Here is a 127,187-nt window from a genome sequence, read left to right on the forward strand (position 1 = left end):
GGTTTGAACCCGCAACCTCCGGCATATGGGGCTGGCGCCCTACTCCTTTTAGCCACAGGTGCCGCCCTGGGTTAACAATCTTAAGGGAGTCATCACCAAAGATGTGCAATTAGCAAACAAGCATATGAAAAGACATCCCACATTCGGGAAAACACAAAAAGAAGCACGAGGTACGACCACAAACTCGTTAAGAGTGGCCACAGCCTGAGTGCTAGGAGCAGCAGATGCTGGTGAGGGTGTGCAGAGCTCTCCCTGACTGCTGGTGGGGACACAGGTGGGATAGCCACTGTGAGCACAGTTTTCTAGTTTCCTAGGAGACTAGATATTCTCTTACCATACGGTGGTGCTCCTTGATCTCTGATGGCCTCTTGTTATTCCCAGTGGGTGTCACTGCCTGTGGCGAACAAGTTTCTGACAGATACCCTGGAGATGGGATTTCCAGGACCCACAGTTTAAATAGTGACACTTCTCTGGGGATGGTATTTTGGGGGGAGCAACAAGTCCACTCTATTGCTCCAGTGGCTGTGTGGGTGCTGATTTTCAGGCTGCTGTACAATTCTTTCCCCTATTTTCCAATGGTTATTAACATTAACACGTAAGATAGATTTGTATACTTGTTATGACCCGCCTCCTTATTAGATTCTAGTTAAAGTTCAAGGTTTCTTGGATTATTTTCTTGGTTTTTAGGTAAACAGTGACTTTCTTGGTAAAAGTTTGTAATTTTGTTCTTTTCCTAGCGTTTTACCCAGGTCCAGAGTAACACTAAACAAAGTCACACTTCCCGACTGTTTCCCACTTTTGTACCTTGGTGGTTCTCAGATGGTTACACCACTGATTTTTGTCTCAGCACCCATTTAGTATCCATTCTTATGCTCAATATTGTCTCTTTAGTCTTCACTAAAACCTGTCAGTAGGGATCTATGTTTCTTTGAATGAAAAGTTAAAACAAATACATGTTATTATGGTCTGTTAAGCTTCATAAAACATCATTTATTCAACAGATATTTGGTTCATCAATTGCCAACAGTGGTAAGCCATTGGGAAATGATTTATCAACACAAGAACCCCTCATGTTCTTGAGAGTTTGCAGTCCAGGTAGCAAAATTTCAATGAAACTAACTAGTTATCATTATTATTTTTCTTTTTCTTGAAACAGAGTCTCACTATGTCACCCTCAGTAGAGTGCCGTGGCATCACAGCTCACAGCAACCTCTAGCTCTTGGGCTTAAGCGATTCTCTTGCCTCAGCCTCCCAAGTAGCTGGGACTACAGGAGCCCACCACAATGCCTGGCTATTTTGGGGTTGTATTGTCATTGTCGATTGGCAGGCCTGGGCTGGATTCAAACCCACCAGCTCCGGTGTATGTGGCTGGCCTATTTTTTTATAGAAAAGTGGTATCACTGTTTCCCAGGCTGGAGTGCAGTGGCATCATCACAGCTCACTGCAGCATTGAGCTCCTGGGCTCAAATGATCTTGTCTCAGCATTTTTTTTCCTGCCCCTGTCTCAGCTTTCTCAGCAGCTGGGGCTGTAGGCACTATAACACCCAAATAAGTTTTTTTATTTTTTTGTAGGGATTGGGTCTATGTTGCCCAGGCTGGTCTTGAACTACTGGCCTCAAGTGATCCTACCACCTCAGCCTCCCCAAATGCTGGGAGCACAGTCCTCTAAATTGCAATTATTTTAAGTATGATGAATGAAAGTAATATGGTGCCAACAAAGCTTGCAGGTGCCTGAGGGAATCAACTTTAAGCTAAGGCTAAGAAGAGTGGACACTAGTTGGGTGTGCTCTGAGAAGACTGTGGTGTGGAGAGCCTTTCGGGTCTAGGGGCTGAAACTCTTTGCCACACAGTGGGTGGGGGCACAGGAGGAACCTCAGGGCAGTGCAGAGTGAGTAAGGTTTGTGTTTCTGGATCCCTCTGGCTGTTGTGTGGAAATGAAGGGGTGCCGAGGACATGGTCTAAAAACAAACAGGTATGTGGAGGGCAGTGCTAAGGGGACACAAGCTCCAGCTGGAACTTGCACCAGCTGCGGGGAGGGGGCAGCCACAGGCGTCAAGTGCTGCCTGGGTCTCCAGCCTGAGCCCAAGAGGATGCAGAGCCACAGGTGAGCCAGGACAAGCTCATTCTGTGGCAGTGACAGACATCTGGGAACCACACAACACTAACACCATTAAGAAAGCTGGGTAAAATAAAAGGACAGGACCCAACCTGTGTTGTTTCAGTGCTGAATGTTAGAGATGGAAACAGGCCTTGAGAAAGAGCCTGTGATGCATAAGGAAGATGCAGAGGCAGGTGCCACAAGGCCTAGGAGAGGCCCAGACAGGACAGGCGGGGCCACGGTTGAACGGGGTGTGCTGTGGGCAGCTTGCCGTAGCATTTTGTTCAATTCTCAGCAGCTTCCAGTCCATGACTCCAACTCCATGCTCTGGTGATCAAGCATCAAAGCCTCTGCTTGTTTTCCCAAGGTTACCCTGCAAGAGAGCTGTTTGCAAAACTTAATAATCTAATCAGCTAAGCAGAGAAGAGTCAAGCTAAGGTGGGATAAGTAACGTGGCTGCCTAGTGAGTTGCTCCGGGGGTGACAGAAACACAAGGCACTGTCCACTCTTCAGCTTGCCTAGTCCCACATTAAAAGTTTCATTTCAAAAGATAAAGGAAAAACAAATCACACGTGAACTTACATAAAAATTTTATTAAATAAATACATGCACTGTCATGTATAATTAGTTGAGCAAAAAGGACATTCTGTAATTCTCTGCTGCTGTCCACTCTGCTGATCACTACTGGGTGATCCAACTAGAACTGGAATTAATGCAGCAGCCACAGAATCAATGCAAAGCTATACACACTGATTTGCATTTGGCTTAAGGTCTTGAAAAAGAAGGGGTGACCTGTTGATAAAGAATACCAATAAAAGGAATTCTGATAGTACAGAATATAAACTGTGATAAATATATCTACAAAGCTTCCTCTGTTTTTATCTGAAACTAGGAAATACCTTCTCACTTTAAGGCACAGGATAAGAACCCACATGTACAAGCTGACAGAGCTGCACTTCAAATGCATCTAAATTATTTTTCTTTCCCAGGCTGGGCATGGCCACTCACACCTGTAATCCCAGGACTGTGGGAAGTTGCGGTGGGAGGATCAATTGAGCTCAGGAGTTTGAGACCAGCCTGAGCAAGAGTGAGCCCCCTTCTCTAAAAACCAAAAGCCTAGCCGGGCATTGTGGCGGGTGCCTGTAGTTGCAGCTACTCAGGAGGCTGAGACAGGAGGATGGCTTGAGCCCAGGAGTTTGAGGTGTTGTGAGCTGTGATGACACCATAGCTCTCTACCCAGAATGACAGAGTTAGATTCCGTCTAAAAAAAAAAAAAAATTCTCTATCTCTTAGCTCAAAGTAGAAAAGATAAAGTTCACTTTTCCTAGCTAATTTTTTTTTTTTTTGCAGTTTTTTTGGCTGGGGCTGGGTTTGAACCTGCCACCTCCAGTATATGGGGCCGGCGCCCTACTCCTTTGAGCCACAGGCACCGCCCCTTAGATAAGTTATTAAAAACTAAAAATGAACATTTTGGTAACAACTTGAGTGCTTTCCATCACTGGGGTCCTGCATGCTAAGAGCACAGCCCCAGTGGTGCTTCTCAGCTCTCCCCATATGTCTGGAAGATGCCTATAAGCCTGAGAATGTCCTTCCTTTCTCTCCTAGTAGAGTGTGGAGACAAGTGGGGACCTGGTGCCAACCCTGGTGACAGCTCTCCTTGACAGTGGGGGCAGCACATGGTGCTGATTAACTGGCTTTCCCTAGGCTTGGCACCCTTAATGCATCTACTTTCTTTTTCTTTTGTTGTTGTTGTTGTTGCAGCAGTTGTCATTGTTGTTTAGCTGGCCTGGGCCAGGTTTGAACCCGCCTACCTCGGTGCATGTTGCCTGCACCATAACCACTGTGCTACTGGCGCCGAGCATACTTTCCTAATTCTTAAACACAGCATTCCATTAAGTGAAATGCATATCACCTAAATTAAGCATATGGTGCAAAACCCAGACATGTAGGAGTGGGTGGAAATTATTGGTATGCTAAATTTCAATGAGTTTCTTCTCATTTATAGATTATGACAGAAACCCTGTAACAGATCTAATTAAAAAAAAAAAAAAACTTCAAAAAACCTAATGCTGTGGGAAAGCAACTATACCCAACAAGTGATTACCTGTCTTTCTCACACTCAGATAGCATCACTGAATGTTTGTGTGCACACATTTCATGTGAGTGTTCCGACCCTTTGCAAGCCTCGTATCTAGAATAACCAACCCTGGGTAAGAGCATTGGGATCAGCTTATAAAGAAGCTTCAAATAAAGTGTCAGTAAATAGGAGACAGTGAAATTATACTGGTGTTAATGGTTATTGAAATGTGCTATGGAACTATAGACTCCATTATAAATAAACCCATCATTAAAGTGTAAGTTATAAATTGAAACAAAATTAAAATCTGCCAGAGGGAGGGAGTGTGAAATCCACCACCAGTGTCTGCACAGGCACTTGGGTGTGTTTAGTCACATAAGTTGTCTCTAAGTTGTTGAGTTCTGTGACCGGAATTAAGAGTTGCAATTTCAATCACAAAGCTGTATTTTCCTCAATACATCTGCACACAGCTTCAAAATGTTCTCATGGCTCTGGAAGCCATTTTCATTACACAGCTTCCAGTATGCACCAAAAATGCTTCTGCAAGTGTGTCACGAGCGCATGCGTTTACAGACTGGGACACTGCAAAGCAGGTGACATACCAGAGCTCTAGGACTTGAGCCATCCTGCTCCAGCCTCCCCAGCAGCTGGGGACAGGGGAGCAGTGTCCAGCTACTCACCCACCCACCTCACAACCTTCACAGTGATGAGCGCACCCTTCTTTGTCCACAGGCTGGAAAGACACCAGGCTCACGACCACGCTACACAGCTTCATTGCTAACACTGAAGGTCTGTTCTTATTTTTTAGGAAAAGTAAAATGCATGTATCTGTGTACTATTTTATGAATGGTACAACAAGCAATTAAAATAAACTTAAGACACATCATTTATATATGTTTTTCAGATTAGTACATTATGATTTAAGAACTCATGTCAAATCTCTAAATATTTTATATTACTCAGTGATAAAACATTTCTCCTTGTAAGCCCTTTAACTTACATCTCAAGAATACATCTTTATATTTATGAAAATGTTAACATTTGAATACTTTATTATTCATAATGGAGAGAAATATACTAATATTTAATAATCTTTCAGTTTTTCTTTTTAAAAAGAAACACCACAAAATAGGTCACTGAGAACTTTTTGCTGCAAAGATGAAAATGATTATTTGTCACAAGAATTTAATAAGTCTTTGAAGAAAATATATATATTTCCTTGATCTATTTTCTTCTGAATTCAAACCAGCATGTAGAGATTATAAAAAATAGAGTCTATATACATGGCATAGTATATCTCAGTGATATGTAAAACAAACAAGGCAATAGTAAAGCACACGTAGATCTGTGATCTGAAGGGCAACGGAAGCTGAGCTCTACAGCAAGTGACACTTACCCCCTGGCCCGCTGCAGAACACAGCAACAGCTGGAAGACCAGGGGAAACTTAACATATAAAATTTAACGATAATATTGGCCAAATCTGCCTAACGTATCAACAATTTTATAAAACTGTTAAGGTATGTATAACTAAATACACAAAATTATAAAAATAAGGTTGGTGCGTCTGTGATAGGGAGGTGCTCTGTGTAGAGATTGGGAGGATGCCTTGTGCCTGCCTGGCTATGTCACCACCTGTGGTCGCATCCCGTCTTCTGTGAGGTCATACCTGAGGGAGCACAGGAGACAATGACACATATGGGATTTAGTATGGGGCATGGTGCTAACACAGGCCAGGGCCATCACTGTCTGGGGAGGGGACAGACCCCACTGGGCCCAGGAGAGTGCCAAATACATGTGGGGTCTGTTTCCTGGTGTGTCGGTGTGGGGAGGGAACAGTCCCCACTGGGCCTAGGGTCGATCACTGTTTTGGGGGGGACAGACCCACTGGGCCCAGTAGAGTATCAGACACATGTGGGGTCTCTATTTCCTGGTGTGTCTGTCTGGGGAGGGGACACTCACCACTGGGTCCAGCCCTTGGCGAGTTCTTCAGATGCCAGTGTCACCAATACCTGTGGGTTCAAAAGAAATTTAAGCAGGTTCCAGTAGTTCTTTTTAGATCTTTCAGCTCTCCTAACCTCTCTAATCTTCTGTCTTTACATATGGAGTGCTCTTTTTTTACAGACTCTTATTTTTCACAATTTTCCTACCCTTATGATTCACCTGTAAACCATAAGGCTGATTAAACCAAGAGATCCTGCATCTCATAGTCATACCATTACCATGACACATTAGTTGAGAAAGCACACAGGGATAATGGCCAGTTTGCCACCAGTAGGAGCTCAGCTGATGTGGACAAAGTGACATCTACTGCTCAGAGCTCCGCCTCCCCGATTTAACCTCCTTGTATCCACTGTTCAGAGCTCCTCCTCCCTGACTTAACCTTCATGTATCCACTGCTCAAAACTCCTCCTCCCTGATTTAACCTTCACATATCTACTATTCAGAGCTCTCTTTCCTTGACTTGTCCTTCATGTACATGATTAAAAAATATACAACCATATGCAGAATTTAAATGTGAACATGGACAAGTACTAGAAGAAATCCATAGAAACACAGCCAAGGATCTGTCAGCAAACCAGCAGAGTCATCAGCTGAGGAGCTGGGCTATAAGAGAATGTTTCCTTCAGTGTAGTGCTTGAACAAAAATGGAAAGACTTAAAAATTGCCTCTTCTTGGCTCAGTGCTTGTAGGTCAAGCGGCTAGGGCACCAGTCACATACACCGGAGCTGGCAGGTTCAAATCCATCCCGGGCCGCCAAACAATGACAACTACAAGCAAAAAAAAAAGAAAAAAAAAATTGCTGGGTATTGTTGTGGGTGCCTGTAGTCTCAGTTACTTGGGAGGCTGAGGCAAGAGAATCACTTGGGCCCAAGAGCTGGAGGTTGCTGTGTGCTGTTATGCCATGGCACTCTACCCAGGGTGACAGTCTGAGACTCTGTCTCAAAACAAACAAAAAAAATTGCCTCTTCTTCAAGTAGAAGTCATGGCATTAGTATGAGCATTAAGCCAGTAATTTCAAATGTCTTTAGGATATACTGAGGTCTTACTGATTGTATATATAGCCCACAATTTATAAACAAGCATTAATCACAAACTTCAGCCCTTCCCATATATTTGGAAGAGGATAACCTACTGCATTTTAGGTAAGTGTTTAATTTTTACTAAGTAAAAGCCAATCATTTTAAAAATTTACCTTGCCGAGGAGCCCTTTGTCTTTGGACAGGAAACCGCCGCTGTTCTTCACTGCAACATCCAGCGTTCTCCTTTGCACTTCTGGTAACGAGACACTGAAGTCAAAGCTGAAATGGGAAAAGAAGGCCTTACCTGACGTTCTCCATAATTATGCTGTATTTTCTTATAACTAAAAATGGTCTGTTTGTTTTTACTACAGTGTTAAGTCTCCTACCAGATGCTGTTATCTAGCATTTCATGAAGACTCAAAAACCAAGTTATTTTCATTATTTCCCAACACGAGAGGGGACATGGGCATCCTGGGTGTGCTGGTGGCTCACGTGTGGATGGGTGAGGGATGACCATACATGTCTGACTTCTCATGGGGCAACATGGGACAGAATGCCCAGCTCAAGAGGAGTTTACTCACTTGGGCCCTGGAGTCACTCTCCCTCAGCCACCAGGCCCTGGCCTGCTGTTTTCAGTAAAGGAGTACGTGCTTGTAGCTTCACAGGAGGCCCACGTACACACTAGGAGCTTAAGTCAGACACTGCAAACTCACTGACGGTCCTGCATGGGACCCACTCTGTCCTGCCCAGGATGGCCTGCTCAGTTACCACCTGAAGCTACAGCAGCTAGAAAACAAACTGGCACGTGGAGTCTCCAAATTTCTGAATGCTGTGGCTAAGTAGGAACATTCTGTCAAATAAGACACACCCACATTGGGATTTGGTGCCTGCTTGCCAGTCTCTGACTTCTGGTTTAAATAAAGTTACTTGTACAATAAATGAGCAGAATGCTTAGAGAGAAAATGTAATTGAATTAACAGATAGTGATGCCATCCAACTTTATTATTTTTCCAAAATGTGGGATTTTATGCTACCAGAGGATGATAATTTAAGATCTCAAATTTGTAGATCAGTAGCTGTTTTTCTTTTTCTCCAGCTCTTCTACCAAGGCTGGAGAGTGCCACCATAGCTCGCTGCAGCCTTCAGGCTCAAGAGATCCTCCTGCCTTAGCCTCAGTAGCAGCGAATACAGGTGCCACCACACCTGGTTAATTAAAAAAATTTTTGTGAAAATGGGGTCTTGCTATATTGCTCAGGCTGGTCTTCAATTCCTGGCCTCAAGTGACCCTCCTGCATCAACCTCCTAAGTAGCTGGGACTATAGATGTGACCCAGATGTGCAGCCTTTAAGACACCAGGCTGACCAGAGAAGCAGATTCCAGGCTTTATTAGGCCAGACCAGTAAAGGGATTGCAAAAAAGTCAAACAATACCATTGGTTTTACTTGCTTCTTCTATCGCTTTGAAAATTATAGTTGTTTTCACAAAAATCTTATATATTATGAGCATATTATTTTAAAATATATGTATACTTAAATTCTCAGTTTTAATTTATAGCACAGTAAATATCAGCAAATGTAACCTCCCAGAATGAGTACTTCGGGGACATTACTAATCTGATCTTTACTGACTCACTGGTCTCCCTGCCCTCCCTGTAATTTCAGCTTATCACATTCAGTGCATCAACCCAAAGTTCAAAATGCTCATTTATTGATCTTGACAAATACATGTCTGCTGAATTTGTGGAGGTTCCCCCAGTTCTCAGCAGCACAGGCACTGCAGCCCAGCCCAGGGAAGGCGATATACCTCTGATCAAACACTGGGTTCAGCGTTTTCTTGGACACGTGTGTTTTCCTCCTCCCTGACCGCCTCTTGTCTGGCAATAAATACATGCGCACGTATGGGTCAGAGCCGTCTTCCGAGAAGGCAATGAGATTTCTTATAATACAAACCAGAGAAGACTACATATTAGAATTCTGGAAAATGAGAATCAGCGGCATATTCAAATTTACTTTATCAAGTTTTTGTTTTATCTGAAAACCAAAAAGCAACAAAGGTGGCGGATGCCTGACACTGCAAAGCATGTTTTTGCCTTCACCCCATGCTCAGGTGTTGGCCTCTCTCTCAAACTGCTTAATTTAGTGGTTTTACCTCTATTTCTTGAGCTCAGAGCTGAAGTATGTTCTAAGTCCCTGCTTTCTGCCTCTCACACAGAAAATATGGCTTCACCTTTCCACAGCGCAGCTTCTGTCCTCTCCCAGTGAGAACCGTGAAATCAGCCCTCAGGCTCCTGCCACAGCACAAGCTGGGTGAGCAGCCAAACCCACCGGCCACCCAAGCCTCCCCTGGCAGGGCTCACTGTCCAACACACCCAACCCTGTCCAATCCTCCCATACCAACTGACCTTAAACCAGGTTAGGATACTGTTTTTTTTTTTGAGACCGTCTCACTCTGTCATGCAGGCTGGAGTGCCATGGCATCATCATAGCTCACAGCAGCCTCACCTTGGGCTTTAGTGGTCCTCTTGCTTTGGCCTCCCAAGTAGCTGGGACTACAGGTGTGCACCACAACACCTGACTAGTTTTTCTATGTTTTTAGTAGAGACGGGGTCTTGCTCTTGTTCAGGCTGGTCTCAAACTCCTGAACTCAAGCAATCTACCTGCCTCACCTCCTGGTATTACAGGTATGAACCACTGCCAGGATACTGTGCCTTTAGACTACTCTAAAACAGTCTTCTGTGCCTTTGTCTCCCACGGCAATTATTTTTGTAGCAATAACACATGAGGTTCTCAATAATTATTAAACTGAAATCTACAATTATATAATCTTTTTTTTCTTTTGAGACAGGGTCTTGCTCTGCCTCTAACACCTGCTGCCTCTAACACCTGGACTCAAGAGATCCTCCTCCTCCTGCCTCAGTCTCCTAGTAGCCAGGACTACAGACATGTCTTTTTCTTTCTTTCTTTCTTTTTTTTTTGTAGAGACAGAGTCTTGCTATGCTGCTCAGGCTGGTCTCCAACTACTGGTCCTAGGGATACTCTACCCTGGCCTCTCCCAAAGTACAGGAATCATAGCCATGAGCCACTGCATATGGCCTACATTTATACTACCCTATTTCTAAATGTCACAAATTTTATTCTCTTATATTTTCAACAATATCTCTTGTATTTTATTCTCTTATTTTCTTATAAGATCTAAATTTTTTTTTTTTTTTTTTGGAGACAGAGTCTCACTTTATTGCCCTCAGTAGAGTACTATGGCATCATAGTTCACAGCAACCTCAAACTCTTGGGCACAAGTAATTCTCTTGTCTCAGCCTCCCAAGTAGCTGGGATTATAGGCACTTGCCACAATACCTGGCTATTTTTAGAGACAGGGTCTCGCACTTGCTTAGGCTGGTCTCAAACCTGTAAGCTCAGGCAATCTACCTGCCTCGGCCTCCCAGAGTGCTGGGATTAGGTGTGAGCTACCATGCCTAAAGTGATCTAAATTTTTATATCATATTTCTTTCTTTTTTCTTCCAAACTCATTAAAACAGTATATATCATATTTTAAATCAGGGGTATTCAACCTTTTGGCTTCTCTAGGCCACAGTGAAAGATGAAAAGGTGTCTTGGGTCACACAATAAATACATGAACACTGACAAAAGCTGATGAGCATAAGTAAAAAAAGGGCCATTCAGAGTCTTCATAATATCCACCATCACAGATAAGCACAAACATTCTCACACAACACATCCTAATTATGCGGCAGCTCATTCAGAATTTCTTAAAATCATGGAGCAGGTCGCAAGTTTGTGATTACTGATGTGGAAAAATGTACATATCTAAGTAATAAAATGTCTTTCTTGGGATACTTTCTGTTATAAAAGTAAAAGAAAAGTGGACAACATGAAACTAGTGGGGTATTTGACATTGTATCTGAGAAACTAGGTATCAGCTGCTTCCTCAGTGAGCTCTCAGAGGTGCTCATCAGATATTCTGGTTCTGATTTTACTCTTATTGTGCTTCATCCCTTTTTTTTTTTTTTTTTGAGACAGAGCCTCAAGCTGTTGCCCTGGGTAGAGTGCTGTGGCATCACAGCTCACAGCAACCTTCAACTCCTGGGCTCAAGTGATTCTCCTGCCTCCGCCTCCCAAGTAGCTGGGACTACAGGCGCCCACCACAACGCCCGGTTATTTTTTGGTTGCAGCCGTCATTGTTGTTTGGTGGGCCCAGGCTGGATTCGAACCTGCCAGCTCAGGTGTATGTGGCTGGCGCCTTAGCCGCTTGAGCCACTGTGCTTCATTCTTGAAAACAGTTGCTCGCAAGTGTAGGTACTACCGAAAAGTGATGATATGAGTAATGCGTGATTATAAAGTGAGGGGCATTTGTTTCTGGGAAGTTAGGACCTATAACAGTCCAGCAAAAAGACACAATCAAATTTTTCTTTAAGCTGAACGTCAGAGCACCTCTGTGCACTCCATTTGGAGATTGGCAGGTAACATATTTATGTCAACTGAAAATGGAGTTGCAAATGCACCAAAATATTATTTTCTTGGAAATCTTGAAAACTGTTTTCAAATTCTTACATCAATTGAAAATCAAGGCTGTATATTTTTTGCTGTTCATAGGACTATGGCTAGCCAAAATGCATTAAATTGTTTCCCTTAATTTGAGCTTGCCATAATTTCACTTTCTTCAAACTGTTATGGTTTGAAACACTATGTTGATAAGTTGGTTTCTACCTTGAAGACACATGTTTAATTCATTCAAATGAGCAGTTAAATTCACTAAAAATGCTATTAATAAATCTATAAGCCAGTGTTCATCTCTAAGTTCTGGTGCAAATTTGGTTTTTGTACTATCTGAAGGGTACATGCAGCTATAGCAGAGAAGTGGGGTTCGCACCCGCCTGCCCACCTGCAGGAATGCACAACCACGATGAGCTTGTTCCTCTGAGAGCTGTGCCGGACGGTCAGCTGGATCTGTCCCAGCGGAGATTGGCCAAGGGTCATCCCACTGTGGGAAAAAGCAAGAAGTTATTAGCTGTCCGTGATCTGCAGAAGAGTTGTGATTCACTGGTAGATGGTACACAGCAAGATCATTTCCACTCATTCAGACAAAAAGAAATCAAATTAGCCATGAACTTAATTTGAACTTCTAAGTACAAACCATCAGATGAATTTATATTTCACTAGAGGATGTAATTCAACTTAGTTATTTGAAACTGATAGTTTTTCAGTTAGACTCAAAGTGAACATGAGACATGGAGGTCTCCTTATTACAAACGTTAATTCTGTGGTCTTTGCTAAGCAGTTTCCAGCCTGAGGTATCCAACCTGCATCCCTTCTCAAAGCCACATGGGCCCGCAGCAGCCTCCTGTGTTTCTGCTCTACTGGGGCTGAGGCACAGGCCTCTAAGAGCCCTACTGCTGCCCTTGCCCAGTGCCCCTGAGATCACATCTACCTCCCAAATTGAGAGACTCCTGAGAAAAGAGGTTCCTTTCTTTAAAATTCTCTTTCCTTCTTCAGCAAGAGGGAAGAAGGGCTTGATTTCTTTTCTAAGATCACAGACAGGAGAAAGTGTGAGTAGGAGAGAGTGTGGCTCAGGGCCCTGCAGAAGCCCAGTCCTCACGAGCCTGCCCTGGGCTCAGGAGCAGCCTCTACCCTTGTCCCTGTTCTTTTTCCTGATTTCTTACTCAGCACAGCTCTCACGGCAGCAAGTAGAAAGCATTGTTCCAAAGGTCACTTTTATTCCTTTCACCAAGAGGAAAAGGTCAACATCTGAAGCCTGTGATAACTGTAGACTATTTTTTCCTCCTTGTCTAAAGTAACCATTAGTGCACCTACACATCATGGGGCTGAAATAGGGAATCTGCACCAACATCCAAAGATAGACCAAGGGACTGGGCAGCAGTGGGCAGACCCCAGCGTCCTGCAGAGGGACAGAGCTGCACCCTCCACCAGTGACCACAGTGAGCACAGCAGCGGGGGTGGGGGAAGGATTGGGGTGCGAGGCACAGCAATACATGACACCAGGCTCCCTCCTTCCTATGGGGAAACCCTCCACTCCATCATTTTCCAGTCTTTAAATGATTAGGTCCCAGAAAACGGCAGGTTTCACTTTGTATGTGAAAGACTCAGTGAGCAAGACCAGAACATGGCCTGATGCTCCCCCGAGATGCTAAGGCTATGAACCTCCCACAGACTGCAACAGCCCTCCCACCCCCATGGTGCTGCCCTGACAGTGCTAGAAGACAGGGACACACAGGGGCTTGTAGTTACTTCTCAAGCTGCCTTAGCCTCTGCCGCAGCTCCTGGGTGGCGATGGGCAATGAGATGTCTGAGGCTATGCTTGGGGTAGGCTCCTTGACCGAGATGTGGCTTGGGGATGCCAGCAGGCTGGAGGGACTCCTGCTCAAGTCCTGAGGGGCCTGAGGGCTGGCCTCAGGCAGCTGGGCTCTTTCTTCCACACTGGGCTTCTCACTACCCCCAAGGACTGGGGTGGATGGGGCTGTGCTGCTGCCACTGGGGCCTGGAGATGCAGACATCTGAGACCTGACAGAGATTTTCCTCCCTTCTTTGGAAACAGAGGGCCGTTTTACTTGAGCTGAATGTTGGTGGTCTGGGGGCCTTTCTTGCTTTTCGAGATGGAGTATCTAGAGGTGGAAGTAAACATAGAAGTTAAAATAGGTGACATTGGTCATATCCTGATATTTATACAGCTTGAGATACAATGCATTCATCTGTAAACCTTTCTTTAAAAATTGTCTTAAGACATTAAAAGAAAATCTAGTCTACCTGTCCAGCTATTCAGTTATTAAAGTAATGCCATATAACAGAAAGTGTAGAAAAAAATCAAGTTTACCTAATCATAATAACACTTCTGTAGTACAAACACCATTTCTCTTTGGGGGTGGGGTGGGGTGGAGTCTTGTTCTATGGCCCCAGCTGGACAGTGGTGGCCTCAGCACAGCTCTCGGCAGCCTCTGCTCCTGCCCTGGTCTCCTGAGTAGCTAGCACCCCAGGTGCCTGCCACCACCACACCCTGTCAAACACCATTTCTGTGTGTTCCTCTAAGTCTCATCCATTTGCTTGTGGCTGTACACAATTCTGGGGTGACATTTTCCTGGGAGCGTCTAGAGTCACATGCCCTTGACAGAGACCAAATCCCCTGCTCTCTACAGGGGTTTCCTCCAGAGCCCTGCAGGGAAGGAAGGAAGCACGTCCCCAGCAAGACCACCCCAAACAACCGAGCATGAGTGTGAGGGTGGGCACAGACACTGGGCTCACGTGTCTTTCAGCCAAGAGCATGTGTGTGCCATGGCATCCTGTTGAGCCTGCACTTGGTAAACCCCCCACTCTGGGGTGACTCTGATGGCCTGGAGTTTTTCCTGGTTTTATGAAGTAAAGCAGCAATAAACATTTTTCATATTCATGGTTTCCTGTACTTTGAATATATGATCACCAAAAGTCAGATTTCTGCAGAAAGGGCCCCTGGTGGAAGGGCCTTCAGAGCTGCAGATGGGGACACTGCAGCCCATTCTGGAAAGGACCTACTGACACCACTCTTGCCAGGAGCAAGGAGGTCATTTCCACTGCACCAACAGATGCAGTCTGTTTAAATTATTCTTTGAAAGTTGGCTTTTCATTTTAATTTGCATTTGTTAGATTCCCCATATGTGTGCTGGTTTTATTTTCAACATTTCTTTAGGTATTTACAAATAACACCACAGTCGATTTTGGACAGTTTTTCTTCTGTAATGTCTACCCTCCTGTAGAATTTTATTAAATTCTCTCCCCTGCATAACCTTTAAAAATTTAAGTTTAGGAGAAAACTTTGTTGATATGGATAGTAATGCTTCCCGGGCCAAAGGGTAAATGGCAGCCAGCAGTTCTCTGGGGCTCAAGAGCCTGGGAACATTGCTCTGCTCTCTGTTCAGCCTCCCTCAGCCCTCCTGAGCCCACAAGATGCCTTCTCCTTTAAACATCACTTCCCCGGTCCCAGTATCATGGCTGTCACCATTCTCCCATTTGTTCTGTGCCATCACTAATGACAACATTCTTCCCACTCCCCATGTTTGTGGTGGAAGGCAGCGCAGTACCCTGAGGGCAATCTTCATTTTGATGGTGCTGTTGGGGCCTGAGTTGCTGAGGTGGAATCGCTGGTTCAGGGTCATGTCGTCGCTGGTGAGCAGCTGGCTGAGGGGGACCTTCAGGCTGCCCAGGGAGCACTGGTGCTGCTCGTCTTTGACCTGCAAGACGAGGGGCAGAGAGCACAGAAAATGCAGAAAGGGCCACAAGTCAGTCTCAGGAAGACATGAAAAACCCCAAACATACTTCATCCATGTTCTTTTCAGTGGTGTTTCCATAAATGATTAACATACTGTGGGACTTCCTTAGGAAGACACAAACCAATGTAGAAAACAAAACGTTGCCATGTGTACCTGCCTGCACGTCCTCATTACAAAATCACGCACGATAGGAGCAAGTATTTCATGACCCTGTTCAAGAGCCCAAGTTTGGGGTAGTAGCTACATGCACCTGAAGACTGTGAAGAGCCACCTCCCACCCCAGTGAGGGTGACAGAAACACACGTGAGGGTGTGCAGTCTCCACCAATGACACTTACTTATGGAGAAAGTACATTTCCAAGGGGTTTTAAAGACTTCCTTGCTCAAAATCTATATGTCTTTTAAGAAAATGTACAAAATTTGCTTTAAATGCATGGCAGTTTCTTTTTTCCCAGAATACTAACTCTCAGCACTCCCTGTGTACCAGGGATCATCTCCATTACGCTGTCTCAATACCAAGGAGCTTCATCAAACAGAGTGAGGCTCAGCAGGACTCACAGGTATGCAAAGATGGCCAGAGAAATAACAGATAACTATGCAGGAAAACTTAGAATATTGCTTATTTATTTATTTATTTATTTTTTTTTTGTAGAGACAGAGTCTCACTTTATGGCCCTCTGTAGAGTGCCGTGGCCTCACACAGCTCACAGCAACCTCCAACTCCTGGGCTTAAGCGATTCTCTTGCCTCAGCCTCCCGAGTAGCTGGGACTACAGGCGCCTGCCACAACGCCCGGCTATTTTTTGGTTTGCAGTTTGGCCAGGGCCGGGTTTGAACCCGCCACCCTCGGTATATGGGGCCGGCGCCTTACCGACTGAGCCACAGGCGCGGCCCGAATATTGCTTATTTTTTAAAAAACACATGACTCACACAGCAATTGTTTTTTTTTTTTTTTTTTTTTTGAAACAGTGTTACTGGTGGCGCCTGTGGCTCAGTGAGTAGAGCGCCGGCCCCATATACCGAGGGTGGCGGGTTCAAACCCAGCCTTGGCCAAACTGCAACCAAAAAATAGCCAGGCGTTGTGGCGGTCACGTGTAGTCCCAGCTGCTCGGGAGGCTGAGACAAGAGAATAGTGTAAGCTCAAAAGCTGGAGGTTGCTGTGAGCCGTGTGATGCCACGGCACTCTACCCAGGGCAGTAAAGTGAGACTTTGTTTCTACAAAAAAGAAACAGTGTTACTTTGTCACCCTTGGTAGAGTGCTGTGGCATCACATCTCACAACAACCTCAAACTCTTGGGCTCAAGTGATCCCCTTACCACAGCCTCCTGAGTAGCTCCGACTATAGGTACCCACCACAATGCCTGGCTATCAAACTCATTAGCTCAGGCAATCCACCCACCTTGGCCTCCCAGAGTGCTGGGATTACAGGTGTGAGCCACCACACCCGGCCCCACAAAAGCACTTTTAAATAAATAACTCTGATAATGTTTATAGAACCTTAAATGTCCGAGTTCCAGTAAGTATAGATTATTTGAAGAATACAGGCCAGGCATGGTGGCTCATGCCTATAATTCTAGCTCTCCGGGAGGCTGAGGAAGAAGGATCACCTGAGCTCAGGAGTTCAAAAATAGTCTCAGCAAGAGCAAGATCCTGTATGTAAATGAAAATAAAGAAAAAAATAATAATTTTGGATAACATAGAATGTGAAAATGTGAAATAACAAACACAGAATAGTGAAACAGGGCCAGGAAGCTTGGCATGGATGTTCATGCACCTATTAACAGAGGCTCAAAGGAGCATGAGACAAAAATGGAGTCTGAGAGGGGAAAAGAGACAAATTCCCAATTATAGGCAGAGATTTAAACACCACACTTTTAATACCTGACATAACAGGTGGACTAAAACATGTCACAGCTCTGGAGGGCCTGAGCAATGCTCCCCAGCACTGCCCCAAGCACAAGGGCACCATGCTCACAGGTGCACGGGTACCAGGTAGACAACACTCTGGGCACAGAACCAGCCTCCAGAGAGGGAGGACTCAGGTCACCAAAACGTGTGCTCTGAGCACCAGGGGCTGAGAGGAGAACCGATAACAGAAGATCAGTAAAATTCCCAAACATTTGGGAACTAAATAATTGAACTTTAAATAAAACCCAGTCAATGAAAAAAATCAAAAGAGGAATCATTAAAGAAATAATAATAATCCTGGGTAGCACCTGTGGCTCAGTGAGTAGGGCGCTGACCCCAAATACTGAGGGTGGTGGGTTCATACCTGGCCCCGGCCAAACTGTAACAAAAAATAGCCAGGCGTTATAGTAGGCGCCTGTGGTTCCAGCTACTCGGGAGGCTGAGGCAAGAGAATCGCCTAAGCCCAGGAGTTGGAGGTTGCTGTGAGCTGTGATGCCACGGCACTCTACCGAGGGCGACAAAGTGAGAGTCTGTCTCTACAAAAAAGAAAAGAAAAGAAAAAAAGAAAGAATAATAATCCAGAGAGGACTTAACAAAAGAAAGGAAAGTAAAACAAGTCAAAATTTGGGACGGGTAGGACTTAAAGCGAATTTAAACATCTATCTTAAAAAAGGAGAAATTCCTCAAGCTTCAACTTTAAGAAAGTAGGAAAATAGAAGCAAGTAAGACTCGAAGCAGAAATGAAACAGTAACAGTCACAGTATAAATCATGAAATAATCAAGAGGAAAGCAATTATCACAACGAAATCACAACAGCCGCTTCTTTGAGAAAGTAAAATTGATTAGCCTCCTCTAAGACTGACTGGGAAGAAAAGGAGAGGACACAGAAATTACTGATGTCTGGAATGAAGAGCAGAGCCTCCCAGAGGACATCAGGGAATACTGTGAATAACCTTATGCCAAAAAGTTCTCAGGTCCAGCGAGGTGGCTTATGTCTATAATCCTAGCACTCTGGGAGTCTGAGGCGGGTGAATTGCCTGAGCTCACAGGTTCAAGACCAAGCCAAACCAGAGCAAGACTTCATCTCTAAAAATAGCTGGGCGTTGTAGCAGGCACCTGTAGTCCCAGCTATTTGGGAGCCTGAGGCAAGAGAATCACTTAAGCCCAAGAGTTTGAGGTTTCTGTGAGCTGTGATGCCATAGCACTCTACCCAGGGTGACAGTGAGACTCTGTCTCAAAAAAAAAAAAAAAAAAAAAAGTAAAAACTCCTAACAAAATTTCAGAAATTGAATAAAAGGTAGGGCCAAGTGGGCTTATCCTTGAAGTAAGGTTTTTTGGAGAGGCTTTCAAATGTCAAACCTGAAAAGTAAACCTTTATTTAGTTTTCAGGGTTTGACATTTGAAGGGTTAAATCTGAAAATTAACCACAGCATCCCTGTAGTTCGTGTGCAATTTAAATAGTTGTATATTTTAAACTGCACACAAATTTACACCCAGTATATCACCACGTTTAAGACTTAAAAAAGAAAAACTACAATTATCTCAACAGATATAGAGAAGCCTTTAATGAAATCAGGCAACCATTCACAGCAAAAACTCCTAGCCAACTGGTATTAGGAGAAAAGGAAACTTTCTCAACCAGATAAAAGGCATTTCAGGATACCTCTAGCCACTTGGGGCTCAGTGGGGACATGGCCAGAGTGCCCCTCACGCCGTCTCTATACAGAGGCCCTGAGCACGGCAATAGGCCAGAGATCGGAGGGCAGAAAACACTAAAGCATCTTCACAGATGCTGCTGGAACCACACAAAACTCAACTGCATTCCTACACAGCAAAAGAATTTGAAAATAAGAAAAAAAATTTTATAATATCATCAGAAAGTATTAAAAGTCTAGGGGTATATATGACAAAGTTAGGTGTATACCATCTGTACAGCATGTTAAGAACTACAAAACACTGCTGAGAGAAATTAATCTTTAAATAAACAGAGAATATAATGTCTCCATGGAATAGCTAAGACATCCACTATGCCCATTTGACCTGTAGTTTCAATGCAATTCTTGTCAAAATTCTAGCAAGTTTTCTGCAGAAACTGGCAAGATAGTACTCAAATGCATATGGGAATGAAGACTTAGGTCAATCAAAGCAATTTTTTAAAATAATGAAGTTTGAAGTCTTAAATATTTGATTTTTAGATTTATTTATAAAGTATCCATAATAAAGACAACGTAGTGCTCCATAAAGACAGACATACAGAACGATGAGACGAAGGCGTTCCAGAAACAGATCTGCATCTGGACAACTGTCGGCAAAGCTGCGGAGTGACAGAGTAGAGCACAGGAACGCCCTCATCAAAACTGCTGAACTGTGCAGCCACAGGAAACAATAAATCATCACCTTTACCTTAGATCATAAACAAAAATGAACTTGGACTCAGAGCCACATGTAAGGTCAGGAGCACAAAACCTCCAGCGGTCAGTAGTGACCCGAGGGGTGGCAAATGCATCTTAACTAGGACATAATAAGTACAGACTAAAACGGAAACAGTGACAAACTGGACTTCATCAAACTTGTGCTCTTCAAAGGACACTGTAATGATAATGGAAAACCAAGCCACAGATTAAGAGAAAATATGTGCAAAAAAGGTATCCAAAAAGCACTTATTTCTAGAATACATTAAAACTTCTTATAATTCAATATCAAGAAGATAGAATAACCTAAGTAAAAAATGGGCAAAGAACTGAATAGACATTTAACCATGGAAGGTATGTAGTGGCAAATAGAGAAAGATGCTCATCTGTGTCTGTGCTGGACAAGCCATGTGGCACCACCCCCAGCAGTGGCGCTACAGCATGAGGCAGGCGGCGGTCCTCTGCCAGCGTGAGTGCTGACAGCACGATTGTGTGGAAACCACCTGCAGTGCATGAAGAAGTCAAACACACACCTCCTGCTCTGCTCCTAGGTATCCACCCAACAAAACAGAGGCACATGTCCACACAAAGAGTAGTGTGTGAATATTCATAACAAACTTATTTGTCACAGGTCTGAACTGGAAAGAATCCAACCTCTTATTAGTCTTTTATCGATGGGTGAATGGATAAGTACATTGTGGTACACATATATGGAAACTCAGCAATAAAAAGAACAAACTCTGGATATTTGCAAGAACACAGGTGAACCTCAAAAAGCAAAATTTCAGAAACTGGAAAGGTAGAAACAATATTGCAAAATATGAAAGAATACACACTCAAAGTGTCATCCCGTGAGTCTACTGACAAGGTGCAGATCATCTAGACACAGTGCTGCAGATGTCGTTGCTGAGTATCACTGCAGTCATCGGACGGTCAAGGGCAGGGCTTCGAAGGGGACCACAGCAACATTTAGCAGTGGGACAGGTAGCACTTTTTCTAGGATGAGTTCTAAAGCTGAACTGACCTTGTATATATAGCTTTTTTTTTTTTTGGGAGACAGAGTTTCACTTAGTTGCCCGTGGTAGAGTGCCGCAGCATCACAGCTCACAGCAACCTCAAACTCTTGGGCTTAAGCGATTCTCTTGCCTCAGCCTCCCAAGTAGCTGGGACTACAGGCGCCTGCCACAATGCCCGTTTTTTTTGTTGCAGTTTGGCCGGGGCCGGGTTTCAACTGCCAGCCTTGGTGCATGTGGCCAGTGCTGTAACCACTGTGCTATGGGTGCTGAGTCTGTATATACAGTTTTGATAAATTTAAACAGTAGTCTCTAGAAACAGAGGACACGTGTGTATTGGACCAAGCTGGGGTTGGTCTGAGCTGCCCAGAGAACAGGGAAACCTGGGGACACCTGAAACATGTAACTGCATGTCAATTATATTAGGTTAAAAAACACAAATAAAATACCTCAATTTCAAGGTCCTGGCGCTTGGGATTGTGAATGAAGAAAGTGAAGTTTTCCTCCCACACAGGTTCATTGGTTTTGTATCGAATCTGCAAGAAATATCCAAATATTAGTTCTGTGATATTTTCTGTGAAAAGGGGCTACCCATGCCATGCTTATTCGCTTAATGTGTATGAAACTTTAGCATGGATTTTTTTTTTTTTTTTAAGAAACAAGATCTTGCTCTGTCACCCAGGTTGGAGTCCAGTGGCTCCGTCACAGCTCACTACAGTCTGAACTCCTGGGCTCAGGATGCTCCTACCTCAGCTTCCCAAGCACTCAGGTTGCAGGCATGAGCCATCATACTGAGCCACAATTATTTTAATTAAATTCCAAGGCAAATGTTTGTGAGTATGTAGTATTACATATTAATAGTACAAAGTGTTTGAAAGATGGAGACATAATCCAAAGTTTTTAGAGTGTGTCAGGAAAATTAACTGCTCTGAAACCAGCCTGTGTGTCCAGGAGGAAGGAACCAACCTGTGTGTTTGTTATGAATTTCCCAGGTGATTCCCTACTGCCCAGGGCAGAGCTGCACCCCTTCCCACACCTCCTAAACTGTTAACAAACAGACGAGAACAATGGCCTATAGCTCTGAATAATTTCTAAAATATTTTCTCTCATGTCAGGGAAGTAGAACATATTACAACAGCAATACTGCAACACTCCCTTTCAAATCTTAAATCCAGTTCTATTTGTTGAACTGTAAGCACTGTTGGTAAACTTTTAAACAAAACATTTATAGAGTGCTCAAAAGAAACTGAGGAATTTACCCCAGGTATCTTCTTATAAATGCAAGTAAGAGCATTTTCATATATTATTTTCTTTGGTTGTTGTTTTCCTGTTTTTTGGCTGGGGCCGGGCTTGAACCCGCCACCCCTAGTATATGGGGCTGGCGCCCTACTCCTTGAGCCACAGGTGCTGCCCCATATATTATTTTCTAATGTTATCTGTTACCGAATTAAGTAGATGGTTATCCAAAAAATGATTGATTTAAGAAAGAAAAAATATAAAGAGCAATGGTCTTGATGTCGACACTGCTGCAATGTGAACTCCGTCCGAATGCAACTCATTCCCCCCAGACGAACACTCGCAGGAAGCAGTCAAAATGCTGGTAACCTTACTTACCTTACTCTCCTGAGCTTTGTGCCCGACTGACATTTGGACAAGAGGATTTGGATTGCTGTTTATTTTCTTCCCTGACTATCCAAAAAACAAAGAAAAAATAGACAAAATAAATAAGTATGTTATGAAAAAGGTTTTACTAAAAATGGAATTATTGGCTCATATTAGTAATCTTTCTATTAATTTCTGATATTTCAGATACAGGGAATATCTGCAATTTAACTAGAAAACAATTGCTAAGCACACCCTGAACCATAACTGTATCTACTAAGAAATAAATTAAGAAAACTTCCATTTGCACGTAATTTTTATTTTATTTTTTTAAAAGCAGATTTTTTTTATTTTTATTTATTTATTTTTTTTGCAGTTTCTTTTTTAAATGTTAAAGTCTTTTATTTTTTTTTTTATTTTTTGTGGTTTTTGGCCAGGGGTGGGTTTGAACCCGCCACCTCTGGCATATGGGACCAGCACCCTACTCCTTGAGCCACAGGTGCCACCCTAAAGTCTTTTATTTTTAAAGCAAGCTACTCTGGGAAAATTAAATCTTCTGAGAATCTTTAATGTTAATCACAGTTCTCAAAAGTTATTTTATTTACTAAGATAACAAAAATGAATAAAGTATAATGAGTAGAAACCAAAACCACAAGAAAAGATAAATACAAAAGAATGTATACTTTATTCCTCTGGTTGGAATAATACTACAAAGTGTCAAGGTAGATGGTTTCATGTCCTTGACTTAGTATTTTCTGTTCAAGCACACACAGCTATCAGGTACGAATCTTCCTTGCACACTGCTATGTAATTCTGACTAGAAAAATAAACATCAATTTATAATCTCGTTAATTTAAGAAGGTATAAAAAATGAAAAAAATTAAAGAATAGGGAAAAATGGAAAGCAGCATACAATAGCACGAATAGCTGGCAGAGAAAACAGGAGAACGCGACATGACGTGACACGAGGTTTATTTATAACTTAGTAAATATCTGTTAGTAGAAATTAATTATAAGGTCACAAAAATGTTTTTAGTTAAATAATTTGAGTTAATCCTCAACATGGCAGCAATGACATAAACAGGGGTCAAAATTTTATGATTACCGGAAAAAATATTACTAGCCAAAACCTACTGCGGTAATCTATATTCTGGTCATCTTTTTTGATGTGAATGAATTCTGCAAAATGAAATAAATACTGTTAAATAATTTCCAAGGCTACAGACCAGATATTAATGGTGGCAGATATTAATACTAATTTTCCCCCAAATCCATTTTCTCCTTCTTCCTTTAATATTAGAACCCTCTCATTTACTTGAGCACGGGCCCTCTGTAAATAAAGACCGTTTCCAAACCTCCCTTGCAGTTAGGCATGGCCAGGGGCCCACCCTGGCTGAAGGAAAGGTGCCCCCTACTCCTGCAGAGCTCAGGGGCTGCCCAGGTAATACAGCAGAGTTTGCTTTTACCAATACAAATACCTCACCTCTGATAAAGGGCCAGTTCTTAGAGGTATAATACATTTTATCAATTTTGAGACATACATTTCCCCCACTTGCTATTATCTCTGAAAACGGAGTAAAACAACTGATGACATCATGCAGCTGCTTTTGGGCAGTTTGGGGTAATGAGATAGTTGTCATTGCCTTAACCAATTTATTCTGCTTATGTTTTCCTTTTACGTATGCATGAGTGTGGCATGACAAAACTGTTTATCCTAAGTCCAGAAATTTTTTAGTAAGTATAAAATAAATACTAGCAAAACTTAACCTATACTTAAAAATCTTTCTTAATGGTACAAAAAAATAATAGTGTATTTTAAAATGGATAATGTTTTAGAGACTATGAAATAAACTTAAATCACTAAGTCTTCTACCATGACACAATATCCAAATGTGCCAAAGGTATATAGTATACAAAATATGAGTTTATTTTTATTTTTTTTTGGAGACAAAGTCTCATTAATTTCACCCTTGGTAGAGTGCCGTGGTGTCACAGCTCACAGCAACCTCCAACTCTTGGGCTTAAGTGATTCTCAGCCTCCTGAGTAGCTGGGACTATAGGTGCCCGCCACAACATCCGGCTATTTTTTGGTTTAGCTGTCATTGTTGTTTGGCATGCCTATGCTGGGTTCTAACCCATCAGTTCCGGTGTATATGGCTGGCATCCTAGCCACTGAGCTACAGGCGCCAAGCCACGAAATGTGAGCTTCTAAGTGAGACTGTCTTGAACTTAAATTTCAGCTCTCTGTTTACTACTTTATTATTGAGACCTGCACATGTTACCTACCTGAACCTCAGTTTCATGATTATCACATGAGCAAGACACCATCTTGGAGTCCGCTGATATGAGAGCTAATGTAGTAACTAACAGTTATAATACAGATAATATCCTAGCTACTCTGAGCACTTGGCATGCAGCATCTTAATTTAGTCAATAATTCAATGAAGAAGATATTCTTACTTCCATCCAATAAACAACTACACAGAATGGATCATATTTCTTGCTGCAGGTCCTGCTGTGCTGCCAATTGGCTCCACAGCTGTTGTCCCTGACACTGGGCTCCTCTGGTCAGTAACCACCAGACAGCAGGGAAATGAGGGAGCAGCCACGCAGCTCCTTGCCTGTCTGATGGATGCTCCTGCTCCAACCTCGGTGCTAACTAGTACTCCAGGAGCAGGCCTCACCAGACCACAGCTCACTGCCTCAACAGGGCGTACCAAACGTCATGACAAACAGGGACTGCCGGTCTCCTTCACTTTGGAAATCTAATTTTTCTTTTCTAGGTGAAACTGGTTTAAAAATTATCTTGTTTCTTTGGAACAGAATTTTCTTAAAATGATTACATTTAAAATTCCCTGCCTCGTCCTCAAATTTAAGCCTAAAATGTTCAAAGAAATTAGAGGGGGGAAATTATAAGTCATAAAAACCTTTAAACAATTTAGCCAGAGAACATGTTAATGTCACTTTGCAGGGAGTGGAGCTTAGTTTTCAATATACCTCATTTAACAGCATTTAAAGCTTCTCAAAAGATTTACCACCCAAACCCCACAGACTCAGAGAGGACCCTAACACAGCATATTGGAAGAGGTGACTTTTTAAATGTATATTCACAGCTGACAAGCATACGTTTAGACCACAATCCAAAAACTGGTTAAGATTTTGAATACAACTTCTAAATCACCATTTTCACACATTCAAATCCAATTAAAATACAGACATTTAAACCACCTTAGGCGACAATTCCTGTCACCTAAGGCCAACAGGAAAATAAACTAACTTAGCATATTGGTACTTTATAAAATGTACCTTCAAAAATGACTTAAATTCTTCAGATCTCTTCCACTGGACAGTTAATTGCTATGTTAGTAACTTGCTGATAGACTTGTAAGACTTAAAGTATCATCTCTTTCAGTATGTTTTAACTTTGAACCTGAAGGGAAACCATCAGTTTACCTTTAAAGCTCTCTGAACGGCAGCCTTCTTCAAGACATCGAGGTTAAATTCTAATGGGTTACTCTTTTAAGTCAGAAGAAAACGAATATACCAAGGGTTAATAAAACATGCAATGAGCATTTATGTAAGGTTAATGACATGAACATTTATGGGAATAAACAAACAAAATCCGTTAAGAATTACACAAACCACCGAAAGCCATGTACATAATTCTGCTCAAGATCTCTTTTGGGAGCAAACCCTGACCCACCTGCTCAGGCTGCACTGAGGGTGCCCTGTGTCCCACCCCTCATCCTCTGTGATCTGAAAGGCACAGAGTGAAACTTGAGGAAAGATCTCTGCTGCTGAATGGCTCCTACAACACCAACAATGACTGAGGGTTTGTCTGACCCGGGGCAGGAGGCGACACCCTCCCAGCAACACCATAGCAGGGAAAGTGCAGAATGACCAGGCCCAGCTTCTCCTGGCTTCAAATAAAGTTATATTATTATGCATTTCATGTTCTACTTTTACTGAATTTTTTTTTCAGTTCAATACTTTCTCACCTTCAAAAGGGTAGCACCAAGTTGTCTCGCAAGCTCCTAGGACTAACATTTAAGATTTTATCTGTTTAGTTGTAATTAATTTCGAATGGCAAGTTAAACTTCATTTTAATGTTTTTAAATTAAACACCACCAGCAGTCCCGGTGCTGAGAGAGGATAGAGCATCTGGCCAGGCAGGAATTCAGATACAAAAGCGGCCCCCAGCTGAGTTGTCTCCCAGACCCAGGTCCACAGCGCCACTCTGGGTGTAGCCTGGACAACAGCACCTTTCACCTTCCCTGGTGACGCTGGTGCAGAACGAGGCTGGAGCTGCTGGCTTGATGTGAGAGGATAGACAGCCTCAGGTATCATAAGAACCTTTCCTGAAGCTCACTTTAGATAGATACAGCCCATATTAAATCTACTGATAATTCTAACGTACTTCCAAGTGACACGAGGAGGGAGGCTGTGGTGTGCGGCTGGGTGTGCAGGGCAGCCGCGTGAGGCCACAGGTAAGACAGATGCACCATGCAAATGCCCTGGCAGGCACAGGTCGGGAGGCCTCTGGAGTTATGCACCTTGCACCCTTGGGCTCCTCAGCACCAATGGAAGCAGAATAGCCTCCTGCACTTTTATTAAATTGGAGCCAAAATGCACAAAGTGCCCTTCCCATCATCACCCTAAGAGTCTCCACAGTAGCCGCGTTACGTAGCTGGCATGGCTGTGTCTAAAAAAGGCATTCCCACAGGCACTGCTACTCCCAGATACACTCTATGCACAAAACTGAGAAGCTGTGAACTTTATTCTTTTTTTTGAGACAGAGTCTTACTTTGTCCCCCTCAGTAGAGCATCACAGCTCACAGCAACCTCAAATTCTTGGGCTCATGCAATTCTCTTGCCTCAGCCTCCCAAGTAGCTGGCACTACAGGCACCCACCACAAAGCTCAGCTATTTTCGGAGACAAGGTCTCGCTCTATCTCAGGCTGGTCTTGAATTTGTGAGTTCAAGCAGTCCACCCACCTTTTCCTCCCAGAGTGCTGGGATTATACACGTGAGCCATGACTCTGGCTTGGAAGCTGTGAACGTGTAATGTGGGAACAGCCCACTGTGCCGGTGTCCCTGTCCCATTGCCCCTGGCTCTAGCTTCAGTCACATTTGCTTCCTGTGTTGTCACTTGTGAAATGTGCCCACGGACCAGGCACACGCGGCCCTTGGAACCCTGCCTGGTGTCAGAAAGGGATTAGTGAATGTGTCACCATTTAAGCCTCAGGCTCCAGAGCTGGCCACGAGTCAGAGCTCATCCTACTGACTTGAATCCTGAAATTCAAGCCCAGGATTTGATCAAAAAGGCAAAGCTCTAAGAGGCTACATGAGAAACAGGGCATTTCTAGCACAGAAGAAATTCTTGTTTTAGGGTTTCAGATGGAGATTTGGCGGTGGTACTCTCATAAAGCTGAACACAGGGGTGTTCTGAGTGGATGGAGGTGAGAAGCAGTAGACTGGTGGTCACAGGGTCGCACTACTGCTGGCTTCATACTGAAAACCAGTGGGCAAAAAACAATTTTCAAATACATCTGACAAAATATTTTATGTGATGCATATGTTCTGTTTTTTCTTTTTTTAAAAAGTCCTGCTGTGTTGCCCAGGCCAGAATGCAGTGGTAAGATCATAGCTCACTGCAAACCCAAACTCCTGGGCTCAAGCCATCCTCCTGTCTCAGCCTCCCGGAGTGGTTGGGACTAAAGCTGTGTACTACCAGGCCCAGCTATCATAGTTTTTAAGTATTTTGTAGAGGCAGGATCTTGTTATGTTGTTCAGGCTGGTCTCAAACTCCTGGACTCAGGTGAACTTCCTGCCTCAGCCCCACCCACCAAGTGCTGGGACTACAGTGTGAGTCACCACCTGGCCCATATGCATAGATTCTCATAAATCATAAAGCACAGGGTGTGAATTTGACAATGTAAAAGGTTAGTTAACACTAATAACTCAGCAATGTCATAGGCTAAATACTACAAAGCAAATAAAAAATTCCTGACACAAGGTCACAAATAGTTCCCTTCTGCAAAACAGTGGTTCTCAACCTGTGGGTCATGACCCACAGGAACTGTATTAAAGGGTTGCGGCATTAGGAAGGTTGTGACCTACCGCTGCAAAAGGAAGCAGTTGTAGGATGGGAGAAAAAAAAAAAAACTATTGGAGACAGATTAACAGAATTTACACAGAGGAGCTGTTTTATCCTTTATATGAGTTTATGATGAAATTTTCTGATAAGAAATACCATAAGCAGAAAATCATTTCTTTTTTTTTTTTTTTGGCCGGGGCTAGGTTTGAACCCACCACCTTCGGCATACGGGACCAGCGCCCTACTCCTTGAGCCACAGGCGCCGCCCCAGAAAATCATTTCTTAAAAGTGATAGAATAGGACAGGTGTGGTGGCTCATGCTGTAATCCCAGCATTCTGGGAGGCTGAGGTAGGTGCATTGCCCGAATTCATAGGTTCGAGACCAGACGAGCCAGAGTGATACCCTGCCTCTAAAAATAGATGGGCATTGTGGCAAGAGCCTGTAGTCCTAGCTACTCAGGAGGCTGAGCCAGGAGACTCGCTTGAGCCCAAGAGTTTGAGGTTGCTGTGAGCTGTGATGCCACAGCACTCTACCGAGGGCAACAAAAAAGTAAGACTCTGTCTCAAAAAAAAAAAAAAAAGTGATAGAATATCTTGTCATTAGGTACCACTGACCCCTTTTGACTTTAAACAGGTGTGAACAAACAGAGGCGAGGCAATCATGCTCACACTCAGGGTAAAAGACTCATCAGGTCTTGATGTTCCTCATCCATAGTAGGCAAAGCACCTGCTCTTTAAGCTCTGCCTTCTACTCTTTTTTTTTTTTTTTAATTAAAAAGAAACTGAGAATGCCTATAGAAATCCTTAAAAAACAGAAATAAAAACACTATAAAAACACTATTAGATTGAAGGGACAAATGGACTTTGAGAATCTAACTGCTGGAGGAAGTCTGCAGGACTGTCTATCTAGACTCACGACTAAGCCACTGGTGGCTGTGACCTCAAACCAAGTGAAAATAGCCATCTGCCCCAAGTACCAAGGACAGTGCCAAGAACAGCAATGCCAGACATAAAGGACACGGGAAACAGAAATAATGTGATCAAAACCTAAAAATGCTCAACTATCCACTCCAGGAAGCTCTTTAAATTCCTTAAAAGAAGCCGAATCATAAACGCAACATAGTTTTCTTCCCTCTTTGGACCTCTGGTTAAACCATGTGCGAGATGGCAAATTTTCATTATCAAATGGATGAAATTCTAACTTCATGTAACCACACATAGCAGACGGAGAGGTGACGGCACCTCAGGGATTTTAAAAGATGCCTGAGTTCTGACACTTTTGTGCTGGTCAGGAGGAGAAAGTAGATTTAAGAAAGTTTTGTGAAAGTTTGCAAAGAAATATTTACATCTCACATTGAGATGAAAGACAAGAAAATCAATTTTACCATGAAATAAATTTTAAAAAAAGAAAATCAATTTTAAGCATCATGGCTTCATTTCTTCTTCAAAAAAGTTGTTATTATTAATTTTTATGGGCTAGTGTAGTTTAGGAATCTAGGCCTGCCCTCCCGCCCTGGCCAGCTATGCTCATCCCATGTGAGATGTAGGCACCAATGTCACAGGCGTGTCACAGTCTACAAAACAAGCACAAAACAAACGCACAGAGGCTGAAGTCATGCAGGGGACGAGAATGCATGCCACACCATCCCAGCGCCGGGCAGACTGCTCGAGAGGCTCCAGTCCACACTCTGGCAGTCTCCATCACAAACGAAAGAAGAAAGAACCCGGAGGACTCACAAATAGTGCTCTATAGACTGAGGCAGTATTTTCACAAAACACTAGTCCCGACGCACGCCTCTCTTTTAAGTAGCCACACCCAAAGTTTCCCTCGTAGATATTCTTGGGAGAGTGGAGACAGGAGGAGAAAGCAGAGAACGGTGGATTGTGATCAATGCGTGCACCAAGAAACGGGGTGTGGGGCACAGGCAAGGAACCCCACACCACACAGGGGACAGTTAGCAAGCCCCACTCAGACGCCCGGAGCACAATGGCTGTGAAGATCCCGGCCTCTGTCGGCACAGTGGACTTCACACAGGCACCCTTTAAAACTTTGATTTCTTGTGACAACACACATAGTTCTAAATAGAGACTTAACTCTTGCCAATTCATCAACACTATTCTCTACCAGGGGTCCTCAAACTGCAGCCTGCGGGCCACATGAGGTGGTGTGATTGTATTTGTTCCCGTTTTATTTTTTTACTTTAAAATAAGATATGTGCAGTGTGCATAGGAATTTGTTCATAGTTTTTTTTTAATTTAAACTATAGTCCGGCCCTCCAATGGTCTGAGGGACAGTGAACTGGCCCCCTGTTTAAAAAGTTTGAGGACCCCTGCAACAAAATCACTCCCACCAGGCATTATAAAGACTTTAACAACATTAATGTGATTGAGAGCAAAAAGTCCTACTTTACAAGAAATTCTGTAGAAAGGTTAAATAATAATGAAATAGCTTTCTCCAAATTGAAATCATATTTAACCAAAAGATTAAGGTAAATACTTTAAGAGAAATATAAGAATTTAAGAAGTTCAAGAAACTTTCATTAAAAGAGTACAATTATATATAATTACATGCCTCCAGCATGAAATAAATGCTCAATCATATTTTAACTGTTAAGTTAGAATGTACTAAAGCACAAACACATTTAATTCATTTTTGAGCAAAGCCCAAGTAACTGCACAATTTTCAAAACTTGAAAGGTACTAACTGTAACACAGGATGCGAATCCTATGAACTATGAGGAGAAAGTTTAACCATGGCAAAGCAAGGCTACCCTAGATGAAACTTTATAACCCACATCCAGGATGCAGTGTGGAAAAAAGTTGACTTACATGCTTTTCTCTCCCCAAGTCAGCATGGACAGAGGGAGAGAAGACGCAGGAGGGCGTTCACTGGAGTGTGAGCCTGGGGGGAGGGAGGGGCACAGGGTTCACGAAGAAGGGACCATGACCCAGGGAGGGACACCTGTGTCTGCCACAGACACGGAGAAATAGAGACTGACCATACAGTCAACCAGCACGTGGCCACTCAAAAACATTATCAAACAATATCACGTTAGCCATGATAACAGTGCCTTAAATAGGGGATTTACCCTATGACAGGGGAGACAGACCAACTGTGCCTCACAAGGTTCAATTAGTGAGATTCTCCTCCAAGGCTACAGTGATGACCTCTAAAACTATTTCATGGTTTTTCTCTAAGAAGGAAACAATTCTGACATCATGCTTTCAGGCTGTAGCCACCATGTGTTCCAGAGTAGATTACTCAGAGATATTGTTTCTTTTTGTTTTGCCGGAAACACCCCAGCCAGTGGCCAGCGCACTGTCCAGCAGCGCCCCCCGGCCACCCGAGGCCTGATGGCTCAGACAATGCCACACCATGGCCAGGATGAACCTGGAGTTTGTAGTCAGAGCTGCCTCATTTTAAATGACTCTAAATAGAGACAATTTCCATCCTTAGGAAACTAAGTTTTAATATTGAGTGATTTTTTACAGAATGTCTTCTTCCCCTAACTAGCAGTCATCTTTTCCTATGTATTAGAGATTTCTTCATAAAACATGTCAGAGTAAAGATAATTCTGAAAATCCTGGTTAAATCCAGTAAGGTGTGAATATAAATACGCATTCACAAAGCAAATACCAACTCATCCTTCTCTGCCATTTGTGGGCAGTGGTGGTAAAGTGGGAAGCACACGGTGAGAGCAGCTGGCACATCGCAGTGAACAAAGCTGGGCTCCCAAGCAAGACCTGCTCCCAAGAAATAAGCACCCAGGTGAGCTGCCACAGTGTCACCTACCGGAAGGTTCCTCGCGGAATCCAAATACAAGATCAGCAATGCAGAGGAAAGACCATCGTTGGCTTGGTCTTTGTCGGCTCTGATATCTGCGAGCACCTAGAGGGAGGTGAGGAGCTCAGCAGGCAGGCTTCCCCAGGAGATCTCCTACCCGCAATACTATGTCAGTTACACTCAGGAAGAAAGCTGGAAAAAAACCACCCCACATTCGCCACAGAGAACAGAAACAGTGTCTTTAAACAGTGAGACTGTTACTCCATACAAATCAAGTTTGTGGACCACTCAGGGATCTGTGGCTTTCCAAATCCCTGTCCAACATCATAAAGCAGGTGTGGCTGACATATGAATTTCATTAAAAAGATCTTTAACCTATCCCTGGTGCTACTATAGAGAGCTGAAGTACAATAGTCAACATTATTGCTGCGATCTGTAACACCTTCAGCAGCAACACAGTGTAGAGGCTGGCCTCAGTCGTCAGAGTGCTGGTGAGCAGAGAAGCCCTCCACGTACCTTGTCCAGGTGGGACGCGTTTGGCAGCAAGGTGAGCCACTCCAGTCTCAAGTGCAGCTTGCCCTTGGGCACTTCGTCCAGAGTGAACCACTGAAGTGAAATGGGCAGGTCAGCAGAGCTCTCCCAAATCACACTCTGTCTCTACTGCCACATGAAGCAGCAGCGGCTCCCAAGTAATGTGGGCACTTCACCTTGTGTGTTTAGCGTTGTGCTCTTTGAATGCCTGCGGACCTTGTGGTCAGAGGTGACGACTACACAGGCAGAGGTATGTGACCCTACGTGATCCATGGCTCCCAACACTGCCCACTGCTGCCTACTCCACACCCTAGTGTTCCCGTGGTGTCTAGCATGGCACTAGAAATGTCTTCGAATGAACCTTAACGAATTTACATTTACAGATGACAACATTAATTCCAAATACTGAATTTAAATATAACATAAGTTAACATACTTGTCCTTATCATCACTATAGACCAACTATGAAAACAGCACACAGACGTGTCAGCTTCAGAATCACAGAACGCTAATCCACCATGCTCCCCAAGAGGACTCTGCCTCTCTGCCCGGTGTACTCAGTGCCTGCTGCACGGCAGGCATGAGGAGTGCGCTCACGTGCAGGCCCTTCATGGATGGAGATGTGTGTCATTCTGAAAGCAGGAGGTTAACACTGATTTGGTTAACTATGCTTCATTTATTTAAATCTTATCCTCTTTTAGAAGCTGCCACAAACTTTCCCTTTTTTATACTTTTTATTCTGATAGTAAAAACTGCTTTCAGTAGTGTCCTCTTACTGTGAATTCCCACTGCATTTATAGATATCTCCCCTGGGAGAAGTCTTGCTGGCCACACTGTGTCACTCCCACTGTTAACTCCAACTATGATGAAAACTGCCCCCACGCCTCTGCCCTCACCCTGCAGGGATCATGTTTGCCTCCAATGAAGTCAGCTGTACATCTGTACCCATAGGATAGGTAACTCAATACATACTATCTGATTTGACTCTTGAATATATTTCTTTTCACTTTGTTATCCTAAAAAGCCTCAATTATTAACACTTGTGAAGCAGACATTGCTCATATCATGTGAGTTAGGACTCCGGCACTGGGGGGGGGGACAGCTGTGGGTCACACTGTTTGGTAGACAACAGGACACTGAATTGACGTTCATCAAACCGACCGATACTCAGAGAAACTTACTTCATCTAAAAGGCGCTCCTTTTCAACTTCAATAAGATCGATCATAAGACTATAAAAATAATAATACAACAACTTTAGAACTTAGGAACACATTTCCTACAACTGAAATTAACTTAAGCATTTGTCTATAAAAAAGTGCTCCAGAAATGCAATAAAATGCTACATAATTTACCAAAAAACAGACCTCACAAACCTTCCAGTTTCTACCCAGGAGTGTCACCAAGGTAAGAAAGAAGAGGGTGCAGTTTTGGGGAGGATGGAATACTAGTTTGGCCCAGTTAAGGTTAGAATTATAAAAAAAATAAGTCTTTGCCCAGTGTGATGTGCAGCCCTTTACTTTACACGTCTCCTTTGGTGCCACTGTCCACTGCTTCAGGCTTCGTCACCTGCCTGTGTGATTATGCTTTCTGCCTTCCATCCTACCCTGCATGGCGTGCCCCAGGAGGAAGACCATTTAGTCCCCTGGGACAATCCTGCTTTACTTTCAGGAATGGTGTCACCACCTCCATGAAGCCAGACAGGATTCAGACAGGACGATCACATACTAAGTCCACACCCCAACCCTCTGTCTGTGTCTGGGTGTGGACCCAGAGCTCTGTTCTGGTCTGTAGCAAGAGCCTCCAACCTCAACCCCTGACAGTCCAGCCTGCATGCTGGCCTCACTAAAATCCACATCTGATCCCAACGCTGTCCTACTCAGAATCTGTCGATTATTTCTGGTTGTCTTAGGAAGCCTTATGAACTCTAAAGTCAAGGCACGAGGCCCCTCTAGGTGAGGCATAGAACTCGCCAATGTCACCTATCCCTGCATCTTTTTTGCTACAATAAATTAAGTTGAATAATTAGGTTAAAATAATAAACAGTAGGTAGACATGTAGTTTTTAAAAGCTCTTTTTTTCTAACTATACTAAAGTTTAATTATATGAAAGTTGAAGTAAACAAATCAATATTTATATTGTCAATGTGTAGGCATAATATAAATTACTCTAGCCCAATAAAAATTAACCCAACAAAGTAAAACAGTGAAAATACCATTTCTTTTTTTTTTTGAGACAGAGTCTTATTGTGTAGGCCTGGGTAGAATGCTGTGGTGTCACAGCTCACAGCAACCTCAAACTCCTGGGCTCAAGTGAGCCTCCTGTCTCAGCCTCCCATGTAGCTGGGACTACTGGCAAAAATATTTTGCCAATTATTTATAGTGATTGCGCCTGCCAACCCCCCTGATCAGTTTTTCCATTTTTAGTAGAGATGGGGTCTCGCTCTTGCTCAGGCTGGTCTTGAACTCCTGAGCTCAGACAATCCTCCTGCCTTGGCCTCCCAGAGGGCTGAGATTACAGGTGTGAGCCACCATCCACCCCTAAAAACCCATTTCTAAAGTCTGGAATGGTGACACTCTCCACCCTCCACATACAAACAGGTTCTGCATGTAGCTTTTGAGCACTTTAAATGGGGAGAATGAAATTAAGAACAGAATTTTTAATCTAATTATAACTGATTTAAATAGCTACATGTGGCTAGTGGCTAATGTAATGGAAAACACACATCTAGAAGCTTTTCTTCTATTAAATATAAAACTATTTAGGAAACAAAAATTTTAAGAAATCTAAGAAGGAACAAATATTATATCTAAGAGTCATTTCAAAAATATATAACATGTATATAAATTTATTTTAAAACTTGTATTTTTGAGTGATTACTTAAAACAGTGAGCGTTCTTCTGTCCTCCTTCAATAGCCATGAAGGTTTTATTTACCTTCCTAAAAAGTCGTCCTTGTCTGGATCTTCATCGAAGAGCTCGATCTCTAATTCTTGGCCAGGATGTTCATAGACTAAAGCCTGAAAGATTAATGGTGGGTGATTATTGCATTTTACTAATATAGTCATCTGTCAAGTATGATGATCACAGTAAATACCACCATGTATTTGTCACTAACAGGAAATACTTTTTAACGCACTTGTATTTTCTGTCAAACCTCACGAGTCTCCACCAAACCTGCCCATGTGGTAACCGTGTGCTGGGTTTGTTTCTAGCCATCCTGAGCCACCTCTCAATCGGTCAAGTCCAGTCACTCTAAAAGCAGGTAACTGGACATCACCCCTAGGCCTGGTCTGAGGCCTGAGACAAATAGGAGACATAGGACACGTCACCCATCCAGAAGTGGCTCCATCCAGACTGTGGAATAAGCACAGATATTGATTTAGCACCACTGAGAGTAAGGAAAGGGCAGGAAGGGCCGGCCAGCTGGGAAGGGGAGGCTAGGTAAATGGTTTTGAACCGCAACTAAAAACTCACTACCTGGCTCGGCACTCGTAGTTCAGTGGCTAGGGCGCTGGCCACATATACCAGGGCTGGAGGGTTTGAACCCTGCCCGGGCCTGCTAAACAACAATGGCATCTACAACCAAAAAATAGCCAGGTGATGTGGTGGGCGCCTGTAGTCCTAGCTACTTGGGAGGCTGAGGCAAGAGAATCACTTAAGCCCAAGAGTTTGAGGTTGTGAGCTGCGACATCATGGTACTCTACCGAGGGCAACACAGTGAGACTCTGTTTCAAAAAAACCCCCCAAAAGTTCACTACTTGTGACCCAGATTTCCACTCTGAGGAGCTTTACCTGGGGAAAACCTGGCCAAGTGAAAAAAAAGACAGTCACACTGTATTGAGTGCACAGTGCGGGATTCTGACCTCAGCAGCCCGGACCCCCAGGGCAAACAAATGATGGTGTCTACTCAGTGAATTGTCTTTAAAAAATCACAGATCTCTATTCATAGACAAGTAAACATGTTCAGATGTATTAAATGAAAAGTTTACAAAGCAATGCATAATTAATCTCATTTTGGTATGTGTTTAATATCACATGTAACACCTTATAATTAGACCAGCTTTTCACGTCACAAAAAATATTTTGCTAATTATTTATGGTGATAGCATCACAAAATTAAGGTTTAAAATCTCATGTGCTGGCAAGACAATAATGTTGCGAGGCAAGGAGAGAAGGTAAAATACTTTTTTTCCAGAGCTAGCAATATGATAATACTTTTCAAGATGGAAATTAAGGGAAGAAAGTTTAAGCGATGGCCTCACTGGGCCACGCACCCATGTGACAGGCTGAGGTTGGACGCCAGCTGCCCTGCTCAGGTCCAGCCGGCCATGCGGCATTACCTCGTACACCTCATTCCACTTTGGACTCAGGTTCTCTTTGATGACCTTGCTTTGGAAGATCTGACTGCCGACTCGAATGATTCCGTAAGGGTCTGACTTCCCCTTGACAAGTCCCTTAAGATAAGTATCTTTCCCCTGAAGATCCTGAGCTTCAATAAAATGTATCCTTAGAACACCCTGAAAAGAAGAACAAATGTTTAGATCATTTGCTGGTTCCTTTGAATGTAAGATGGCTGTGTACCTGCCCCTGGAGTGGGGACTACTCTCAGCTGGGGCTGGACCAGGAACAAGACAAAGACTTCCTTCCTGGGAGGTGTCCTTTCCAGCCAGAGAGACATACCAGCTACAGCACCAGGGTCCAGCGACACACTCACCGCATTTTCAGAGGTAAGAATCATAAAGGAAAAAGACATTCTTTTCTAATGCAGTGTCACATTAAATCTGTTGAATGCCAACAACGTAAGTAATTTTAGCATCAAAATAACTGGGGTATAGTTACTCTTAAAAAATATAAGAATGGCTCAGCGCCTGTGGCTCAAGTGGCTAAGGCGCCAGCCACATACACGGGTTTGAATCCAGAACTGGAGGGTTCGAATCTAGCCTGGGCCCACCAAACAAGAATGGTGGCTGCAACCAAAAAATAGCCGGGTGTTGTGGCAGGCGCCTATAGTCCCAGCTACTTGGGAGGCAGAGGCAAGAGAATCGCTTGAGCCCAGGAGCTAGAGGTTGCTGTGAGCTGTGATGTCACAGCACTCTACCCAGGGTGACAGATTGTCTCTACAAAAAAAAAGTGTGTGTGTGTATATGTATATATACAAACATATATATGATGTGTATACATGTTTGTTGATTTGTGCACTATTACTGAGAGATAATTTAACCAGAAAGGGTAAAACGGTATCAGAGAAAACCTACCTAATTCTATTTGGAGGCTTGAAAATAAAAATAATATACTCGCTGAAATAGGACCAACTTAGCACTCCCTCTTAGTAGAAACAAACAGTGTGCCCACACCAATGTGACTGCCCACTGCAGCAATGCCATGGACTGCAGGCTTCTGGAGGCCAACGCTGTGCTGACTTCAGGGTGGGCTCTCGCATTACCCCAGGAGAGACTGCCACACTGGCCTCCCTCCCAGACTAGCTAAGGCGTTTCATGTTCCTGACTACCGAGTCCTTGCCATCTTTGAAGGTATTTAATTTGCTGACGTGAAGGTGACCTCAACATCTGCAACTCATCCCATTTTACAGATGAGGAAACGAAGGCCCAGCCATGCCAAGCAACAGGTCCACAAATCAAAGCTACTGTGAAGCTCAAGAGCTGTGACTCCAATGTGGTTCCGCTCTTTCCATTATCTCCTGATGAGCTTCTACCTAAGTGCTGCTTCTACCAGGTCCCTTGTTAAATGTCCTAACATCTGAGGAAAAAACACACAGCGTTACATAGAGCTCTCAGGACAGCCAGGAAGAGCTGCGTGTTGTTGAGAGTAGTGCATTTTAATGAAAACAAATGCAAACGTGTGCTTTCTGAAAGAAGTTCTTATGACTTGACTGGCACTTCTGGGGAACAAGGCTGTGGCATGACACTCAGAGGTTTAACACCTACTGTGACACCCAGGTCTGTGGAAGGCCTCAGTATCTGTTTTTTTTTTAATTAAATCATAAAGAGGTAGATTATGTATACATTATGCATTTATGGGGTACAATGTGCTGATTTCATATATAATTTGGAATGCTTACATCGTACTGGTTAATATATCCCTAACCTTATTGTGTTAAGACATTTACATATACCCTTGCAATATGCACCATAAATGTGATCCCACCATTCACCCTCCCTCCATCTGCTCACCCTCCTCCCCTCCTATCTCCCTCCACCCTCCTTCATCCTGGGCCACAGTTGTGCTCTATTCTTCATATGAAATTGTGAGTGATTGTAAATTGGTTTCATAATAGTACTGAGTACATTGGATACTTTTTCCTCTATTCTTGAGATACTTTACTAAGTAGGATATGTTCCAGCTCCATCCATGTAAACGTGAAAGAGGTAAAGTCTCCATCTTTTTTAAAGGCTGCATAATATTCCATTTATACCACAATTTATACCTGTTCTTAAGTAGGAATGGATGCTGAGACACACTTACCTTTGGTACAGGGAACCGCAACTGAGCGATTTGGACTTCACTGACAAGAGGAACAGTGATACGATTGGGAAGCACCAGGTAATTTGAAATTATATCCAAAATGATAGTGTCTGATAAACCACTGTTAGTTGGGAGGTAAAAAAAACAAAGGAATGATGAGCTACAGCAATCCAGCATCACTTTTGACAATAAACTTTCCACAGACATACTACAATGTCCCGGTGACAGGACAGGAATTGGCTAACTTCTCTAACACAATATTTATAATAAAACTAGCATTTCAATACTACAGCTGTGAGACAACTATGGTGACTATGATATAGACTTTATTCTTAGAACATGAGGTAACATTTTGGCTAAGTTTCATCACTCCCTAAATAACACTTCATGCATTCCTACACAACTTCTTCATAGATTTAATACTGAATAACTAAGATACATCTCATTAAATTTCTCTTAATAAAAAACCTGACATACTTAAAAGAGCAGAGAATTAATATAACATTAATACAACCATTCCCTGTTTGTAAATTTCTCCGTGTTGTTCACGAGCTCCCAGTGAAGTAAAAGAATTTAGTTTGCACTCTCTTGACACATCACTGAACACTTTATTTGGTATTGATTGAAGTGTAATGATTTTGAAATACTATGCACAATTGTACAACTCAGTAACATAAATACAATTGCTTAGGTTAAAGGAACAGCTATGCCACCACCTGATGACAGACCCTACTGCTGTGCCACCAACTGATGACAGATCGTACTGCTGCCCCCTCACAAGACAGACCCTACCATTGCACTGTATGGTCCCCACAGAAATGTCACTGTACTGGCCACTTTTCTCAGGTGTTACTGTTTCCCAGCTGTTCCTCCTCACCACTCTCCCCGAACCCCAGTGCTGAGTCTTCTGTTCACTGACACGTGCAGGGATATTTAATAGGGATAGCCAACAATTATATGCAGTGAAGTGATTCAGATGTTCCTGCTTCAGAATGTGTGGGGCTCTTTTTTTTTGGTTTTTGGCCGGGGCTGGGTTTGAACCCACCACCTCCAGCATATGGGACTGGCGCCCTACTCCTTGAGCCACAGGCGTCGCCCTGTGTGGGGCTCTTTTCTGTGATCAATGAATAGAGCACATGCATGATCATTTTATAGTTTGGGATGGTATTTCATCATGTTAGCTCCTAGCTATAAAATATTTACTTTTATAACATGAGATTTGCTATAGGCCTTGATAGAAAGTCTCTGAATAAGAACAAGAGCCCCTATTTTATGTATGTATTACATTTTATTCTATAAAATATATATGGTTATATTTTATTACACAAACTACATAAATATACATTACATACAGTATATGTGTGCGTATATATTATGTATATATATAATATATATATATATATATATATATATATATATAATTTTATTTACTTTTATTTTTTAGAAACAGAGTCTTTGCCACCCAGGTTGGAGTATAGGGACATCATCTCAGCTCACCGAAGTCTCAAACTCCTAGGCTCAAGTGATCCTCCCACCTTGGCCTCCCAAAGTGTTAGGACATTAGGCACATTCTACCATGCTTGGCTAATTTTCAAATTTTTTTGTAGAGAAAGTGTCTCAGTATGTTGCCCAGTTTAGTAATATACATATTTTTAATGTATGTATTTTTAATGATATCATTCTCTATGTCAGAATATATTTTTATATTATGTATATAAAATCTATATTAAAAACAATAACTAGAAGCCAAGTGTGGTGATGGGCACGTCTAGTCCCAGCTATTTGGGACGCTGGGGCAGGAGGATCACTTGAACCTGGGAATTTGAGGTGAGCTATGATCACACCACTGCACTCTAGCCTGGGCGAAAGAACAAGACCCATTCTTTTTAAAAAAAAATTGCTAAAAACCACTACTGTATAAAAAGAACCTCCCCACATATAAATTATTAAATAAAATTAAGCTACATATGTACATATGTGTATGTATTTATGTGTGTGTATATGTATCTCTTTTATTTCACTTTATTTTACTACATTTTTTTGAGACAGAGACTCACTGTATCACCCTGGGTAGAGTGCTGTGGCATCATAGCTCACAATAACCTCAAACTCCTGGGCTTAAGAGATCTTCCTGCCTCAGCCTTCCCAGTAGCTGTGACTACAGGTACCTACCACAAGGCCCAGCAAATTTTTCTATTTTTAGTAGAGGCAAGGGTCTCACTCTTGCTCAGGCTGGTCTCAAACTCCTGAGCCCAAACAATCCTCCTGCCTCAGCGTCCCAAGTACCTTTCCTTTTCTTTTTAATTTGTATTTTTTGTAGAGGCACAGGCTGGTCTTAAACTCCTAAGCTCAAGCAATCCTTCCTCGGCCTTCTGCAGTACTGGGATTACAGGCGTGAGCCACTCTGCTGGCCTGTATCCTTTTTAAATAAAATGATTTGGGATCAACTGCCCCAAACCACAGGTCTGCCTAGGGCAGAATACATTTTTTGTTTGACTTTACCCTTTCAGGTCACTGATTATTATTATAGTGTTATTTTGTTTTGTTTCAGTCCTTTTATGATACTGAAGAGATGCAAAATAGAACAAAAATGTTTTTATACACTAAACTGTAGATATTTGTTGTTTTTGCCTGGCTAACTAGCACCTGCTGCCCCCACTTCTGGTGAAGTTCTTCCTTTGGGGGCACCTCACATTCACAGGTTTGTTTCTAAGCAAGTGACCCATTTCTTTGCCTTCTCTAGACAATCAGAACCACAGGAATCTGTCCAGGGATAGATGGACACACAGAAGGTAAGCCTGGGACTTTTGCTAGAACTCATGAAAAAGCTTCTTTTTTACACTGACGGCTCAATTAGCAGAATAGACATCACTGCATGGCAAAGAAAAGCCTGTCTGGAGACAGAGCTGGGCAGAGACTCCTGACTCAGTCAGGAGCCAGAGAGCCCTAGGGCATCCCTGGGCATCAGCACCCAGCTGTGCCTGAAACCCTTCCAAGAATACCCAGGCTTTTCAGTTGTGAGCTCCAAGAAACAAGGCACCAGGACACAAGCTGGTGAGAGCAGCACGTGACTGTTCTAGGCACAGCTGTGTCTGGAGCCTGCAGAGTAGGCACTGACAGTGCCTATTTGTTAATGAGTGAATAAACTGCCTTTAAAAACATTATTTATTTACTTATTTACCTATTTAGGACCATTTGAGTTGAGTTTGTTGCTTGAAACCAAGAACCCTAATGAACTCTTTAACAAATCTCTTAACATGCTTTCTTCCCACACATCTTTAAAAGATTATTGTAGCTGGGTGCAGTGGCTCACACTTGTAATCCCAGAACTCTAGGAGGCTGAGGCAGGAGAATTGCTTGAGGTCAGGAGTTTGAGACCAGCCTGAGTAAGAGCGAGACCCCATCTCTACTAAAAACAGAAAAACTAGCTAGGTGTGGTTGCAGGTGCCTGTAGTCCCAGCTACTGGGAAGACTGAGGCAGGAGGATTGCTTGAGCACAGGAGTCTGAAGTTGCTGTGAGCTATGACATCACAGCACTGTACCCAAGGCAACAAGGTGAGATAAATAAATATACAGTAATAGAAAAAACCGTCTGAAACCAAGTTTCATAATTTAACTTCTATTTTAGAAAAAAAATCCACAAATTAGCAAAATATCTAGTAGAAACATCTGTAATTTTAATCAGTAGTGCATTTTAACCTTAAAACACAACAAGTAAAACCAGCAAAAGCAAGTTTTAAAAGGCTGTACTTTCAAAACTTCTGTTTGGTGGCGGCTACAGTGTGCCACACACAGTCCCAGCCCCCAGCACAGAGGAGCAGAATGGCTGGGCGGCTGCACTCCCACCTCAGTCTCACTTTTCAGACACCAGGACTCCCAGGAGCTCCTTCCGTCTCACTCCCCTACTCTTGGAGGATTCCTGGAGTTACTCAGGCCTCAGTGACCCTAATGGATCAAGGTGACCAGAGGGAGAAAGGAATGGGGGAGCTATACCTGGGAAAGAAGTGGGAAGGGTTAGTTCTGAGAAAACAATAAAAGCCAAATTTAAAAATTTATAGGATATAAAAAGGCTTTTCTGAAATGCCAAGACTGGAAGACGCCTGTGATGAACAAGCAGCGAGTGTCAAGTGAGACTCAGTTAAAAGCTCCCACCACCATTCTGCTTTTTCTGGATCCTGGTCACTTCGCACAGGGAGGAGAACAAAACCCAACCACACCCTCTTCATGTGTTTCTCAGGAGCCTGTGCAGAAGGTCCTGATGCCACCTGGCAGACGGGGTCTGATACGTTCTGTTTTGACACTGAAAATGCACATGACATCACCAGCAGGTCAACATCAGGGCGATGAGAGACTTACTTTAATCCGGGGATATCCAGAAGATTAGTCAGTCCTGTCCAGTTAATTTCTAAAAGCTGTTTAAAAAAAAAAAAAAGCAAACATATTAAGTAGCTAAACTATTTCCAATTACCAGCTCCAGTGCACACAGGTTGGTTCCTCTGTAACAGAATGTTCTAGCACAGAACGACGGCCTGCAGCTCTCCCCACTGATGCACACGGTGGGCACCTTCCTGCTTGGTCTATGGGCGCCTGCCTGCAGTTTTCTTGATATGGCATCGTTTGCTCTAGTAAAATCATCCAGAAATTTATTTACCCATCCTTCCAAGGCTAAATAAACTTCTCTGTTATTATGAGTAATGACTTAATGAACTGCTCACAAACATCTTCTTGCATACACGTGCAGACAAGCATTCACAAGGACCTGGGGTCAAAGATTTAGGTTCATTTTTAATGATGATGAATAATTCCTATTGTCCTCTACAAATACTATATTGTACCAATTTATAGTCTCACCAAAAATATATGAAAATGTCCTTTTTTCATACTTTTACCAAAGACAATATTAAAAACAGAACTTTACCACTGTTTTTATTTGCATTTTCCTACAGAACATGTTCTATATATTTATTTGACATTTCTATTTATTCATCTTAGAATTCCTATACAGCTAAGACTCCATCAAGTGGGTGTGAACTGGTTAAAACTACTGATTAGAAATACTGCTGTTCAGTGGTACCTATAGCTCAGGGGTTAGGGTGCCAGCCACATACACCAAAGCTGGCAGGTTCGAACCCAGCCTGGGTCACCTAAAACAACAACGACAAGTGCAACAACAACAAAAAAACTGCTATGTGTTGTGGCAGGCGTCTGTAGTCCCAGCCACTTGGGAGGCTGAGGCAAGAGAATTGCTTAAGCCCAAGAGTTTGAGGTTGTTGTGAGCTGTGATGTCACAGCACTCTATCCAGAGTGATAGCTTGAGACTCTGTCCCCCCCCAAAAAAAAAGTAAAGAAAAAGAAATACTCTTTTATCAAAATTAAAAGAAATACTCTTTTTATCAAAATTATGCATGTAAAAATACTTAGGTTTTATATTTATAGAAGAAATGCTAAGTGAAATTGCATGGTCTCAATTACCCACATAATTGAGCACTGAAACTGCCGAAATCCCTTCTGGGAGTTGGTAGTTGCGAATAAATATCAACTAGAAGAGTCAAGAGTCTTTGGATAGAACAACACTAAAGAAAAAAGCAACAATTATTTCCCCATCTTTTAAAATATTGAAATATTAAGGGAGTGAAAGTGTCTGTGTTACTTGGAGACCTCATATAAAGCCAAAGCTGGGGCTTCTCAGTGTGCCCAGCCCTGGAATAGTGTTGCTTGCACCCACTTCTTGATTTCCAATACCCTTTACATCAGTGGTTCTCAATCTTCCTAATGCTGTGACCCTTTAATACAGTTCCTCAAGTTGTGGTGACCCCCAACCATAAAATTATTATCGTTGCTACTTCATAACTATAATTTTGCTACTGTTATGAATCGTAATGTAAATATCTGATATGCAGGATGTATTTTCATTGTTAAAAATTGAATATAATTGGCCGGGCGTGGTGGCTCACGCCTATAGTCCCAGCGCTGTGGGAGGCCGAGGGGGGTGGACTGTCTGAGCTCAGAGGTTCAAGACCAGTATGAGCAGCAGTGAGCCAGAGTAAGACCCCGTTTCTACTAACATCAAAAATAGCCAGCACCGCCAGAGGAAGAAGAAAATGAACAAAAAAGGAGTGCTTCAAACAAAGAAGAACGAACAAGCAAACTGAAATTAAAAATAAAAAAATTTTAAAAAATTGAATTATAGCATAGTGATTAATCACAAAAACAGTATGTAATTATATATTGTGAAATATTTATTTCTAATTACAAATAAATAAAATTTTGTCTTGAAGCATGGTGTAGCAGGGCTAACAGTCTTAATATAACAACAGTAAACTACGCTGCTACATTTTGCGACAGTATGCGTAAAAAGTCAAAGTCAGTGCGAAGGTTGAAATTGCATCTTTCTCACCAGATCAGAAATTCTTGGGGCAGTCTTTGCAAGAGCACAACGAAGATTGTATTCCACAAGAAGTCTACTTCTGTATTTAGACTTGATAACCAACAAGCTGGAAAACCCTGTTTCACAAATATGTTGTTGGAAATGGAAGAAGAACGCGCAACACAGTCTCAGTCTTTTGGTACTGAGTAACAGGATATGACTGCGAACACTCGATCCAGAATTTTGTAACTGGCATTGTAGAGAAATCAGTTCTCCCTGCATCGCTGTTAGTAAGTTTAATGAACTCCTCTTGTGTTGTCTCAGGAACATCTTCAACTTTGACTGTGCATGGGCTTCTGACAAGTGCAAATGCGGTGTCAGGTAGATTTGGAAAGTACGATGAAATTTCATCTGCAAGCATGTGCAAGTGTTCTTTCACAGAAATTATCACTGTAATCCTTTTGTCTGGTTCAATGACATGTTCCTCAAAGAAAGCAGATAAGGTAGGCAACATGTAAATTTTATTTTTATCCATTTTTTTGCCAAAGCTGAAGTTTCATTTGGAATGATCGGATATTTTCAGACAAATTGAGGCATGTTCCATTTGGTCCTTGCAGTGATAAATTTAACTCATTCGAGGTGGCAAAGATGTCAACCGAGTAAGCTATTTTCTGCAGTTCACATTTATCACTGAAAAGTGCTTTGAACTGTGCTCTTGCTTTCTGATTAAAAAATGCTGAGTTCATCACGAAGCTCAAAAACACATTTTAAAACTTTTCCTCTCGACAACCATCTCACTTCAGTGTAAAATAGCAGAGTATTGTTCAGCGCATCCAACTTGTTGCAGTTGTGAAAATAGTCGACTGTTTATAAAGTGCTCGTCTTTACAAAACTGACAGAACTTATGACGCTTTTCATTACTTCTTGTAACTCTTGTGGCAGTGTCTTCGTTGCTAACATTTGCCGATGAATCATACAGTAAGTTCCAATGACTTTTGGTGACTCATTCAGTACCAAAAGTTGAAATCCAGATCGATATCCTAGCATAGACGGAACAACATCTGTGCAAACACCACAAACCTTTTCCCAAGAGATCTTATGCTCTTTCAGAAATGAACCATGTCAAATACATCACGTGTAGTTGTCGTTTCAAGAGGTTTGCAAAAGAGAAACTCATCTTTAAAGTTGCCATTGTTAATATACCTCATGTAAACCAGTAATTGTGAACACTTTGCAATGTCTGTAGATTCATCAAGCTGGATACTAAATATTGGAAGTGGAGCAGATTCAGTTTCCTGGATTACCTATTCAAAAATATCAGCAGACGTTATCTATTCTTCTGCGGACAGTGTCGTTAGATAAGGAAATTGCACTCAATTTCGTTAACAAGTTGGTCTCCGATCATAACTCGAACAATGTCTTTGGGCTCTGGCAAGAGTAAATCCTCAGCAATGGTGCGAAGTTTCATAGCTCTGGTGATTCTGAGGGCCACCAAATATGAAGCTTCAATGGCTGCTACGTTTTGTTTGTGGTACTTGCCACCAGTGTCAAGTCTGGCTTTCTTGAGTCCATCAGCTTTGCTTCTAAAATAGTTGATATCCTTGCTGGCAAAGCTCAGATGCTTGCTATTGAAATGGCATTTCAGTTTGTTCGGCTTCATAGATTCAGCTGATAGAACTTGACAACAACTAACACATTGCAGTTTCTCAACTCCTGCTGTAATTATTGAGGTAAAACCATACTATAAAAAATCCTCACTATATTTTCTTAATGTTCTTCTCTACATGATCCATTGTCATGGGATGGTTTGCTAATGAAAATAATATATAACAATAGATTGAATAATACAAAAGATGATACATGGCATAGTTCACTCAATATAGTTCATTTACATACCTGTTACTATCACAAGGGGGCAGTGTTCACATCAACCACAGCTGAATATAAAAAGACCCATCAGCATGCAGATGAAGTTCCCATGGTACAGATTATATATATATATATATCAGTAGTTGATGATTTTACAGTACATGATTTTATATTTACTCAGTAATTATAATTCATGAAGTGTCGTTTTACCTTCAATACTGCTGCTTTCAACACAGTAGCTGCTTTTAACAGAGTAGTTACTTTCACCACAGCAGCTGCTCTCTACACATGTAACTGGTCCACATTATGGTGCCAACCCTATCACACACATCTGTATTTGTAGGGGGTGTATGTGATGGGGTTCACGCGATGATGTCATCACGCCGGGTACTCGTTTGTGGTTGTATCTGCATGTGGGCAGACGCCCCTGAAGACGCACGGAGGAGCGGTGTCTTGGAAAGCATATTTCCAATGGTCTTAGGTGACCCCTATGAAAGGGTTGATCGACACCCCCCCCCCAAAGAGGTTGCAACCCACAGGTTGAGAACCGCTGCTTTATATCTCTTTGTGGGTATGTGTGCCCATTGTTTAGCTCCCAATTATTAGAGAATACATGTGGTGTTTGTTTTCTATCCTCAGATACTTCACATAGGCCACAGTGGTTCTCAACCTTCCTAATGCCGCAACCCTTTAATATAGGTCTGAAAACTGCTGACTTAGGATAATGGTCTTCAGTTCCATCCAAATTGCTGCAAAAGACATTATTTCCTTTTTATTGGCTGAATAGTACTCCATGGTGTGTACACACATTTTCTTTTTTTTTTTTTCCAGATTCAACACAGATTTAATTAAAAATGGAGTACATCTTACATGAGGATTTTGTAAATTAGAAATCTTATACCTTTCCAGGTACTACCCAAAATGCACAGACCTTCCACAGCTCTCGAGGAAAGAGCATATAGAGAATTTTGATAAGGAGTTGAGGAACAATTCAAAAACACATTACAAATAAAGAAGAGTCAGAAGGCAAAAAATGCTTCAAGAGGCACAGTCCTCAGAAATTGTTGTGGAATGCTGTTTCACTCGTGTCAATGTCATGCTCCTGGTTCAGCTTCTTGAACTCCACCACTTGGAAGATGTGCTCAAGGATATGTTTGGCATCTTGTTGGTCCTTTGGTAGTTTGTTTACTCCAAGAATGTCATCACACTTCCTGACACAGAATTCCAGATCTTCTTCAGTACACTTATTGGTAATCTGAGCAAGCCAAGTCTTCTCAGAGGAGAATGTCTCATCTAAGTCAAACAGCTCCAGAGGAGGAGGTGGTAATTCCCTGAAACTAGGAGGAAAAACCGCAGGCTGAAGGGCTGACAGTGGTGTCTCAAACTGAGGTTGGATAAGCTGGAGTGGTTCATGTTTCATGTTTAGCTGCTCGTGCACCCTGATGACCTTAGGGAGGGATATGGTATCCAGTTGGTAAATGGACAGGTTGAAGAGGGTGGTAAAGTCCAGAGGGTTCTCATCGCTCCCCTGTAGGCACACTCGAAGTCGCTCTGATAGGGTGGCTGTGTCAGGCAGCACTGTGTAGTCAGAAATCTCAGGGACCTCAGCATCAATCTGATTTAGCTGGATGTCTTCTGCTGTGAGCCACTGGAAAACAACATCCATGATTTTGCTGTTTTCTTCTTTATCCAAATATTGGTCACTGAACATGTGACATGAGCCAAGCACTGCCAGCTTCCCACCTTGACTCTTTGAATGATAGAAAGCCAGGGTGGGTCTGTTAAATGGAAAGCAGACAGAGCCTGTACACAGAACAGCCACTGCTGGTTTCATGACACTCAACGAGACAGCAAAAGGAAAGACAAAGGTGAGACCCTGGGCATTGTTGCCACTGCTTTCTTCATCAATGACTCCAGGCACAGCTTTTCCTACAACTCGACTAATTTCCCTGTTCAAGACTCCATTGGAAACTAGTGCTTCTTTAGGATGGAAATACTTGTAATATATATTTCTAACAACAGCATCATTATTAACCATGATTCCATATTCTTCTAGCAAAAGTTGATATTGGTATCAAATCTGGATTCTCCACCTTCTCCTAGCATCACAAGGATATTGCCACCACTTTCAAGGTACTTCTTCAGGACTTCAAATTCAGCTGCAGTAAATTTTTCCCTTGGCCCAGCTGTAATGCACAGTTTTCACCCAATTAGCTTCTCAGATGTGATTTCATCTTTTAAGCTCTGAATCTTCCAGTTACTCCGAAGTTTCTTCTGCATGGATTTATAGCCATTGTTGGTAGTAAATAGCTCCTTTTTGTATGCATTAAATAGAATGGTGCTCCGGAGTTCTTTCTTCATGGTTACCTGAGGCGCAGTGACCACCATCTTTACCTGACGCCGCCCAGCATCCTGCCGCCAGGTATCCAAGGCCATTTAGCAACGGCAGAGGCCCAGCCCGGACTAGGCGCTACCTCCGGCGACGTGATGGAGACAGAGAGAAAGGTCCTCACCGTTATTTTCTTTATCTGCTGATGGGCACTTGGGTTGATTCTGCATCGTTGCGATTGTGAATTGTGTTGAGATAAACATCTAAGTGGAGGTATCTTTTTGATAAAATGACTTTTCTTTTGGTAGATGCCCAGTAACGGGATTGTGGAATTGAATATTAAGTCTACTTTTTTTTTTTTGAGACGGAGTCTCAATATGTTGTCCTTGGTAGAGTGCCGTGGCGTCAGAGCTCACAGCAACCTCAAACTCTTGGGCTTAAGCAATTCTCTTGCCTCAGCCTCCCCAGTAGCTAGGACTACAGGCATCCGACACAACACCCAGCTATTTTTTGTTGCAGTTGTCATTGTCATTTAGCTGGCCTGGGCCGGGCTCAAACCTGCCACCTTTGGTATATGTAGCCAGTGCCCTACTCACTGAGGTCTGGGTGCGGAGCCTACATTTTTTTAAGGACTCTCCATACTGTTTTCCTTGGAGGTTGTACTAATATGCAGTCCCACCGACAGTGTATAAGATTCCTTTTTCTCTGCATCCATCTATTGTTTTTTTACATTTTAATAAAGGCCATTTGATGGGGTAAGGTGATTAAGTCCTTATAGTTTTAATTTGCATTTCCCTGATGATTAGTGATGTTGATCATGTCTCCATGTTGGTTTTTTTTTTTTTTTGCCACTTATCTATCATCTTTTGAAAAACTTCTGTTATATATTTTGCCTACTTTAAAGCAATAATTTTTTTTTTTTTTTAGAGACAGAGTCTCATTTTGCTGCCCTCGGTAGAGTGCTGTGGCATCACAGCTCACGGGCTTAGGCAATTCTCTTGCCTCAGCCTCCCGAGTAGCTGGGATTACAGACAACACCAGCTAACTTTTTTGTTGTTGCAGTTTGGTGGGGGCTGGGTTTGAACCTGCCACCCTCGGTATATGAGGCTGGTGCCCTACTCACTGAGCCACAGGCACCGCCCAGCAATAATTTTCTTAGATCCTAAAAAACTAAGTTTTTGAATGTAAGAGAAATGAGATATAAATATAAAAGTCAGGGGGAAAAAACCAAGACCATTAATCCTAAATTTGGATTACAAATATTGGTATGAACCCTCTTTAGGGTCTGTCTGCTGAACAGGCCCTAAGGCAGGGACAACCCAGGGGCCACCAGAACACCCACCCCCAACCAGAACCTCTTAACACATTTTCCACTAAAAGGAACCAGGGGGTTTTAAGCAATGGTTGGTTCTAACTCTGGGGCAATCTTTGATTACTAGTAGAAAAAGTATTAGGAGAACCATGATGACATTGTAACTAGGGATATAAAATCATGTAAAAAAGTGGGTATTCCAAACTACGTGGCTATACCTATTTGGTCCAAGTCATATGAATGAATTTATGAGTGTTGTGATCCAAGGGCTTAGTACCTTTTGCCTTCCTCTCATGCCACTAAGGGCTACTTACTGAAGAATTTCTCCTGCACAGGCAGACTTCAGAGATGCCAGAGTTGGGGTCCAAGACGCTGCAATGAAGTAGAGACTGCAGGCCATGCAGACTCCCTGATTTGCACACAAGAATTATGTCTGCACTGTATTGTGTTCTGTTAAGCGTGCAGTAGCATTATGTCTAAAACACCAGTGTACAGAAGGTGCCAAAAAATGTACGCACATTTTAATAAAGGAAAAAAAGTATTAAATTTCTAATACTCAAGTCACATTTGACTCCTACAGTTATAAGAGGTACTCAGTGTGACTTGTAGCCGCCACCTTTTGTTATTGATATATAGAGAGAACATTATAATTTTAATACAGTTTTTTTCCTTTCTTAAAATGTGTATATACTTTTTTGGGCAACCTCTGTATATGCATTAATTAAAAATATTTTATTGCTGGGGCGGCGCCTGTGGCTCAGTCGGTAGGGCGCCGGCCCCATATACCGAGGGTGGCGGGTTCAAACCCAGCCCCGGCCAAACTGCAACCAAAAAATAGCCGGGCGTTGTGGCGGGCGCCTGTGGTCCCAGCTACTCGGGAGGCTGAGGCAAGAGAATCGCTTAAGCCCAGGAGTTGGAGGTTGCTGTGAGCTGTGTGAGGCCACGGCACTCTACCGAGGGCCATAAAGTGAGACTCTGTCTCTACAAAAAAAAAAAAACAAACAAAAAATATTTTATTGCTAAAAATGCTAATGACCATTTGAGTGTTAAGTGAGTCGGAACCTCCTTGCTGGTGGTGGGTCCAGCCTCGTTGCTGCGGCTGTTGACTGAGCAGGTGGTGGGCGCTGGAGGCTGGGAGGCTGTGGCGACATCTCACACAAGCCAGCAGTGAAGTCTGCCGGACTGGCTGGCTCGTCCTTTCATGGAGCTTTCTCTGTAGCGAGTGATGCTGTTTGAGGGCATTTTACCCACACAGAATTTCTTTCAAAATTGGAGTCAGCCCTCTCCAGCCCCACTGCTGCTTTATCAACTAAGGTTATGGAACATTCTGAATCCTTCATTGTCATTTCCAACATTCACAGCGCTTCCCCCAGGAGTAGTTCCCATCTCAAGAAACCACTTTCTTTGCTCATCTGTAACAAGCAAGTCCTCATCCTTTCAAATTTGATGACGAGACGGCAGCAGTTCTGCCCATCTTCAGACCCCACTTCTGTTCCTGGTTCTCCTGCAGTTTCCACCACATCTGCAGTTCCTCCGTCCACTGAGGCCTGGAGCTCCTCACAGTCAGCCATGAGGGTTGGAATCCACTTCTTCCAAACTCCTGTTAATGCTGAGATTTGGACCTCCTCTCATGAATTGTAAATGTTCTTAATGGCATCTAGAATAGTGAATCCTTTCCAGGTTTCCAATTTACTTTGCCCAGATCATTACAGGAATCACTACCGATGACAACTATAGCCTTATGAAATTTATTTCTTAAATAATAAGACTTGAAAGTCAAAACTACTCCAAACACTGTGTTTGCAGACATGAAAGCAATGTCAGTCTCTGTCAGAACTCTTGGGTGACCACATGCCTTGTCAATGAGCAGGAATATTTTGAAAGGAATCTTTTTTCCTGAGCAGTAGGTCTCCACAGTGGGCTTAAAATGTTCAGGAGACCATGCTGTGTACATGCTGTACAACTATGATGTCATCCAGGCTTTGTTGTTTCATTTATAGAACATAGGCAGAGTATATTTAGCATAATTCTTAAAGGATCTAGGATTTGGGTGACGGCACCTGAGCACTGGTTTCAACTTGGAGTCATGAGGTTCATTAGTCCCTAACAAGAGTCAGCCTGTCCTGTGAAACTTTAAAGTTGGGCATTGACTTCTTCCATCTGGCTATAAACATCATAGATAGCATGTCCTTCCAATGCAAGGCTGTTTGTTTATCTGGAAAATCTGTTGTTTAGTGCAGCCAACCTCCATCAGTGATCTCAGTTAGACCTTGTGGATGACTCGCTGCAGCTTCTCCACCAGTACCTTGAAGGCTTCTTTCCTTAAAGCTCTTGAACCGACCTCTGCAGCTTCCAATTTCCCTTGTGCAGCTTCCTCCCCTTTCTCAGCCTTCACAGACTGGAAGAGAGTTATTATTTTTAACTCTGGCCTTACTCTGGGTGAGACTTTGCCTTGAGGGAATGTTATGGCTGGTCTGATCTAGTGGTCAGATCCAGACCACTCAAACTTTCTCCACATCAGTAGTAAGGCTGTTTTGATTTATCATTTTGTATTGACTAGAGTACAGAACACAGGAGAGCTTCTCTCTTCAATTACTTTTCCTGCATTCATAACTTTGCTAACTTTGGTGCAGGAGGGCTAGCTTTCAGCTTGTCTCAGCTTTCAACATCCCTTCCTCACTAAACTTAAATCATTTTAAGTGAGAGACATGTAACTAATTTTTTTTTCACTTTAATAGTTAGAGGCTATTGCAGGGTTATAAAGTGGCCTAATTTCAATACTGTGGTGTCTCAGGGAATAGGGAAGCCTGCGGATAGGGAGAGAGGCAGAGACAGATGGTCGGTGGAGTGGGCAGACACACATAACATTCATTGATTAAGTTGATATGAAGTTGGCTGTTGTATATGTGCATGATTCCTGGTGCCCCCAAATAATTATAATAATAACATTGAAGGTCCTTGATCACAGTCCACCATCACAGAAACAATAATAAAAAAGTCTGAAATATTTCAAGATTTGCCAAAATGTGATAGAGAGACACAGAGTGAGCAATGCTGTTGAAAAAATGGTACTGACAGACTTGTTTAATGCAGGGTTAACACAAACTTTCAACTTGTTAAAGAAAAAACACAGCATCTATGAAGTACAAGGACAGAACCAAAATAAAGTGAGGTGTACTATACATACACTTTCATCCTAGACATCCCATTCACACTTTATGTCACAGTCTTGTCACTTTAAAAAATTCTCTGTACAGTCTTCATAACATTAAGATAGAATCACCTCATCCTGGAAGTTGTCGGAAACAGAGTTAATAACCCTTTAAAAGTATTTGTTACCACAGTTATCTCTTGAGGAGAAGAGCGCAGTGCAGAATACTTGAATTTTCCAGTAATATTTTATTATGGTTCTAAGTAGCTACAGGGTATTTTGGCGCCTGTGAAAATATTTGGATAAGACAAGGGCGGACTTTGGAAGAGTCAATGTAAAGCTACTTTTAGCTGTTGTTTTTGGACCTGTGAAAATAGGTAGGTAAAGCAGAGCCTGGCTTTCGCTGAGAAGGCCTAAACTGTCAAGTGAATTCTATTATAGATAAAAATGTAGGTTTTTTAAAAATGCATAAAGCGAATGGAGGGGAACAACCTGGGAATCTCCTCTCGACGCTCGTGCCTCAGAGCGCCATATGTGCCTTGAAACTATTCCAGGCAGCAATCTGAAAACCATGCCCACCACTGTTGCTGACATCCTGCTTGTTTGACCAAAATTATAACCCAGGATGATACTGTCTAATTACAATGATTTATTACCTTTTCCCCCACATTCCTCAGCAAGATTGGGATCCACAGAAAGTATAATACACATTCCCAGCCGATGTAAGAAACCTATTTCATTACATCATACATAAAGGTGCTGTATAAAAATCATGTCTTAAGTGTGACTGCCTGGCTTTTACTACTTTTTCTTTTAATATTAGGGTGGAAGCAAACATACTTATTTGAATAAACAAAAGATTTTGTGTAGCCTGCTATTGCATGAAAATTTTAAAGGCCTGATATGGTACTTAAATGTTGTGCTAGTTATTTTAATAATAAAAACTGCTCAAAGCTGGAAAGTAAAATCTCAATAAATGGGCACTAGTAATGCTGTTCTTGTGGGCATAATACCTATAAATATCTTCCTTAAGATTGCCTACATATCTGAAAAGTGTCTTCTTACCTGTCAAAACAAAAACTAAAAGGCATTAAGGACAGGAAAAGTTTCTACTTTTCCAAGAAGCATAAAAGCTTTTGCAGTGCACAAAGGCTGACAAACTGAGCTGAACAAGGGAGTAAACAGCTGAGCGCAGCAGTCGGGAGCTGAGCAAAGCGGTGCGAGGCTGTCAGGCTGATCGTGCCTGCTGAGTGGCACTGCCCTGCAGCCTTCCCATGTGGGAAGGCTGTTCCTGTTTCTTTTTTATTTTTTAAGACCCTCTGTTTCTTAAAAAAAAAAAAAAAAGAGAGAGAGAGAGAGAGAGAAGCAGCAGCAGCAGAAGCTAAACAGACACACATTTTGAAAATTTAAGATAAAACTTGCTTAAAGAGCAGGTCTTCACACTAGAGTCAGCCACAGAACTGAGAAGAAACACCTTTTAGTTTCACAGATGAGAAACTGAGACCACAACTAGATAACCGAAGGACAGAATGAAGTTCCCATCCTTCTATTCAACTCCTGTGGAAGAAGTGACATATTTTACTCTGGCCATGCAGATGAGCTGGGAGCTCCTGTGTGGAGCCATCTGCTCTGCTCCCCCTGTGGCCCCTCACCTCTCTCACTGACCTCTCTCCTGCTTGAAAGTTTCTCTATATGGATTGACCAGTAGATGGCCTCAGACTAAATCTGCTTCTAAGCCCAGATCCCTGGATTTGAATGCTACTTGCTTGTAGATGGTAGGCACAACAGCTTATGAACGGGGGCAGCCCACTGCTGCAGGAGACTGACTCACAAGAACTGAATGCTCAGTGTTTCTGTCACCAAATGGCACTAGTGGCCCCATCTCTGTTATGGTGACAATCTAAACATCCACTTCTAAATCCCCTGCTGAGATGACTACTGGAGAAATCATTAAAGAATAAACTGAAAATTTCTAAAATTTAAAATACAATTTGTGCAATTTTAAAGAATAAATTTCAGTGGTTAGGGCACTGGCCATATAGACTGGGGCTGGCGGGTTCAAACTTGGCCCGGGCCTGCTAAACAACAACAACAACAACAACAACAAAATAGCCAGACATTGTGGTGGACACTTGTAGTCCCAGATACTTGGGAGGCTGAGGAAGAGAACTGCTTAAGCCCAAGAGTTTGAGGTTGCTGTGAGCTGTGATGCCACAGCATTCTACCTAGGGCAATAAACATAGTGAGACTCTGTCTCAAAAAAAAAAAAAAAAAAAATTCTAACACTAGAAACATCCCTTCTAAAGTTTCAATTTATTATTTATTTTTTTGAGACAGAGTATCACTTTCTTGCCATGACAGAGTGCCCTGGCGTCATAGCTCACTGTAACCTCAAACTCCTAGGCTCAAGTGATCCACTTACCTCAGCCTCCCGAGTAGTTGGGACTACAGGTGCCCACCAAAATGCCCAGCTATTTTTTTCCTTTTTTAGAGGGTCTTGCTTTTGCTCAGGCTGGTCTCAAACTCCTGAGTTCAGGCAGCCACCCAACTCAGCCTCCCAGGGTGCTAGGATTATAGGCTCAGCCACCAGGCCTAGCTAAAGTTTCAATTTAGAAGACACTATCTGAGATTTGTTTTCCTCACCAGCAATATGGGAAGGATACTGATAGCAGGGCTCTGAGGATTGAGTAAGATGTGTACAAAGACTCTGGCGCCTGGAAGCTGTGGATGGCAGCAGCCAGGACCAGAATAGCCAGGAGAATTATTACAACCATCTTCTGAGGGCTCCTTTTCCTAGCAATCCCTTGGAGCCATACAGAATTTCCTTACCATTACGGAAGACTGAACTGTGGCCCATATCAGCATCACAAAGAAGCACATCCATCTCTTGACTTTTGGAGTTTCATGACTCATTTTAATCTCAGCTATAATCCAAGCACAGATCGCCAAATAGAAATCAAACAAGCTGAGACCACTTCTGATGACTTGTCTTTCAACCTTTTCAGAAAAATAGCTCCATTACTTTGTCTAATACAAAACCTCACAAGAATATTAATTATAAACTATACAGTATTGAAAAATATGAAACAAGGCAGTTTAAGAAATCATAAACTCATCAGGGAAGAGAGGGCATGTTTACGCAATTTTAGTTGAAATGACTGGGATACATTTACGTGCTGCTGAAGTTCAGAGAAACTAATCCTCAAGAGGCAGGATTAGGGTTTATGGAAGGACAGGACTCAGCTGGGTTTTGAAAAGAAAAGAGATTTGAATGAAAGAAAAAAGGCCCCAGGCAAGAAAGAAAGAAGGTCCCCACATTTAAGGCACTGAAGGGTCAGCCCTATTTGTTCCTGAGCACAGTGGAGAGGGGAACAGGAGAGCAGCGCTCAAAGACAGAGGGGAGGGGAGAGTAAGTGTGAGCATGAAATATGAGAGGACCAGTGTGAGTGAGCGTGAGGAAGAACCATGGTGTGCGAGTGTGCAAGGGAGCAGAAGTGACAGTGAGAACAGGTGTGTGTGAGAGAGAACGAGCTTGGAGAGAATCAGTGAGTGGGGGCAGCAGGTGTGTGTGAGAAAATAAGCAGCAGGAAGACAACAAGTCTGTGCGTGAGAAATGCTGTGTGTGCGAGAGGCTTAACTCTCCTTCTGAAAAGCCTGTGCAAGGACACAGGGAGAAACAACATCAGGTGGGCCTAACAAGGCAGGCATCAGGCAGGAAGTGCCTTTGGAAAGTAACTAAAATTAGCAGTTCCCTGCCTCCCCAAGAGGCTGCCTCAGGACACAGGCACTACCACCTCCTCCAGATGACTAAGATCTCTATTTCAGGACACTGAAGGGGAGTGGAGCATGTATCTGCAAGGGCAGACAGCATCTTTGAGCTGAGAATGAGCAACAGGGTCCATGACTGTAAAAGGACGTCAACTTTCAGCTAGAAGTACATAAACAAAACTGCATATTTCATGAAAACCACGGAAACGGCCTTTCTGTTCTATGATGCCCTGTCTCTATGGTGAGATTTACAGTGCACAGCAGCAACTCGGAATGTGAGTGCTCACACAATATGCAGGTACCCAAAATGCATCAAATTGCATGGTCCAGAGTAAGAATCACCTGGGAAATCTTTCTCTCTCTCTCTCTTTTTTTTTTTTTTTGAGAATAAGTCTCACTCTGTGCCCTGTGTAGAGGGCTGTGGTGTCTTAGCTCACAGCAACCTCAAACTTCTAGGCTCAAGTGATCCGCCTGCCTCAGCCTCCTGAGTAGCTGTGATTACAGGCACCTACCACAAGATGTGGCTAGTTTTTCTATTTTTAGTAGAGATGAGGTCTCTCCCTTGCTCAGGTTGGTCTCAAACTCCTGGTTCAAGTGATCCACTGGCTTCAGTCTCTCAGAGTGGTAGAATTACAGGCGTGAGTCACCCTACCTGGCCTACCTGGGAAATCTCTTAAAAATGCAAACTGATGGTTTCCAAAATTCTCCAGAGCTTTCCATGTAGTAGATATGGGTTGGTGGTAGAGTTCAAGAACATTTTTGTTATGTTTTAAAGTCCCAGGAACCACTTTGAAACATGATAGGAGTAGGAGCCTCAGCGCCACCAGCCAGCCCCAAGTCCTTCCTCAGAGCAAACAAGGACTCCACTGAGTCCTAAGCAAGTGTGGGCAAGCCAGAGAGCCAGACACAAGGCCTGCATGCCCACCTCAAAGGCCTCTGCACAGCAGCAGCATGTGCAGAAACTGAGACAAGGGAGGCCTCCACCTCTTCTTTCACTTTCAGGGGACAGAAGCCTTGGGGGAGGGAAGCAACGCTGAGAAGCCACCGCAGGAGCAAGGTAGGACCCAGTCCCAGGCTCAGACCATTGCAGAGCTCATACTGCAGGGCCAGGGTACAGACTTTCTCCTACACAAGACCACGGAAAGGCCTAGGGCACAGGGGGAGAGGGTATGTCACCAGAGGATGACAGGGAGCTTCCCTGTTGGGAGTTGGGGCAAGACTTTCCAAAATAAAAAATATATAAAAACACAGAACAAAGAAACTCAGAGGAAACATACTGGAATAGACACCCAGAGAGCTCTGGGGTTACTTCACGGATGGTCTGCATCTACAGTCCCACTTCCTGACCTCACTGCAGCCTCATCTACAAGATTGCAGAACAGGCCTCCTGGAAGCCTGCTTCAAACAATGCATCTGGTTTCAGACTGGTATCTCAAGGGGTCTTCCCGCCCAGCTGAGGGGAGTGGCAGAGCAGAGGAGACAGGAAGGCCCAAGGCCTTTGCAGCTGTGCAGACAGGCGTGTGGACTGGAGAACTGCATGAAGCTGGTATCAGAGAGAAAGAAGAATAGAGCAAAGGAGCAGACAGAAAGGCTTTCAAATTGTTGATTCCTGAGATGCAACTTCAGCCCCCTGTGTAAATTTTGAGACATAATATATGCTGTATTTATTTTTAAATAGATCTTTTTTGATTCCTTTGCTTAAGGAACTTCAATTTCTGGAGTCCTAGGCTAATAGGATTTGATTTCTTCTCGTAACAGAAGACAGGATGAGGTTTCCTCTTTATAGATGGAAAATTGGAATCTGTGGCTCAAAGGAGGCGAGAAGCCAGCACCTCCTCAGGTGGCCAGGAAGACCCCTTGAGATGCCCACACACTCCTGGAGTGAGCCTGGGACTGTATCTTGGAGAAATTCTGATAAAGATATCTGGGATTCAGTCAAATCTGTTTTCTTGAGAAAAATCTAAAAAAGACTAAGAATTCTGAAACACCTCTAAGAATGTATGCCTGAATGTATACCAACAACTAGCAATGGTAAACACTGAATGCTCCTGTTTTATAAAAAAAAATTTTTTTTTTTTGAAGATAGAATCTCACTCTGTTGCCCAGGCTGGAATGCAATGGTGCAGTCACAGCTCACTGCAGCTTCACACTCCTGGGCTTCAGTGAGCCTCCTGCCTCAGGCTCCCAAAGTGCTACAATTACAGAGCTCCTGGCCACACTCTGGTTTTATCATCAGAACACTGATCCAGGCCTTTCTCTCACCAGTGACTCACTTCTAGCACCAGGATTTCTCCAGAATGCTAAACTACATGTAGGAAAATATTTAATTCTAAAAAAATGTGAAGATGGGGCGGCACCTGTGGTGCAAGGAGTAGGGCGCCAGCCCCATATACCGGAGGTGGTGGGTTCAAACTCGGCCCTGGCCAAAAACTGCAACAACAACAAAATACCTAATAGGTAAAAAATGTGAAGAATTACTATGTGTCTGTCTTTATGCTAAGTAATCTATATCTATTGACATTTAATCAGTGAGATAGGTATTACCTTCATCTCCATATTATAGACAGGGAAACAGGGGCTTAGGTAAGAGAAATAAGTTATTCAAGGGACACAGTAAGAAGGGAAAGAGCTAGGAGTGGAAACAGGTTGTAGGCCACGCGAGTCTGTCCCTAACCATGATGTCATACTGCCTTCTCTTAGGCTCCACAAGTTCCTGCTTTAGGAATTTTTAGGATTTTCTCCATCTAACAAGTAGATACTTCAATTTACACACTAGGGAATTATGTAAAGGTTTCATAAGGGCCTCTGGCACAATACTTCTAATCATCCAGAGAGCAAAAAAAATCAACAAAACAAAACAAAACCATCTATATGTATTTTTCACCAGGATGAGGAAGAATTACTTGGCAGCTAGCAGTAAATTCTGTTCACATATTTTCTGGTAGAAAGTATTTAAAACAAACAAACAAACAAACTACAAACTTTTTCTGAAGCTTATGTTTGGTAACTTTATTCACCATATAAGGAAATAAATAATTCTGAACTTTGGAGACCCATCCTTCTTTGCTAAGCACTAAAATTTCATTTGCAGGTTGATATTATGTTATTTTAAAAGTAAACTCATCTGTAATAGTACTGAGTTTTGAGAAACACTTAAAGAATTCAATTTTCTTTCTTTTCTTTTTTTTTTTTGTAGAGACAGAGTCTCACTTTATTGCCCTCAGCAGAGTGCCATGGTGTCACACAGCTCACAGCAACTTTCAACTCCTGGGCTTAGGCAATTCTTTTGCCTCAGCCTCCTGAGTAGCTGGAACTACAGGCACCTGCCACAACACCCGGCAATTTTTTTGTTGCAGTTTGGCCAGGGCTAGGTTTGAACCCGCCACTCTCAGTATATGGGGCCAGCACCCTACCCACTGAGCCATAGGTGCCACCCAGATTTGAATTTTCTTATATTCTGAACTGAGGGCAGAAAAGGCCTTCCTTTAAAATTGTTAAAAATTCCCTGGCTAAGGATAAATAATTAAAAATGCTTAGCAATTTGTTAAAGATTATTTGTTTTTTTTTTGTTGTTGTTGTTTGTTTTTTTGAGACAGAGTTTCACTCTGTCACCCTCCGTAGAATGCCACGGCGTTACAGCTCACAGCAACCTCAAACTCTTGGGCTTAAGTGATTCTCTTGACTCAGCCTCCCAAGTTGCTTGAACTACAGGCATCCCCCACAATGCTCAGCTAGTTTTTGTTTGTTTGTTTTTGGCCAAGGTTGGGTTTGAACCTACCACCTCCGGCATATGGGACCAGATCCTACTTCTTTGAGCCACAGGTGCTGCCCCCCAGCTATTTTTTTTATAATCTTTAATGAAGTCATTTTCTTAAACATACTGGTTTTTTCAGTAACTGGCATGTGAATAAAACCTTTAAACTATTTTTATGCATTTCTTCATTTCCCCAAATTTTACTTTATATTTCATTTCATTTCTTTTTATCTTTTCTTTCTTCCTTTTTTTTTTTTTTGAGACAGAGTCTCACTTTGTTGCCCCAGGTAGAGTGCCGTGGCATCATAGCTTACAGCAACCTCTAATTCTTGGGCTTGATTCTCTTGCCTCAGCCACGTAAGTAGCTGGGGTGACAGGCGCCTGGCACAACGCCCAGCTATTTTTTTAGAGTGGGGGTCTCGCTCTGGCTCAGGCTGGTCTTGAACTCATGAGCTCAGGCGATTATAGGTGTTGGTATTATAGGCATAAGTCACTGCGCCTGGCCCCCAAATTTTAATAAAGTGAAATTAGACACAGAGATTCCCTACTAGCTTTTGAATTTTACCATGTTTTGTGTACTCAAATGCATTCCAAATATGCCAGTCATTCAATCAATAATAACCAGGTAAGAGTAATAATTTTAGTGGTGACACAGTGATAACTCTTAATTCCTGTGTTTCTACACAGAAAAAGTACCACCAGTAGGAAACTTGGTTTGGTCTAGATAAGCCCACATTTTAAAACAAAATAAAAAATTTTATTAAGTTATTTGAAACAAACTATACAAATACGTTAAATTATACATGATGCTAAAAGCCTCCATAAAGGGCTCCTGAGGGTTATAAATATCTTTAAGAGATATTTTAGAAACAGATCAATTCATCCACCAAACACTTATCAATCTCCATGGAAACAGATCTGTCTCTCAGAGCTGCTAGTAACAGTGAGAATGCACTTATCTCACTTGAAACAGATCTGTCTCTCAGAGCTGCTAGTAACAGTGAGAATGCACAGGACAGACTGCTGTCTCAAACCCAAGGGCTGAAGACAATGCTCTGGGGAGAAGGAAAACGCACAGGCGGCGAATAGGCTGATGCCTTCCTGGAGGGTGACTTGTTCCCCGTGGCTGGAACTGAAGATGCGACTAGGGCAGGTACAGGAAGTGAGGCCGCAAAGAGAGATCCCAGCGAAATCTCCTCCGCTGTCTTGCTGCCAGGGAGAGACAGCCCCCACTGGGTCAGTCTGCACCCCAGAAGAGCACTCTGATGACGACAGACGCTGACAGAGCAAAGGCAGAGGCCAATCAGGACTGCAGAGCCCTAAGGAGGAAGGTCTGTCCGGTGGGACAAGAGTTTTCTTGTCTTGGTTTTGTGACTCATAATGAGTAGCAAGTATTTATTTATAACGAAGAAATGGAATAACATATGTACTCAACAATGGGAAATGGTGACACACAGACTTATCTAACAGGGTGTCCAACCTTTTTTTATTTTCTGCTGCACATCAAGAAAAAAAGAGTTGTCTTGGGCCACATATTAAATACACAAACACTAACAAAAGCTGATGAGCAAAAAAAGGCTCGTGCATAATTTTTGTGGTAGCTGAAACCACAGTTAAACAAAATAGCCTCAAATAATCTGCTTGTAAACCATGGCTGCAGGTTGGACACCCCTATGAGAAGATAAAGACAGTATAGCTCAGCATTCCTCATTTGAAAATTCAGAATGCTCAAATATGAAATATTCTGAGCACTAACATGGCACTCACGGGAAACACTTGCTGAAATGTGAGACAGATGCTCCAAACCCCAGTGCTTTCGTCCCAAGCATTTTGGGTAAGACACATTCAATCTGTATATAGAACTATACGTGTGGTTCACTAAACACTCCGCCCACCAAAAAAGGGAAGGAAACGCATCCAATGGCAGTAGCACTTATCTCTGCAGGGGGCTCACAGGGAGAGTTACAGGTCAGGTATTATGAAAATTGTTTACCAACATGAACTCTGCATCAGACTGACCTGGACCCATATGCGGCACTGATACTTATTAGTGTGTGAGTTGGACAAATAAGACTCTCAAAATCTGGCTCAGCACCTGTAATTCAAGCAGCTAAGGCGCCAGCCACATACACCAGAGTGGGCAGGCTTGAATCCAGCCCGGGTCTGCCAAACAACAATGACTGCTACAACCAAAAAATGGCTGGGCGTTCTGGTGGGCACCCGTGTCCCAGCTGCTTGGGAGGCTGAGGCAAGAGAATTGCTTGAGCCCAGGAGTTTGAGTTTGCTGTGAGCTTGATGCCACAGCACTCTACCCAGGGCAGTCGCTTGAGGCTCTGTCAAAAAAAAGACTCTCAAAATCTCAGTTTCTGAACAGTAAAGGGAAAGAATATTTATTTATTTATTTTTTTTGAGACAAAGTCTCAATCTATTGCCGTTGGTAGAGTGCCGTAGTGTCATAGCTCACAGCAACCTCGAACTCTTGGGTTTACGTGATTCTCTTGCCTCAGCCTGCCAAGTAGCTGGGACTACAGGAGCCCACCACAACGCCCATCTAGTTTTCGGTTGTAGTTGCCATTGTTGTTTGGCAGGCCCAGGCTGGATTCAAACCCGCCAGCTCTGGTGTACATGGCTGGCACTCTAGCCGCTGAGCTATAGGCGCCAAGCCAGGAAACAATATTTAATACTTAGCTATAGAGTTAGGAGAAATAAATGAGCAAATATTTATAAATCATACTCAGTGACAGGTATTGAATAAAATATTAACTACAACCTATACTTTTTTAAAAGCCTGTTTTCAAATTTTCTGTAACAAACAATAATATTCCCATAATCAGAAAAGAAAGTTGCTTATCAAGAGATAAACAACAAGGTAAGGCATAAAGAAGTTTGAAACATTCACAGGATTCATGCATCTCAAGGGGAGAGTGAGCTGAGAAAATGTTTTTGCTTTATAGACTCTTCCCTAGGTACATATTTTTGTCACTGAATGGGAAGATAAAAATGAAATAAATATTGACTTACTGGCTTCCTAAGGAAGAAGACAGACAAAGCTCCAACCAAGGGCATGTCTCCGATCAATGGTTCCAGGATCACTCGCATCGTACCATGAATCTAAAGTCAAACAGGAAACCAAAATTTGTAACAGAAAACAATTCTGCAGGGCCACTTACTTAGAGCAAGGAGTTTGATGAGAATCTTAAAAACATTGGAGCATTTGACCATGTTTCTCTCAATCATGACTTACAAATAAAAACTTCAAAATTCTGAGCTAATAAAATCTTAATTATTTTCTTTTCTTTTTTTTTTTTGAGACAAGAGTTTCATTATGTCACCCTCCGTAGAGTACTGTGGCGTCACAGCTCACAGCAACCTCAAATTCTTGGGTTGAAGCGATTCTCTTGCCTCAGCCCCGCAAGTAGCTGGGACTACAGGTGCCTGCCCAAACACTGATTTTCTTTCTTTTCTTTTCTTTTTTTTTTTTTTCCAGTTTTTGGCCGGGGGCTGGATTTGAACCCACCACCTATGGCATATGGGACTGGTGCCTTACTCCTTTGAGCCACAGGCGCCGCTCCTCTTTTTCTTTTATTTTTTTAAATTTCAGGTTAATACAAGGGTACAATGTTTAGGTTACAATTTTTCTTTTTCTTTTTTTTTTTTTTTGAGACAGAGCCTCAAGCTGTCGCCCCTGGGTAGAGTGCTGTGGCATCACAGCTCACAGCAATCTCCAACTCCTGGGCTTAAGCGATTCTCTTGCCTCAGCCTCCTGAGTAGCTGGGACTACAGGTGCCCGCCACAACGCCCAGCTATTTTCTGGTTGTAGTTGTCACTGTTGTTTGGCAGGCCCGGGCTGGATTTGAACCCGCCAGCTCTGGTGTATGTGGCTGGTGCCTTAGCCTCTTGAGCTATAGGCGCCAAGCCAGGTTACATTTTTTTCAATCCTAAGGTAAAGTTTAAGTTCTAGTTGAGTCCTTCGTGGGTGGGGCATGTTGAATACCATCACATTGTGAATTTTCTTTTTAAATATAGCTTAGAAAACTATGAAATTAAAAGAAAAACTTACCTGTATACTTTTCACACCAGCTCTACAAAAATATCGTTTGATCTCCAAATCAATCTCACAATTTCCTACAAAACTGGGAAAGAAAAAATTCTGGATTACACAAATTGGTTTATTTTATTTTATTTGTTTATTTATTTTTGGACAGAGCCTCAAGCTGCTGCCCTGGGTAGAGTGCTGTGACATCGCAGCTCACAACAACCTCCAACTCCTGGGCTTAAGCGATTCTCTTGTCCCAAGTAGCTGGGACTATAGGCGCCTGCCACAATGCCTGGCCATTTTTTGGTTGCAGTTGTCATTGTTGTTTGGCAGGCCTGGGCTGGATTCAAACCCACCAGCTCTGGCGTATGTGGCTGGCGCCTTAGCCACTTGAGCCACAGGCGCTGAGCCTGGATTACACAAATTGAATGAAATTAACTTTTCTCTATCACCATAGACTTATGAGGTACATAATCTGAGTATAGCAACCAAAGTCAGACTGTAGGTAACACCGTCAACTCGGCCCGCATCAGAGGTGCAGGCACACACCCAGCTTCGACACTGCTGCAATACCTGCAGGGATCTGAGTCCACAGTGCCATGGTTATCAGCATGTGTGGAAATCTTAACATAAATGTCCACTTTCAAAAGAAAATGTCGATAAAAAAGCACAACTTCTAAAGCAGGCTTTCAATGAAATATAGTGTCATCTCACAAATTCCATGTCTGTATAGGTAAATGTCACACATGTGGCCTCTAATCATGAATAAATGGCAGTGCCCCAGGGCGTGAAGACACCAAGGGTCAGAGTGAGCTCCTCTGTTTGAGGCCGCAGTGTCACTTAATGATTAAGTCCCTGCAAACATTAATACAAGACAAACATGAATATACTGTGATGTTGAGTACAAGATCTGCATCTATACACCTGCAGTGCATCTTACAAGGGTATATGTGAATCCTAGTAAATGTGGAATGTAAAGGTCTTAGCAAAATAACTAAGAAAATGCCACAAAAGCTATGTTAACTAGTGTGATGAAAATGTGTCAAACGGTCTGTGAACCAAGTGTGTGGTGCCCCATGATCATGCTAATGTACACAGTTATGATTTAATAAAAAAAAAAAAAAAAGAAAGAAATGTCAAATACTCTTGGGCAGCCTACCCCTGACCCAGGAAGCAGGACGTCATATCCTGCCTGTTGGGTGTGGGGAAGTCTGATGAGAGCTGGACACAGAGCCTCCGAGCACAGAAGCAAAGTGTGAATTAAAGGGATCCAGGACAAAACCTTTCCAGGATTTACTGTCCCAGTGTTAAAGCCAAAACCCAGAGATCTTTCTCATTGAGAATTATTCTCTACCTAGTTGGTAAAACCACAAATAACCTGTTAGGAAGCCATCATGAAACTTGCCTTTTGACCCTAAGACGTGACCATTTTATTATATTACTCCTTCCCCATCCCGCTTCCAGTTTAGTTAGGGTCCTTGCCCAAACACACTGCCAAAGTAGAAGGCATATTTTAGAGACATAAATACTGAAGCAGGACACTCTATACATTCTATGAGAAAGCCAGTCTGTCCCTTGGAACAGCGTTCACTGATCCATTCAAAGACTCACTCTGAGACCTAAGTGGAACTCCTCCTTTACTGCACTAATGGCAATAGAGTTTGTACTGTGCCAAGTATTTTAAAGATGCTTATGTTCCATATTAAAGACATTCTACACTTCTCTCTTAAATAAAGGTACGTGGTACTAACTCCATACATGTACTATATTAATGTACTTTGAAGACTCAAAGATGACATAAAATAAAATCCTTAGTCAAGAATTAACAAAAGAAACACAACCCTGAGCACTGAATCCCACACAGTCGCTCTGAGCCCACCGCACAGTCACTCTGAGCCCACCGTGCTCACCAGCTGCCACACAGCATGTCCTCAGGGCTCACACCACACAGGGAGCCAGCAGATATCCAAGGAAGAATGAAGACACGAAACAAAGAAACCACCTTTATTATGCTGGTGCAAGACTTGGAAGACCTTCAATTTCTTTTCTTTTCCCAATGTTAAAAATTGTATAAAAATACATGTCACATAACATTTATCACCTTAATTTTTTTTTTTTTTGAGACAAGAGTCTCCCCCTCTGTCACCCAGCCTAGAGTGCACTGGTGCCATCACAGCTACTGCAACATCAAATTCCCACACTCAAGTGATCCTCCTGCCTCTGTCTACTGGTCAGCTGGGACTGCAGACCCTGCCACCACACCTGGTTAATTTTTCTTGTGGAGTCAGAGTCTTGCTCAGGCTGGTCCCAAACTCCTGGCCTCAAGTGATCTTCCTGCTTCGGCTTCCCAGAGTGCTGAGATTACAGGTATGAGTCACCATGCCTGGCCCATCTTAACCAGTTTTAAGTGTGGAACTCTGTGGTATTAAATACATCCACGACGTTGTGCAATCATCGCCACCATCCATCATCAGAACTTTTTCCATCTTTCATAACTAAAGCTCTGTTCAATTAAACCCTAACCCCCATTTCCCTGCTCCTATCTGCTTTGGTCTCTGGCTCACTGCTCTAAGATCCTCACATTAGTGAATCAGACAGTCCTTTTCTGTATGGCTTACTTCACTTAGCATCCTGTCCTCCAGGTCGACCCATGTGGTAGCATGTGGCAGGATTCCCTTCTTTTTTAAGGCTAAATACTATGTACACATACACGCTTGTCCACTCAACTGCCTGCCAACACTTGAGATGCTTCACTTTTTAGCTTCTGTAAGGAATATGAATATTCTCTTTTTTTCCAGCTTCCCTCCCTCCCCTAAACATGGGTATTCTTGAACAGAATAAATATCTGCTCAAGGTCCTGTTTTTAACACTTTTGGTTATCTACAATAGAAATAGAATAGTTGGATCATATGGTAATTTTATTCTTAATGTTTTGAGGAACTGCCAAAATGTTTTCCACAGGGCCTACGCCATTTTATATTCCCACCAACAGTACACAGGGTTCCCATTTGCACCCTCACTAACACCTGTTTTACTTTTTTTTGGTAGTGATGTGAGCTGGTATTTCTTTATTGTCTAGATTTGCATTTTCCCAGTGCAAGGCTAGTGACATTCCGCATCTTTTCAGGTGCTTTCTGGCCATTTGCATATCTTGTCTGAAGAAATGTCTATGCAAGTCCTTTGCCCACTTGTTGCTGAAGTTTCAGAAATTTTCTATCTTTTCTGGTTAATGATCCTTTATCAGGTTTGGAATTTTAGCAATTGCACTAAATCTGTAGCTTGTTTTTGGTGGTACTGACACTTAACAATATTAAATTTTCTAATAAATGAATGTGTGTTATCTTTACATTTAATTGTGTTTTCTTTAATTCCTTCAGCAATGTTTTGTAGTTTGCAGTGCACAAGTCTTTTATTTCCTTAGTCAAGTTTATCCCTAAGTATTTTATTCTTTTTGATTTTACTATAAATGAAACTTTTTTCTCTTAATTTTCTTTTTGAATTCTTCATTGTTAGCTATAATGCAACTAAACTGATTTTTGTGTATGGACTTTGTATTCTGCTACTATGTTGAAGTCATTTACTCGTTCCAACAGGTTTCTCTTTGTAGAATCTTTAGGGTTTGCTACATATAAGATCGTATCATCTGTAAACAGATCACTTTCCAATTTGGGTATCTTTTATTTCTTTTTCTTTCCCAACTGTCCTAGCTAAACTTCCAATAATATGTTGAATAGAAGTGATGAAAGGAAATATCTTTGCTTAGTTTCTGATCTTAGAGGAAAAGCTTTCAGTCTTTTACCATCAAGTATGATGTTTGTTGTGGGCTTTTCATATATGGCTTTTATTATGTTGAGGTAGTTTCCTTCTATTTCTAGTTTGTTGAATGTTTTTATCATCAAACAGTACAGAATTTTGTTAAATGTCTTTTTTTGCATCAACTGAAATAATCATGTGGGCTTTTCTCCTTCCTCCTGTTAATACGGTATATCACGTAGATTGATTTTCTAATGCTGGACCATCCTTGCATTCCAGGAATAAATTTCACTTGGTCATGGTGTATAATTATTTTAATTTGCTGCTGAATTTGGTTTGGTAGTACTTCCTGAGGATTTTTTGTACCGATGTTCACAAAAGTAGTGTCTTCAATTTCTTTTATTTAACATGTTTTATGAGTGGCAATTGGCTATTACAAACTGAGACCCAGACGGCAAGTAACACTTAGATTTCCAACCAGAGTCTAGTCAGATTCCAACGAACAGGAGGTAAGAGGCATGCTCATCACACACCTCCACCTCATGGGCACAGCTGAGTGACACTGAGATCATTAGCCATGACACATAAATACACATTAAAACTTACCTAATCTGAAGGTCCAGAATAATTTGCCTCTTGTCTACATTTTCAGTATACACCTTAACACCATTGATCCTGAGGGGCTGAAACAAGAAATAGCTTACTTTAAAATACACGTAGGTTAAACAAACCACCCAACCTTGTAACATAGCTAAGTTTCAGAATGCAGTGGAATCGAAATTCTGCTTTCATACTTGCTGCTTGATTTTCTGCAGGTTACTTAACCTCTGTTGCTCAGTTCTCTCACTGTGAGATGTGGGCAGTAACGGTTTCTGTCTCATGAGGTTACTGGGAGTCAACTGGCATAATCGTGAAGAACCTGCCGGGCCATGGTAAGTGCTCTGAGAATAGCAGATTCTGCTGCCGCACAAGGACCAATGTTCCTGCTCCCCTTCCCAGCCCCACACCCTCATCTCTTCCAGTTCCACTGGTGCTTTCCCTCTGTGCCATCCTTACTAATGTTCAAAAATAACTTCCTGCTGTCTTTCCTGTATGTCTTGTGATTTCTTCATCCAAGATTTTTACAAAATGGGATTAGGAGTAAATAAGAACTATAAGCTGCAAACATAATACCAATCTTGAATTTTGAATATATGACAGGTAAATGTAGAAACTGAGACAGATTATAACAAACATACTTCAAGGGGCTGGTTATAACATCAATTCAAAACCTTTCTCATGTATCACTTTGGGATTCCCTCTAAGTAGCTCTCAACATCACATTTCAGCACTGAATATTACGATGAAGAAACACCCTTCAGAGCACCATTGCTCACTTGGACACACCTGACTGTCCTAAAGCCTCACCTCTAAACTAGCTGTAGAATTAGCACTGAGCCTTTGCCTGAGTCTCCACACTTCCCCCCACCCCAGGCTCCCAGGCTTTCCCTTCCTGACAGCAGCCAAGACACACAGAGACTGGAGGGTCAATGAGCAGCACAGCCAGCTCACCGTGCCAACAACAAAGCTGTGACTCAATTTAAGGTTTGCATTCAATGACAATCCCCTTCCTGCTACTTAAACGGCACCTCAGATGAAGAGACTAACTTCACTCCAGATGACAGAGTGTTGCCTAGTGAGAGACACGGACCTGCAGGCAGGAGGACCTAGCTGCCTGCGGGGCTGGACCAGCCCAGTGTCTTGCAAGCCCAGCGGTCCCTTTGACCAGACAGTGGGTTTGCTGTAGCCCTGAGGCCGATAGGGTATCAGTACAGGGGATCTGACGCCACAGCTGTCTTTAGGAATCAGCACTCCCCTCAAGTCTCACCATTCTCCAAGCATCTTCTTAGTGTGTGTAGTAAACAGAACATGACAACAATTAAGTTATCTTAAAATGAACCTAGGAGGGGACAGAACTTTCAACACCCACAAACACGAGCACACCTTATATTCAGAGACAACAAATGATGGCCTGCAGGCTAAATATGGCCTGTGGCCTGTTTCTGGGTTTTTTTTATTTATTAGTTTTTCTATTTTTAGTGGTGATAGGGTCTCTTGCTTAGGCTGGTCTCAAATTCCTGAGGTCAAGTGATCCACTTGCCTCAGCCTCCCAAAGTGCTAGACTATTACAGGTGTGAGCCATTAGGCTCTGTTATGTGGCCTGTTTCTGTACAGCCCTAGAGTTCAGATGGTTTTTACCTTCTTACAGGGCTGTGAAGAAGGGAGGGAGAGCAGGAGAAATTTGCCACCCAGACTTTGGGTGACGTCAAAGTTAAAACGTTTACTGTTTGGCCATTTACAGAAAACGTTTGCAACCCCTGCTTTATACTATTTATTTATTACTGTATTTGTAATTTTAACTTGCATCTATACAGGATTTTAACTTACAATTGTGTTTTTTCCCACTTGTGCTTATCATTTCAGGTTATGGAAGGTTCACAGTGTGACACAGGCATTCTGCACAGGCATGAGGACACCCAAACAGGATGGCCATGCCTCAGGCATGTTATGTATTTGGAGACCTCCAAGTTAAGAAGAAAAAGGGCCAGCACACATAGGTAAGAACCACACATGAGCCTGCACTAGAGATGTTGGGGCTGTAATAAATGCCTACAAAAAGAGCATTCCCTACACACAGAAAATCAGCTTTGATGGGGAAAGGTGAATGTCAGCCTGGGGAGCCTGAGACGGACACCAACACCCCCAACACATGACAAATGCACACAGCCCTGCCCCAGACACTCCCTCAGCCCCACCCACTGCAGCCCTGGACCACACCCCATGGTGACACCTGCATGCTGTCTGACTGCCCTGGCACAAACATACCTGAGTTTTACATTTAAAAGTACTCATCAGGTTCTGAATTTTTATTAGGCATCTAAAGTACATCATTTTGGACTGTTGCTAATTATTTAAACACTGGCTCAAAAAAAAAAAATTAAAAAGAAGACTTACCAACCAACTAGCTTAAAAATAATCTTGAGACTTTCATTAGAAATGGTATTAGGAAGTAGCTTTCCTTTTTTTATAATTCCGATAACAAAATTCACCTTTCCTTTCACTATGTAATTAACGTGATGCCTACAATCCCAGCTCTGGAATCCTCAGTAGCATTTGTTCTTTTTTTAAACATCTTAAAAGGGGTAAACACATTGAACTTGTCAATTACTGGTACCTTTAGCATGAATTCACATATCAAACTCCTTAACAGAACAGACTGCTCAAAATTAGTACTTCTGAAAAATATAATTCTGACAGAAAACCCTAGGGTAGAAAGACATATACTAGAAGGTAAGGTGAGTATTAAGGAGAAGCCATGAGGTCCAGGCTGAGTGGCCCAAGAGGTAGTAGGAGGAGACGCAGGTGGGGCACAGCCGGGGCAGCACGGCAGGCACACCAGTTAGAACATAATTTGAAGTTGTTTATAAAATAAATATTTTCTCATATTTTGTAAGCAGTTACTACTGTGTACACAAGTAAAGACACTTAAGAAGAAATCTACCTGCTGACCCATGTCGATCTTTGTGAAATTAAAGGTGCTGAGGTGGGTGTTGGCTCCCCGCACTGCAGGTTCTATGGTTTCTCGGAATAACTTCTCTATAAATTGGCAAATAAAAGGCCACATGTGTTTTACAGTCTGGAAAGGAAAAAGAACTCATGTTAAACAAAATGTTATACACATTATACTACATATACTTAAGTATCATAAAAATTATGCTCTTGTATTTTAGTTTTAAAAAATAAAGGTGAAGAATCTTGTTATATAAAATCAACATAATCTAAATTTAAAAATTTATTACAACAAACTAGTGATAGTCAATATGTTGCAGAAATTAGATTATTCTGCTTAAATATTCTTTTTAAGCATGTCAGCACATTCAACGATTGCTAAAAGTCCTTAGGTTTCAACTTGCAGAAAACCTTCCTAAATTGCATAAATAATGAGCACCTGCCATTGTTTTAATGCTAGACTGACTTCCAGTGCTGTAAGGTGATCAGCACCTGCATTAGTGCTCACTACACAGCCCCAAGGACAAATACAACATAGAGGTACAAGAGATCTAGCCCAAAGGAGGCTGCTCTAAAACATAACCTTCTTTCAAGAAAAATGTTATCAATTACTAGGTTTCGTGGGAGTTATTGGATTCTTCATAATATTTCCAAAATTTTCACTTTGATTATTATAAAATAGACCTGAGCTCTGGCCGTTCTGGAAAGACACATGGCCAGAAACAAAAAACATGAGCACACCCACACTGTTCTCAGGTCAAAGAGAAAGTACACACTGCGCATGACTGAGCTCTTTGGGGAGCAGGAGCCAAACCACTGAAGGCTGAGCAAGCTCCGTCGTTGCCAATGTCCAAATTCCCAAATATGGAAGATGGTGTCTCATCCTTTAACTCCCACTGATAGTTGGTATTTGGGATATTCTAATCTTACCTTATTTAGCCATTCTGCTCTTTCAGTGTCTGGAAAATGAACCTAGGAGAAAAATGCACACACATGACTTCCTGGCTCTGGACAGAGTGTAATAGAACGTCAGGTGGGTACTCTCACTGTATACCTGCATTTACATGACATTGCTTTGCTCTAAAGCAGGCATCCTCAAACTTTATAAACAGGGGGCCAATTCACTGTCCCTCAGACCGTTGGAGGGCCGGACTATAGTTAAAAAAAAGAAAAAAAAAACCTATGAACAAATTCCTATGCACACTGCACATATCTTATTTTGAAGTAAAAAACAAAATGGGAACAAATACAATTCACACTGCTTCATGTGGCCCGCGGGCCGCAGTTTGAGGACGCCTGCTCTAAAAGCTCTGAAAACTGGTCTCCAAGAAGGGAAACTGAAACTTGCTGGCTCTTTACATTCTGAGAACACTTTGGGGCAGAAAAGCTGAATCTCAACAAGCACCATGAGAGCCTGCTCTACATCACTGCTCTAAGGAACGTTCGGAGTATACAAACCTGACCTCTTACTTTGTAAAAGAATCATTTCTCTAACCTGTCATTAGTATTGTCACCCTTACATTCTAGAAATCCACCCTCAGGGCTTCCAAAGTTGACCCCTCCCAGGTGGGGTGTGCTGGTGCCACAGTCCCAGGTACTCGGGAGGCGGAGGCATGAGGACCCCTCTTCCCAGGAATGAATTAGGATTGTCCCTGCAAGCAGCCACTACTTGCTAGCCTGGGCCACAGCAAGACACTCTCTTTTTAAGAGAAGAGGAGGAGACATTCACCCTTTCCATCTGCTTTCCTCTTTGGGTCCAAACCAGAGGGCAGACCTGTTCTATGTGGAGCCCCTCCCAGGAGGTACCTCCGTTCCCACCCTCTCCTGATGAGCGACGCCACTACCGCAGCTCTCGGGGCAGGGCCTGAATACTGGAGATGTGTGTGCAGAGGCAAAAAACAAAAAATAAAAACAAAACTACTTAGAAAAATGTTGACTCTGCTATTGCAGCTAAGATAAAACATCCTTGCAGAGGAAGCCAAAAGCTGTTTGGGCCACAGATGGGGAGTTTTCAAAGAAGGAACAACATATGGTCCATGCTATGCTTTCACACCAAGTTTTTGTTTAGATGTACGAAAGGCCACAAGCAGGTGACCAGGATATGGATGGAGAAATGTGCTGATGTCTTGAACTACCACAGCTTACGTTCCCAAGTAACAGAAGGAACTGAGCCAATGAAACACCTCATGCTCTAGCCTGGGGGGAGCCACACCAGTTAGAGGATGGCTCTTCAAGGGGCTGGGCAGAAGATGGTGTCACGAGGATGAGTGTTACGAGATAATGTGAGAATAGACAACTGAGGATGGGTCCAGCAGCAAGGCCCTGGTCCCAGAGGCACCAGGGTTGGGACCCTCACAGCCACTGCTCTCCATGCTGAGCAGGCCCCACTGTCTCCCACGTCCACAGGCATAAGGCACTATGTCTATTTCAACCATGAGGTGGACTAAGTGCATCTGTCCCAAGATTCAGTTAGCCTGAATCTGTTCTGGGAAAACACCGAAGAGATAGCAACTTTCCAGAATTCAGGAACAGGCTTACAGCTGGGAAAGTCAATAATCAAGAAGCCAAAGATTAGGGGAGCTGACATCTAGAGGGTGAGCTCATGACACTGTGGACCAGAGTGGAAATGGGGTCCTCAGGGGCTGCATTCCCCAAGGCCACCCAATAAGGCCACCCAATGAGGCCACGGGAGTGAGTATGTACAAGTCACCTGCAGTGTGTGTCCGGCCATTACTCCACAGTAGAGCAGAGCAGACCAGGGCCCAGCTGTCTGATGGCGGACTGTCCACGTGGCAAGCTGCAGCCCCTCTTAAGCAGCAACTTATGGTGACACTGTCGCCCTTTCTGCCCCTCCCTTGAACCCACCCACCTGCTGGTGGCAACAGAGAGGACAAAAGGCAAAGAGGGAACATGTTCCACTTGGGAGCAGCCAGAACGCCTTCATAACAGATGTGCTCCTTCCTTTGTAGTTTCCGAGTGAGCACCAGAGCCCACAAGACAGGCCGTGGGCTCCACCTGAACATGGGCCATACCAGCCCCTTCTGTGATGTCGCAACTGCCCACACCTGTCTCTGGGACACCTCCTTTGCCTGGCTTCCCAACTGCACTAAATTTAGCAACCAGAACAATCACTCTAGAACAAAGGAATCTCATTTCAGTTTATCTTACACACTTCTTGTTTACCAACTAGTTCAACTTCCTCAGCTTGCTCTTCAAAGACTGACCTCTAATCACATTTTCTCTGGTTCACAATTCTCACTTTTGTCACACTCCTGTGAATTCAACCAAAATGATCAGGCTCCTAACACACAAATGTGTTCTCTATTCACCTACCTTCTTCCTGCTTCCTCCTTTCTGCCACTGACAGGACATTGTTTCAGTCTAGCCCCTCCTGCTCTCCAGAAATCTGTGCCCGACATGCCAAGACTCCCTAGGGGTGTCAGGGTCAGACCCACCCCACCATCACCAGCCCTGTAAGCAGCCCCCTCCTGCCTCCTCAGCATCAGAGAGTTCCTACCACGTAGAACCAGGACTCAGGCCACCACCCAGGCACCTACGTATTAGTTCCTGTGTTTTCCAGTCAGTACACAGCACAAAATTCCTACCTGCAAATGCCATCAAATGGACTTCTACTTTCTATTAAAGTCTTCACGAATTATAAGAAATTATTACTGTTTGGAGATGTAAGATACAGTCATATTCTCCAGCCAATGAAAACTTATTAATAGAGGCCACATATTTTTAAAAATACTAGGCCAGGCATGGTGGGTCACACCTGTAATCCCAGCAGTCTGGGAGCCTGAGGAGAAAAGACTGCGTGAGCCCAGGAGTTCAAGACCAGCATGAGTGAGAGTGAGACCCCATCTCTACTAAAAATAGAAAAACTAGCCAGGCATTGTGCTGGGTACCTGTAGTTCCAGCTACTCTAGAAGCTGAGGCAAGAGAATCACCTGAGCCCATAAGTTTGAGGTTGCTGTGAGCTGTGATGCCACAGCACTCTACCTAGGGTGACAGTGAGACTCTGCCTCAAAAAAAAAGCCAAAACACTGTATGCAATGCAAGGTGTCCATAAGGTTTGTATGCAAGTTTAATATTTAAATTACATACGAACTTTATGGACACCCTGTATATATAAATATATACTTTTTTATACATGTTTATAAATATACAGAGGAGTTTTCAGGAATATATATTAAACTAGTAATGAGAAAAATGAGGCTTTTACCTTTGCTTCTACATATTTCTATACTTTAAAAAATCCTTTTGAGAAGTATATATTACTTTTTAAATTACTATTAGAATAAGAATAAAATTAAGAAAATGTTTCTAACAATAAAAACAAGAAGATGTTTCTAATAGAAGTACTATTTTTATATAGCATTGGAATGGGGGCTGGTGCCAGAGAAACCAACACCATGATCAGAGATTGGACCTTTTGGTCTCACCCTACCTCTGGGGAGGAAAAGGGCTGAAGGATGAGCTGATCACCATGGCCAGTGATTTAATTAATCAGAGCTACTTACTCAGGCCTCCACCAAACCCCAAAGGAGAAGGTTAGCACTTTCAGGTTGCCGAACATAGGGAGGTGCCTGGAGGGTGCCGCTTCTGGAGATGGATAGGGGCCCTGCAACCTTTCTCCCAGACCTCACCTGTCTATCTCTTTATCTGTGTCCTTTGTAACATAACCCAGTAAACATGTTTCCCTGAATTCTATGAGCCATCCTAGCAAATTAACCAAAATCTAGTTAGGGGCTGTGGGAATATCAATTTATAGTTGACTGGTCGAAGCACAGGTAACAACCTACTATTTTCAAATTGGCATCTGAAGTGGGGGGAGGGCAGTTTTGTAGGACTGAGCCCTCAGCTTGTGTGATCTGCTGCTCTCTCTCCAGGCAGGGAGCATCCAAATGGAACTGAAGAACTGCTTGTTGTACAGGGAAAAAAACCACACATATTTTGGTGACCTGAGGTAAAGTGTTGTGTTGAATGTGAGAACAGGAAGAATAGTTTGATTTTTCCTATGTCTTATATCAGGAGAAGAAAAGAGAATATTCTAAGATAAAATAATGACATATAATTTGGTGGCTGCATTTGGAGATGGGCAGAACAGTAGGTGATAAAGCTTAAAGCCCCGTCGTGACCAGCCCATGAGCGATTCCAGTGCTATGTGTAGGTACAGGGTTGGGGTCACGTTGACTCTATTATATAGGCAATGGGTTGACATGCACATTTTCAGTAAAGAAATGATGTAAAATACGGTAGTAGTGCTCGGTCTGTTCCGGACTAACACAGGAGCCACCTGCACAAACAAGCAATCAGTCCAAGTGAATCGGCTTGCAGGGTTAGGGTTCATACAGGATGGGTTTGAGTATTAAGCCATCTCCTAGTAGCAGTATCACAAGGCATTCAATAGTTCTAAAGTGGTTTTTGTTTGTTTGTTTTGCAGTTTTTGACGGGGGCTGGGTTTGAAGCCACCCCCTCAGGCATATGGGGCTGGTGCCCTACTCCTTTGAGCCACTGGCGCCGACCCAATAGTTCTAAAGTTTTAATCTATGAGTGACTAAAATTTCAAAGTGCCAAAGAAAATGAGAAAGAGAATACAGTGGAACCTCTGTAAGTGACCACCCAAGGGGCTATAACAAACTGACCAACACGTGGGAGTCAGCCACCGTAAGTAACTGAGCCTGCTGTACTGACACATACGTGTGGTACGTGTCCAGTCTGTGAAAATTAAGTCAGCTTAAGGAGGTGGTTAGCTATGGAGATTCTACTGTATATCAAATTTAAAGAAAGTAAATCTCTTGCCAAATCTTAAATTCTGTTCACTACATTAAAAATGTTACTCACTTGAATGATTAGTATTCCCCCCCCCCCCAAAGAAATGAATTCGGTAATGTCAAGAGGTATCTTACCACCACAAATTCTAACTGTAAATGTATTCATGGTTGTTTTCAAAAGAATTATGATTTTTTTCCCCAAAAGAATCCTAAAAAACTTGTAATAAACCTATAAAGCTGATTTGCATATTTATAAAATTTTGAATAACAAATATAGGCAACTCATTTCTTTAAAAAAACAAAACAAAAAAACAAAAATGTATTTGTTCAATGGCTATTTCTGAATTGCCAAGTACACTGCGTACCCCTCCAAGGAATTACCCAATTTTGAGAAAGAAACTACCAGACATCAAGTAAGATCTTGACATATGATCCATCCTCCTCCCAGTGCCTGCCAAACCATTTGTTTACTAAACACTGTCACTTTAAAATGATGGTGCCTCGGTGAAAAAACTGCACACACACCTCTCTACCCCCACCTTCCCCACACTGAGATGTGACTGTCAGGAGACAAGATTTGCTTGAGTAAAGCCATGTACATTATATTTTTTATCTTTATTTATTTTTGTGGTAATATAGTAAGTTTTTTTAGAAAACAATTTTCATAACTTGATAAATTATAGTTTTGTTTGTTAGAGAAGTTGCTCTCAACCTGTAAATAGATGACAAATGGTGCAACTAATTTTGTAAGAGGCTTCAAAATGTTTATATGTGGAAACCTACCTACATGAAAAGCATAAATCAGTTGCTGTTTTGCTTCTTTTTCCCTCTTATTTTTGTATTGTGGTCATTTCCTATGCAAATAACGGAGCAAACAGAATTTTCTGAGAGAATGAGATGTTTATATTTTAATGACAATTTTTTTTGGGGGGGAATAAAAAGTGCCTAAAAGATTAAAAAAAATCTATTACTCACTAATCTTTATTCATAAATATATGCATAAAACAGAATTTAAGGTAGCAAAAATTTTGCAGAGAAAGATTGGGATACATAGGGATAATGGAAAACATGTTCCTAAATGATATCACACAGTAATACATGAACATGTATTATTTGGGTTCAAGTCTTACCTTTCAACTTAAACACCCAAACTTCATTTCAGTTCCAATTATAAAGCAAGTACTTAACATTTACTATTTATGTTACCTCTGTGAACTAAAAAAAAATCATTGCATGATTATTCAAGTTTCTATTATAGTTGGTACTACCCCAGAAAAAAAAAAAAAACCTTTTTAAGGTTATCTTTTAAAAGAACAAAGACATGTTTTAGATTCTAACATGCTGTTGATACTACCAAAATTCTTTTGTTTAGAAAAATTAAGCCAAATATACAAAGACAGAACACTTAACTATACACCGGGAATTCTTCATATCTGTTTAAACATCCCAGCAATGCTTTGAACAATAATAGCTCCATCTAAAAGGGAAGGAGCAGACGTGGGGAATAAGAATAAAGAGATCCAAACCCAGAGGGCTCTAAAGTCCATCCATTACACCTTGCTAAGTTAAAGGATGAAACGAATTTATAAATGGTCAAAATTTTCTTTCCAATTAAATCATATTCCTTCCATTTCCAAACATTAAAAGTAGTAATTTGGGATAACATTTAAAATTAAATAAAATTAGTGCATCTTCAAACAACACTCTCACCGAAGACCAATAACAATTAGCACTTGTACAGTATTTTATCTTTCATAAATTCCATGTCCTAAGCACAAATATAAGCATCTGAAACTACAGAAAAGTACAGCATGCACTTCACAGGGAAGACAGGGTAGTAATTTTGAAATTCTATTAGCATTGGTACCATTGAAATGTGTAGTCTCAACTAGTCCTGTGGACTGCAGGCTGCAGTGCAGTAGTGCGATCACAGTTCACTTAGCCTCCCTAGTAGCTAGAGATGCATACCACTGCATCTGGCTAATTAAAAGAAAAAAAATTTTTTTTGGTAGAAATGGAGTCTCACTATTTTGCCCAGACTAGTATAGAACTAACAAAACTCACCACGCCTGACTCATTCCTTTTTTAAAATAAAATACTAGGTGAGGTGAGATGGCTCACACCCATAATCCTAGCACTCAGGAGGGAGGCTAAGGTGGAAGGATCGCTTGAGCTCAGGAGTTCCCTCTGAAGCAGGAGTGCGACCTTGTCTATTAAAAATAGAAAAATTGGCTGGGCATCATGGCAGGTGCCTGTACTGCCAGCTACTCTGGAGGCTGAGGCAGGAGAATTACTTGAGCCCAAGAATTTGAGATTGCTATGAGCTAGGCTGATGCCACTGCAGTCTGGCCTGGGTAGATTCTGTCTCAAAATAAATTAAAAAAATAAAATAAGAAACTAGAATAAGTTTAGATAGGTAATATCTGGGAGGAAAGCAGGAAGAAAGATGCCATGTCCAATTCCATAGTAGCTGAGACACTGCTGATTTAATACCTTTAAGTAAAATTCAAAAGATAAATGATTTAAATGATTATTTTAGAAACCAAATGTCACTAAACACCAAATAGTAAACTTGCAAATCAAGTTCCTTTACTCATATTCTTCCTCATTCTTTGAAGGATTCTGAATAGTTCTTCAAGTACCATTAAAAAAACCAACAAAACAACAATAGCAACATAAAGTCCTTACTTGAAACAAAGGCTGCCCGGCAGGGAAGACTACACCGCCTCAGACCACCACCAGAGGGCCAAGGAAGGCGTCTAGAGGTCTGGACAGCAGTTCAGGCATGCCCTGGGGCAGACGCGAGCCAGCAGGAATGGGGGGTGTGACCCTGCCCATTCCCGCCCCCATGCCTACCAGCCACCCAACTCACCTGAGTGACCTGGTCTCCTACTCACTGGTCATTTAAAAACACCTACCTTGGGGTGGAACCTGTGGCTCAAAGGGGTAGGGCGTCAGCCCCATATGAGGGAGGTGGGGGTTTAAACCCAGCCACGGTCAAAAACTGCAAAAACAAAAACAAAAACACCTACCTTCCTACTCCACACTGTGAGTTCAACATAAGCCTACAAATTGAAAAAAACAAAACAAAACAAAAAAAACCTAAGCAGGGGGTGGCGCCTATGGCTCAAAGGAGTAGGGCGCCAGCCCCATATGCAGGAGGTGGCAGGTTCAAGCCAAAAACAGCAAAAAAACAAAAAACCTAAGCAGGTGGCTTTGCTTCCTTGTCTAAAATCAATATTATCTCAAAAACTAAGAACAGATAAGGCAAAACCACAGAACTAGGACTACAGAGACAAAGAGTTCTAAGAAAATATACGGGACCTATTCTTCATTAGTTATTCCACAAGAGACACTCTTTCCAAGAAACCTCCCTCTTCTTGGAAGCACACTGCACACTACAGGTTTACTTAAACAGACATGGTCAGCATTCAAAGAATTCCAGCCTGGGAAAATAAGAGTATTTCAAATGCTTCACTTTGTTTTGTCTGCATATGAATTAGTCTTAAAGTCTTCACAAATGGGAAAACAGATTTGCAGAAAGTCAAAACTGCCCATAAAATGCTGCTCACGCACAAGAGGTTGAAGCAGGGGCTTAAAACAACTCAGCAAAATTATTCATATCATAGAATCATAATGAAAAATAGTGTTAAGGACTGCATTAAATGTTGACATCAGATAAAACTTCCAAAGAAAAAGCTATTGGCTCAAATCTATAATCCTAGCACTTTGGGAAGCCGAGGCAGGAGGACTGCTTGATGCCAGGAGTTTGAGACTGCAGAGAGCTATGACTTTGTCACTGCCTGATAGCCTGAGTAACAGAGTGAGACCTTAACACTTAAAAAAACAAACAAACAAACAAAAAAACACTTAAAAAATTCAAAACCGTGGCCAGGCACAGTGGCTCACACCTATAATCCTAGCACTTGGGAGGCCAAAGCGGGTAGATTGCCTGAGCTCATGAGCTTGAGATCAGAGTGAGCTAGAGGGAGATCCCATCTCTTAAACAAAACAAACAAACAAAAAGGCTGGGCATTGTGGCAGGCACCTGCAGTCCAAGCTATTTGGGAGGCTGAGGCAAGAGAATTGCTTAAGCCCAAGAGTTTGAGGTTGCTGTGAGCTGTGATGCTATAGCACTCTACTGAGGGTGACAGAGTGAAACTATGTCTCAAAAAAAAAAAAAAATTCAAAACCATAGACACTGAGTATCTTGCACCTGTCACCTCCCTGCTCACCAGGTACAAGGCCTGCTTGCTCCTACTGTGCACCAGATGACTTGCATGTAAGTTGGGAGCAAGCCAAATGTGTGCTTTCTCACCTTCCCCACCCTGTCCACTTCCCAAACTATCTATCTCTCTTCAAGGTTCCCAGCCCCAACCTGTCATTCTCCAATCTTCTTCAGACTTGGGTTTAGTATTCATGGACCCTGAAAATCAGGGCCAAAAAGTCTTAATGTTTCTCTCTAAGATACTAGGAAGTTTTATCCAGACAGCTACTTTGTTTTGAGACAGGGTCTCAGTCTGTCATCCAAGCTGGAGTGCAGTGGCATCATCATAGCTCAATTATAGCCTGGAGCTTCTGGGCTCAAGCAATCCTCCTGCTTCAGCCTATCAAAGCATTGAGATTATAGGAGAGAGCCACTGCCTGCCTCTTTTTATAAAGAACTAAGTATTTTAAATTAAAATGCTGTGAAGAAGAACATCTCTGAAAATATCTGTCAATCCTGTAATAAACTAAAAAGAATGGTCAAATTAGTACATAGTACTAGACAGTAAAAAGAAATTGCGCAAAATAACTGTATTTATCTATTTCTAGTCTACATAAACACTAGACAAGCAATTAATACACAAAATAAAACAATTGATCTTTATCAAAATTCATAAAGTTAAATTTTCTCAGTGGTTTGCATCAGCTTTCTGCAACCTGATATATCCCAAGAAACACCACAGGACAATGACATGCTAAAAATCTATCTGTGTATGGCCACTTCCTAACAGAAACATTTTCAGAATCCTCTCCTAGGTATTTTCTACGTGAATGAGAAATTTCACTAAGGAATCTGAAAAAGAACTAATAATAATATACCTGAAGTTTTTACCCGAGACCACAGGTGATCATAATCACTCCTTTATATTCTCACTGTTAGGGATGGAAGGAGGTTCAAGGGGCTACAGGGAGGTGGGAGAGAATCATGGCCTTCTGGACAAGCAAGTTGGCAAGGACCCTGAAGTGAAACTAGGGGTTTGGGGTGGGTGTGACCTAGTTAACCAAGCAAGTGCTGTTCCTGCAAAATGTAACTGCTAGGCTGTAACACCTGACCTCTAACCTGTGCATGATCCTCCCACAAAACAAAGATAAGGACCCCACAATGATGCACACCATTATTGCCACAGGTATTAGGAGACTAACAGCCAGCATCATACCATCATTAGTAAGGTAACAGGTACAGAGTAAGTAAAATTGGATTTATGTGACATCTGAGGTAATCCACAAGCAATGACATGAGGACCAGCACCTCAAGGTGAACAGTGGGAACCCTTATAGGAAACATCGCTGGTGGGGAAGAAAGCGCTCACTGCTGCACGCCCTGCCGCCTTGTGGGGAGGGAAGCGCTCACTGCTGCACGCCCTGCCCTGTGGGGAGGGAAGCGCTCACTGCTGCACGCCCTGCGGCCTTGTGGGGAGGGAAGCGCTCACTGCTGCACGCCCTTCCACGTGGTCTACTCTCACTTGCAAGGGGCACTCTTTTCCCACTCACTGGAAAGCCTATGTTTATCTCAGCTTTACTTTACTCTTTCCTTCACTTAAATAAAGACTTGGTATTCTGCTATATTGGAGTCCCAGCTGCCTCATTTCCTATTACCCCAGCTTCTTGCCCTCCCCTTTGACTCAGCCAAACTTGCTAGTTCTGCTGGGGAACCAGGTCCACAGAAGAGGTCCCAGGTGAACTCTCACCTCTAACACTCACTACTAATCCAGTGGTGTCATCTACCAGAGTCAGGGCAAAACTGTTGCTTTTATGTGTCATGTCACACACTAACAGATCAAAATAAGCAACAGCTGACCCCAAGCAGAGACTCTGATTACCAGCAACTGCACAGAAGGGTGGCAGGAGGCGTGCCCATGCCCACCGTCTACAAGGTCCACAGTGTCCATACCCAGTAACCCATCGCTGCTTTTTTGCTGTGGGAATAACCATTACCTATTTTTGTAGTTTAGGAAACACAGGAAAATAAACTTGAAATCTAGACTCATCCCAGCATATCTTCCATAGTAAGCTATCTAAATTACATGAAAACCAATTTTTATTTTTTATTATTATTTTTGAAACAGAGTCTCACTATGTCACCCTCGATAGAGTGCCTGGCATCACAGCTCACAGCAACCTCAAACTCTTGGCTTAAGCGATTCTCTTGCCTCAGCCTCCCAAGTAGCTGGGACTACAGGCGCCTGCCACAACGCCCGGCACCAATTCTTATTTTTAATCACTAACAGAATCGACACTGAACATTACACATTGCATATGACATATGCTGTTCATCCATTCATTTACTTTTCAAAGGGGGCTTAAGTTTCAGTGCATCCACAGAATGAAAGAATTTGAGCTTGGACGAAATGGTCAATGGCAGAGTTAAAATAGGAACACCTCATAACTTCTACCCAGGAGATCAAAAGGCTATCCCTCCATCCAAACACTAAGTCCAGAGATTTATCTAATTTTTGACATATAAATGTCTATGAATGATATTTTTCCAAGACTGGGAGCATATTCTCACAAAATTCTAAAGTCCTTCAGACACTCTTCTGTCAACTGCTAACAGAAAGAAAAGTCACACAAGTGAATTCCTTGATAATTTTGATGTAAGTTGAGGTTCTGGCATGAGTTGTAAGTATCACAAATTAAAATTAGCCCAACAGTAGGAAACTTGTCTTCTCATCTCCTTTACTAAAACACAGAACACAATCTGGTTGTGTTTTTATTTTAAATTTAAATCAAACACTATGACTCGAATCTCCAGCTACGTCTGACTGGCATGGATCAGAAGACAGATGTGCAGCTGTGGCATTGGGTTAACTGCTCACACTCTATGTACTATCTGAAATCAATCCAACTCTGTTCTGCTATAAAAAAAAATATGAGATAGTAAAGACAGAGTCAAACTCCTTAGAATTACAAAAGTGACCGGAATATCAAACATCTACATGGATCCAGAAGTAACATTAGGACGAGTGCAGTGGTTTGCCTGAGCTCAGGAGTTTGAGACCACCCTGAGCAAATTGAGACCCCTTTCTTTATTAAAAATAGAAAAACTAGTAGCCAAAGTTGTGGTGGGCACCTGTAGTCACAGATGTTCAGGAGGCTAAGACAAGAGGATAACTTGAGCCTAAGAGTTTGAAGTTGCAGTGAGCTATGATGCCACCGCACTCTGTGCCAGGGTGACAGAGTCTCAAAAAAAAAAAAGTAGGGTGGCGCCTGTGGTTCGGTCGGTAGGGCGCTGGCCCCATATACCGAGGGTGACGGGTTCAAACCCGGCCTCGGTCAAACTGCAACCAAAAAATAGCCGGGCATTGTGGCAGGCGCCTGTGGTCCTAGCTACTTGGGAGGCTGAGGCAAGAGAATCGCTGAAGCCCAGGAGAGGAGTTGGAGGTTGCTGTGAGCTGTGTGAGGCCACGGCACTCTACCGAGGGCCATAAAGTGAGACTCTGTCTCTACAAAAAAAAAAAAAAATCAGGTTTAAAATTTATATTAAAATTTGGATTTTTAATTTTCAAAAATGGGCTTATATATTTCTTAAAAGCTTAACTTTATTTCCTCAAATAGTAATTATCTCAAGAGTTATGGGAATGGGCCAGGTGTGGTGGCTCATGCCTGTAGTCCCAGCGCTGTGGGAGGCCGAGGCAGGTGGGTTGTCTGAGCTCAGAGGTTCGAGACCAGTATGAGCAGCAGTGAGCCAGAGTAAGACCCCGTCTCTACTAACAACCTCAAAAAAACAGCCAGATGTTGTGGTGGGCATCTGTAATCCCAGCTACTGGGGAGACAATGGGAAAGAGCATCACCAGAGGAAGAAGAAAATGAACAAAAAAGAAAGAGTACTTCAAACAAAGAATGAACAAGCAAGCTGAAATTGAAAATAAAAAAAAAAAAGTTACGGGAATGAAGCCAGAAATTTACCACCCTAAAACCTGCCATTTTCTCTTTTTAATCCTTTATTTGTATTCAACAGAAAAGAAATGGTAGATAATGAGACATGTGAAAACACTACAATTTTGTTCCTAAATATACTCATTTACCTTTAGTAGATGTTTTGTATCAATATTCCAGTATACCTATCCCAATTATAGTTTATTTGCTACACTGCTGTCATTAACTGTGATTAATCAACACAGAAACCCCTGATAAAAAGCACAACCTACAATTCTGGCCCTTCATCCTTTCCATAAAGGGGAGGATAGTAAATGTTTTAGACACTTGTGGGCCACGAGGTCTTTGTCACAGCTACTAGATCACAGCCCCCATATAAACTCATGAGCATGGCTGGGTTCCAATAAAACTTAATATTACTTTGGGAGGCTGAGGCCAGAGGACAGCTTGCAGCTAGGAGTTTGAGGTCAGCCTGAATGAGACCCTCTCTCTCTAAAAATAGAAAAATTAGCCACACATGGTGCCATGCCCTCTCTGTTGCATGAGGCAGGAGACTGAGGCAGGAGGATCACTTAAGCCCAGGAGTTTGAGGCAGCAGTGAGCTATGATGATGCCACTGCATTCCAGCTTGGGCAACAGACCAAGACCCTATATCAAAAAAAACAAAAACAAAACAAAAAGCTTTATTTATGAACATTGAAATTTGAGTTTCATAACATTTTAAGCTGCTACTTTTGCTTTTTTCCCCTAAGCCATTAAAAAATGTAAAAGATCGATGAAAGTGTGTTGAACTGTTCATAAAACCAGTGCATGGTGCCCCATGATCGCATTAATGTACACAGTATGATTTAATACTAATAAGAAAAATGTAAAAGATGTTCACGGGCCTGGTAAATATAAGTGGCAGGTGGGACTGTTGACTGTGTGTAGGAGCCCAGAGCTGGACCAGCATGAAGCAGGGGCTGCAGGCAGGGCATGAGAGGTGGGTCACAGGGAGCCACACTGTCCTGGTCAAGGGCAGGCCCACAGTTCAGCCTACAAGAATGTTCTCCAAATACTCCAATTTTTTGTAAGAGTTGCTTTTTTATTGGAAATATCCCAAATATTAAAATTAGGGTAACTAATTAAAAAGTATTTAAAAATTGTGCTTCTGGCTCAGCGCTCATAGCACAGTGGTTATGGTGCTAGCCACGTACACCGAGGCTGGCAGGTTTGAACCCAGCCTGGGCCAGCTAAACAATGACAACTGCAACAACAAATAGCCAGGCATTGTGGCAGGTGCCTATAGTCCCAGCTACTTGGGAGGCTGAGTCAAGAGAATCACCTAAGCCCAAGAGTTTGAGGTTGCTGCGAGCTGTGATGCCACAGCACCCTATCGACATAGTGAGACTCTGTCTCAAAACATAAATAAAAAATTGTGCTTCCCATTCCAGAAGCTATAGCCAAAATAACAATAAAACAATATAAAAACTCTACTGACTACTAAAGAAGAAAAAGAACTGACCTCTAATTTGTTACCTCTCTGTTTCAGTAGCTTCCTTATCCAAGGTTATGCTTTCCAAAGTTTCAGTTACCTGCAGATAACCAAGTCAGAAAATATTGATTGGAAAATTCTAGAAATAAACAATTCATAAAGTTGTTTTTGAGACAGGGTCTTGCTCTGTCGCCCAAAACTGGAGTGCAGTGGTGTTATTACAGCTCGCTGCAACCTCCAACTCCTGGGCTCAAGTAGATCCCCAGCCTCCTAAGTAGCTGGGACTATAGGTTATGCATCAACACACTTGACTAATTTTTCTGTTTTTGTAGAGATGGCATCTCACTCTTTCTGAAGCTGGTCTCAAACTCCTGGCCTCAAGTGATCCTCCCACCTCAGTCTCCCAGAGGGTTGGGATTATAGGCGTGAGCCACTGGGCCTGACCAACAATTCTTAAATTTTAAATAGCACGCCATTCTGAGGAGCACGATGAAATCTTGCTCTGTCCTGTCCCAGATGTGAATCCTCCCTTTGTCCAGCATCTCCCTCCATGCTATAGACACTCCCATCCTGTTAGTCCCTTGAGGATCTATCAGCTTGCCTGTCCTGTATCACAGTGCTTATGTACAATGCATCCTCATTTTACTTAATGATGGCTCCAAAGCCATTGCTGACAATTAAGATATGTCAAAGATAAGCTGCTTCCTTTTGTGAAAGTTTTTGATTTAATAAGGAAAAACTCTGTATGCTGAAGTTGCTAGGATCAAAGAACAAATCTATTCACGAAACTGTGAAGGAAAAGAAAATTTGTCCTAGTTTTGCCATCACACCTCAAACTGCCAAAATTATGGCAACAGTGTGTGATAGTTAAGTAAGTGCTTGGTTAAGACACAAAAGCATTAAATTCATGAGTGGGAGACATGAACAGAAACTATTGTGATTGACAGCAGTCAAGTTTGGTATTATCCTTGGTTTCAAGCATTCCTATGGTTCTTAGAACATATTCCCTGTAGCTAAGAGGGGACTGCTGGCATTGAACTTTGGATCAGACTAACCTAATTAAAAAGTGAGCAAAACAGGCCAGGATCCATGGCTCAGGCCTGTAATCCCAGCGTTTGGGGAGGCCGAGGCAGGTGGACTGCCTGAGCTCAGGAATTTGAGACCAGCCTGAGCAGGAGCAAGACCCCGTAAAAAACTAGCTAGGCGTGGTGACAGGTATCTATAGTCCCAGCTACTCAGGAGGCTGAGACAAGAGGATCTCTTAAGCCCAAGAGCTTGAGGTCTCTGTGAGCTAAGATGATACCATAGAACTCTACCCACAGCTACAGAGTGAGACTCTGCCTCAAAAAAAAAAGGACAAAAGGATTTAAGTAGACATTTCTCCAAAGAGGACATAAAAATGTCAAATAAGCACATGAAAAGATGCTCAGTATCATTAGAGAGATGCCAATCAAAGCCACAAAGAAATACTATTTCCTGCCCACTAGACTGGCTAAAATAAAATATACAGACAATAACAAGTGTTGCTGAAGACAGAGAAAACAGAACCTTTAGTTGTTGCCAGTGGTCATGTAAAATGATGCAGTTACTTTGGAAAATGATTTAGCAGCTTCTCAAAACATTACCACATGACACAGCAGTTCCACCTTAGGCATGTACTGAAGAGAACGAAAAACATACATCTGCACAAAAACCTGTACATTCATGTTCACAGCAGCATTTATATGAGCCAAAAAATGAAAGCAACTCACACACTCATCACTTGATAAAAGGGGCTAAACAAAACACAGTCAATTTGTACAAAGAATGCTATTTGGCAGTGAAAAGGAAATGAAGCACTAATTCATGTCACACCACTACCAGAGAGAGAAGGTGGTCAGAAGATCAGGAGTACACACTTCATCTGCAAGCAACTTGCAGAAGCGGGGACCTCCACCACAGAGAGAACTGTGGCTGCCTCAGGCTGGCGTACGAGAGCGATAGGGGAATGGCGGCTAACAGGCACCCAGTTTCTTTGGGGGGAACAAAATGTTCTAATACTCTCAGGTGATGGTTCCTCAACTGTGTGAATAAACTGAAAAAACAGTGAATTGTATAAATGGCTGAATTGCATGGTATGTGAATTATACCAGAATAGAACTGTCAAAAAAAAAGAAGAGAGGGAAATAAATATTCCAATCCCTAAAACACAGTTAATATATTTTAAACAGATAGTTCCCAAAATAATAATAGAACCAATTAAGTAACTCCAGAGGCCGAGAAACAAATTAGTAGCCTGATTCACAGGCCCTTGTTGGTGGATTAGCCAACAAGGACACCTTAGTGATCTATTTGGTCCTTATTTATTTATTTATTTATTTATTTTTGGTTATTGGCCGGGGCTGGGTTTGAACCCACCACCTCTGGCATATGGGACCGGCACCCTACTCCTTGAGCCACAGGCGCCGCCCCTCTATTTGGTCCTTAAAGAGCACTTGGCCCACACTTACCAAAGATTGTGGGACAAAGCTTGCTGTTATCTGCAAGACAGTTAAAAACCTAAATACATATCAAAGTAGAAATATCTGGTGAGACCATAAAGATAAAACATGAATGAACATATGCTTGTCACACATGTACTCATGGGACCACACATGCTCGGCACACGTACACATGCGGGCCCCAACATGCTCATCACACGTGCACACGCAGGCCCCACCTGCTCGTCACACGTGCACACGCAGGCCCCACCTGCTCGTCACACGTGCACACGCAGGCCCCAACATACTCATATACACACCTCGCATGGCTGCCAAGGTGAGTAGGAATTGAGGGGTTGAGACTTAAGGAAGATGGGGTTCAACAGTCTAAGGCTGTTCCCCTCAGGGATGCAGGAGAGGCTGAGAAGTCCAGAGAAATGCAGCCCAGGAACAGAGAAGCTGGCTAAGTTTACAGAAATCTCCAGAGAACAGCAAGACAGGAATTGAAGTTTGGGTCAGCTGACCAGCCAGTACCTGAGGGGCCGAGATCTCTGAGAGAAGCCACACAGAAGGGACTGACTCTCATAGTTTTCCTCCCTCAAAAGGAATTTGCTAAATTCTTTCCTTTTTTTTTTGAGACAGAGTCTCACCATGTCACCCTCGGTAGAGTGCTGTGGTGTCACAGCTCACAGGAACCTCAGACTCTTGGGCTTAAGTGATTCTCTTGCCTCAGTCTCCAAGTAGCTGGGACTACGGACGCCCGCCACAACACCTGGCTATTTTTTTGTTGCGGTTGTCATTGTTGTTTAGTTGGCCTGGGCTGGGTACGAACACGCTGGTGCCCTACTCACTGAGCTACGGGCACTGAGCCAGAATTTGCTAAATTCTTAAGCTACCCAGGGTGAGAAGCTGGCCTCTAAAGAGCAAAAAACAGAGCTTTGGGTAGGTTTATCATACTGAGAAAGCATACATTGGATGTAGCAGACCATATAGCTTACGGGAAGGAGAAGTGAGTTAAGCTCGGAACCCTCTGTAATTGTAAGAAACACAGGTAACACCTCGGTAATGTAACACCTTGGTGATAAGGGCTGGGGAAGGGATCCAGTTCCCCTTAACAGGAGAGCTCTCACAGAGAACATCAGTGACTGGCAGTCTCTACCTCTGTGGTGCAAATAGCCACAGGATCAAGTCTATAAGTAGCTGCAGGAGAAGTCAATTGAGGAGCACGTGTTCTTTCACAGACTGGCTTACTCAGACTCTTTTGCTTCTCCTGCTCACAGGGTGTCTGCCCAGCATCTCTACGAAGACTGCGAAGATCACTCTTTTACTGTTTCTCTCCTTCAAAGACTGTTTCTGTCTCTCTCCCATTTGCAAATACCAACAACCCTTAGGCACCTAAGGGTAATTGTTCTGAGCAAGGTACCACAGCGAACCATGTCCGGACAATAGATAAGCAGGGCGGAGACCTGGCCAGTCCTGACCCTTGACAAGTGGCAACGAGGATGGGAAAGTCTGGAAGCCACTGGCATTGGATTTTGAGACAGGCCAAGCAGGGGTTTGAGAAACATGCAGATGCTCAGTTACACCTTTGGAGGGTTGCACCCTAGAGCAGACAGAATCAGAGGGAGACAGCACATTCCCTGCCACCCAACCAACAGTTGGCTCAGAACCTCACTATGTTAAGAGAGCCTCTTCCCCTTCTGCCCGTTAGAGGACGGTGAGCCTCTCAGAGCCATGATCAGCCAGCACCTGCTCACACCCACTACTGAGACTCCTAACTTCCATGGTGTAAACACTCCCACCATGGCCAATTTCAAACTACCAATCTCTTAAATGTGGAGTTAGAAGAAGTGCACACAGTCATGTGAAGATAGCATTGGTCATGTCTTTAGGGAAATGCAAATTAAGACCACAGTGACATACTTCACCCTCACTAGTATAGCCATAATAGTAATAATGATAACATGTTGGTGGTGGCTAATCCTAGCATTCTGGGAGGGGGAGGGGGAGGTTTGCTTGAGCTCAGGAGTTTGAGACCAGCTGTGCAAAAGTGAGACCTCATTGCTATAAAAAATAGAAAAATTAGCTGGGTGTGGCTGGTAGGAGCCTGTACTCCCAGCTGCTTGGGAGACTAAGGCAGGAGGATCACTTGAGTCCAGAACATTAGAGTTGCCCAACAATCCACTCTGGATATATATGCAAAAGAACTGAAGAAAAGTAATGAAACAAAAACTTGTATGTGAATATCCTTAGCAGCACCGTTCACAATGGCCACACGGTGAAAACAACCCAAAGGCCATCAACTGACGGTGGGGAGACGCCGTGGTATATCCATGCAATGGAATATTCCTGCGATGTTAATGAACCTCAAAAATGTGCTTAGTGAAATAAGCCAGACATGAAAGGTCACACGTGGTCCTGCGGTTTTCACAAGTATAAAATGAGCAAAGTAAATCAATCCCCAGAGACAGACAGCAGCTCAGCGGTTGCCATGGAGGATGAATAAGGAGTGACTGCAATGGGCAGAGGTTTCTTTTAGGATGATAAAAATGTTTCAGAACCAGATACAGGTGACAGTGGCACAACACTGTGAAGGCACTGAATGGCACTGAATTGTACATTTTGAAATGGTTCATTTTATGTTATCTGAATTTTATTGCAATAAAAATAAAAGAAGGAAATTAGCTACCAAGCCATGAAATCACATGGAGAAAATTTATTTTTATTTATTTTTTGTTTAGCAGGCCCTGGCTGGGTTCCAACCCACCACCCCCAGTGCCCAGGGCCAATGCTGTAACCATTGAGCTATGGGCGCCCAACTGCACATGGAGAAAATTTAAAGCATATTGCTAAATGAAATAAAGCTGATCTGAAAAGGCTACCTACTTTATGATCCCTATATATGACATTCTGGAAAGAGCAAGCCAATGTAAACACATCAGTAACCACGGGCAGGGGTGCGCAGGATGGTAAGGTGGAGTGCAAAAGACTTTGAGAGCAGATACCCTAATTTAGGTTGACAAGCCGTATTATGCATTGTCAAGCTAGAGTGCACCACCCAGAGACTGAGCTCTTGTGTAAACTGGGCTTCTGCTAGTAACATGCCAACACTGGTGTTCCCTCCTAACACCAGACATCAGGAACAGAGGAAACTGCACGTAAGGTGGGACAGGGGAACTCCATATCTACTCAATTTTTCTGTAAATCCCAGAACTGTTCTAAAAAATTTTAATTATTAACTTATTAATAATTTAATTATTAATTTATTAATAATTTAATTATTAATTTTAAAAAGTGAAAGAAGTAAAGTCATTTCTAGACAAACAAAACTTGAGAACATCCATTGTTAGCAGACTTGCACAGAAAGAAATACTAAAATAGGTTCTTCAGGCAGGAGGAAAATAATCTCAGACAAAAACTGTAAGAAGGAAACAAAGATCAAGGAGGAGCATTTCTACTCCTTGTCCTGATTACTCACACGGATCAGAAACATGTATAGCATATTCCACTGTCTAGTCTTATCTCCCACTGTATTTGAGAACACTGATGCTACATAAATGAGAACACCCAGAGAAGGTCTGCTGGCTCCTAAGGCAGTTCATTAGGTTGTGTTAATTTTGTCCCACTGGAAACAGTTACCTCCCCTGCTGCCACAGGCCTTCCACAGCACAGTCTCTGAGGCTGGACCCAGCCTCACACCTGGCTTCTGTGGGGGGTGATGCTGAGTCTCCTTGGCCTACCTCCTCCTCCGAGTAGTGGAAATCACCCCTAATTCTCTAAAGGCATAAAAGAGACTGGATTAGACAATGCTGAACTGGCAGTTCCTTACCACCATCAAGAGAACAGCACTGCAGTGGGCAGACTCCCAACTCAACCTCTGCCCCTGCCAACCCTACAGTTGGTGGAGCTCAGTGCTTCCCTGGTAACAGGAGGGTGGCAGGCTGGCTGTGTTTAGACAACTTCCCAACTGCGTCTGGGCTGTCACTCCTGCTGTCTGGCCATCCTGGCTCCTGACTCCTCCCAGATCTAGAGCAAGGTGGGAGGCTGAGGAACAGTCCCAAGATGGCCATATCCTAATCTCTGGAATTTGGCTAAAAAAAAAGGACTTTGCAGATGTGATAAGTGGAAGATCTTGAGCTGGGAAGATTATCCTTGATTGTCCGTATGGGTCCTAAATGCCATCAGAATGACCTTGTAAGGGGAAGATGAGCTGTGAGCAGATACCAGGTAGAAGGCCAAGTGATGACAGAAGTGCTGCTGTCTCAGAGGAGAGGAAGGGCCGCCACAGCAACGCTGGGAGAAGCTGAAGGCGAAGAGGCCTTCCAGGAGCCTTCTGAGGAAGTGCAGCCCTTCCCTCCTCTTGGTTTCCACCCAGAGAAACTGATTTTGCACTACTGGCCCTCCAGAACAGGAAGAAAAAAATTCGTGTTGTTTTAAGCCACCAAGTTTACGACCCTCTGTTACAGTGAGCAAAGGCAACTGTGATCTCCTGCTCTGCTGATGATGGAATTACAATCAACAGGTCACTCCTTTCATAACTTTGCTCTGCATACCCCTTTGCTTTCCCCAATATAAAATCACAACCAGACTCAAGCTATTAAGAAAATCAACCCTAAATAGCCAGGCGTTGTGGCAGGCGCCTGTAGTCCCAGCTATTCGGGAGGCTGAGGCAAGAGAATCACTTAAGCCCGGGAGCTGGAGGTTGCTGTGAGCTGTGTGATGCCACAGCACTCTACCGAGGGCAGTACAGTGAGACTCTGTCTCTACCAAAAAAAAAAAAAAAAAAAAAAAATCAACCCTTTCTATTAGCTACTGGATAAATTTCAAGATCTTTATTTATGTAGAAAAAAATAACTAGATGTAGTTTGTCTTTTTATTATTATTGTTGTTTTTTGAGACAGAGTCTCACTATGTTACCCTCTGTAGAGTGCGGTAGCATCACAACTCACAGCAACCTCAAACTCTTGGGCTTAAGTGATTCTCTTGCCTCAGCCTCCAGAGTAGCTGGGACTACAGGCACCTGCCACAACGCCCAGCTATTTTTTTGGTTGCCCTTGTCATTGTTGTTCAGCAGGCCTGGGCTGGGCTTGAACCCGCCAGTCTCAGTGTATGTGGCTGGCGCCCTACTCACTGAGCTACAGGTGCCGAGCCTATAGTTTATCATTTTTGTAAGAGTTATATTTGGGTTTCTGGTTTTAAAATCCTAGTGCTCAGATGTTGATGGAGAAAGAGCTATCAGATTTTATGCACTCATATAGTAGGCATTTAAATATTTATAGCACAAATAAAACAAATGAATCTCAGTAGTTGATTCTTCTAATATGTACATAAATGGTAATATGGGCATTTATATAACAATTTACCAAATGGGTGTAAAAAGGTCTCAAAATGAGTAATCAATAATTCACTGTTTTAATAATCCATGTAGGTTTACTAAGCAAAAATATAAGCAAATGCACTCTGCTAGACACTTGTGTGGGGGACCTTTGGCTCTTGGGCTTAGGTGATTCTCTTGCCTCCGCCTCCCAAGAAGCTGGGACTACAGACTACAGGTACCCACCACAACGCCGTTGTTGCAGTTTGGCTGGGGCTGGGTTTGAACCCACCACCCTTGGTATTTGGGGCCAGCGCCCTATTCACTGAGCCACAGGCACCACCCTGCAGAAACGATTTTTTTTATTTTTTTTTATTTTTGTATCTTTAATGGTCTTTAAAAAATCAACACATGCTTATATGATTAAAATAATATAAAAGTGAACTTCTCTATATCATTCCTCTTTTTCTTCCCCCACTTAATTTCCTTTCCCAGAGGCAGCTATATTTTGCTCTTTGCGGGTGTTTCTTCTCATACTCTTTTTCTCCCCTTTTTACAATAATTTCAATGTTCTCCCTAGGCATTATTTATGATTAGAAGTTAGAACAACATTGCTATTTAACCTCTTAGAGATTTTGGAACTCTTTTCTTATATACTGCTTATGTTAAGCATATTATAAAACCAAAGAATCCCCCCCCCCACCCCGGTATTAATTTCTGATTTTGAAGGTCAAAGAAAAACCTTTAAGTCTTCTTCTCTATCATATTTATGCTTACATGAACTATAGATTTATATAATCCACATAAATCTATGACTATAGAGTTTCATTTTAAAACATTCAAATAATGAAATTAAAGGAGGTAAAAACCCAGCATATCTTTTTCTTAAAAACCAACTTAATTGGGCGGCGCCTGTGGCTCAGTGAGTAGGGCGCCGGCCCTATATGCCGAGGGTGGTGGGTTCAAACCCAGCCCCGGCCAAACTGCAACAAAAAAATAGCCGGGCGTTGTGGCAGGCGCCTGTAGTCCCAGCTGCTCGGGAGGCTGAGGCAAGAGAATCGCGTAAGCCCAAGAGTTAGAGGTTGCTGTGAGCTGTGTGACGCCACGGCACTCTACCCGAGGGCAGTACAGTGAGACTCTGTCTCTACAAAAAAAAAAAAAAAAAAAAAAACCAACTTAATTTCTCCTGACACTTCTTTTGAAATATCTGAGGGAGAAAAGCAAGCTGACAAAAGGAGTTTATAGTAACCTTCCAAGGTCATCTAGATGTTGAGTAAAACAAAGAAATCGGTATAGGAATCTTAATTTCTTCAAATGTTAGGGCATGGCTTTGACAACAGGTGTCGTGTGTTTTTGCAAGTATTCTGGAATTCATCCTACAGTATCATTTTGACATAGAAGAGAAGGGAAGTATGCACAGAGTCAATATTCTGTGTATAAAGATAATGTTCTAAATTTTTATTATTTCATACAGCTATATTTAACCTTTTGCAATAATTAGGCTCCTGAAAGATGGTGCATATTTTACATTTGCCTGAATTAAACTGGACTTAAAACACTCATAGTAAAGGGCAAAGGTGCTTTGTAGTGACACTAATCTAAAGATAAATCCTTTGTTAAGGTGATGAATCCAAATAACCATTCAGTAATTGCTAACTGTATAGTACACTTGGATTTTTGGTTGTTTGTTTGATAATGTTCGGCTACATTTCCATTTTGAGAGATTTATGTTAAATTCTATTTTATTACTTTACCATTAGCTTGTAAGTTCTAATTTATATATATAAATTTATATATGTATTTATATATATAAATTTATATATGTTTATATATATATATATAAATTTTTTTTTTTTTTTGAGACGGAGTCTCAAGTTGTTGCCCTGAGTAGAGTGCTGTGCCCTCATAGCTCACAGCAACCTCCAACTCTTGGGCTTAAGCGATTCTCTTGTCTCAGCCTCCCAAGTAGTTGGGACTACAGGCGCCTGCCACAATGCCCAGCTATTTTTTGTTGTAGTTGTCATTGTTGTTTAAACAACCTGCCAGCCTCAGTGTATGTGGCTGATGCTGTAACCACTGTGCTATGGGCACCGAGTCCTAATTGATATATATTAAATAGAAAAATTAATTCTGGCTGCTTTGAAACAATAGGGCATTGTTTGTTGAAATAATGTATTTAAATTCACTAGTTTTCAGAGTTCTTTGATGTTCATTATTCAGTAAGTACTTATTGACTAGTTATTCTGTTAATATGCACTAGTATATGATGGTGAGGAAAGACAGACATGGTGTATGCCTATATATAATAAGAACACCAGCTAATACTGAGTGCTTACAACATAACAGGCCCTGTTCTAAGCACTTACATATATTATCTCATTGCATCTTCTCAATAACTCCATGAAGTAGGAATGTTATCATCCCCATTTTTTTTGGCCGGGGCCGGGTTTGAACCCATCACCTCCGGTATATGGGGCTGGTGCCCTATTCCTTTGAGCCACAGGCGCCGCCCTATCATCCCCATTTGATAGATGAAAAACCTGATGCACAAATAGAATAAGTAATTTGTCCTGTGCTACATAGCTAGTAGGTGGTGGGGTTGGGATTTGCATTTGGGCAGTATGATTCCAGAGTCTGCACTCTTAACTATAGGAATGTACTTCCTCCTTTATGTATTCTAGAAGGTCTCCTTCTAGATAGTAGATAGTCTTATAAGTGAGATGCTTATTGACTAAACATTAAAGTGAAAAATAATAACTCTAATGAATGCCATGAAAGGGAGTATGGCAGAAACCATTTGGCTGTCACCAAAACTTTTCTTTCTTTCCTGATACACAGTCTAAATTTCTTAGCCTCTCTTGCAGTTAAGTGTGGTCATGTGATTAAGTTCTGGTTTACAGAATGTGGACAAAAGTGAGTTACAAACTTGAGGGATGGACCCTAAAATATACATATACCAAAATACCAATGCAAGTTCTTACTCTCATTAATTACCTAAGGCAGAGAGTGTTCTATGCAGACATAGAAGAGCAGCTGTCACAATTGTGAGAACCTCTCAAAGATTAAGTAGTTAGGTTTACTCTCTCCCGCTCTACTCCATTGTGGTGAGTGTGATTAGTCCCGTTTGTCGCCACGTCCTCTCATAAGACTTTCAGAATCAAGTGGTTTTTGGCCAAGAAACAAAAACAAAATTGTCCCATTCCCCAGTGGATTCGAATGAAAACCGGTAATAAAATCAGGTACAACTCGAAGAGTAGACACTGGAGAAGAACCAAGCTGGGTCTATAAGGAGTTGCACATGAGATGGCACATACTTATGGTGTGTCACGGTCACTATCATCTTACCATATCAAGCTGAAAATGTCATCAGTTGGACAGCTGCCACACTTCATTGGGAAAATGAGTTTTCTCTTATGTGCTGTTCACTAATAAGCTGGTGCAGTAATAAATGTGAGATATGTTTGGTTACAAGTCCAGCCATCCATTTGCAAATGAATAAAGTTGAGTCATATGGAGTTGGGCCTACAACTCAGACTGACTTCACTTGAAACAAACCTTGTTCTAGTTCCATAGTAGGCAATCCTACCACCTGCCATACGTGGATCACTTTCCACCCCGGTGGAAAGAACACCAGGCAGTAAGGAAGCCTGGGTTCCAACTTGGTTCTACCAGGCTCCATGTCCTTAGGCAGGTCACGTCCTTTTTAAGGTCAGTGTACTCTCTCTTAAGAAGGTGTTGGACAAGGTGAACTCTTGGGTCCTGTCCAGCACTAAAATCCCTTGCTTCTCTCTGTCCTAGGCTCTGCGGCTGTGGCAGTGGTAGCCTTGAGTTAGTCAAGAACCCTCACCCCAATCCGTCCCTCACCCTACTGAAGCAGAGGGAGAACATTATCCACTTGGTGCCCTTGTAGGACATACTGGGTGACTATCTCCCGTCAGTGTGGCTTCAGAGTTGGGTTCTGTGGGACCGAGGAAAAATGTGAGGGGAGAGGATCCTTCGATGCACCTGAAGATCCCAAGCTGGAGGCCACCCTTCATCTCAACCCACTCGAACCCGCTGCAGGACAGAGGTCCCTGGCTCTCAGCAGGCACACCACGCAACCCCAGCCACCAGCTCAACGCGAAGGGGACCAACTCTGAGGCCGAGGCAAAGTGAGAGGGAGGGGTCCCAGAAATGATTTTTTAATGAGGATAGGGAATTATATTATATTGTTTCTGCTAAAGATAAGATGATTTGCTTACTTTGTGATACTGCAATATCAACCAACATTAAAGAAATTCCATGCTTATCAGCATTATAACATTCATAAGGATCACAAATATTTTAAACTGGAGGGAAATGTTGCATTGCAGAAATTAAAAGATGAAAAGCAAAAGCAAAGACAATTCTTTCTTTTTTTTTTTTTTTTTGTAGAGACAAGAGTTTCACTTTATTGCCCTCGGTAGAGTGCCGTGGCGTCACACAGCTCACAGCAACCTCCAACTCCTGGGCTTAGGCGATTCTCCTGCCTCAGCCTCCAGAGTAGCTGGGACTACAGGCGCCTGCCACAATGCCCGGCTATTTTTTTGTTGCAGTTTGGCCGGGGCTGGGTTTGAACCCACCACCCTCGGTATATGGGGCCGGTGCCCTGCTCACTGAGCCACAGGCGCCGCCCCAAAGACAATTCTTTCAAGTAGCAATAAGACCTGGAAATAATGCCACTGATGAAACTTGTATGGTGCTTATACACTCAGGAGAAAGGGAAGCCACTCAGTGATGCAGAAACTGTGATAGAATGCATTGTCAGAGCTAGCTGTAGGATGCTCAGACCCTGATAACGTTTCAAAGTACAAACAACTACCTCTGTCAAGGAAAACCATCACTGACTGGCAGCATGAATTAGCCTTCTACTTAACAGAACAACTTCATGGGCCTGGCGCAGTGGCTCATACCTGTAAATCCTAGCACTCGGGTTGCTCTTTGGAACCTGGCTAAAGCAGAGGAGGCCGACGTGACAAATGAAGATTGTTACACTCAGCTACTGTGGTGGAAGTTGCCAATGAGACTCAGAGAGGCAAGCACTCTGACCAGAGTGAAGAGGCACCAGAAGGCTGCCTCATCCAAAATCTCACCAGGCCTTTTATTGTGTTTCACCAATCATTTACAATATAGCATTAGCTGATTTATCAAGATTACTTAGGAGTTAAGGAAACGCCCCACATGTGATAAGATCTAAGGGGAATAATGTACAGGAGAGTAGACAAAGGATCTGAGTTAGAATTTTAAAAGAGATCATATATTGTAAAAGGAGAGAGATGTAACTTAATCTATACTGATTATCTCTCCCATCCAGCCCAAATGGCTGCTTTCCAATCAAATCTTTTAACTTGTTTAAAATAGGTTAAGCATATTATTCTTGTGGCTGTATTCAGGTTTCAAGATAAGGAGTCAGGCTCTTGCCATTAGAACTCCTTACAAACCCTTTACTGCTTTTTTCCCCTTTTATAATTTTTCTAGTCTGTGCCAATACTCTGGGAAGCGGAGGCGGGTGGAATGCCTGAGCTCAGGGGTTCGAGACCAGCCTGAGCAAGAGTGAGACCTCGTCTCTACTAAAAATAGAAAAATTAGCCAGTCATCATGCTGGGTGCCTGTAGTCTCAGCTAGTTGGGAGGTTTGAGGCAACAGGATCACATAAGCCCAAGAGTCTGAGGTTGCTATGAGCTGGGAGGATGCCATAGCACTCTAGCCTGGGGCAACAGTGAGACTCTGCCTCAAAAACAAAACAAAATCAGAACAACTTTATGTGATACTTCAAAAGGAAAATATATACAGTACAAGCCCCATAGATGATCACCTCCCTATACTGACCACTCCTTAAGTTGACCTAATTTTCATACACCGGATATGCACCACATGCACTCAATGGCCGTTCCCTATGATTAGTTTGTTGCTATCCCATGGGTGGTCAACTCACTATATTATTCAGTGGATGACTCAACTGATGCCACTGACTCGGTGCAGGTTTTACATTTCATTTACAGAAAATTTTCTTTGCTATGAAGAGTTACTCACCTTGGGCATTCTTACAAACAGAGCACAGGGAATAGATACCTTCAACAACTTTCAACATAAATGTCGTGAATTTGGTAAATTTAGTGAGTGTTATGTACAGACAGTGCACCTTCCAAGACAGGATAGCATGAAGGGTTTATTGCACAGATAAAAAAAATTAACAAATCAAGATGCTCTCATTTCTTTTTCATTGTATCATGCATTAGCAACATCTCTTTGCTACTATTTTTTAAGTGACACTTCGCAACAAGTTAGAAGTTGTTAACTGTATTTTTGCAAATGTAACATAACGTGGCATCTCAGTAGTTTCGTAACATGAACCGTGAGGTATTCAGTGCAGGTTTGCCATATTATGCTGGCTACCACAGGGTCAGGTGTTAGCCAAAATTTTATCTCTGTGAGAACAGATAGTTAAGAACAGAAACAGCAATGTGAATTACTGCAGAAAATTTCTATAGGAATGAAGCATTTCTGTGGGATAGCAAGGCAAAACTGAGTTTATATATATGATAGGTGGCAAAAAAAAATCCGAGCATTCTGAAAAAAAGCTACAAAACACTTCTTGAAAAGGAAATCTCAGATGAATATTTTCCCAGTTAGCAAAGGTCTCTGATGAACAGGACGACATGCAAACCATCTGAAGAATACACAGCTGCTACAGACTTGTAATTGGAGAACACAAGGAAAGAGTCACTGACTTTGAGAATCATAACATCACACCCAAATTAGCATCTCAGCCTCACCTGGTTGATACTATCACCAAGATGCCTAAAGAACCACAGATGTAACTGATGGAGCTCTCAGTAGATGACAATGAGTTTGATGCTAAGAAAGATCCAACTGAAATATGGAAAAGTGCAGTGGAACACCCACACCTTCGGCAACATAACTGGAAAAGGCTTTTGTGCTTTTCAACCACTTATTGCTGTGAATCTACATTCTGCTTCATAACCCAAATCAAGATGCCCTTAAGGTCACAAATGACTGACCATCTGTCAACTGAAGAGGTCAAATGAAATTGTGACCTCCACGCTGCAACCAAACGTTCAGATGCTTTCCAACAAAAAGCAGACACAACAAAATCATTAAAAGGTTAGCTAACTTTAAAATTAATAGTTTTTATTTTTTGAAACCATTAAGTACATAGTAGTTACAGTTTTTTTTTGTTTGTTTGTTTTTGTTTTGTTGTTGCAGTTTGGCAGGGGCTGGGTTTGAACCGGCCACTCTCGGCATATGGGGCTGGCACCCTACTCACTGAGCCATAGGCGCCACCCTAGTAGTTACAGTTTTACAAAATAATGTACATTGTTAAGCATTGTATATCTAATTAAAGTTTCTTGAATTTGACCTTATTTGATTTCAGCTAAATTAATGTGGCTTTCAACATGAAAAGGTTCCCCAAGCTTGCACTAACAGATATAGTTATTCATGCATAACTGTCATGTGAGTTGCATTTAGCTTATGCTAGTTTTGGGCCCAGGCTCTCGTGAAGCATATATAACTCACACCTCTTGACCCATTGGACCTAATAAAACACTATAACCCCAAGGAAAAAACTTTTTTTTTCTACTGTGACAGTCAACGTGTTTAAGATTAGACTAAGTATTTTCATAACTATGTAAATAAAGCTTTATAAGAAAACTTAAGGTAAGAGTATCATTCAGGTCAATAATCTTAGCAATCTAATACCATTAATCTCAAGATGTATAACCAAATACCTTTACTAGTTTACAAGATGTATCCTAATGTAACATTTATGGCACCAAGTGAGTTGGATAATGGTCTCTTCCTACAACACTGAATTTATTTTCTATAGATCTATCTCTGGCTGGAATACTTAAAATATCTCAATCCCTCACATGTAAAGAGAAGGAAACAAGGCTTGGTGCCGATAGCTCAAGCGGCTAAGGTGCCAGCCACAGACACCAGAGCTGGCGGGTTTGAATCCAGCCTGAGCCTGCCAAACAACAATGAAAACTACAATCAAAACACAGACGGGCGTTCTGGCCGGTGCCTGTAGTCCCAGCTACTTGGGAGGCTGAGGCGAGAGAATCCCTTAAGTGCAGGAGTTTGAGGTTGCTGTGAGCTGTGACACCACAGCACTCTACTGAGGGCGACAGCTTGAGGCTCTGTCTCAAAAAAAAAAAAGGGAACAAGTCCACATTTAATACAAGTTAAAATCAAAATTTCCACTTTAGTCACTAACCAACACTTATTCACATGAGGAAGGAAATGAATATTAGAATTAATCAATTTTATATGATACATTCAAAATGTAATTTTATCTCTCATTATCTACTGCATCAGCGTGGCTGTTGAAGTGCAGCCAGAAAAGATTAACCAGCCCTAGAGGCAGTATCAAGGAAGGGAGCTGAGACAGTAAGTCAAAGCAAGGACAGGAATAACATGGGCATTATTCTAGGAATATACAAAGAAAGAGAGAGTGAAGTTAAAGGTATACCTTCAAGTGTTAATAACAATAAAGCATCATGGTAAACTCCTAGCAACAACGTAAAATAAACAAACAGCAGTGAAACATAAACAATGGAAAACCCCAGAGCTCATCTGTTCCATTCTGTTTGTAGTGGGTGGGGAGGTAGCAAAGGCCAGCTTTGTGAGGGAGAAAATGACTCAGGAGACACCAGGACTGCCCGGAGGGCACATGGGTAGGGCCTCTGAGTCTGATCCAAGCACAGGTCCCCACCTGTCCCCGCCTGGCCCACCTCCTGCATTACAACCACAGCAGGGGTCAGGCTCCTTCTAACCTTGCAAAGGCTGTGAGATGCCAGGAAGGGGTGGGCCTACACCTGAGCTGTCAGCTTGTGCCCTGAGAAGCCTGTTGACCTGCAGGCGGTACACCCCACTCAGTGGTGAGGGCTGCCAACCAACACTGACATAGGCCAAATGGCCTGTTGTTTTCAGGCAAGGACAAGACAACCCAGGGAGGCTTCTCAGACATCTCCAAGTAGCCATCACTACTGTGCTACAGGAAACCACTATGTCAGTTAAAAACATTCGTTAACTGTCAGACTTTAACATATCAACACAGCACAGAGGAAGAAAGGCAACCTGAAATTGTCATTTATTGTGGAAGCAATGCTTTCTTCTAAAGTGTTTACCTAAGAAGAGACCGGGGATAAATCTACTGCCTTTTAACGTCATACCATTCAGAAGCCAAACACTGCCTTCCACACTAGACTTCTGCTTATAAAATTTTCATGATACTTTAATGAGTTAAAAAGAAATTCATATATTCTAGATACAGCTCTAACACAAGTAAATAAGCTTTCATAGCTTAAAAAGAACAGAAAATTAAATACTTAAAATTCTTTTCTCACCACATGATAGCTAACAATCTTGTTTTCCTAAAGCATAGCGTCCTACAGGATAGGTAAGATTGCAATGGTCAGTCATGTTTCTGGGTAATTATGACATAACATACATAACATTATGTTTAATGAAGAAAGAATACTACACACACACACACACGCATATACATCCAAAGGTACTACTGAAGGGTTAAGAAAGCCCACCTTAATGTTACTAATGGTGACCTCAGTTAGGAGGATTGAGGTGACTCTTTTCCTCTTTACTGTTCTCCTAGACTCAAAATGTTGTATAACATGGATTCTTAAGTCTGAAAAATTATGTTTTTAAAACCTATCTACCAGCTTGGCACCTGTAACTCAGCAGCTAGAGCACCGGCTACATATACTGGGGATGGCAGGTTCAAACGCGGCCTGGACCTGCCAAACAATAAGGACAATAACAACAAAATAGCAGGCGTTGTGGCCGGCGCCTGTAGTCCCAGCTACTTGGGAGGCTGAGGCAAAAGAACTGCTTAAGCCCAAGAGTTTGAGGTTGCTGTGAGCTGTGACGCCACAGCATTTGGCACTCTACCGAGGGCAACATAGTGAGACTATCTCAAAAAAACCAAACAAAAACAAAAACAAAACCTATCTACCTATAACAAAAGAAACAAAGAAAAACATACCTGCCTGTTCATTAAAAATAGAAAGATAAAGTGGGGCTGAAAAAATAAAGAAGGTCAATCTCAATGATAATTTTACAAATAATAAAAAAGAAAGCACCATGGAAACCATCACCTGCTGTTGGTTTGGTTCTCACTAATCCTAGGGCAAAGTCACCAGGTGACTTTAGGGCAGACCACAGCTGCCACTGAAAGGGCACCTTGGGGCTGATGCACAGGCACACTTGTGACACTGCTGTAATACATTAAAAAGACACTTGGCATTGAAAGAAGCATCTCAGAGGTGTCCAGTGTAAGAACACTCATAAACTGTCACAAAAGTACAGATCAACATACCTTGCACAGTGGCTCACTCCTATAATCCCAGCACTCTGGGAGACCAAGGCTGAGGTGGAAGGATCCCTTGAGCTCAGGAATTCAGATCAACCAGAATAAAAGGGAGACCCTGTCTCTACCCAAAATAGAAAAACTAGCTGGGTGTGGTGGCAGGCACCTGTAGTCCCAACTACTCAGAGGCTGAGGGAGGAGGATCACTTGAGCCCAGGAGTTGGGTAACAGAATGAGACACTGTCTCAAAAAACAAAACAAAACAAAAAAAAACCCAAAACTATTTAAAAATAGATACAAAGACTTGAGCTATATTACTTTAGTAAATGTACGAAATGCCCTAAATAGCACTTTTTTTTTTTTATGGTGAACATACTACTTCACCAATTGATAAACCTAAAGAAAGTCTACCTCATGATTGCAAGAGGGACTTTACCTAACAATTGCAATCAGTGTAACTGGCTTATTGTACCCTCCAATGAATCCCCAACAATAAAAAAAAAAAAAAAAAAAGTCTACCTTACTTTTTTTTTTTTTTTGCAGTTTTGGCCGGGGCTGGGCTTGAACTGGCACCCCTGGTATACAGGGCTGGCGCCCTACTCCTTGAGCCACAGGTGATGCCCACTACCTTACTTTTTTTCCACACATAGTTAAGAATTCAGAACATTTTTAAGTCCTAAACCAGATTTTCCAAAATAAAATGATTTTTAGTATAGCTGATCAGTACAAATACAAAAATTCACAAAAAATAATACTATTCAATTTGAAAATTCCCACCATCATCATGAATGGTTTGGTATTATGAAAGATGTTCTTAATACATTTTTTTCTTGGTTTTAAAAAAAATTACCATGGATTGCTTTTACTAAAAAAGAGGGAAAGGGTTAGGGAGGTATCAGTCAAGGCAGTAGTCCCCAATCTTTTTTTTTTTTTTTTAAGGCAGATTTTTTTAATTAAATCATAGCTGTGTACATTAATGTGATCATGGGACACCATACACTGGTTTTATAGACCATTTGACATATTTTCATCACACTGGTTAACATAACCTTCCTGGCATTTTCTTAGTTATTGTGTTAACACATTTATATTCTACATTTACTAAGTTTCACATGTACCCTTGTAAGATGAACCACAGGTGTAATCCCACCAATCACCCTCCCTCCGCCCATCCTCCCCTCTCCCTCTCCTCCCAATCTTTTTAGCACCAGGGACTGGTTTCATGGAAGACACTTTTCCATGGATGGGGTATAGGACAGGTGGTGGAGCTCAGGTGGTGATGAGAGCCATGTGGAGCGACCTGGTTCCTCACAGGCCACCAACTGGTACCAGTCCAAGACCCAGGAGTTGGGGACCACAGAGTCAAAGGATACAAAAGTTCAGTTAGAAGAAACAAGTTCAAGGTTCGGCCCCTGTAGCACAGTGGTTATGGCAACAGCCACATACACCAAGGCTGGCGGGTTCGAACCTGGCCCGGGCCAGCTAAACAACAATGACAACTGTAATAAAAAATAGACAGGCGTTGTGGCAGGCAAGTCCCAGCTACTTGGGAGGCTCAGGCAAGAGAATCGCTTAAGCCCAAGAGTTTGAGGTTGCTGTGAGCTGTTATGCCAAGACACTCTACCAAGGGTGACATAGTGAAACTCTGCCTCAAAAAAAAAGGAAGAAATAAGTTCAAGAGATCTACTATATGACATGGTAACTATAGTTAATAACAATAAACTATATTCTGGAAAAATCACTGAATAGATATTAAGTGGTCTCACCACAAAAAATGATTAAGTATGTGATGTAATATATATGTTAATTGCCTCAATTTAGCCATTCCACACTGTATTCATATTTCAAAACAACATATTGTACATGATAAATATAATGTTTGTCAATTAAAAAATATGGCCAGGCACGATGGCTCATGCCTGTAATCCCAATGCTCTGGGAGGCCGAGGTGGGAGGATCCCTTCAGCTCAGGAGTTTAAGACTGGCCTGAGCAAGAACAAGATACCGTCTCTATAAATAGAAAAAACAGATGGAAATTTTTCTGTGGCAGGCACCTGTAGTCCCAGCTACTGAGGAGGGTGACACAAGAGGATTGATTGAGCCCAAAGAGTTTGAGGTTGCTATGAGCTCTGACACCACGGGACTCAACCCTAAAGTAACCAAGTGATAGAAAGAAAGACCATAAAATAACCTCCATAAATAAAATGTTGAAGTAGAATGAAAAGTAGAATGATACTTTTTCATCTTGTTTCTTTACCCTTTTCAATCCATGCCATTTTCTAAGCACCAATGAATTGGTGTTAGCCCAGGCATGAGTCCCTTACGCAAATGCAAATAACATACAGATTGAGGCTGTATTCTACTTCAGGCCTGGGACTTTGAAATTAGTGCCTACATATTTGGCTCCTTGGCTTGGAAATGAAAAATATCTAGTCTCTTATTTCTGGATTTGTCACAGGCTTATTGTGAAATGTCTTAAAAGAGTCTGTCATTGCTGCCCACTGCCCCCACTCCCCAGCTTGATTCCTGTTTACCGAATTCATGTTAAGAGTATTAAAAAGCTAACTGTAGGGCGGTGCCTGTGGCTCAAAGGAGTAGGGCACCGGCCCCATATGCCAGAGGTGGTGGGTTCAAACCCAGCCCCGGCCAAAAACTGCAAAAAAAAAAAAAAAAGCTAAATGCAAAAATAATAACAATAATAATAAAATAAATAAAATGTTTAATGGAAAAATGATCCCATGCAAAAGACATCTACTGATATATTATCTGTGTTAAGAAATATGCCCCATCTAATCCCAAGAGCACAAGAGGTGACTCAGTGTTTAAGGGCACAGTAAGATTATGGAGAGTAAAAGACAGCCGTCTCTGAAGCAACGTGGACATGCACTTCCAGTGACTACTACCACACTACCACACCGACACGACAGTGAAGGGACAATCTGGCTGTGGTTTCCCTTCCTGACTTCACAAGCTTAGATCTGAATACATCACTGTTTTCCCTCCAGACAAGTCCAAACACTCCTTATTTCCAGAGCAGCAGTATTTACATTGAATTTCCAACTTCCTGTAAATTGAGAGAACTGCCCTGAGGGCCTGGGTCAGTGCCCAGAGGCCAACAGGTGGCTCCTCACCTGGAGGTTGGGGCTGGGGTCTACTGGGAACATCTCTATTACTCAAACATACATGGATACTTCTAATCAGAGTGAAGAGTTTGGAATAACTCACAGGGAGGAAAAAAAAATTAGGCTTTTTATATCTTTGAAACATGATTTCTATGTTGTATTGACACAATTAGAATTTATACTTATTTTAGCCACTATCAATGTTTAAGTAATGTTAGAGTGAGGAACAGCATCAAGTGCCTGCGGCCCAGCTACATGGAAGGCTGAGGTTATTTTGAGACCAGGAGTCCAGGCCAGCCTGGGGAACATAGTGAGACCCCACTGAAAGAAGAAAGGAAGGGAGAAAAGGAGGGATGTTAGGCTAAATTTAAGGAAAGAACTTTTTTTTTTTTGGCCAGGGCTGGGTTTGAACCCGCCACCTCTGGCATATGGGGCTGGCACCCCACTTCTTTGAGCCACAGGTGCTGCCCCTTAAGGTAAAAACATTTATCTAGGGCAGCGCCTGTGGCTCAGTCAGTAAGGCGCCGGCCCCACATACCGAGGGTGGCAGGTTCAAACCCGGCCCCGGCTGAACTGCAACCAAAATATAGCCGGGCGTTGTGGCGGGCGCCTGTAGTCCCAGCTACTTGGGAGGCTGAGGCAAGAGAATCGCTTAAGCCCAGGAGTTGGAGGTTGCTGTGAGCTGTATGATGCCATGGCACTCTACCAAGGGCCATAAAGTGAAACTCTGTCTCTACAAAACAAACAAACAAACAAAAAAAAACATTTTTCTAGTTACTTTTTCCAGTCATAAACTCACCTCCTTCATTAAATATCCTTTGAAAGGTAAATATACCCCCAAATTTAAGTTGGAACAAAATTCTTTAAAAAAAATTTTTCAGTTTTCAATAGAATTCCATAAACAAAGAGGCAGGGCTCACTTTGCACTGTCACTGGCCACCTTTTTACCTCTTCATTTTTATTTATTTATTTATTTTTTGAGACAGAGTCTCACTATGTCACCCTTAGTAGAGTGATGTAGCATCACAGCTAACAGCAATCTCAAACTCTTGGGCTTAAGCGAGTCTCTTGCCTCAACCTCCAGAGTAGCTGGGACTACAGGCACCCATCACAATGCCTGGTTATTTTTTTGTTGCAGTTGTCATTGCTGTTTAGCAGGCCTAGGCTGAGCTCGAACCCTCCAGCTTCTGTGTATCTGGCTGGTGCCCTACTCACTGAGCTACGGGTGCCGAGCCTTACCTCTTTATTTTTAAAAGAAATTCAGTGTCTATACAGAACCTCTTCAAGTTGACCACCCAAGGGACTGTAACAAACTGGTCAACGTAAGAAACTAGGTCTGTTGTACTGATACGTACATGTGGTGCATGTTGTTCTATGAAAGTTAGGTCAACTCAAGGAGGTGGTGAATATAGGGAAGTGGTCAACTATGGAGGTTCTACAATATCTTTAAATAGTGCTATTGAGATACCTCACATACCTTTCAATTCACTCATTTAAAGTGTAGAATTTGACGTTTGTTGGTATATTCACAGTGTCTATAAGAATGTTAATGTTGTGATCAATGCAGAAATCATGAAAACTTACAGAAAAGATCATAGGTTCATTAGGCCTAAAGACAACATGAAATTACCTGTTTTTCATAACTGATTTTTCACAGGATTGAGATTTATATTTATAAATATGTATTTATAAAATATGTTCCATATATTTTGATGTATATATTTAAAAATTATTTATATTTCAGTCCTAAGTCTGTATTTCCCATCTTTAGACAGATAATCATGGTAATATTCATGTGAAACAGAAGAATAACTAAAACCGGAGTGTACAAGCTGATGCATCCATATAGACTAAATTTAAAACTATTTTTTAGTTTAAATTAAAAACTGGATATGTACTGCTTTATTTTTAGCAACTTTGGAGCATTATATTCTAACTTAATGAAGCATTTGGACCACACAACATAAAGTAATACACTGCCACAACCTTTTCTGGTTTGTGTTACAGCTGCAACAGGATGTAAACGACAAGCCCGCAGCAGCACCCATATACCAGCTGTGGGGAGGACTCTAGCATTCCCTCAAACCACATAATCACTCCAGGATTTAAGTGCTAAAGTAGAACTCAGTTTAAAATAGCTAAATTGCTTTACACCTTTTGTAAGAACCTGGATGAGTTGAAATACATTCTTCTTTAGTAAAGAATCAAGGATGGAAAAGCTAGTATCCAGGGTGCTTAATACTGTGATGATCTACTGGTTATTATGAAACCAGTAGATGATCTAACACACACCCACATAGGAGAAAAACTTAATTCTATACACACTGGAGAGGGGACCGAGGGAGGGAGATTGATGTGCTCCCACTTAAATGGCATAAAGTAGGGGTGTATGGCACATCTTTTGAGTGAGGGACACAAATAAAAGGGACTTTACCAAACAAATTCAAAAATTGTGACTTAGTTGTTTGTGCCCTCACAATAACCTGAAATTAAAAAAAATGTTTTTAATTAAATAGCTAAATTGAGGTCCTGAATCACCTATGCCAAAAAGTCTTCATAAAATTTTATTAAAGTGCTAAGTCAATAATTAACACTGAGGGGAAAAGGTAAATACTTGCCCTTTCTTTACAGGAGAACATAGTGAATTCTTTACTTTTGCTCATTTGGTCCTTAGACTACACACATCATATTTTGGCTTGAGTTAATTAATTCTCCTCAGAAGAACAATGCTCTCCCCAAAGAAAGTTTGTATACAGTAGTACAGAACAACATAAACAAGGCGGCTAATACATACGTTCATTCTCAATAGTTCAAGCATTTGAGTGATACAAAACCAACTGTCAAAAAACAGGTAAGCAATGCTGTATGTCAGGAGACAGGTGGGCCTCCACCTGCTTACAGCTGTACAATCACCATTTATTGACAACAGTAAAAGCAAGAGAGTCAGAATTCACCCAACTAAGTTCCAATTTTTCAAATAAATAAAAATAGCAATGGCAAATTGTCTTTATTCATCTCTTTAAAACTGCAAGAATATTCTCCATAGCTAGGTATGATAGCATTCACTGCCAGCTACTCAGGAGGCGGAGGACTGACTGAGCCCAGGAGTTTGAGACCAGCCTGAGCAATTAAGTGGGATCCTATCACTTAAAAAACAAACAAAAAACCCCCCAAACCTTCTTCACCCAGAGTGATCTAATTTTTGAGAGCCCCATTAACATAGAGTAGACATGTCTATAGCAAAAAGCCCTATCATAAATCCATCAAGACTGCCAGGTCTTTGCCCTGTTTCTGAGAAAAGGAGTGAAAAATAATAACACTGTTTACATTAAAGCTGTCAGACCAAATTCTTACAGAATTATATATATAAAAAGAATTCTCAGTTAAGTGAGAGCCATTTTTTTTACATCCTAATAGTCTCAATTCACGAACAGTATATATTTTTCCTCAAAGTATTGATATTCTTTATCTCATTTCCATATCCAACATAAATGTTTACTACTAAATTTTTTTTGAATAGAAAAGAGAAAAGCTATCAGTGAATCTATGTAAAGGTGGCATTAGGAAGCTTGAACATTAGTTTTCCTCTGCTTCCATTCTATGACTCACAGGTGTCAAAGACACAATAAGAAAGTGGATAGTCTTTAAGATGCACAAATGTATCTCATTCAAAGCAAAATACAAGCCCAAAGTTCAGAAACCCCAAGAACCTATGCATGTGCGGTAAAAATCAAAGTACTGGTAGGACTGAAATGTTTACTCATGCACCGCTTCTTCTATTATTGATTTGCTCTCTGGTTAGAGCAGAATTTTGGGCACACTTCTAAACCACACAACCCACTGGTTTTATTGTAAAAATAAAAATAATAAAAGCACAATTTATGCCTTTACTGAATATAACAAATATATACATATAAATACAGAGCGTGCAAAAAAATACTCAGGTCATGTTTGACTTCTGCAATAAGAGAAGATATGCAAGATAACAAACATTATTACTAATTTTACATTTTTGGCACCCTCTGTATATGTAAAATAAAAAAAGATTAAAAACTCTCCAAAACTCTGGATGTGATCACTGAAGTTTCATGTGAATCTTCCAGAAGTCTTCTATGCAATATAGGCATGTTTAAGTATTTGAGTGTGATAAAAGCTCAAATACAAATTAGAAACAAGTAAAACATTCTGGAGAAAATATAAATTCTTTATGAGACAAATACCATGGTTCATCAGTTTAAGTTCACAGATGAAAAACCCAAGAAAAGCATCTTTAGCTAATCATCTTTTTATTTTTTTTTTTGAAATTAGTTCTTCAATATGGCAGCAACTGTACTTGTTAATTTAGTATTAGAAAACAGTCTCACGTTTCATAACGATTTTTACCGGCAAATTTGGTATTAGCCAACTGCTCAAAAACCAAGTCCCTATGAAAGTCGGCAACATCACTGCCTGTGCTCTTCAGCATGGATTATGTAGCTGTTTTGGTAAAGTACCTATTCAGCTTTTCTGGCTACTTTCTAACATCATTTAACTTAGTGTATAACATCCCTTTTCATTTCCAAAGTGCATTTCTCTATTTCGTTTTCCGACCTTGGGTACTATTTAATTAACTTGTGTTTTCTACATGCCCCTTGGTTTTTCCTGCTGCTAGCTACAGACTATACATACCATGCCAGTTATTCAGATTCTGCAAGACACCAGCTTCACAAATCCACCACGTATTGAAAAATGTCGATGCCCCATAATCATATCATTGTATACAGTTATGATTTAATAAAAAAAAAATAAATAAAAGAAAAAAAGAAAAAAAGAAAAATGTTAAGTTTCAAATTCTCTTACCACAGTAATCTCACACTAATTGCTGTTTGTTGTCACGGAGCGACATCTATGATGTTTCTCTTGTCTTGAGGAAACTGCTTTCTAATTCTTGTCTGTTTGCCATGTCCGTGTCTTAGTTTGCAAGTGTCTCATGACTGGAAACAGGGACCATTCTCAAAGCTCTTTTCTCCTCTAAAGATCTGCTGGCTATTTCCCCCCCCAAAGTCTACAGCCTGCCTAATGTGAGCATCAACACACCATTTTCCGCAGTCGGAAACGGTGACACAGACACCAGCCGCCCCACAGACTTTAGGGCGTTAGCAGACGCCGGAGCCTGGCCCAGTGCACCGCCCGCGGGAGAAACAAGATCAACGAAACTGGGACTCGCCACCCTCCGGCGCCCCTTCCCGACTCGCAGGTGCCGTCGCATCACGCCCGCCAGGAGCGAAACCGCTTCCTGGCCACGCTAACACCAGCCGCCCTTTTGGGGACGCTCGCTGCTCCAGGCCGTGTCACAAGCTAGCAAAAAATGAATGAGTCTTCTCAGAGTAGAGGAAAAATTAACTTCTTCCCACCCACCAGCTGTCACTACGTTTTGTAACATGGAGAAAAGAAAACCCAGCCACTTCCAGGCCCACCGTGGCGCAGGGCCAGGAACAGCCGCACCTCCGGAGGACGCGCCGAGGCTGCGGTGCCCAGGTGCGGGCCCGGGCGGTGACTGGCAGGGGTCTCCTGGGTCCCCGAGACCGGGAAGTAACACTGGGTGGTGACAGGGCAGGGTCTCCCGGGTCCCCAAACCCGGGCGGTGACACAGGGAGATGACAGGCTGGGGGTCTCCCCCGGGTTCCAAGCGAGGCGGTGACAGGGCGGGGTCTCTCCGGGGGAGGGAGGTAATCCCACAAGCCCGGGCAGTGAAAGGGCGGGGATCCCTCCCGGGTCCGCAGGCCTGGGCGGTGACAGGGCGGGGTCTCTCCCGAGTCCCGCAGGGCAGGGCGGGTCCGGGAGCCACGGGCACTCACCCAGGCCGGTAGGTCGCAGGCGCGCACACCCAGCCGCACAGCGCGCTCCTCGTCCTCCAGTAGCGCCAGCGCGCGGCACAGGCGTCCGGCCTTGAGGCCGCGGCGGCGGCGGCACCAGGCAAGCAGCCCGAGCGCCAGCAGCACCCAGCTGAAGCTCAGCCCCAGGTAGCCAAGCGCGTACACCGGCAGCAGCAGAGCGAAGCCGCGCGCCAGCTGCGCCAGCAGCCCCGGCACGTCCACGCTCAGCGCGCCGCCGGTGGCCTCGGGCGGCGGGCGCAGTTCGGCCTCGCCGGCGCCCGCCTCCGGGCTCTCGTCCCGGGGAACGCTCATTGCCCGCCGCGCCGCGCTGCCCTCCAGCCGACGCGGTCCGGGGCTCGGCGGATCTTGGCGGCTCAGCCCGCGCGCCAGCGCCCCTCTGAGGGCGGGCGCCGCTGCTCGCGCGCCCTGGCCTCAGCCCCGGCCCCACCTATGGGCGGTGCGCGACGTCACCGCGCCGGGGACGGGGCCTGGAGAGCGCCGACACCAGGAGAGGACAGGGCGGCGCGCACGTCTCGCCTGGGGGCGGGGCCTAAGTGGAGGCGGGCCCGGGTTGTGACGTCTCCCGGGCTGTGCCGGGCCTGTGCGCCGCCCGGGTGTGCAGTCTTCCGTCGCTACGCTGAGTCCGGGTCGCTGGCGACCTCCCAGCTCCGCGGGTTGGCGTAACATTGTGGACTCGTCGGGATTGACAGCCCCTCGGTTCGGTGGGCTCAGGATGTGGAAAACCAAGCTGCGCCCCCCGCGAGGGGCACTTGAAGGCGCCACGGGTGCAGCTGCTGCTTCAGCAGGCGACAGGACAGCCGGGAGGTGTCTTCTGCGTCCGGGGCCGAGGGTTCTTCAGGGGAGAGGGTATTAAGGGGAGGACCCTGGCGCCCCAAGGGGGAATGGTCTCAGGGTAGAGGGCCTGGGAAACCGGGCAGTGGGCGCCAGCAAGGGGTTCCGGGACGCCGGGCAGGGGCTGCCACAGGGAGGTGGGATCCTGGGGGAAGAGGGGCCTGGGAGCCAGGGTAGGACCCACTATCCAGCCCTCTACTGCATACCCTGCTTGTGCCGAATTCTCCCAAACCCCAGCACTGCTGACCCCTTTATTTCCAGTAAATTCGGTCATGTTAGCTATGTTTTGTAGTCTCCTTGACGCCAAACATGGGCAGAGAACATCCTACTTGAATGTTTTGAAGCCTGTTCAGCGAATTCCAAGGAAAATTTTAGTCAATTTGTAACAAACTGGGGTACTGGCAGGTAACGAATAAACAAATACCCAGAAGTAGGGTCACCTTTGTATAGGAGTGCTCCTCCCTATCTTCATTTGTACACCTGCATGATTATGTACATACGAGTGTGTGCAGGCTGTATTATACAGGGTGGCCATAAAGTTTGAGTACCGTTTTAAATCGCACACTATTTTAAATTGCAGACGCACTTTATGGCCACCCTGTACATATACATGTATATGTGTAAAACATTGCTCTAGAGCCCCCAGAACACTCAACTGCAGGCAAGGGCAGGGAAGGAAGTGATTGTCCTTTTCTTGCTGTCCATCCCTTAATTGCGACAGTACCAGTGTCTCAACCCCTTTCCCCTGTGCAACAGGTTAATGCTCTTAACTTCACTGCCCATTCAAGACTTAGCCTTAAGAGTATCAAAACAAATAATGCTTTGCTGAAATTGGAAGGAGCGTGAACCTGTCTTCGGCAGTCTTTGCTCTATACTTGTAGGATCACATTATATAAGGACACAGGTGAACATAAACCACATTAAAAAAATCCTGTACCATTACCATCTGTCAAATACTTGACTTAAGGACCTAGGGATGTAAAACAGAAGCAAAGCGTCCCCGATGTTGCATACCAGTCAGCCCCCTTTCATACCCATGAGCTGACTTTGTAATTCCCAACGAGCTTCTCACCTTTCCCTGTGCTTAACAGTGTGAAGAAGGCAGAACATTTGGCAGTGCCACACCTCAGTCTCATTCTGCATTAGGTCGAATAACAGGTGCAGTTTGGTTCTTTTGTTTCTTAGATTTTTGTTACTATTTACTCATTTTACCCATTAATCTCCTGGGATGTTTTAGATTCCCTCAGTCCTGTGTAGAGTTCTTCAAGGAAAGGCACTGCTTTCTTGGAGCCCAGACTGTCATTCTGAATGTTCTAATATGCAACTGAAGTTTCAGCTTTTCTAGTTTCAGAGCAAAGTGTTTCCTCCTTCTGTTCAGTCCTTTTATAGTTATATGGCTATTTTGCTTCTGACTCTCTGCAGTAATATCCTTTAGGTTAAAGGTTTCTTCTTAGCTCTGCAGGTAGGCTAGAAGAAAGAATGATGAGGTTCATAAATTTGGAAAGGAGAGCTTCATTTGTTATAACCAGTTGCAGCCTGTGGGTGGCCATTCCAAAGGCTGAGAAGCAGAGCCCAGGCCAAAAGCCAGAAACACAAGTTTTTTTTTTTTTTTTTTTTTTTTTGTAGAGACAGAGTCTCACTTTATCGCCCTCGGTAGAGTGCCATGGCATCACGCAGCTCACAGCAACCTCCAACTCCTGGGCTCAAGCGATTCTCTTGCCTCAGCCTCCCGAGTAGCTGGGACTACAGGCGCCCGCCACAACACCCAGCTATTTTTTGGTTTTGCAGTTCAGCCGGGGCCGGGTATGAACCTGCCACCCTCGGTATATGGGGCCGGCGCCTTACCGACTGAGCCACAGGCGCCACCCCAGAAACACAAGTTTTAATGGAAACAAGAATTTATGCTGAGTACTGTGGCCAAATATTCATGTTTTATAAGCTGTAGGAGAAGTCAAGAATATTTATGAGATATATGTGCCCCTTTACGAGATCCATGCTTAGAATGAGGTAGCCCTGATATTAAAAGGGGTGAAGCAGTTACACGAAAACCCTCTCTGTTCATGCTCTGTAGACTGTTTAAAACATGGTCAGGATCATGAAATTGGCTTATGTAGCCTTTAGGAAAAAAGCTTTGTGGCCATTAGGAAGGAAGTAGGTATAATGTGTCTGACCTCTTGTCCCATTGTGTCTGGGAACTTAGTTTTAAGGTTTCTTTGGTGTCCTCTTGGCCTAGAGCAGGTCTGTTCAGTCATCAGGGAGCTTAGGATTTTATTTTAGTTCACATATGTAACAGTGGTATATTAAAGATTTGTGGGACCATCCTGACCATGCTCCAAAGTTGAGTGACCAGGAGCAAAGAAATTTTACAAACTTCTCAGACCCTCCCTGATAACCCAGTTTTTTGTGGTCGTTGGTCATCTCTTACAACCAAGCCCTGCTTCCCTTTCCTGTAAAAAGGGGGCTAAAGTTTGTACGAAAGCTGGTTAAGTTCTTTGGGACATTAATCGTCTCAGTTTGCTGACTCTCTGAATAAAAGTCACTTTCCGTGCCCCAACATTTTGCTGCTTATTAGCTGTCCTGTGGTGAGTGGTATGAGCTTGACCTTGGTTGCATTCTGAATGTTTTCCGCCCTAGAGAGTGGGAGCATACACTCCGCATCTCTTCCTTTCATGGGACCACCCAAAATCTTTTTGACCAAACCCACCAAGACTCCTATGCCTATGTTTTTGTGATGCTCCTTTTTGTGATACAACCAAACATTCTTAAGATAAACATCTTTTACCTGAGCTGTCTTGAATAGATCCTTCTGCTTTGTAATCAAAAGAATGAGAAAAAGTCTGCTTTCTCCTTTGATATGTCAACTTGAAATAATCAAAAGGATCAGAGTCCTGTTTTAAAGAGTTCATACAAGGAGAAAGCTGGGAATAGCCATTTGGGACATGCAAACACCAGAGAAATAAGGTCAGTGTTTGAAGTTAAAGAGTTGCTTATATAGGCAGAAAACAAAACTTTTAACAGAATTATAACATTTTTATGGAAATCTGTTTCAAGGATTACAACAAATTAATTAGTGTTTTTTTTTTCTCTGTGTGTGTTATTTTCTTTACAGCTGGTTTTCATTTCCTTTCCAATTTAAAAGAGGGTGCTTAACATTCCATCCTAAGATGTGGTGGCCATGAAATCTGTATGAGAAAGGTAAGAGGGAGGTTAATCTGTAATGAAGATCAATAGTGGAGAGGGGAAAGTCTTTCCTATGGCCCTTCATTCATTTACAGCATTTCACAAATAATGCAGGGAGAAGACCAGTTTATAATCAGAGAAACAAAGGTTAAGGTTGCCTATCATGTACTTCAGGCCCTATAATCTCATTTCTTTTAGGCCCCAAATAATTTAAAGGTCCAACAGTTTAGATTTTAGATTTGATTACTTGTTTTTACACTTTTGAACCCTTTTTAAGAGCTATCTGGAGACCTGACCTCCCCACCCTTATCCCCCCTTTTCCTCCCTCCTCCCCTCTACTTCACTCCCTCCCTTTCCATTCAAAGCCAGGAGGAGGCTGCTGCAGAGACACAGATGCTAGCAGGATGGGAGGTGGTCAGGCAGCAGGCAGAGTAGACTATTGACTTGGTTACATCAAAACTTACAAGTAAGTAAAGGGAGAAGAACCCTGAGGCATTGAATTGGAATTGCAGGTATTAGTGTGAACTCAGTTTTAAAATATATCTTTATAGATATGTGTTTGTATACATATGTATGTCAGTTATACATGCATGTAAAACATTGATGTATTTTTTAGTTATTTTTGGTCATAGTATCTGGAACCAGTGGTACCCCAATGCCAATGAACACAATTAGCTCCTGGATCTTATCTTCTAAATACAGTTCTCCATCAAAAGGAGCCAAGGCTTTTTGGAGAAATGGAACAGTGAAAGTACAAGGTGATCCTGGTATGTTTAGTTGTCCCAGTAAGTAAGGAAGTGCCCAAAGAATCATGTAACATTAGAAGACATGGGAAGCACCTTGAAGGGGCTCTTGGGGCCAAGTATAGGACAATTTAAATAGCAAAACAGTAATAATGGAGGATTACAACCCAGTGAGCAACATTGGAACCCACAAGTCTATGCTGATATCCATGGATGAATGAGTGGTGAATGCAGGGAAATAATAGTGGAGAGGGAAGCTCTTTACAGAGATATCAGCTAATAAAGGGGAAGGAATGGTGAAAGTAGAAATCACCATTTAGCAGTCATCGTGGGTTCCATGTAGTAATGAATTACAGATAGAGGTTTAGTATGGTGGGTGGACTTTGATGGGGATAATTGAAATACCTTCTATAACATACCTACTCATCACAAAAGGGAAGATGGAGACATTCTGATGGGAAAAGCCAGCAGACACCAACATGACCATGCAATAGAGGTAAACCTCACCAGTGGGAGATAGGTAAAAATTTTGAGTCCTGATACAGTGTACTGAGAAGAGCACAGAAGCATCTCTTGAGACATTTCTGCCAGAAAAACATGACCTCCTTATGGTCTGAAGGTACATCAAATAGACCCAGAATACAGGCAACTTTAAAACTTTAAAACTATCACAAAAGACTTAAGAATTGTTCAGATCATAGGATACTGAAGTTATATAAATCCATGCAATTTGTATTCCTGGGTGGGATCCTGGACACAAAGGAAAAGAAATGTTGGCTAAGTTGGTAAAACTTGAACTTGGGGGCAGCGCCTGTGGCTCAAAGGAATTGGGCACTGGCCCCATATACCAGAGGTGGCGGGTTCAAACCCAGCCCTGGCCAAAAACTGCAAAAAAAAAAACTTGAACTTGGGAGGTTGAAGCGGGTGGACCAGCCTGAGTCAGTAGAGACCCTGTCTCTACTAAAAATAGAAAAACTGAGGCAAGAAGATCACTTGAGCCTGAGTTGGAGCTATGGCACCACAGCATTCTACCCAGGGTGACAACCTGAGACTCTGTCTCAAAAATAAATAAATAATAACACAGGTTATATAAATAGGAAAAGAAGAAATAAAACGGTCTTTGTTTTACTTATTTATTTATTTAACAGGTGACATAACTTACCTATGTAAAAAACCAGAAAGAAGTAGAGGAAAAAAAAAAACCCTCCTGTAACTAGTAAGAGATTATAACAAGATTGCAGGATACAAGATCAATATATAGGGCGGCACTTGTGGCTCAGTGGGTAGGGCGCTGGCCCCATATACCGAGGGTGGCAGGTTCAAACCCAGCCTCAGCCAAACTGCAACAAAAAAATAGCTGGGTGTTGTGGTGGGCACCTATACTCCCAGCTACTTGGGGGGCTCAGGCATGAGAACCGCTTGAGTCCAAGAGTTTGAGGTTATGCTGTGACACCACAGCTGTGACACCAGGGCACTCTGCTGAGGGCAACAAAATGAGACTCTGTCTCAAAACAAACAAACAAAAAACTTGAGTGGTGTCTGTGGATTGGACAACAATGTATCACTGTTGATTTACCCACTGGAAGGTTTATGTAGTGGACGCTATCCTATGGAGAAGTAGAAACTAGAGTATTTTGGAGTACTGTGGTTTGAATGTGGAATTTGTCCCCTCCAAAATCCAGGTGTTAAAACTTAGTGGTCTTTGGGCCATGAGGTCTCTTCTCTTGTGAAGAGGACTAATGACCTTATAAAAGAGGCTTTTGGCAGCCTTCATTACCATGCCAAGTGGGGCCATATACCCCACTTGGTTCCATATAGTAATGAATTACAGATAGAGGTTCAGTATGGTTCAGCATTTCTCTCTATATCAGCAGTTCTCAAGCTGTGGGTCATGACCCATAGGAACTGTACGAAAGGGTTATGGCATTAGGAAGGTTGAGAACCACTGCTCTACATCATTAAGGCACCATATTAGAAAGAGAGAGCAGCCCTCACCAGACAACTGCCAGCATCTTGATTTTCAACTTCCCCCTCCAGAACTAAGAAAATAAATTTCTGTTATTTCTAAGTTACTTTGTCTCAGGTATTTTGTTATAGCAGCAGAAAGACAGGAATACTAAAATAGGAAGTGATAACTAATGTGAAACTCTCAGATGATTCAGAAAAAGACTAATGATAGAGACAGTATGTCTAGATAGATTATAGATGACAGAGAAGACACAGAAAAGTAGGGCAAAGGTACTGTGGACTGATGTGGGAATCGGGGTGGGAAGATAAGGTTGGTTTTTTTTTTTTTTTTTTTTTTGAGATGGTCTCACTCTGTCACCCTGAGTAGAGTGTCGTGGCATCAGCCTAGCTCACAGCAACTTCAAACTCCTGGGCTCAAGTGATCTTCCTGCCTTAGCTTCCCAAATAGGTAGGACTACAGGTACTCACCACATGCCTATCTTTTTCTATTTTTTAGTAGAGACAAGGTCTTTCTATTGCTCAGGCTGGTCTTGAATTCCTGTGCTCAAGCAACCTGCCCATCGTGGCCTCCCAGAGTATTAGGATTACAGGCATGAGCCACTTCGGCCAAGATAAAGGCTTTTTGGTACTTATATATATTCTCTAAGTTCGAAGTTATTTCCCATTCTATTCTTAAATGTCCATACTGCCATCAAACAGCCAGTTTAAAATTGTATATTTGACTCTCTTCCCCACTTTTAAAATGTTCCCTTATGGTATAAAATCAAAACTTGTGAGTGTTGCAACACAAGAATTGAGCCAGTGTTGGGACTGGGAGTACCCCCTGCTCAGGGACCTTGCCTGACCTCCCAGGGTCTAGCAGACAAAGGGAGAGAAATGCTGCAAAAATTAACACAGTGTTCTGACCCGTGAGAGGTGACACTGTATCAACTCCTCATGAGGCTAACATGTGCCATTGTGAACCTAATACTGAATACTATGTATTAGAAATTTGGGGGTGTGCACAAAAAGTGAAAAGGCAACAGTTTCATCTTCTATTTTTTTGGGGGGTGGGGGGTGGTGGACAGAGTCTCTCTTTCCCCTGGTAGAGTGCTGTAGCATCATAGCTCACAGCAACCTCAAACTTCTGGGCTCAAGTGATCCTTTTGCCTCAGCCTCCCAAATAGCTGGGACTACAGGTGGCCACCACAATGCCCAGCTATTTTTTAGAGATGGGGTCTTGCTCTTGCTCAGGCCAGTCTCAAACTCCTGAACTCAGGCCATCCACCGCCTTAGCCTCCGGGAGACCAGAGTGTTGGGATTCGGGGCGTGAGCCACTGCGCCCAGCCCAGTTTCACGTTCTAATTAAACAGGCAGTTCTTTGTTCAAGGAAGAAAGTCATCAGGCTGAAAGACAAGGGAGTAGTAAGCTACAGATCAAAGAATACTTTGGGGAGAATTTAATTAGGGAAAGTGATAGTATACAGGTCCAGGTGCCTGCAGTTGCAGGGTATCTGTGGGGGCAATTATAAATTACTTTCTAGTTTTATTTATATTCTCTCTCTAAGCTGCTGATCTCTAGACATTTCCCAGACTATTTCCTCATCTACTCTGCTGGACATTCCAACCCCCTTTCACAATCATAGGCATTCATCACAGAAGGGGCAGGGGCTGAAATGTGGGGTCACAACCTGCTGAAAACTTTAAGGGGAATGCCAGTCTATGCTATCTTTCACCCACACCTGAGCATGACTGATGGAGCTTTCCAAAACATGACCACCAACTTCTCCCGCTTTATTTCCAGCCATCTCCCTAAGCAGTCATGGCTCTTGTCATTCTTCTCAAGCCATGGTGTTGCAGACCTTTGTGCTTTTGCTATTCTCTGTTAATGAACCTTTCTTCTTCTCTTTGTCCTAATGGCAAATTCCCTATTCCTCTTTCAAAACCCAATTTGCATGTACCCACGTCTGAGACGGTTTTGTGATCTCTCTCCTATGAGCTTCATACCTTGTGCTTGTCTCTGTGATCACATAACTACTGAATACAGCTCAGTTTCTTTGGGCTTGTCTCATTTTGACAGAGATGTAGGGGAGGGAGAAAATGCTTGTCTTCAGGAGCCCCAGAGGTTGTCTCTGTGCATGTGGAGGGGAACTCCAACATTCTTGGGGAAGCTTGGTGCAGTTTAGAATCCTCAAAGTCTTGAGTTCTGTTTCAGTTCTTCTCAGTACTGAAAGGATATATTGCAGGATTAGCTGGGTCCTCTACTCAGGTCTCCCAAAGTGAAATCAAAGTGTTGGCTAAGCTGGTTGTCATTTGGAGCTCAGTATCATCTCCTAACATTATTCAGGTCATGGGCAAAAATCAGTTCCTTGTGGCTGTAAGACCAAGGTCCCATTTCTTGATGGCTGTCATCCAGGGTTCACCCTCAAGTCCTTCCATGTGACCCCTCCCTAAGCCTCTCACAATGTTACAGCTTGCTTCCTCTTCTCCCAGGACATCTTAGTGTCCCTCTGATGTGCTGCCTTAAGTTAAGACCAGGCCCACCAGGACAGTAATTGAGTACCCTGATCACAGGAGTGACAGGCTCAAGGACAGCCACCATGAGCATAGACAACAGGAGAGTTCCACCTGTCCTAGCCTCATAATTGGTAGAGAGAAGACCATTAACTGGCCTCTAGAATTCCAAAAAGTAATTCATAAATTTACACAGGGAGGCTAAAGTATCTGATATTCCTCTTTGAGAACAGCTTGTTTAAAAAGCTAGTCCTGGTCAAATTTCACTATCTTGGACATTCCATGGGAAAAAACTGTGGAGCAGAACATGAAGGAGCAAGGTATTGGCAGAGGTCTAAGAGGGTTGGACTCCAGTGAGAAGGGTAGGTGGGGTGATTTATTTCTCCCTCCCCATATATTTATGTCAGTCAGTGGGGCTCCCAAGCTGCTGGAGAGCTCATGTACCCTTACAAGCGCAAAGCCACTGCCACCAATGAACTGGAAACTTGTTGAGGACAAAGCAGCAGGCAGATGGCACCCTTCGGGTCACTTATCATCACTGCAGACCCAAGCTGAGATAAGAGGTACCATGTTGCTTTCTACGCACTGTGCACCTTTGTCCTCCCTAGGCAGCTTCAACCCCTCACTTTTAATCTCACTTGTTCTACACAAACATTTCCAAATTCTAGTCCAGACTATAGGAGCCACAGGGGGCTAGTGGGTCCCAGAGGATCTGTGTGACCCCAAAGTCTGGACATTCTGGGTGGGCTTCCTTTTGGAAAGAGGGACAGAGGTGACCACAGTGCTAACTTTCTTATACTCAAACCCCTTTCCTCCCCTTCCTCTGTCCTGCCCATGGCTGCTGAGAGAAGATTGAGCTGGGGCTCATAGGAATTGCTTCCCCCTATCCCCATTGGTGCATCCACCATGCCGGGCTTCTATAGAGAATAGGGATTAAACATCCCAGACTGTTTTTCTCCCCTTCTCTTCCCCCACCTGTGGCTGCTGAGAGAGACAACTGAGCCACCACCCTGAGACTTCCACAGAGAGTGGGGCTTAGATCTTTTGTCTAGGGGTCCCTTGGCAGATTGAAGGATGCTAGGACTATGAGCTCTCTGCCTGCCAGCCTTCCCTGATGCTGCCTGTCCAGTGACTATCAGAGTGGGGCACATCCTGAGGCAAAAGGATGTCAAACCTGCTTGGGCACCTCATGGGCAACTTGGGAACAGCACACTTGTCCTTGGAATGATCAGACATTGATATTTGGGGGCCCAGGGACAGGCCCACAAGCCAGATCCCATACTCTCAGGTGTGTTGCATTGCTCAGGGGCAAGGAAGGGAGGTTTGTGATTGGGAGAGACCACTTCAGCCCTTCCCTAAAGGCTTTGCCTAGAAGCAGGGAACAGACATTTGACCCCAGTAGAGACAGATACCTTGCCAGCTTTGATAGATTCTAAGGGCAGCTGACCCACCCAGCCCCACCTAGCCACACTCTCCCATCCACTTCTGCTCTGGCAGAGATTAAGAACTCAACTGAGGTCTAAGGCCCCACTCACCACCTCTAGTAATCACATGCTGCTGCTTTTTTTTTTTTTTTGAAAAATAGTCTCCCCTGGGTAGAGTGCTGTTTTGTTTTTTTTTACTTCAAAATAAGATATGTGCAGTGTGCATAGGAATTTGTTCAGTTTTGTTTTTTTTTTAACTATAATCCGGCCCTCCAATGGGCTGAGGAACAGTGAACTGGCCCCCTGTTTAAAAAGTTTTAGGACCCCTGCTTAAACCCATAAATCCATTTATTCAGCAAACATGATGGGACATACTGAGAAAGAAGAAACAAACCCCACAAAGCCCTGTGGATGTAGTGCATTTGGGAGCGACTAGAAATCAACATCTCAAATGGCCCTCCCACTCAAGCGGTGAAAACAGACAACATAACAAGAGGCAGTCGCCTGAGTTTGTGAATGCAGATAAGCGGTGCTGCTTGGGGCTACCCGGCCTGGGGTCCTGCAGAGCTGACCTAAACTACTGGAATTAGGGGACCTCAAGGGCCAGCACTGAGCGTGTCGAGCCGTCCCTAAACAAATGGTTTCAGTCCCATAAGCCACCTTCCCGCCTTCGTTTCTCTTGGCTAGTGCCAACGACGGGAGACACCCGAAACGGGTGCCGAAGGATGCGAGGCCCCCAGGTCTGCTCCTGCTGCTCAGCAGCCTGGGCACCCCAGGGCCCCTCCTCACTGGCCTGGGTCTGGGGCAGCCGCGGCCCCCTCCCATCGTCGGCT

At 42.7% G+C, this 127,187-nt stretch overlaps 1 protein-coding gene and 1 pseudogene across 4 annotated transcripts; both read right to left on the reverse strand.

Annotated features, from left to right (window-relative positions):
• Positions 1-5,037: 5,037 nt before the first annotated feature.
• Positions 5,038-116,210, reverse strand: ESYT2 (extended synaptotagmin 2). Of its 3 annotated transcripts, none has more exons than XM_053608800.1 (23): positions 115,678-116,210; positions 74,114-74,155; positions 73,176-73,310; positions 70,241-70,317; positions 65,906-65,978; positions 64,867-64,956; positions 43,652-43,707; positions 39,296-39,416; positions 37,153-37,329; positions 35,747-35,829; positions 33,994-34,042; positions 32,798-32,887; positions 32,291-32,386; positions 30,235-30,336; positions 22,413-22,487; positions 21,248-21,334; positions 15,280-15,429; positions 13,460-13,833; positions 12,096-12,194; positions 9,000-9,131; positions 7,370-7,475; positions 6,136-6,185; positions 5,038-5,842 (listed from the first exon to the last, which is right to left on the reverse strand). In XM_053608800.1, the coding sequence occupies exons 1-23, from the start codon at positions 116,005-116,007 to the stop codon at positions 5,797-5,799; spliced, it is 2,640 nt and encodes an 879-aa protein (XP_053464775.1). In that variant the 5' UTR covers positions 116,008-116,210; the 3' UTR covers positions 5,038-5,796. The 3 variants fall into 3 exon arrangements, with proteins under 3 accessions (XP_053464775.1, XP_053464776.1, XP_053464777.1); XM_053608801.1 differs by lacking the exon at positions 30,235-30,336 and adding an exon at positions 25,854-25,916 and having other exon boundaries at positions 115,678-116,206; XM_053608802.1 differs by lacking the exon at positions 30,235-30,336 and having other exon boundaries at positions 115,678-116,189.
• On the reverse strand, positions 48,586-49,980 carry LOC128598444 (intraflagellar transport protein 52 homolog; annotated as a pseudogene). Its single transcript, XR_008383630.1, has one exon. The product of XR_008383630.1 is annotated as an intraflagellar transport protein 52 homolog (transcript).
• Positions 116,211-127,187: the final 10,977 nt, after the last annotated feature.

The sequence above is a fragment of the Nycticebus coucang genome, chromosome 11 (assembly GCF_027406575.1).
Source record: "Nycticebus coucang isolate mNycCou1 chromosome 11, mNycCou1.pri, whole genome shotgun sequence".
NCBI classification, from domain to species: domain Eukaryota; kingdom Metazoa; phylum Chordata; class Mammalia; order Primates; family Lorisidae; genus Nycticebus; species Nycticebus coucang.

Bases quoted from the DNA above. Each gene is read 5' to 3' on its own strand.
- ESYT2 (XM_053608800.1), bottom strand. From the start codon at position 116,007: ATGAGCGTTCCCCGGGACGAGAGCCCGGAGGCGGGCGCCGGCGAGGCC. The intron at 32,387-32,797 runs GTACGTGGAGGG...ACCTCCCTCTAG, and splicing joins ACGCGTCCCACCTGGACAAG to GTGCTCGCAGATATCAGAGC. The intron at 13,834-15,279 runs GTACTGCGCTGC...TTCCACCTCTAG, and splicing joins AAATGAAGATTGCCCTCAGG to ATACTCCATCTCGAAAAGCA.